The sequence below is a fragment of the Entelurus aequoreus genome, linkage group LG02 (genome assembly GCF_033978785.1).
Source record: "Entelurus aequoreus isolate RoL-2023_Sb linkage group LG02, RoL_Eaeq_v1.1, whole genome shotgun sequence".
In the NCBI taxonomy this organism is placed as follows: Eukaryota; Metazoa; Chordata; class Actinopteri; order Syngnathiformes; family Syngnathidae; genus Entelurus; species Entelurus aequoreus.
This window is the reverse complement of record NC_084732.1, coordinates 77,466,721-77,610,899: the sequence shown is the minus strand read 5'-3', so window position 1 is coordinate 77,610,899 and position 144,179 is coordinate 77,466,721. Positions and strand designations below refer to the sequence as shown.

The 144,179-nt window shown below is 38.4% G+C and overlaps 5 protein-coding genes across 26 annotated transcripts in view; 2 read left to right on the top strand and 3 right to left on the bottom strand.

Moving 5' to 3' along the window:
- Nucleotides 1-34,131, bottom strand: part of madd (MAP-kinase activating death domain) — a 95,657-nt gene extending 61,526 nt beyond the window's left edge. For 10 of the 19 annotated variants that reach the window (XM_062032862.1, XM_062032941.1, XM_062032910.1 and 7 more), the window contains exons 1-11: nt 33,925-34,131; nt 21,430-21,616; nt 16,751-17,392; nt 13,010-13,313; nt 11,095-11,226; nt 10,816-10,929; nt 10,640-10,720; nt 4,583-4,639; nt 3,667-3,839; nt 3,306-3,541; nt 3,057-3,213 (exon numbers count right to left, since the gene is read on the bottom strand). In XM_062032862.1, the coding sequence (XP_061888846.1) occupies nt 3,057-3,213; nt 3,306-3,541; nt 3,667-3,839; nt 4,583-4,639; nt 10,640-10,720; nt 10,816-10,929; nt 11,095-11,226; nt 13,010-13,313; nt 16,751-17,392; nt 21,430-21,488 (1,955 nt within the window). In that variant the 5' untranslated portion in view covers nt 21,489-21,616; nt 33,925-34,131. Of the gene's footprint in view, nt 1-3,056; nt 3,214-3,305; nt 3,542-3,666; nt 3,840-4,582; nt 4,640-10,639; nt 10,721-10,815; nt 10,930-11,094; nt 11,227-13,009; nt 13,314-16,750; nt 17,393-21,429; nt 21,617-30,183; nt 30,286-33,924 lie in introns of all 19 variants that reach the window. The other 9 variants (XM_062032901.1, XM_062032918.1, XM_062032969.1 and 6 more) reach the window with 2 other exon arrangements.
- A 6,066-nt stretch (nt 34,132-40,197) lies between these two features.
- nr1h3 (nuclear receptor subfamily 1, group H, member 3) lies at nt 40,198-95,621 on the bottom strand. 3 transcript variants are annotated; one of them, XM_062032818.1, is made up of 11 exons: nt 95,468-95,621; nt 73,109-73,299; nt 62,761-62,840; nt 62,364-62,606; nt 59,660-59,926; nt 59,333-59,538; nt 55,583-55,762; nt 55,268-55,367; nt 52,862-52,975; nt 50,038-50,132; nt 40,198-43,729 (listed from the first exon to the last, which is right to left on the bottom strand). In XM_062032818.1, exons 3-11 carry the CDS (start codon nt 62,801-62,803, stop codon nt 43,583-43,585), a joined length of 1,395 nt encoding a protein of 464 aa, XP_061888802.1. In that variant the 5' UTR covers nt 62,804-62,840; nt 73,109-73,299; nt 95,468-95,621; the 3' UTR covers nt 40,198-43,582. The 3 variants fall into 3 exon arrangements, with proteins under 3 accessions (XP_061888802.1, XP_061888821.1, XP_061888812.1); XM_062032837.1 differs by having other exon boundaries at nt 62,364-62,576; XM_062032828.1 differs by lacking the exon at nt 95,468-95,621 and adding an exon at nt 83,898-84,027.
- On the top strand, nt 89,385-110,339 carry arl14ep (ADP-ribosylation factor-like 14 effector protein). The gene is made up of 5 exons (XM_062032851.1): nt 89,385-89,585; nt 96,756-96,957; nt 97,054-97,185; nt 106,773-106,813; nt 108,522-110,339. Exons 1-5 carry the CDS (start codon nt 89,515-89,517, stop codon nt 108,748-108,750), a joined length of 675 nt encoding a protein of 224 aa, XP_061888835.1. The 5' UTR covers nt 89,385-89,514; the 3' UTR covers nt 108,751-110,339.
- Nucleotides 110,340-116,696: 6,357 nt separating this feature from the next.
- Nucleotides 116,697-124,450, bottom strand: fshb (follicle stimulating hormone subunit beta). Of its 2 annotated transcripts, none has more exons than XM_062032805.1 (3): nt 124,279-124,450; nt 122,849-123,036; nt 116,697-117,056 (listed from the first exon to the last, which is right to left on the bottom strand). In XM_062032805.1, the coding sequence occupies exons 2-3, from the start codon at nt 123,005-123,007 to the stop codon at nt 116,868-116,870; spliced, it is 348 nt and encodes a 115-aa protein (XP_061888789.1). In that variant the 5' UTR covers nt 123,008-123,036; nt 124,279-124,450; the 3' UTR covers nt 116,697-116,867. The 2 variants fall into 2 exon arrangements, with proteins under 2 accessions (XP_061888789.1, XP_061888780.1); XM_062032796.1 differs by having other exon boundaries at nt 116,702-117,056; nt 122,849-123,010; nt 124,279-124,449.
- Nucleotides 124,451-139,534: 15,084 nt separating this feature from the next.
- kcna4 (potassium voltage-gated channel, shaker-related subfamily, member 4) lies at nt 139,535-142,058 on the top strand. Its single transcript, XM_062033072.1, has one exon. It carries the CDS (start codon nt 139,535-139,537, stop codon nt 141,470-141,472), a length of 1,938 nt encoding a protein of 645 aa, XP_061889056.1. The 3' UTR covers nt 141,473-142,058.
- The last annotated feature ends 2,121 nt before the right edge of the window (nt 142,059-144,179 follow it).

Here is a 144,179-nt window from a genome sequence, read left to right as displayed (position 1 = left end):
AAAATTGAAGTCATTAGAAAAGAGATTAAAGACAATGCATCTCAGCTACAACTGGGTTCTATTAACACAAATACGACTGTATATACGATGGACACTGTCCTCCAAAATAGTTTCTCTCTCTTTGATGAAATAACATTGGAGGAATTGTCAAAATGTGTAAATGGGACAAAACAAACATGTTTACTTGACCCAATTACTGGGAAACTTATCAAGGAGCTTTTTGTATTACTAGGTCCATCAGTATTAAATATTATAAACTTATCACTTTCCTCTGGCACTGTTCCCCTAGCATTCAAAAAAGCGGTTATTCATCCTCTACTCAAAAGACCTAACCTCGATCCTGATCTCCTGGTAAACTACCGGCCGGTGTCCCACCTTCCGTTTATCTCGAAAATCCTCGAAAAAATTGTAGCACAACAGCTAAATGAACACTTAGCATCTAACAATCTCTGTGAACCTTTTCAATCCGGTTTCAGGGCAAATCACTCTACGGAGACAGCCCTCGCAAAAATGACTAATGATCTATTGCTAACGATGGATTCTGATGCTTCATCTATGTTGCTGCTTCTTGATCTTAGCGCCGCTTTCGATACTGTTGATCATAATATTTTATTACAGCGTATCAAAACGCGTATTGGGATGACAGACTTAGCCTTGTCTTGGTTTAACTCTTATCTTACTGACAGGATGCAGTGTGTCTCCCATAACAATGTGACCTCGGACTATGTTAAGGTAACGTGCGGAGTTCCCCAGGGTTCGGTTCTTGGCCCTGCACTCTTTAGTATTTACATGCTGCCGCTAGGTGACATCATACGCAAATACGGTGTTAGCTTTCACTGTTATGCTGATGACACCCAACTCTACATGCCCCTAAAGCTGACCAACACGCCGGATTGTAGTCAGCTCGAGGCGTGTCTTAAGGAAATTAAACAATGGATGTCCGCTAACTTTTTGCAACTCAACGCTAAGAAAACGGAAATGCTGATTATCGGTCCTGCTCAACACCGACATCTATTCAAAAATACCACCTTAACATTTGACAACCAAACAATTAAACAAGGTGACTCTGTAAAGAATCTGGGTATTATCTTCGACCCAACTCTCTCGTTTGAGTCGCACATTAAGAGTGTTACTAAAACGGCCTTCTTTCATCTCCGTAATATCGCTAAAATTCGTCCCATTTTGTCCACAAGCGATGCTGAGATCATTATCCATGCGTTCGTTACATCTCGTCTCGATTACTGTAACGTTTTATTTTCGGGCCTCCCTATGTCTAGCATTAAAAGATTACAGATGGTACAAAATGCGGCTGCTAGACTTTTGACAAAAACAAGAAAGTTTGATCATATTACGCCTATACTGGCTCACTTGCACTGGCTTCCTGTGCACCTAAGATGCGACTTTAAGGTTTTACTACTTACGTATAAAATACTACACGGTCAAGCTCCTGCCTATCTTGCCGATTGTATTGTACCATATGTCCCGGCAAGAAATCTGCGTTCAAAGAACTCCGGCTTATTAGTGATTCCCAGAGCCCAAAAAAAGTCTGCGGGCTATAGAGCGTTTTCTATTCGGGCTCCAATACTATGGAATGCCCTCCCGGTAAAAGTTAGAGATGCTACCTCAGTAGAAGCATTTAAGTCTCATCTTAAAACTCATTTGTATACTCTAGCCTTTAAATAGACTCCCTGTTTAGACCAGTTGATCTGCCGTTTCTTTTCTTTTCTACTCTGCTCCAAACCCGGGGTGGACCGCTAGCCTGTTCATCAGATGGGGACATCTCATCGCTGCTGACCCGTCTCCACTCGGGATGGTTCCTGCTGGCCCCACTATGGACTGGACTCTCGCTGATGTGTTGGACTTTCACAATATTATGTAAGACCCACTCGACATCCATTGCTTTCGGTCTCCCCTAGAGGGGGGGGGTTACCCACATATGCGGTCCTCTCCAAGGTTTCTCATAGTCATTCACATTGACGTCCCACTGGGGTGAGTTTTCCTTGCCCGTATGTGGGCTCTGTACCGAGGATGTCGTTGTGGCTTGTACAGCCCTTTGAGACACTTGTGATTTAGGGCTATATAAATAAACATTGATTGATTGATTGATAACAAAAACGACAAAAAATGTTTTGATAATAAACTAATAGCGATCTAACCACTGTGGTATCAACCAGATAATAACATAGTACGTGGTATTGTTACGGTCAATATTTGTATCGCGCCGCTCACCTTACTTTCAAGAGCTCTAGCTTGCGGTTAGCTTATCTTCCTACATTGTGTAGTGTAGCAGGTTTACCTATTACTTGTCCTCCAGGAATATTTGTAAGAAAAGTACAGGAGATGAGGTTGTATTTTGCCTCATTCCTGGGAGAATCCTGCATTTGACTAAAGCCTTAAGGAGTGGGACTATCCAGGACTAGCTGCAGTGTGCTCAAACACCCACCATGTAGCATCTATGAGCAGATAATACTGTATCATCTCTTTCTCTTTCGGACTTACCAGGTCTTATCGGGTTGGTAGTGCATTCTTTAGGCATTCTTCACCCACCCTTAAAGTGAAGGATGAGGCAAAAATACAACCTTACCTACTGTAGTTTATTTGCCGCCATTGAAGCGAGGATTACTGACTTAGAAGTGGCTTTGCACTGCAGGGGGACATTAGCGAAGACGCGACATTGCGTTGGGGATGTTTGTCGCTTTTGCAGACACAGTTAGAATGTGTCATCAACATGCATTATCACGATTGTAATAAAAGCTCTATTGTTGGCCGAATTGACCTAGTTTATATTGTATATTGTCTATATCTTACAACCTTATACTTCAATAACATAAATAAAATGTTAAAGTAATAAATTTGACAGTATAAACTACAACCAACATGTTGTAAAAAACGGACTTGGACAAAATGTTATTGATCCCAAGGGAAACTGTAATGAACACAATTTTTAACGATGAATCATGCAGCCCTACTTTGAAATGTATTTGTTATACTACAATAACCAGTTGAAAAGCTTAATTATCTCACTATGAAACAAAAATGTGGTTGATTATCCTTACCTGTCCGTAGGATCAGAGTCATTGCTCTCATCCTCAAATGGACTTGCCATAGCCTCAACCAGCTGCGAGCTTCCATCAAACACTCTATAAACCACTGGCTGAAGCTGGTGAGCATACCACTTGGGTTTGTCGCCGATTAAGGACGGGTCAAACACATCTGTAACCACAGTGTGCAGATTGTACAATTAGCACTCAATTTTTAATGCCACGCAATCGCAGCAAAGAAACCTTTTGGAACGATCATCTTACTGTTATGTATCCTGTGAAACGCGAGGTTAGTCGGATTGAGAGCCCACTCTCCATAGTACTCCACGGCTTGTGTGTGGGAAAGCTTATCGGCAAAACTTGAGCGCCTCGGTCGAGACGCAAGAAAATACGATGACTGGAAAGCCACCACGGGGCGTGGGAAGAGGCGCAAAGTCCTTGTGTGCATTTGAAAACCGTGGAGAACATTTTGGGAGTTGAAGAACCGTACCATCGCCACCCTGACAAACGAAATAAGTTATGTGAACTTTATTTTACAACGTATGACATGTGCTTAACTCTCTCCAGAAACAGCAATAAATTGAACAACTGTACAATGGCAAACAAAACTGGAGAAAAGGCTTGCCTGGTGGCTACATCCACAGAATCAACATCATTGCCGTAAATGAGGGGGTTGAACTCCGTGGATGATGGAGAGGCTTTATCACGTCCAGGAGGAAGCAGAGGCATTTCATGACCTTCCTGAAACTTCTCCAAGTTCAAAATGGGCTGGGTGTTTAAACTCATACTCGCCAAGGCCTAGAATAGGTAACATAGTAGTACAGACAATGAGAGGGAAAGAATAAAAATACACTTTTCTAAAACACTACCAAGACAGGCATCAACATCAAGCTATTTTGTCCGTGTCAAAAAATGAGAAGTAAATCAATTAATTTGAGTTTTGAACCTATTTTAACACCGCTTAAAAGGGTGACTAAGTATGTCTGCTTCCAAAAAGATGTAACATCCTTACAACAAGAATACTGTGCTGGATTTAGTAAGGTAAAAGACAAATTATTTAAAAAAAAAATTGTTTATACTCTTATGATTTACAGTATCTAAACTATGAGCATATTGATGCCTGTTAAGGATGTGCCATTATTGAGGAGGAGGGGAAATAAAAGGAGGAGGGTGGTAAAGTCACTATATTGCTTTAAGGGAACTGCCGCAGACTTGTCAGTATTAGCTACTGTAAGCTTAATGGAACATTTAGTTGCTGGAACTGGTGGAATGTCTTTGTTAAAAGGGATTAGCGTCACCTTGTTTGCTGTTGGTTACCATGGCTCACTGATGCAAATGTCAATGCACACATATTCAGTCAGTCATGCTCAAGCCAAAGGTATCAAGTGCATCATTAAGTGGTAAGAAAGATATTCTGAGGCACTGATATGCATTCTATTCAATTATTGAGCTTGAAAAAGTGGTAGTCGCAAGCAAAGTAATGTGAAAAGTGATGTCCGTGCAGGGGCATTCCACATTTCATGGGAGGATAAATGAATAACCTTATTTTCACAGGAGAAGATCTGCTTTTGGGTGATCACAGTCAACCTAAGCAGACACTAGGAAAGGAATACAATGCAGGGAGATTCACATGAAGGCCTGAGGTGGTAAGTGTCACTGAACAGCACATGATAAAATCATGGCCCTTTCGAATTCTTTTCCATGTCTCCATTCTGCAGTAAACAATATGCTTTGTGAGGTTTTTTATATATCGAGATAGAGACTATATGAACATCAAAGTTATATTTTTGGAATGATTAGTAACTACTGCTTCACTGAAGAATGGAGGCAAAAGTGATCATTGTATATGTTTGGCTGGAGAGACAAGTGTTTGACACAGAAAGGGTTGGGAGAGGAAGAGGTCCAAAAGACTAAATGTTTATGATGTAAAAGCAGTAAAAGAAAATGAGGAACACAGACAAAGCACTACTATTAAACACTGTAAAAACCAAGCCGCTGAAATAAATACAGTTGTGGTCAGATATTACGTAGTGGTTCTTCATTATACATTAATTGCCTCATTAAAACTTAAATATTGCCATAATGTTTATGCCCACAGTGAGGTTATGCAAGCTTCTGACCACAGCTGTGTACAGTGGCTAGGCATTATGACTAACTGAAATGAACCAGTGGTTATGATAAAGCAATGATGATACACCCGCAGATCTTTTCAGAAATATAGATGAATACTTGCAGGCTTTAAATCGCAGCTACCATAAAATCTAATAAATATGTAAAAGCTGGTATAATGGCAACACAAAGAAAAAAATGCAGGCTACAATGCAAGTATGTAAGTGTCTTTCACATCAATAGCTACTTCTGCTTTGATGTAGATGTCACAAGCTTCTAAAGAACAACCAACCAGTGCTAATTCCGCTCTTCACAAATCATCATTAATTTTTAAACAAAGGCTTCACACACCTACAGTGGTGGTTCTAGCTATGGGCCATATGAGCAATTTCTATTGAGGGCGCCACAAGAATATGGGGAAAAAGTCTAGCACAGGGCGCCATTAAAGCTAGAACCGCCACTTGTCTTAATCACACATCCATACAAAAGGAAACATTTAAAGCCATCAAACTGGCTCTGATTCAAGGTATATAATCAATAAAGTGTTAGTTTACACCTGGCTGGGCTTACTATGTAATTATTTTAAATTTCATAAAACAGCTTGCCCTAATTTACTGTCAATTGATGCTTAGCTTATATAGACAAATACTATATAATACATTAACAAAATATTTGACTTTAAAATTACTTAAAAATAGGGTTGCCTTAAAATATGATTCTGCTCGATTCAGAGGTTGAACAGTCGAATCGTCAGACATTAACGTGCCAGAGTCGTGTAGAAAGAATATGGCCAACTCGGTTTCGGGCGATCTCCTCAATGATTGGTCAAAAGACACTCACGTGAATAAAGGGTGCCATGACGACTACCAACTTTGAGCTGATCCTATGTGTTTGCAGTGGTTCCTCGTAATTTTTTTATGTGTATAAATGCCCAGTTGTTCAGCAGGGGTCTGCTCCACCCGGGAAAATTATGGAAAGCTTTTACATCGCTATCCCTGCCACCCAAGTAAGGGAAGTGAAGGTTTGCCATCAACACTGGACAGAAGCTAATACAAATAATAACATTTAAGAGATAGTTTCACAAAAACAGACTCCTTGAATCTCAGTATAACTAAAACAATGCAATTCGGAAGCAGCAGAATACAAAGTCAAACACAAATACAAATAGACTGAGAAAAAATTAAAGAAACCACATTTAAGGTGCAATAATAGATGAGAAAGTAAACTGAAAATCTCAAACATATACAAATCAAAGCGGCAAGAAATATGTCAACAATGAATACAGCAAAATATGTTCTAGACCAAAAACCACTCCGTATTCTTTACTGCTCGCCAGTGTTACCATATTTGAGTTATTGTGCAGAAATATGGGGAAATAACTACCAAATTACACTTACTCACTTAGCATGTTACATCAAAAAGATTAGTTAGAATAATATATAATGAGTGATACAAACAGTGATTACAGATACATTGGAGGCAGTCAGACTCACCACAGTTGACTTACTTCACACACAAGTCACAATTTATCCGTGATTGTTGGTCCAAAGCTGATGAAGATTTTGGCAATATGAGGGTAGTAAGTTATTTTTTGGTCGTTCTGTGTTAGAGATGTCCGATAATGGCTTTTTTGCCGATATCCGATATTCCGATATTGTCCAATTCTTAATTACTGAGTTCGATATCAACCGATACCGATATATACAGTCGTGGAATTAACACATTATTATGCCTAATTTTGTTATGATGTCCCGCTGAATGCATTAAACAATTTAACAAGGTTTTCCAAAATAAATCAACTCAAGTTATGGAAAAAAATGCCAACATGGCACTGCCATATTTATTATTGAAGTCACAAAGTGCATTATTTTTTTTAATATGCCTCAAAACAGCAGCTTGGAATTTGGGACATGCTCTCTCTGAGAGAGCATGAGGAGGTTGAGGTGAGCTGGGTTTGGAGGGGCGGGGTTGAGGTGGAGGGGTAGCGGGGGGTGTATATTGCAGCGTCCCGGAAGAGTTAGTGCTGCAAGGGGTTCTGGGTATTTGTTCTGTTGTGTTTATGTTGTGTTACGGTGCGGATTTTCTCCCAAAATGTGTTTGTCATTCTTGTTTGGTGTGGGTTCACAGTGTGGCGCATATTTGTAACAGTGTTAAAGTTGTTTATACGGTCACCCTCAGTGTGACCTGTATGGCTGTTGACCAAGTATGCCTGCATTTCCTTACGTGTGTGAAAAGCGGCACGCAAAGGCAGTGCCTTTAAGGTTTATTGGCGCTCTGTACTTCTCTCTACGTCCGTGTACACAGCGGCGTCTTAAAAAGTCATAAATTTTACTTTTTGAAACTGATACCGATAATTTTGAAACCGATACAGATAATTTCCGATATTACATTTTAAAGCATTTATCGGCCCACAATATTGGACTGCCGATATTATCAGACATCCCTATTCTGTGTATTTTTTTACGTTTATTGCGCCGTTGGGTGCCTGTCAGAGTGCCTGCTGTCACAAAACACCGCAGGAATGTAGCAGCAGAGTGCGTCAAATACGGCCGCACAATTCTACTTTGACTGAATAAAAGCACGTTTTGGTTGGAGTATGTTTAGAACTATATATATAGACAAATTATTTTGGTTTATTTCGTCAGAGAATCTAACGTCAAAACAACAGCAATTGCATGCATCCGGACACAGCTGCACACGTCTTTGGTAGCAGTCATGGCACCTGTTGTTTAGTCGGCCATACTCTCTTTCTACATGACTCTGCATCATGTGACGTTATACTGTTACCTAGTGAGCAGTCAGTACACATGACATCACAATCTGTTTATTTTTCTAAGTTAAAAACAATGCAATAGATTCGACTGATAGTCGACTATGGGCAAAATCTTAAGGATCAGATTCGACAACGAAAATCCTTTGTTGAAGAAAGCTTTACTTAAAATATCGATTGTCATTAATACCGGCATGAAAAATACTTGAAACAATTTGCTATGTTTTTTTAATTCTCCTAACTTAAACTATTTAAGATTTTCATCCTAAATAGTTCAGAATGTTGGGTAATATGTTAAATCACATCCAAATTAGAGTGAAACAAAGAAAAGAGATGGTTGTCGGTCCTTTGGTTAAGTGTTTTCTTGCCACAGTAATTGTTCCCTCCATCCTCGACATCTAAAACAGCTACAGAAAATTAATTCACCGTAAACCACGAAAAAAACTATCTGGTCACACAAGCAAAATGCGATTTTCTAAGATGCCATGCTACACACAATTCTTGTATACAGCAGTGAAGACTTCTGATATTAATGAAAGTCAGATTAGTTTATGATTGTGTTATTTTCAAGACAAATGTCAATGTCACATTGAATAAATGTAATTTAATACTGCTTCAAGTTTAGACATTTATTTAACTCGCTCCAAATGGAAATGTGCAGACCAAAGTTATAACATCTTTTTGAAACAAGTTTCCAATAGTTGTTAACTGAAGGATTTACATGAATGTTTGTGTGAGTCCCTAATGCTGCTTAATATTGGGAAGTTCTAATACAAAATGTGTGTTTCCATGAATCAGAACCACATTCTGATGATACATGTTGGATTAGAGGGATAAGAGGGATCAGAAACTGCTACTAGACTTAACAGCTTTACTAAATATTTTTGCTCAAATAGTACGATCCTAAGATCTGGTTTTACCTTCAAGAGCTACAGCATGCAAACACAACAGAAAGAAAAGAGCAGAAAATATTGTTGCTTTTTTGTTAGTGCACAACAAAATTCATGTCCAAATGCTTTCACACGAGGTATAATACATACAACTCTGCAGGGGTAGGGGGACCCTACTCTTCACACAGCTGAAAGAGAGTTTTGTATGTAGAATGTTCTACAAGAAAACGGTCAACAGAAAAACAATGGCTGGCTGCTAAGGAATACCCAAGTTCCTGGAAAGTTAAGAAACGTTAAAGGGGAGGTGCAATGTGGCCTATCATTCTCAATCCCTATGTGAGACAAGAGCACGTCTTTCTCGTTTTTATGTTCAAAATCGTAAATCAACGCAAGCAAGATTAATCTAACAATGCCCTCTGAAAAAACAACAACGGTGTAAGTATATATCTAAGGCACATTCATGAAATCATGTAATATTTACAGTATTTTGGAAATTTTAAGCATTGCTGGAAAATGTATTTTGGGCGCATTGATTTCACAGAGCCCAACGCAACATTTGCTATTTCTTTCAACAAAAACGACGACTATTATGACATGGCATAATTTCTGAGCTAATGACGACTACTTTGGGTTAAATGATGATCCAACCTTTTATTTTTTAGCCTGAATATACAGAGGATGTAGTAGTAGGGCTAAGTGCAAAACAAGAAATACAAACAACAAATTACTTACTGTACAATGTCTGCTCTCACTGTGAAGCTGACTGATGGGATGTTATTATATTTCAACTAGTCTTTACCGTTCATATGATAAATTCATCATAATCCTCACTCCTCATGTAAAAAACGCTAGGAGCAAAAGAGTGTCTTGTCATGTCTTTGGGTCTAAATTAAATTTCAAAGTTGATTAACTTCTTGGCTTATGGCCACAACCTTCTACTATGATAGTGAGAGGCACGATTATTAATCGAGCACAAACTTCTACCAACACAAAGGCGATGCAGCAGCTCACCGGCTCAGTATGTCAATACTACATAAACTAGCTACCGCTCTGTGATCAAAACGCTGTGTTATTAAAAGTAGTTATTCAGCATTGGGTATTATAGTAACAATGTCCCTAATACTTTAATATGCAGGTTATGACATGTAATGGTGGCGGTTTTTACATGTTTATTAGAAGGCTTAATAGGCGGAATAAATGTTTCCCATTAGATACATAGTTGACAGACTAGTACGAGCTGTATTTTACAATTTAGAAAACATGTTCTTGTCTCACATAGGGATTGTAAATAACAGGCAAATGTCCCCTTTAAGTACAAGTGGTACTGCTAAATTTAGTGCGAAACACTATTACACAAGACAATATAAAAGCATTTTGGCACGCTTGGGGTTTGAGTAAAAATGCAAGTGTCTTAAAGTGATGTTTTTTTAAAACACTATTGTTAAATTGAAAACATTGAAATATGTAACTTTGTTAAAAAGCATAAATGGCAGTGAGAAGATGGCTGCTGTTACGTGTATACTGCTCAAAACAATGTACTTGATAACACTTGTCCAATGAAGTGTGCAGTAGAGAACACATTACTCCCAGAAATCCAAATTTCAGGGCCCAATGTATGCCAAAAAAACATCCCAGCTAGGCTTGTAGATAAACCTGGGTGGTGCAGGAACAGTATGCAAATAATTTTGGCATTTTTTTGCAGCTCATGGTAAATGGGTATATTTTATCTGTACCTACAACTTCTCAAAACCCATCAACAGGCCCTGACATGGTAGTGGAATCACATTACAAAACAAGTTACAACAAAATGACACCAATTACAAAAGCACCTGCTTCAGATGTTTCTTAAGCTCGCCAGCTTCTGGCTCTGGAAGATATGGCAGACTCTCCGCGTTTGTAGGTGCTATAACCTGGAAAAACATACACAATAGTCTTTACTTGTCTTGATGTATTGAGAACAAAATAATAAAAAGGAATGGAAATATAATGTCAAAAATGTAGTTACCTTGCTGCTGTCCAGATCTACAAGCCATACATCATCTGGAATTTTGAAGTCGGCTTTGTAAAGGAAGAAACTAGCTGGTACACCAATAATATAGGGAGTAGGGGCAAGAAGGAGCTGTGCAGAGGGAAAACCTCATAATTATGTTTTTCTATATCTCCAACTGTTCAGAAAATTGCTGACAGAATGGAGCATAAAGATGATCTGATACATTTCTAAAATCAGAATCATGTCACTCATTGCACTTTTATTTTAATCTAATATAGCCATTGTGTGTTCTACCTGTTCAGCAGAGGTCATGCATGTTGGCAATAGGGGGATGACAGGGAACATGTACTCCAAAGGGTAGATCATGGCCACAAATGCCATTACACTCATTGATAGAGCATTGTAATCTCGAGACTGGAGAATAACCTGAAGAAAGAAATTGATAAAGGGGATGGTTGAAATTATTCTACACACACATTTTCACTGATTGGGAAAAGTTCCTCTTTTTTTTTTTTTTTACCACAGCGCTTACACAACCACGCTTTCCGCTGCACCCCCTACTCTCCCTCCTGCAGTGCTGGTCGCTTGTGCAGTCAATCAATCAATCAAAGTTGATTTATATAGCCCTAAATCACAAGTGTCTCAAAGGGCTGCACAAGCCACAACGACATCCTCTGCTCAGATACGCCTCTTCTGCTTGTCACAACCTCTTATAATTTTTGCCGGGAAATACAGTTTTTGTCCTTCTTTCCCGGTGTTTCCCGGTTCGGTTGTTTGATTTCACGACTGCAGCAATGGCATCCGCTCGACAACCATCCGTCCGTAACACTCGTGGGCTCATTAATGGAGCACAGCGAGTTTAATGTTCCGTGATTCAATCAAAAAACACGAGACATAGATGAACATGAAAACGACAGAAAAGATAACTCAGCCAAAATCCCCAAACTTTTGTGTAAATATCTTGACAGATAGGAAACTTATATTAGAAAAGAAGAGCAGGCAGCACCTCACACAATTCTCATACATTCTGTAACATCCAGGTGGAACTGATGTCAGCCATCTTGAAAATGTCTTAGCGCATAGTTCAGTGGTTCTTAACCTTGTTGGAGGTACCGAACCCCACCAGTTTCATATGCGCATTCACCGAACCCTTCTTTAGTGAAAAAATTTTTTTTTAAAAATTTCAAATTCAAGACAAAGTTATATGTTTTTGGTAACACTTTAGTATGGTGAACATATTCTAAGTAACAAAGACTTAATTCAGAGTTTTTTGGACACTAGGGGAACATATTCTAAGTAACAAAGACTTAATTTAGAGTTATCTGGTTAGGGTTAGGGTTAGGGTTAGAGGGTTAGGGCCAGGGTTAGAGGGTTACGGTTATAATAAGGCCATGCCAAATAAGGCATTAATAAATACTTAATAATGACTAGTTAAGAGCCAATATGTTACTAATTTGCATGTTAATAAGCCACTAATTAATGCTGAATATGTTCCCCATACTAAAGTGTTACCATGTTTTTTTACTGGTGCACAATATGAACCGTGCATGAACATCACCTTATTCAAAGAACAAAACCAACACGGTGCATAAACTCACAACAAATTACACACCTGCAAATCAGTCTAACTTCTGCTGTTGCCGTATCTGTAATACGCCGATAGGGAGAAGTTTTTATTTACACGATGAGTCGGGTGTGTCTTGACCTCTGCCGAACCGCTGAGCCCAACTCACCGAACCCCTAGGGTTCGATCGAACCCAGGTTAAGAACCACTGTCTTAGTTACATTAAGGAACCCAGAATTGTTTTTATTTACATTTTTGCTGGTAAATTAACAACAACATTAGTGTTGCATTAAACATTATGTTGCTACTGGGCCGACGTTTCCTAAAAAACTATGGTAAAAAAACATCTTATAGACTTGTCCAGCGGTTTACTGAAGTATACTATTCATGTTTAAATAAGTTTTGCTGCAAATGAATACCAACTCTAAATATCGGTTATTGGCCTTCTTTACTACTGCTGATTCGTATTGGCCCTAAAAAAAAACATATCGGTTGATCTCTGAACGGAAGTAAACATATTTTACCAGATGTCAACAATAAAATAGTTTATGGTTTAGAGTACAATTAAAGAGTTACGGACATGGGATGTTGTGCATCTTTATCAGTTACAATAAAACCCTGGGATTAATGACCATCTCTGTTTACCTTGTGCTCGAGCAGGACACAGGCGAGCACCTGTAGACAGGCATCCACACCTAGCAACTCCAAAGGCAAATGCAATGGGAAATCAACCATCGAGAAGCGGGAGTTGTCAGGTAGGGCAAAGGTGAGAGGCCGTTTCATTTCATGAGGCAGAACTTCCACATCCACACGCCTTTGACCTGCCACAGGCACTGGGGACCGTAGCAACCTGTATATCCAGGATTCAATGTCCCGCAGGTCAGCCAACAGCTGGCTACCCTTCTCTTCCACTGAAAGCACCCCAGTGAATACGCGCCACATGGTGTCCCTGTGGAAGACATGATAGGACAGAAGTGAGTAGTAGCTTTTATGGGACATTTTTGAGGAATAGCAACCTCGCAAGAGCCAGTCAAGCCACCACAAGATAATAAAGTTGCATTGACGCATGTTTTGTCCCACAACATTGTCACGCTGGGCCCTGGGAACCTTGTTTTATTCACGTTATATTGTTATATTTACAACAAATGATCCTGCACAATGTTGTCTTCAAGTTATTTTCCACAGCTCCGTGTCCGTGTAGCAAACTAATTGACGGTTTACATACAAGGGCTTTAGCTTAGCAGTTAGCTATTATTTTTTTGCATCCTCCTAAAATGTGTAGCAATGTGTACCATGTTTAGATATTTATTGTCCACTGGTCCTCCAGTAATAATACAACTTATAAGAAACGCAGCTTATCTGCCGCCGTGGATTAGTGTTCTAGAAGCTGCACTGTGGAGGGACATTAGCTGCTAGCTCGCTGACGAGGACACTACATTGCATTGAGGACAACCTTAGTTCCCTTGTCACTGTCAAATTTGCAGGACACAAAATGTGTTAACATGCATTATCACGATATGCCGATAGAGCTTTTAATACAGTGCTATCTTTGGCTAAATTTTAATCATTTCTATCACCGGTGTCAAACTAGTTTTCATTGAGGGCCACAATGCAGTTATGGCTGACCTGAGAGAGCCGCTTGTAACAGTAAATAATATATGAATATAAATTTATAAGGATTTGCATCGTTATATTATTACGGATTTGTTTACGTATGTGATTCTAAAAATAATTTAGGTACACTGTAAAATAAAAAAATAATCAATGGAATTACAGTAAAATTTCAGGCGTTTTTTTTTACAGCATATTATTGTAAAAGGAAAAACAGTACCACAGTTTTAACAGTAAAAATCTGGCTAAAGAGCAGCCAGTTGTTGTTGTTTTTTTACCATACAATCTATTTACATTTTTACAGTGTACAATTTGCTTTAAAATAATATGTGAAGCAGATATATTTTTTAATTTAAAAAAATGTTGGGAATGTATATATTTGTTGCAATATTAGATTACATTTAACTTTAAAAGATATGCCATTGCATGGAGTACATGTATATTTTCAATCAAAATGGAAAGAATAGTAAGAATAGAAAAAGTGTTATAATACTAAGTATTATAATGATTATTTTCAGGCTTTTGCAGGCCATATAAATTGATGTGGCAGGCCACACAAGTGATTTATATTGTATATACTGCGCAATCTAACCTGTCAACTTGTGAAATTTGTACAAGATTGGTATTATTGTAAAAATGTCCTGTCTTGTTTTAAAATAAAAGGGTCAGTGAGACATGGCCAAGCAGCAGTCACGATTTAATTAGTGGGTTGACAAGAAATAACATACTCTTGAGCTTTTGATGAAATATTGACTGGCAAACCCTGAGCTTTGCGGTCACAATGCCATTAAGACCTATTGAGCGTGTCGGTAAGTGTGCCAGTGGCAAAGAGGGAGAACAATTATTATCTGCAGCTGCTTCCCAAAGGAAACCAAAGACCCCAATCTGTTATTGGCATCACTGAAAAAAAACAACCTTGCAGCCATCAGACAATGGCTCTTCTCCCATTTCTCTGTTATTGCCTGCAACATTTCAACCAACCATGTCAGCCAGAACAATTATCCACTTTCATTTGCCTTTGGGCTGTAGCTGCTGTCTCACACAAACACAAAACAGTTCTGCAGAGGATACGCCTACATGTAAGGCTGAAAATGTAACAGGTGTGCACTCAACATGTTTTATAATCCTGAAGGAACACTGCTAATTTGCAAAATATAAATATTGTCGAGTAAAGAAGATTAGTAAGAAACACTTGTTTTTTTAGACTCAGCCACGGTAAAGATCCAACTCCACTGATCGTCTCACCGACTTCCATTTTCAAAACGTCCATCATTTGTAAGAGTTGGTTTCATATCATGCATACAAGAACTGATCACATAATAAGAACATTAGCAAAACGCTTGATATTTAATATAATAATCATAAAATAATTGACTAATTAGGAATGTAACAATAAACGGTATTAATGATAACCCCTGTAAAACTACCGATGTACTGTTTTAAATTGAAATACTAAAAAATGTGATTGATAGCCGAATTCTGATAAACTCACGGACTGAGTGGCGCTAGCTCACTAGCTTAAATGGTAATATGAGACATTAACGGCTCTCCCCATTAAGAAACAACATACCCCAATCTAACCTTGGTATATAAACACATTGCTGTCTGAGCAACTACGCTATTCCATTGTGCACATTGAACCTAAAAGATGTGCTCTCTTAGCCCAGAGTGATCGATAATGCAAGTATGCTCGAAGGAATTTGACACGGAGGTGTTTTTATTCAAGGACTGCTGAACACACCACACCGCCCACCAGAACACTCTTATCAGTGAAGCATAAGAAACACAAAACATACAAAAAAGTGGGTTTGTTTTAGTTATTTAAAAAAAATAAAACGATTTCAGTGTGTGTATATAAGTACTTTTTGAACACATTCAAAAATACACCGATAATAATGATAACCGTAATTATTTTGGTCACAATAACAGTGAATTACAATTTTTATATCATTACATCTCTATGACAAATACATTTCTCTAAAAGTAAATGTGTTTTTCAATAGTGAAACTATGGGTACTAAAAAAAAAACATTTCACATCTAAAGTACGAATCTTATTAAACCGCTTCTAAATTGATTAATCATAAAAAATCATTTAAAAAGTTTTTATTTTATAAAAATAAATTTTTTTAAATAAGTTTTTAGACCATGTCCGTGATTACTACTGAATGTATGTGTTATTTATCAGCAGCGAATAGGAGCTTTTGTAGCCTACAACCTGTTTTGAAAAGGTTGTATTATAATTGTTACCAAATAATATATTCCAAGAATCGGTTTGAATCGAGAATCACGATGAATCGAAAATCGATGCTGAATTTAATCGTCACCCAAAGAATCAGAAAAGAATCGTGAGTTGCAAGATTCCAATCACTAAGTGAAACTGTGGATATTTGTGTAGATGTTGTGTGTTTCTGTACACGTGCATCCTTTAAAAAGGGAGCATGTGGCATCTGCAATAAAAATCAGAACTGAGGCTCGCTTTGTACTAAATTGCAGTGTTGCCTGCAGCATTAAACACTTTCTGAAAATGTTGCTGGATGGAAAAGGCAACATACTTTTTTTTTTTTTAAATAATAATAATAATAATAATAATATTAAATAAATACATAAATAGATAAATAAAAATAAATAAATAAATAAAATAATTTAAAAATATATATATATATTAATATATATACAATATAAATATATCATCACATATGAGTAAACCCATTTTTAAATTCTTGCAAAAAGACACCAGGAACACAGAAGATTGACAAAACAAGACAAAGATTACCTTTGGAAAGTGTGGGGCAGTCCAGCACGCTGTGTTAACCTCTGACTACAGCAGTCCACCATTCTCTTGAGAATACTTAGACATTCCCTGAAGGTGGAGAAGAATGGGTAGTGGCTGAGTATGCATAGTGACGTCAGTGTACTGTTGCGATTCCTGGCAGCCATTTTATCTGCATTTCGTTTGAGCTGGCCAGCTTTTTCAGTGTTTAGTTCAGTACTTTGCTGTTCAACGTCATCTCCAGAAGCAGGCTGAGGAGCTGACTCATCTTTCTTGGGCGCTGACAACGCAGACGACTGGCCCCCACTGCTACCATCGGACCCCTCGCTCGCAGAGTCCCCCCCTCGCGTTGCTGTCTCTGTGTGACCGCTCTTGTCCGCACGAGCACGGTGATGCCCGCGCTGAAATGATCGGTAGAAGTTGACGCAGATTCCGTAGCGAGTAATTCCTGAGTCTTTGTCAGTCAGCGTGAAAACAAATGAGGAGTCGTCACGAAGGCTAACCCTTCGCTGGCGTATACTCAGACATCCTTCTGGTTGGCAAAAGAACACCACATCTGGTGGGAGTGGAAAGTCCCGGTGGTCCTCCAGTGGGTATCGGCGGAGGAGCTGAGGCGTCTGGGCCACACTATCACTACTCGGCTGCCTACAGAGAAGATAGACAAACATTTGATTTGCAACGTGTAGTCATTTGTTAAGAATTGTTAATGACAACTAATGTCCTATCTTAATATTAAACAGCGCCTCCAGGATTTTGCTGGCTTTTTTGTGATGTGATTGCCTAAGTAGTTTGAATTTGCGGCAAAAGTTGCAAAGTTTTAATGCTTGTATTCTTTCAGTAACATCGATTCCACTTGTTTTAGGTCTTCCTTGTAACTTTAACCTCTAAAACACTTAAAAAGAAAATATGTATTGATGTTTTAACTATTTTATTGTAGACTTTTAAGGGGTCTTATTATGATTTTTTTTTCTACATTCAAAACACTTCCCTGTGGTCTACATGAGTGGCCCCCAATCTTTTTTGCACCACGGTTTAGTGTAGGCATTTTTTTCCAGAGACCGGCTTTCCACTTGTGCCAGATAAATACAGCAAAAATAAGTGCATGAATAAATACAACTCACTATAACGTTGAATTAGTGGGAGCCCTGGGCTTGTTTCTTTTCAATGAAATGCAGATGGAAATCAGCCTTTGGCTAAAATCCGTCACATTTATATTTTATATATTCATTAACATGCATTGTATCATGTCACAAAGTTATAACAAATATAACAAATGGCAACTTACTGTGAGGAGTTTTATTGTACATCAATAAACAAGCTTATTGGGTGTGTCTAGTGGGACAGGAGAAAGTTAATTCGGACAAAATGCAGTCGTTTATAAATTATTGAATGTTTCCCTGCGGCCCGGTAGCAAATGCGTCACGGACCGGTGGTTGGGGACCACTGGTCTACATACAATGTAATGGTGGTTATTTGGTCAACATTTTGCATATATTATGTTTTACGGACTTATTTTACAGCGGCTTTCTGTTCCGTCAGCCACGTTGTAGTTTTTAGCACTTCCATATGCAGTCTACTGACAGAATTATACGCTTCTTTGTATTAGAAATGGCAACAGCGGAGGATGCATGTACAAGCAAGTCTGCCCCACAACAAGAGGATAGAGGAAAAGAAGGACCTTATTGACTACAAAGTCGGACTACAATAGTGGACTCGCGCAAAGCTCTGCATGTAAACCTTGACCATATACGCAGATATCCGCAGTTGTCACAACTGGGAAAAACGTCACCAATTAGGCAAATTCCAACACTCCCGCCAGCGCTAATGACAGTCAGCTGTTTTGGATATGATCGCTGTGGAACCTCCAGCTGATGGGACGACTTTGACAAGCAAGACTTTATGCTATGTGTCATAAGAAAGGTGCAACATTATATTATGTTTTTAGTCCTTATTTAACAACCAATCATGAAGTTAACTTACATGTCTTGCTTTCATTTTTGTAGATGAAGCCGGGCACGACCGTGCACGCGCGTAAAAAGCGACCAAGCAACTACCGTATTTTCCGCACTATAAGGCGCACCTAAAAACCTCCAATTTTGTCAAAAGCTGACAGTGCGCCTTATAAATGGACCAATATTGAGCCACAACAAACCTAAACTTAATTTTCATAAAGTTTAGGTTTCGCAACTACAGTAAGCAGCCGCCAACTTCTTTTTCCCCCGTAGAAGAAGAAGCGCTTCTTCTTCTACGGTAAGCAGCCGCCCTCGTAGAAGAAGGGTTTCAGTAGTATTTGCTCTTTAATAATGTGTACGTGCAGGCTGGTTTTAAAAATAATGTACATGTCATTGTACCTCTAGTATATCAAAATAAACAAAGGAAATGTAATGCCATCAAGTCAGCTGTTGCTGCTTTTTTCAGGCTTCTGATTGGACAAAATGTGCATGACAGTAGGTGTATGCGTTTGTGTGTAGACAGAGACAGTTTTGAAACTACACTTGTGTGGATGGAGATCGTTTTAACCCCAAATATGTGTTTTTGAAACTTTACATGTTTGTGAGGACATGGCCTTAGTCAGATCCCAAATACACAAAAACAGGTACTAATGGATAAGAAAAGTTGGTTTTGTATTATAGGTTACCTATAAAGTAGATACTGAATTGCATAAAAGCATATACTTAGAGCTCATTGTCAAATTACTGTACTGTTTCAATTCATTATAAATCATAATAGTAATAATTCTGATTACAGAAAGAAACACCATCAAAAGCTCCAAGAAAAGTGTTATGTTCCAACACATTTAAGACCACCGCATATCTAGAGCATTTGTGAACTGTTGAGACCGATCTAGAGCGCTAATTTTTTTGGTAAATTAGAGACAATGAGAGATTATCACACATCATCATCTCTGTCATGTAAATCTTGCCTCCTTACAAGGTCAGCATTGCGAATTAAAATATGTTCTTATATGTCTTACCCTGCATAAATAAATGTTAAACTGATATATAAATACATGTGAACTAGAAACTAAATGTTTATATACTACACCAGGGGTCGGCAACCCAAAATGTTGAAAGAGCCATATTGGAGCAAAAACACAAAAACAAATCTGTCTGGAGCCACAACAAATTAAAAGCCATTTTACATACAGATAGTGTGTCATGAGATGTACATTGAATTGAGATGACTTAAAGGAAACTAAATGAGCTCAAATATAGCTACAAACGAGGCATAATGATGCAATATGTACATACAGCTAGCCTAAATAGCATGTTAGCATCGATTAGCTTGCAGTCATGCAGTGACCAAATATGTCTGATTAGCACTCCACACAAGTCAATAACATCAACAAAACTCACCTTTGTGCATTTACGCACGTTAAAAGTGTGGTGGACAAAATGAGACGGAAAAAGAAGTGGCATAAAACTCGTCCTAGAAAGTCGGAGAAAGTTATACATGGGCACAAACTAAGGTGAGTTCAAGGACCGCCAAAATTAGTAGGACAAAACGGCGCTCGCCAAATACTCGAATCAGTGAAGCATGTTTAATATAAACAGTGTGCTTTATAACAATTAGGGAGGTTTATGTCATGTTTGTCCTCCTACAGAAACCATATTACAACAAAAAATGTATTTTTTTTCCCCTCATCTTTTTCCATTTTTCATACATTTTTGAAAAAGCTTCAGAGAGCCACTAGGGCGGCGCTAAAGAGCCGCATGCGGCTCTAGAGCCGCGGGTTGCCGACCCCTGTACTACACTAACCAGAAGGCTTAGTGCAGTAGACAGGAACAGGAAGTAGGTCTGAGCTATGCAGGAGGACGACAATTGCGTAATTTGATCTATAAATAGATGACATATTGTTACACGCTGTTGTTTCTGCTTCCTCTACACAAGAAACAAACATATGTTTCGATAGAACAGTTAACGTGCAAGTTTGAGCGCTGCCCAGAAACAAATTCCTTAGGGAAATTGAATGAATTGGCACAAATTGGCAAATTCTGGAGATACTAATTAGACCTGATAACTGCATATGGTTAGAGTCCAATGATTCCCTAACCTAAAGGAACATAGTGGTAGAGAATTAAAGAAGTAACAAACATCTAAACCCATAACCCTAGAGAAGTAACATAACTAAACCCTAAGAATAGTGAAGCACAATATCAAATGTTACAGTATTCATTCCCCTATAGCTGCACTGAGAACAGCTCTTTGCTGAACTATCACTGCCTTAGAGCGAGGCATTTTTTTCTGCAGCGACAGCGGTTCAAACAAAGAGATACTGTCTGTCTTTTTGCATGATTCTTCACAGGGATGTGCTATACAAACTAGAGTAAAAATAGAACTGAAGATAGACAAGATTGCATTAATCTAATCTAATTGAAAAAACCTCTCTCTCTCATAGGAAAGAGTTGTTGTATCAGCAGAAAAGACAAGTACATTGGAATATTTTCATGAAAAAGTTAATTGGAATATTTTCAATGAACTTGGTTCACTGTGTGGAATGAAGCCTTTCCTTTATTGAATCTAAACATGTCCAATATATTAGTCACCCCTCTATGATGAATAGAGGAAAACTCTATTCAAGCATCATATTTGTCCTTTCCTCTGAGGGTAAAATGTTTACTTGCAATTTAGAGATATTTTCTTAAGGGCTAATCAACAACAACAGGCTAGGAATTGATTACCTTGCACCGACCACCACCAAGTAGTCCAGGAGTCGTGGGCACATTTTCTTTTTCTCCATGTTGAATCGAACACGTCGTGTATTTCACGACATCCGTGATGAATGGCCACGAGTGATTCAACGGTGGATTTCAGTCAGGTTGTGAAAGTGCTGTGTTTCTATCATCGTTTTTTAGGATTCCAGAAGACCTGCAACGTAAAAGAGATGCATTGGGTATTTTTTCATTGTTATTCCCAGTCATACAAAACATGACCTGCTGAAAATGTAATGAAATTGAGCTTTCTTTCTACTGCTGTACACTGATTTATTGATGATCACAATTAATTGTTTTTTCAAACACCATGTTTTTCATGTATTCAATACTTTTGCCAGGGGGGCATGTGTTTGCCTGGGTTTTTCTGACTCTTAGCAACGTAATTAAAACATTAATGGGTGTTTTTTGAATAAACTTTTATGAACTGTCCAAAATTAGATAAGTAACTATTTTGGAAGTAAACAGGATACATTTTCCGATTATTTTACGTTTAAGTGACAATCCTCAACTTCTTTGAGTCTGTATGTTAAGCTACCCGCCTCCAGCTACAGAGACAAAGAGAGTGGATGACTGACAAAAACTCACAAGAGGGTTCACTCCATGTATTTAATTCCGCTATAGCTAGTTCAAACTGTTATTGGTGGATTCTGATCTGCTTAGATTTTGGAGGTGATCAGGATCATTGTTTAGATTAAGGATTTCTTTGAAAGATTATTTACTAATGGGAGGTCTGCGCTCCCCAAATGTGCTTTTCTAGTTTATTATGTGAAACATTTGGACACGTTTATTTTGTGTTGCCCTCGTTCATACACACATTATACCGGGACTGTTAATGTAGCTTGTTGTTTCAACTCCGTACAGTGGATCAGAGTAACTACTGCCACTGTTGCTATATTTAGCGAGTATTCAGAACACTCAACATTAAGCTTTCCAAAAAATCAAAGGATTTTTCTGGTCTTAGAGACTCTTATATTGGGGTTTAACAATTAACTGTAATGATGATAAACTGCGGTAATACTAACTGTCAAGCATTGTATCGCAGTTTTAAATCAAAATGATCATAAAACCGTGATTGATAATCGCACTTTAAAAAATTTACAGACTGGTGATACTGCTCATTTCCTGGAGAAGCAAGCTAGTGCACTGATTGCTAGCTAACTAAAGTTGTATGAACACATTGCTGTCTAAGAAACTAAGCTATTTAATTGTGCACGTTACACACTAGAGACTGTTATTTTGTTTACGTAATAAAAATATGAGTGTGTATAAGTACTTTTTAGGCACAGTCAAATATAAGTTAACTTTCTTGGGGTGAGTAGAGCATATCTGCTTTCGTATTAAGAGTAAGGGTGTAACGATACGATATATTATTGTGACCAAAATGATCATGGTATTTTGGTCACAATAATATATTATATATCATATCGTTACACCCTTACACTTTTTACATATCTGCTTTTGTGTTTAGAGTAAGGGTGTAACGATATGATATATTATTGTGACCAAAATGATCATGGTATTTTGGTCACAATAATATATCATATCGTTACACCCTTACTCTTAACACGAAAGCAGATATGCTCTACTCACCCCAAAAAGTTAACTTATATTTCTCAACATATTTTTTGGTGCTTTTTCTGTACAAATGACCTGCACATGCGGCATGAGCAATTATGCAAATTAGACATTGACATTTTCAGGGTGAGGATAATTTCACCACACCTACTACTGTGTGTGACTATCTTTGGGACTTTAACTTTAACTTAACTTTATATATCTTAGGGTATCAGTTAGACACAGCTTTGAGATGTGTCCTGGCATCACTTCAATGCAAAAAAACCCTCAACAAAATATATACCTGTGTTCAAATCTACCCTCAAGCTACAGTACATTTCACACATTACAGGAATACTGCAGCACATTCAGAGTACAAAGCCAACCAGCCAGTCTTTCTGCTTCCTCATCTTGCAGCGGCACAGCGCCCACATTTCCTGCACCTTTTAAGCCAATATCAATCCGGATTTGAAAAATAAACCTGACACATGCAACTACGTTCTGAGCCCCACCACGTAAAGCAAAGAACAAGAACGACAATACAGTATATGCTCGACACGCACCATATATTAATGTGATTTGTAGTACAAACCTCCTGACTCACCGCGCCTGACTGTTGTAAATTATAAGTAAATGATTAAAAACATGGTTATGTACAGAAAATATCTCTGTAGGACAGTATACTCACACCCACGCTATAATTGCTACACAAAGCACATCATTTTGACAGCTTTTTGTATTGTTCGAATCTATGCTTAATGTTTAGAAAATGCGTGCATGTGAGTTTTTCTATCGTTGCATTGCGTTGGAAAGTTTCTTTCACAGGGCAGGCAGGACGTGCAGGACATTATTAATACTTACTATTACTTAACTTTTTATGTATGATAATTGTATTTATTGTTAATTATGTATTTAATCATTATTTACTTATTCGTATATTTATTCACTGATGTATTTATTTATTCATTGTTGTGTTACAGAGTGAGTAGTAACAAATGTGTTAGTAACTGCTATGATACAGAAAGGGGTAGGATCAAATTAGCTCTGCTTCTTACTCCTTTTCAGAATAATGTAATGAAAACCTGTAATTATGTGATGAATCATATTGTAATTGCATGCATGTTCAGTATAAACTAACAACATAATCATTATAAGATTTGGTTAATGCTGTTCGTTTTTGGACACACAAAATGTTTTTGTTTTTTTCATATATTATTTTCCATCCATCCATACATTTTCTACCGCTTATTCCCTTTGGGGTAGCGGGGGGCGCTGGAGCCTATCTCAGCTACAATCGGGCGGAGGGCGGGGTACACCCTGGACAAGTCGCCACCTCATCGCAGGGCCAACACAGATAGACAGACAACATTCACACTCACATTCACACACTAGGGCCAATTTAGTGTTGCCAATCAACCTATCCCCAGGTGCATGTCTTTGGAGGTGGGAGGAAGCCGGAGTACCCGGAGGGAACCCACACAGTCACGGGGAGAACAAGCAAACTCCACACAGAAAGATCCCGAGCCCGGGATTGAACCCAAGACTACTCAGGACCTTCGTATTGTGAGGCAGACGAACTAACCCTTCTTCCACCGGGCTGCCCATATATTATTTTGTTTTTCATAAATGACAATATCGTATTGGAGAAGCTATGTTTCTTCTTTGAATTTTGTAGATGAAGAGTATTTTGGTTTTTGTTGTAACCGAAAAAAAAAAAAAAGGGGGGGGACCATTTAAAGGGGAACTGCACTTTTTGGGGGAAATTTGCGTGTCGTTCACAATCATTATGAGAGACAAGAACACACTTCTTTTTTGTTTGTTTTATTTTAAAGAGGATTAAAAAAACACAAGATGTAGCTTATGAGAGTCACCGTTGTAGCCTTTAAAGCCCTCTAAAACAACTTCAAAACCCTCCATCAACGTTTTGTATAAACACTGCAAGTTTATATATAATGTAGTAACAGACACATTAATAACAATATTTAATATGCACAATATTTACCGTATTTTGATCATTTTAACCATTGCTGGAACTAATTCTTCTGCGCATTTATTTCCGTTTCCATAGCAGCGCACGTCAGACTTCTGGCAACAACCCCTTACAGATACCAACACGAGTGTCTTCTAATCATGGCAGATTTGGTAACAACAAAGACGGCTATTTTTGGACAAATGAGGATTTGCAACCTTATCTTTTTAAATCTGAATTTATGGAGGATGAACTACTGCTTCTAGACGAGAGCACAAAGGAAAATTGAGACAATGGAGCAGACGAAAGCTGAGAGAGTGAGGTGAAAGTGAATCAAAGCTGCAAAATGTGGAACTTGGAGCCAAGCAATTTCAACATGGATGGAGTGCTTAGGCAAGGCAAGGCAAGGCAAGGCAACTTTATTTGTATTGCACTTTTCATACACGAGGCAGACACAAAGTGCTTCACAGCACAACATGTCGGACAACAAAGTGGAATTAAAGAAAATAAAAGCAAAATTAAAATTAAAATTAAAATGCAGACAATAAAAAATAATAGAAACAGTGCGGACGTTAAAAGTTAAAAGATTAAAATATTTAGCTGAAAGCTAAGGTGAACATAAAAGTTTTCAGTCTAGTTTTAAAAGTAGTCAGAGTTGGGGAAAGTCTGACATCTTCAGGAAGTTTATTCCAGCTATTTGTTGCATAGTGACTGAATGATGCTCTCCCTTGATTTAAGTTTACTCTGGGAACCGCTAACAGATTGGTCTCAGAAGATCTTAGTGATCTAGATTCTAGAGGGCTTATATAGTGGGAGCATATCGGGGTATACTTCGGCCATAGACCATGTAGTGATTTATATGTGAGCAGGAGGATTTTGAAATAAATTCTCTGATGTACAGGGAGCCAATGTAAGGATTTAAGAATTGGTGTAATATGCTCACATTTGTTGGTCTTTGTTAGAACTCTAGCAGCAGCGTTCTGAACAAGCTGTAGCTTACCCATAATTAACCGGAAAAAAACATCCCTGGCCAGCTGGACCAAACAAATTGTCTATCGAGTGAGTCACACTTTATATTGATCATGATACACGCAGCACGCCATGTGTGTTAGTAAAACTACAGTACATATGCTGTCTGGTTAGCTGTGTACAAACAAAACATGAAATGTGGGCTAATACTTTACAGATACTGTAAAGTATGATTGTTCATGTTTTTCAGTCAGTACAGATTGTTGTCTTGGTTGTTGTACGGTATACCGGTACTCGTATAGTATCGCTGTATTAATGAATCAAAAACGGTACTATACTCTGTTTGAAAAGTACTGATTCACCTTTTTTTTTTACAGGCATTACGGCGCGTTGTCGGCGCATCGTGATGATTTTACGACCAGAGGAGCATGTTCGGCAGCGCACAAAGTAGTTACAAGCAGACAGTGTGTAGACAGAAAAGGGAGAATGGATGCATTTTGGCTTAAAAACTAAAGATAAAAGTGAAGCTATTACACTGAAATGCCCACAGGAAGAGGTGCTTTAAAACATGGCTAGCAAGTTAGCGGCTAACGTCCATCCGCAATCGGCAGTGTTTTAGCTTCTTCTAAATCAATAATCCTCGCCTCCATGGCCACAAATAAAGTACGTTTTTATTACAAGTATCATCCCTTCAGGATGAGAAATAGCTAAACATGCTTCACTACACACTGTAAGAGGATACGATAGCTGACCGGCATCACAATGTAAACAAATGCCATGGGTGGATCTACACCTGACATCCACTGTAATGATACCAAGTACAAGAGCGTATCTAGTCGATACTATGATTATATCAATATTTTTTATCGTCACAAAATTATACTTTTTTTTAATTCATATCATAATCCTAAACTCAGGAAATACGTCCCTGGACACACGAGAATTTAAATTATGACCAATGTATGACCCTGTAACGACTTGATACCGGATCAATACCTAAATTTGTGGTACTATCCAAAACTAATGTTAAGTATGCAAACAACAGAAGAATAAGTGATTATTACATTTTAACAGAAGTGTAGATAGAACATGTTAAAAAGGAAAATAACCAGATATTAACAGTAATTAAGTAGCCTTTGCTTGCTTACTTCTAAATCAGTGGTCCCCAACCTTTTTGTAGCTGGGGACCGGTCAACCGGGGGGGGGGGTTTATTTTATTTATTTATTTATTTATTTTTTTTCATAAAGAAATACAATCATGTGTGCTTACGGACTGTATCCCTGCAGACTGTATTGATCTATATTGATATATAATGTATATATTGTGTTTTTTATGTTGATTTAATTTAAAAAAAAAAAAAAAAATTTTTTTTTTTTTTTAAATTAAATTTCTTGCGCGGCCCGGTACCAATCGGCCCGGTGGTTGGGGACCACTGTTCTAAATGACAAATTGTCTAGTATGTATACTATTTTATTTAAGGACAAAATTATTCTTTGATTGCAATAAGTAACATGTGTTTAATGTACTCTAAGATTTGTTGTTAAAATAAAGCCCATAATGCCATTTTTTGTGGTGCCCTTTATTTAGAAAAGTATCAAAAAGTATCAAAATACATTTTGGTACCAGTACCAGTATCAAAATATTGGTATCAAGACAACCCTAATATATCGAAATAAAATAATGTTTGCCTTGGTGCCCTTCTAACTTGCCTTGGTGATACTAGTTAAAGTTAATCAAATTTGCCTGAAATTATTTTTTAAAAAAACTTATTTAAACTAAGCCTTTTTTGACCAATTTGAACCATTTGATACTAAAAAACAAAATTAAATAGAATTGTTTTTTTCTTTTTTTTATACTTTATTGCAATTTCACTAAATTACACAAAATCTTGTCCTTTAACGTTGTACCCCCCCCCCCCTTTTGTTTTTCAGAAATAAACAACAATAATTATAGTGAATGTCATACATATTTATATACATAAAAAAATAATAATAATAATGGTAGTGATAAAAAAAAAACGGGGAAAAAAAAACGGAAAAATAACCACTCCCATCTCGCACAGATATACAGAGAATCATACTACAGAGATAGTATGTTTAACTATTCTTAACATACATATAAATATGTACACATACATACATACACTACATTCTATTTATATACCATCATATTTATCAATTATTATATTAAAGACATATGTCATTTTTTTCTCTAATACTAAATGTACATTTTCCATTTCTATGATCTGTGTCAGGACTGTTGTCCAGGATTTTATTTTAGGTGCTGTAGTTTCTATACAAATATTTGTTATCTGTTTAATTGCAAAGATTCTAAATATGTTAAATAGATGTAAATGTGTGGATTTCAGTTTGTGCTTTATATTTATGACCAGCATATTTTCTGTTTGCACATTCCCTTTAAAGCATAATAATGATTTAATTCTAATTTTTTACCTCTTTCTAAAAGGGTAACACCGGGCAGGGAAACAACACATGTGTATGGTTTGCTTTCAGTTCACTGAATTATATAAACTCAATAAATAATAATGAATTAAAATTGATCAGCAAAATTAATTCAGGAGCACAATATATAAAGCACTTTATATCAAAAACAAAAAAAACATTTTGTGCAGATATTTTTTGGATAAATAAAAATTAAAAATCGAAAATAAAGAAAAGACATGTAACAAAAAGTCTTCTTTATGAGAAACTTTTACAAGATCAGTTCTAGTGCTAAATATAAGATTACAAAAAACTTGTCTAGGTTATATCACAGTATTTATTTATTTATTCTTTCCTTTTTTTGTCCTTACCAGCTTCTCAGGCAAATCATATTGTTGATGTAGATGCCCATATCGGCTGTACAAATTTACTTTACAAAAGAGATGTGTGGGATACTTCTCTTGTTGCCTTATTTGTATTTGACTTCATTAAATGGATTAATATTATTATTTGGTGCATCCGGGCCAGAGCAGGAGGGGATAGAAAGAGAAAAAAAGGAAGCCAGAGGGGGAAATTCTGGGAACAAGAGGGGGATAAGACAGAGATGACAACAACAACAACAGTAAACACAACAATAACAACATCAGCAAATATGATATATACAAATATGATGTTAAAAGTGTTAGCAAATAATCAGTTAGTGAAATAAATAATACAGAAATGTCATCATAATTGTTATCTCTTCCTAAAAGGGTAACAACACCGGGCAGGGAAACAACATGTGTATGGTTTGCTTTCAGTTCACCAAATTATATAAACTCAATAAATAATAATGAATTAAAATTGATAATCAACATTATTTCAGGAGCACAATATATAAAGCACTTTAACCTATCAAAAACAAATAAAACAATGTGCAGATTTTTTTTAATTAATAAAAATTAAAAAATCAAAAATAAAGAAAATACATATTACAAAAAGTCTTCTTCATGAGAAACTTTTTACAAGATCAGTTCTAGTGCTAAATATAAGATTACAATAAACATGCCCAGGTTATATCACAGTATTTTTGAAAGACATTCACTACTACCATACTGACCAGGCGAGGAAGCTAATGTGCTTTTTTTTTTTTTTTTTTTTAAACGATTACTTAGTACAGTGTTTTTCAACCTTTTTTGAGCCATGCACTTTTTTTCATTAAAAAAGTCCAGAGGCACACCACCAGCAGAATACATAAACAATGAAACTCAGCAGCCGATATTGACAGTGAAAAGTCGTTCTCACAGTTGTTGGATATGAATTCAAATCATAACCAACCAGGCTTCACTATGGCTCTTGTCTCAAAGTAGGTGTACCGTCACGACCTGTCACATCACACCCTGACTTATTTTGAGATTTTTGGTGTTTCCCTGTGTGTAGTGTTTTAGTTCTTGTCTTGCACTCCTATTTTGGTGGCTTTTCCTGTTTTGTTGGTATTTTCCTTTAGCAGTTTCATGTCTTCCTTGAGTGCTATTACCCGCACCCACTTTGTTTTAGCAATAAAGACTAGTTAAGTTGTGCGGATGCTATCTTTTGTGTGGACATTGTTGATTGTCATGTCATGTACGGATGTGGACGGCGTCTCTGCTCCACACGCTGTAAGTCTTTGCTGTCCTCCAGGATTCTGTCTTTGTTTACTTTGTAGCCAGTTCAGTTTTTGTTTAATTCTGCATATCCTTCCCTAAGCTTCAATGCCTTTTCTTAGGTGCACTCACCTTTTGTTTATTTTTGGTTTAAAAATTAAATACCTTTTTACATGCACGCTGCCTCCCGCTGTCGATTGCATATTGTGATCATGACAAACCATGTTCCCGACGTCTACAGAGCAATTAGCTACCTGCTGCCACCTACTGATATGGAAGAGTATAACATGGTTAGTCTGCCGAGCTCTAGACCAGTGTTTTTCAACCACTGTGCCGTGAAAAACAGTCTGGTGTGCTGTGCGATATTATGCAATTTCACCTAATTGGGTTAAAAATATATATATGGTTTATATTCATATCCAACAATTGCGAGAACGACTTTTTATCTTCAATATCGGCTACTGAGTTTCGTTTGTGCCTTGGCTCAAAAAATGTTGAAAAACACTGATCTAGACAGCACATACACTCAACAACATCACATTATTTGTGGATAATAATTACTGGTTGGCATAAAAAGATTTTTGGATTTAGACTTACACAAAGTTTAATAATCCACAAGGGAACATTTTCCACACAGTAGCTCAGTTAGAAAGGATGGAAAGGATTGTGCACAGAAGGGCGAAAACATCCATCCATCCATTTCTACCGCTTGTCCCTTTTTGGGTCGCGAGGGGTGCTGGAGCCCATCTCAGCTGCATTCGGGCGAAAACACTCAAATCCAACATTATAGAGCATCTGGTTCTGCATTCACACTGATAGAATGAATAATGGCGTCTCATTCACGCACTGATGGAGGCTCGGGAGCTACCAGGAGTTTAATCTTGCAATTTTTCAAATAAAACGGATCAAAAATGGTGTGGTTTTGACAACTCGTTCTTTCAACAAAGTGGACGTTTTAAAACATTGACATTATTGCTGTGTCACTCAAGACAATGAGATTTATGACACGGGTCTACATCAAATAACTCAAATGTTAAACCCAAATAAATAGTAGATAGGGTCGCGCAATATACAAAACTCAAAACCAGTGAAGTTGGCACATTGTGTAATTCGTGAATAAAAACACAATACCGTATTTAATAGACATTTGAAAGGCAATTTAAAATAAATAAAGAATAGTGAACAACAGGCTGAATAAGTAATTCGTTATATGACGCATAAATAACCAAATGAGAACGTGCCTGGTATGTTAACTAACATATTATGGTAAGAGTCATTCAAATAACTATAACATATAGAACATGCTATACGTTTACCAAACAATCTGTCACTCCTAATCGCTAAATCCGATGAAATCTTATACATCTAGTCTCTTACGTGAATGAGCTAAATAATATTATTTGATATTTTACGGTAATGTGTAATAATTTCACATATAAGTCGCACCCCCGGCCAAACTATGAAAAAAACTGTGACTTATAGTCCGAAAATTACGGTACAATGATTTGCAAATCCTTTTCAACTTATATTCAATTGAATAGACTGCAAAGACAAGATATTTAATGTTCAAACTGAGAAACTAAATTTTTTTTTGCAATAAATCATCCATCCATCCATTTTCTACCGCTTGTCCCGTTCGGGGTCGCGGGAGTGCTGGAGCCTATCTCAGCTGCATTCGGGCGGAAGGCGGGGTACACCCTGGACAAGTCGCCACCTCATCACAGGGCCCACACAAAGAGACAGACAACATTCACACTCACATTCACACACTAGGGCCCATTTAGTGTTGCCAATCAACCTATCCCCGGGTGCGTGTCTTTGGAAGGGGGAGGAAGCCGGAGTACCCGGAGGGAACCCACGCAGTCACGGGGAGAACATGCAAACTCCACACAGAAAGATCCCGAGCCCGGGATTGAACTCAGGACTACTCAGGACCTTCGTATTGTGAGGCACATGCACTAACCCCTGTCTCACCGTGCTGCCCTAGGGCGAAAACAAAAAGTGTACAGCTCCACTAATGGACATTGGAGTGTTACTTTCAAAGGCAAAATTAAAGTATTGCTAGAAACATAATTTTATATGGGACTTTATTGTATTATATGTATAGTACATGTTCCAAAAAGAAAAAAAGCATAAAACACCACCAGAATTAGAGATATTACAAGTCAAAGTGAGGAAGCTTAGTGTTACGCTCATGACTTGGTGTAACTAAACATTACCCTATAACAGTGGTTCTCAAATGGGGGTAAGCGTACCCCTGGGGGTACTTGAAGGTATGCCAAGGGGTACGTGAGATTTTTTTTAAATGTTTGTCAAAAAGAACTGTGAAAAGAAATGCAACAATGCAATATTCAGTGTTGACAGCTAGATTTTTTGTGGACATGTCCCATAAATATTGATGTTAAAAATGTCTTTTTTTGTGAAGAAATGTTTAGAATTAAGTTCATGAATCCAGATGGCTCTCTGTTACAATACCCAAAGAGGGCACTTTAAGTTGATGATTACTTCTATGTGTATAAATCTTTATTTATAACTGAATCACTTGTTTATTTTTCAACAAGTTTTTAGTTATTTTTATATCTTTTTTCCAAATAGTTCAAGAAAGACCACAACAAATGAGCAATATTTTGCACTGTTATACAATTTAATAAATCAGAAACTGATGACATAGTGCTGTATTTTACTTTTTTATCTCTTTTTTTCAACCAAAAATGCTTTGCTCTGATTAGGGGGTACTTGAATTAAAAAAAATTTCACAGGGGGTACATCACTGAAAAAAGGTTGAGAACCACTGCCCTATAAGATGAAGGCAATTGCATTTTATTGATATTTGAAATGTATTCAATGTTTATAAATGAATATTTAAATATACTAAATGTAAAAAATGGAATAAATATTCAAAATAGGATAATTAAATGAAATCTAGTTTGGTTACGCCATCATGAGCGCAACACAAGGTTGTAAAAGTTTCAACTCCAATTCTAAATAAGATGTCAAAAGCAAACTGAAATCAAATACACACCGCTTAAAGATTGATCAATACCTATTTAAATTTAGTGATACATAAATATGATGATTTATCAAAATATAAAAGAAATATACCTGAACAGAACGCTCATGATGGTTACACCAAAAAGTAACGCTATGAATCGCGTTTTTCCAAGTTTTTGGGGCATTTGTGTGCTATTTCCAAGCATCTCCTTTTTATTATTGTTGATTTTAAATGGTCAAACTAATGCATATTATGCATGCATGCCCTAGTAAACAAAAAAACAAGTCATATTTATTTTGATTGTTACATTTTGAAGTACATTTGTGCAGGTGGGTGCAAATGTACCCCATTACCAGAGTTGTACACAAAAGGTATAAAGTAGACTTAAAATGTACCAACTTTTAAACCAATTAGGTGAAATTACATAATCTCCCACGGCACACCAGACTGTATTTCACGGTGTGGTTGAAAAACACTGACTTGGTACATGTTTACTCTACCCTGTAAATGTGTACTGCAAATACCATTAATGTGAACGCAACACAAGAAAAATGTCGACACATTTTAACACTATTTGACTGCGGCGACAACTAGCCGGGGGCGGCTGTGGCATTACAATAGGATAAAGCTGTCGTTATAATATATTAGCTAACTCTAGCGTATGAAAAAATATATTAATAAAACATCGCCATATTTGTCATCTTATATGTCCACCTATTAGCTTTTCCTACGTCACCATTGGATTAGCTAGCTCGTTGCTAACTGGAGCGTTGTCGGCTTTGAATCGCCTGTCGAGTATTAAAAAACACAAATGTGACGTCGGCACAATATTCCTTTTTTTTTTTTTTTAATTGTGCTGACGTTGATAATATGACACCGAAAGGTGAACTTTGTGACGAAAACGCCATCCTCACCTGCTGACATTAGCCTGCTAGCTTCACTGCGCCGTTGAGACGCCAGCTGCTGGTAATGACGGCCCGCCTATGAGATGCCCTTCTCGGTCAGAGAGAGAGGGGAGTAGTCGGTCTCTTCCTCTCGCAGCGCCGTGAAACGTTAAAATACATAAAGAACGTAAGAGCCAGCCTTCGCGCCATGGATAAAAAAAAAAAATAATGGATGCAAATACCTTGTCCACCTCCCTGCTCAACCCGCTCCTACCTTCCCTCACAACATCCTCCTCTTCGCCCTCATCCGTGTGGGCAGTTCCGCATACTGGGGGTGGACACTTCGACACGAATGTCGATAGCACGATATTTTTATTTTCTATCTTTATACAACTATATGTGTTTGATGTCATTATAGGTTTTGACCATTTGTTTGAAAAAGTCTGAAAAACACGTTTGCAAAAAAAAATAATTCTATAAATATATTTTATAATGCGTTCTTTGGGTGTCCCACGATTCGATTCAATGTCGATTTTTGGGGTCACGATTCGATTCTAAATCGATTTTTTTCGATTCAACGCAATTCTCGATTCAAAAACGATATTTTCCCGATTCAAAACGATTCTCTATTCATTCAATACATAGGATTTCAGCAGGATCTACCCCAGTCTGCTGACATGCAAGCAGAGTAGTAGATTTTTGTAAAAAGCTTTTACAGTTGTAAAGGACAATGTTTTATCAACAGATTGCAATAATGTAAATTTGTTTTAACTATTAAATGAACCAAAAATATGACTTATTTTATCTTTGTGAAAATATTGGACACAGTGTGTTGTCAAGCTTATGAGATGCGATGCAAGTGTAAGCCACTGTGACACTATTGTTCTTTTTTTTTATTTTTATAAATGTCTAATGATAATGTCAATGAGGGATTTTTAATCACTGCTATGTTGAAATTGTAACTAATATTGATACTGTTGTTGATAATATTCATTTTTGTTTCACTACTTTTGGTTTGTTCTGTGTCGTGTTTGTGTCTCCTCTCAATTGCTCTGTTTATTGCAGTTCTGAGTGTTGCTGGGTGTAGTTTGGTTTTGGAATTGAATTGCATTGTTATGGCATTGCTGTGTATTGTTTTGTTGGATTGATTAATTAAAAAAAAATATATATTTTTTAAAAATGAGAATCGATTCTGAATCGCACAACGTGAGAATCGCGATTCGAATTCGAATTCGAATCGATTTTTTCCCACACCCCTAATATGTATGTTGGCCTAAAACCAGGGGTGTCCAAAGTGTGGCCCGGGGGCCAGTTTCGGCCCGTCGCTTGTTTTCTATTGGCCCTCGGCAGATCATAAAAATGTAATGTGTTCATTATTATCCAGACGTTATTAGTATTGCTGTCAAACGATACACTTTTAAAATCAGATTAATCACACTTTTGAAATTGGATTAATCACAACTACTACTCGCTTGCATGATTTCATCCATCCATCTTCTTATCCGAGGTCGGGTCACGGGGGCAGCAGCCTAAGCAGGGAAGCCCAGACTTCCCTCTCCCCAGCCCCTTCGTCCAGCTCTTCCCGGGGGATACCGAGGCGTTCCCAGGCCAGCCGGCAGACAGTCTTCCCAACGTGTCCTGGGTCTTCCCCGTGGCCTCCTACCGGTCGGACGTGCCCTAAACACCTCCCTAGGGAGGCGTTCGAGTGGCATCCTGACCAGATGCCCGAACCACCTCATCTGGCTCCTCTCGATGTGGAGGAGCAGCGGCTTTACTTTGAGCTCCCCCTGGATGGCGGAGCTTCTCACCCTATCTCTAAGGGAGAGCCCCGCTACCCGGCGGAGGAAGCTCATTTCGGCCGCTTGTACCCGTGATCTTGTCCTTTTGGTCATAACCCAAAGCTCATGACCTTAGGTGAGGATGGGAACGTAGATCAACCGGTAAATTGAGAGCTTTGCCTTCCGGCTCAGCTCCTTCTTCACCACCACGTCTCGATACATATATATATATACATATACAGTATATATACATATATATATACATATATACATGTATGTATATATATATATATATATATATATATATATATATATATATATATATATATATATATATATATATATACAGTATATATACATATACAGTATATATACATATATACATGTATGTACTGTGTATATATATATATATATATATATATATATATATATATATATATATATATATATATATATATATATATATATATGTGTGTGTGTGTGTGTATATATATACATAAATATATATACAGACACATATATATATATATATATACACACAAACATATACATATATATATACACACACACACATATATATATACATATATATATGTGTGTATATATATATATATATATATATATATATATATATATATATATATATATATATATATATACACTATCGTTCAAAAGTTTGGGGTCACATTGAAATGTCCTTATTTTTGAAGGAAAAGCACTGTACTTTTCAATGAAGATAACTTTAAACTAGTCTTAACTTTAAAGAAATACACTCTATACATTGCTAATGTGGTAAATGACTATTCTAGCTGCAAATGTCACCCACATCTGCGGTCATTCACATCGACGTCCCACTGGGTTGTGAGTTTTTCCTTGCCCTTATGTGGGCTCTGTACAGCAGATGTCGTTGTGGCTTGTGCAGCCCTTTGAGACATTTGTGATTTAGGGCTACATAAATAAACATTGATTGATTGATTACTTATGCACTATTTACTTTATTTTGCTCAAAAATGATATGTAATAACAGGGTATAATGCAGGGATGTCTAAACTTTTACAAATCTAAGGAAGTGGGGGCAGCTTTGGATATCAATATATATTTTAACATTTTTATCGCTTTGAAATGGTTCTTGACCTGACTGTGGTAAACACAGGTATGCAAAGTATGAATTATTAATCATAAATGTTATAATTGCATAGCTGGAGCATGAAAAAAATCAGTTTACAATCTTCTAAATAAGGGTTTTAACATAATGAAATATTCCCCTTTAGACTTATTTAATCCCATATATTGCTAACAGATATTCACTTTTACAATGCTTTCTGAGGCTGAGCCAATCTGTGGTTACAATATTGAACAGTGGTTTGGTCTCCTCAATTTTACTCTCGTTTTAATATTTTTACTTTATTTAGCTATTTTAAGACTGAGAAATATGTTATGAATAATAATAATAATATATTTTATTTGTAAAAAGCACTTTACATTGAGTAAACAACCTCAAAGTGCTACAGTGTATTAAAAAATAAAATAAAATATGGTGTCTAAAGTGTTGCTTGGGGGCTATTTACAAAAATAAAATATATACAGTAAACTGTATTTTTGTGCCTTTTAATGTTTAAAAAAACAAATATCAACACAGCAACCCAAATATTTTCATTATTTAGTATGAGGCCATCTATTTTTTATAGGCCATTATTTTGTCATCGCAATACAATTTATGGTGGCTTAGGACTTGTGTCTCATTTATTTTTTAAATATGCATTATGGATTTTTTCATACGAATATTAAATGAGAAAAAGTACATTTACCTTTACCTAACAATCAGTAATAATGATTTCAGTATTGATAACAATAATCTTATTACTTTGGCGCATAATTGGCAGCCCTAGATCTCATACATGAACACTATTTTTATCTATACGGACAAAAAGTGCAGTTAAGTCTTATGGCCATCAGGTGCCATCTTTCAAAAAATAAATAAATAAATAAATAATATACATATATATATATATATATATATATATATATATATATATATATATACACATTACATATATATATATATAATATATATATATATATATATATATATATATATATATATATATATATATATATATATATATATATATATATATATATATTATACTCTACGGGAACAGCAACAAACTGCAGTTGCCTTTCAAATCCTTGGAGGAGGAATTTAAGGTAACTAGAGCCAGAGAAGTAGTACAGTACAGGGACTCAAGTGATCCGAAGGTGGCCAAAGCAGGGATCCAAGTGAGGACTGGCAGGAAATGGAGGGCAGAGGAAGCAGTTCAAGAGGCAGATGCAAGGCTACGACACAGGAGTCTGGTTGGAGCAGTCACACGGGGACGAGCTGGGCTAGGATCCTTTCCAACTCCCCAACTGAACACTAGGGGGAAGGAAGGCCGACGTCTTGTTCAGGATGAGGTGAGAGCGGCAGTGGAGGAGACAAGAACCTGCAAGGCTGTTGGAATGAAGCAACAGGGAGCTTGGACAAGATGGGTGAATGCTGTTGAGAGGAGAGTGACCTGGGCTGAGCTTTGGAAAGCCGAGCCGCAACGCATCAAATTTCTCATCCAGGCAGTTTATGATGTGCTCCCAAGCCCTTCAAACCTGCACACATGGGGCATAGCAGAGACACCAGCATGCCCACTGTGCTCCAAGCGAGTAACCCTGGAACACATCCTCAGTTGCTGTACAAGGGCACTTGGAGATGGAAGGTACAGGTGGAGGCATGACCAAGTCCTGAAGACCATCGCTGAAGCCATTAGCACAGGACTGGCATGGGCAAAACAGTTCCACCCCTCCAAGAAAACCATCGCCTTTGTCAGAGCTGGGGACACGCCAACTCCTGCTAGTGGAACATCAGGAGGCATCCTGACGTCTGCAAAAGACTGGCAGTTGTTGGTGGACCTTGAAAACCAGCTGAAGTTCCCCAGCCACATCGCAGTCACCACCCTGCGACCAGACATTGTCCTTGTGTCTGAGTCAACCAAACAAGCTGTGCTGCTGGAGCTGACAGTCCCGTGGGAAGATCGCCTGGAAGAAGCCTTCGAGAGGAAGCTCTCCAAGTATGCAGGACTGGTCAGCGACTGTCAACAGGCTGGTTGGAGAGCAAGGTGTTTCCCTGTGGAGGTTGGATGCAGAGGATTTGCAGCCCGTTCCTTGGTCAGAGCCTTCAGCAGTTTGGGCATCGATGGAGAGAGAAAGAGGAGAGCCATCCGCAGTACCACCGAAGCGGCGGAAAGGGCCTCGAGATGGTTGTGGCTCAAAAGAGGAGATCCTTGGAGTCATGGTAGCTAGCGAGCCGTCTGGACACAAGCCGGGGGATTTGATGACCCCCGGTTGGGTCGCTTGGAGGAGGGCGTATGACCAGTTGAGAGACCCGAAACACCCGGTGAATCCAAGAGGTCACTGAGGATGTGTCCAGACTAAGCATCAGTAGATGTATGTACACAACATATATATATATATATATATATATATATATATATATATATATATATATATATATATATATATATATATATATATATATATATATATATATATATATATATATATATATATATAATAATACCTGGGATTTATATAGCGCTTTTCTAAGTACCCAAAGTCGCTTTACATGTTAAAAACCCATCATTCATTCACACCTGGTGGTGGTAAACTACTTTCGTAGCCACAGCTGCCCTGGGGTAGACTGACGGAAGCGTGGCTGCCAATTTGCGCCTACGGCCCCTCCGACCACCACCTGTCATTCATTCAACATTCATTCACCGGTGTGAGTGGCACCGGGGGCAAGGGTGAAGTGTCCTGCCCAAGGACACAACGGCATGGTAAGAGGCATATATATATATATATGTGTGTGTGTATATATATATATATACATATACATATCTAAATATATATGTACACATATACATATACACATATACATATAATATAAATATATATACGTATACATATATATACGTATACATATATAAAAAAAAATATATATATATATGTATACATATACATACATATACACATATATAAATATATATATGTATACATATATATGTATACATATACATATATATATATACACATATATAAATATATATATGTATACATATATACACACACACACACACACACACACACACACACACACACACACACACACACACACACACACACACACACACACACACACACACACACACACACACACACACACACACACACACACACACACACACACACACACACACACACGCTTTGGAGCCCCTGCCTCAAAAGAAAATATTTGCCTGGGTGCCCTTCTAACTTGCCTTGGTGCCCTAAAATATGAGCCCTCCTTTAAGGCAACACTTACCTTGACCTTAAAAAGTTAAAATTTGAGGCCTGAGATACTCTTATTTACTTAGTAAATGAGACAAAGTATTTTTTTTCCATGATAAAAAACAATATGTGATGCAATTTCTTTCAATGTTCACATTCTAACTAAAAATGTAATACGATTCATATTTCAGCTTTAATTTACCGTACATACAAAACAAGACGATTCTTGGCAGTTACATGTATTAAAATATAATTCTATTTTCCAACCGTCTTTTTACAGCATCGCCCCTTGCAAACAGAAGAACTGGAACAAGATTCAGAGATCAAAAGGTCAACATTAGGTCACATTAGCCAAACACGGATGTGTTTTAGTGCGTACAATCTCGTTTGATTAGAGGACTACACACAGACTACCCTGCAGGCTACTTTAAACCACACTGCTTCATTAATTCAATTTGATTATTTAATACATTATTTTTTTTAACATAAATTAAATGTCATCGACAACCAAGAGTATTTTTTTTTACTTGTGTTAGTCAAGTACGGGTACTGTTGTTTGCTTTTGATTTGTTAGGGTCTGTAACACACATTCAACGCCATTCCAGGTACAAATCAAGACCCTTTTTCATAATTACCACGTGCAATGGTACACACTTCAATTGCATCTAATTTCCACACCTGCTTGCCAGTAAATCTCAATAAAACATAGCATATTGGAAACATCTGTGCTTTTCCTCGCTAGGATTAGCACACGTCTGCTATGTAAAAAAAAAAAAAATAAAACACATCTGGAAGATTCTTTAAAAAAGACATTCAAATAGCATCAGTTTATGCCTGTTACAGTTGAGGAACACCACACCAAGTGCTGAAAACTGTATTGTGCTAGTATACTTAATTTTACGGTAACATTTCCAACTATTCAAATGCTCCAAGGAAGTGTAAATTAAAATTCAAGAGGTGATATCACTGTAATTTAAATAAAAACAATGGTTATGCTGTGAAATAGTTCTGAAATGGTTATTGGCGCTTCCTATTAATCAGCAGTAGTGAGACAAATTAGAACAATCCAAGAAGTGTAATCTTGCTCATGTTCCTCATACTGTACATCCGAAACTATAAATACATCAATAATGGTAATTTCTTCCACCTTTGTCCACATCAGGCTTTGTTGCATTTCAACTTGTTACTACGAGAGGAAGCACAAATATGTCCGTCTTTCTGAAGTCATACAATGTTCTATTTTTAACAAGACTAACCATCCCAGTTCTATAAGTTCTCAGATATTACCAGTTGAATAGTAGCTGTGGTCCTTTGTATCTCTCATACATGAACAGTGGAACCTCCATTTACGAACCCCCTTATTTTAGATCTTCTCGATTTACGAACTTTTAGATCAAGCCAAATAAACCTCCAATGCGCAAACCATGTCTCTCTATTCATTCATTTATGTTGTGTCCAGCCTGCAGGCCAAAAGCAGGGCCCTCCACGTCACTTGCTCCGCACTACACTACTAGTCACTACTCAGCGGTGTGTGCCTTTTCTGTGTTTTGTCACCTTTTACATGTCCATTTTGCCAACTCAATATGAGTCCCAAAAAGACAACAGACCAGCGTAGAAAGGAGAAGGGAATCGCTGAAGACTATTTACGAGGAGTACATAAATGGCGCTCACAAGTATGATAAGACCATACTTCGTTTGTGATGAGACCAGACGTTTCTGGAAAAAGACACCAAAGCAGACTTACTTCACAGCAGCAGAGAAGGCACTCGTTTCTTTCAGCACACACACGGTTCCTAACTCGCCCCCGATCCCTTCACTCTCTCTCTGTCTGCTTTCTCGCCAGTTCCTCCTTACCGATGTTAATGCCAGTGGATTAAATGTTCTCGATTGTAGCAATATTGTGTAAAGTTCAGGATTTTTGTGATTTCTGATTGTTTTGTGAGGGCACCCGAGTGACTTCTGAGTGTGCGCGTGTTGGCAGAGCAGCGCCTTTAGAGGACAGCAGTGTGTACAAGAACGTTATGTTTGTTTGATATACAACACTGTAAGACTGGGCGATATATTGAGTTTGTAAGATATATCGATATATTTTTAAACAAGATATGAATTAAGAAAATATCGTAATATCAATATAATTTATTTCACGTTAAAATGACCGAAGTTGTGTTCCTTGTTCTCCCCCTCCATGGGTGACTAAACCCCTCCCCTTCCTCCTTCCAAGACGTGCTTGCACGTATAAGAACATCCATGATTGGTTGGTTGTTTACTATGATGAGTCACGATTGGTTAGGGACAGGCCAATCAGAGGCAAGATAGGGCGGGTCATCGAACCAGGAAGGGAAATCACAAAGTGCCTGCCAGCAAATTTGTTTTTTTATCTGACTTTGATATATTTTGTATTATTTGCACAGCTATGTTATTTATTTTACGTAGAAATAACATTTTTCTATTTTATTTATGTTATTTAATTCTGTACTACTTAAACAGTTTATTTTCTCTGCTGTTAATACCCATCTTGACTAACTGGGTTAATAAAAGTGCCACTGACTGTTTACAGAACAGTTGTCATTCACTTAAATTTTACTGAATATCGCTCAAAAATGAATCTTTATATGTATACTTTCACCGAAAAATATACAGAATATCGAGTTTAAGTAAAAATATGTCGAGATATACTTTTTCATCCATATCACCCAGCCCTGCAGCACTGTATAGTTCAAAGTGTACAAACCTTCACTAAAATTGGGTCTTTTGTCAAGGCTGGAACCCATTATTTATAATTACATTGTTTCTTATGGAGAAATTTGCTTCACTATAAGGACATTTCGAATTACAAACCTCGTTCAAGAACAAATTAAGTTTGTAAATCAAGGTTCCACTGTATGTTTTCCCCCCCCCGTTTGTTTTATGTGATCCATGACATCACTTTTGTCGTTTGCTATTACTAAGGATTAGTATGTATTCATACAATCGTGTGGAGACTTCACACATAACAATAAATAATTTGTGTGCATTGTTGTTGATAAACAGGATCCCACCCAAGTGATCTATTAAAGGATGCATCTACTTCACATTAGTGTACCTGAGCAACTACACAGACTCTCTGTACTGCACTGCTTCCAAAATGTACACAAGCATGTCTCCTACCAGGATGCAGGTACAAACCTGAACTGCAGCTGTACCCGAGTTACTACTGAATAAATTAACGGTAAGCCCAGCTGGAATCATGACATGAAGCAACTATTATTCCGAGAGCAATTCTGAATGTAGCTGTTAGATAAAAAAATTAGTACTGCACTCCATGTCCAGAAATCATCCAAAAGCATCCTGCTGGCATTACATGTCGGGAAAAATCATGCCTGCATCCACAAAGAGGAAAAACTACGACTTCCATCTCAGAGCAAAAGGGCATTGACACTCCTCACAAAAAAACCCCAACAGCAGCGCGATGCTGGAAGGAGTCCATGACCACATGAGACGGGTTCAGGCTCCTGCGCGATGCCGTGCCAAGTCATGAAATTCAGGAAAAGCCAGGGAGTGTGATATCGGGACTGCAGTCACTCGTTGACGTCCCAAATTTCCGACAGCAGCGGGGGAAGTTTTTTGTCCTGAAGGCGGAGGGCAAAAACCTGCTCGGAATGCACGCTGCTTAGCGTACGGAGGCTCACCAGCTTCATCAGCATGCGTGGGAACATCAAGTGATCCTGAGGAAGAAAGAAACATTATCATTTTTATTTTTTTCCAGCACTGTCAAACTTGACAAGTTAGGTCGTTTCCACTCTTTGCAGCAGATTAGTCCTCCAATGCTATTTGGCAACCAAGATAGAAGATTATGAACCAGTGTTTTTTAACCATAGGGCCATGGCCCATTGTTGGACCGCGAGCCTAACCCAAAATATGTCTGTATGTCAGCTGTGGTACGTATTGGCCCAGTGGTACCGTTTTTTTTGGACTATAAATCGCTCTGGAGTATAAGTCGCACCGGCTGAAAATGCATAATAAAGAAGTGAAAAAAAAACATATAAGTCGCACTGATTTTTTGGGGAAATTTATTTGATAAAACCCAACACCGAGAATAGACATTTGAAAGGCAATTTAAAATAAATAAAGAATAGTGAACAACAGGCTGAATAAGTGTACGTTATATGACGCATAAATAACGTGCCTGGTATGTAGGGATGATACTCGAAACCGATTTTCCCGGTTGTTCGATAAGAAAAGAATCAAGTCCTCAGACTCTAATCCCTTTTTGAGAACAGGTACCCGTTATCGAGACCCCTATAGTAAAGAAAAAGAGTTGGTTCTTTATTCGAATCCCTGGGAACAAATCCCGTCCCGACCAGTAATGCTGCGTGGGACATCACAAGAAATGACGTCACGTAGCTCAGTCATTAGGCGCAGATAGGGAAAGCAGGAAAAACAATGGACTGGAAAAAGTGCTCCAAGGTGTAATAAAGTTCAAAACAAAATGTATAATCCAATTAATAACTTTACTGAGAGATTTGAGCAGGGTACAAACACATGACGAACACTTTTACGACCAACCGGAAACATAGCAACCAGGCTAGCAACGCACCTACTTTACGGCAGCTGTCGCAACATTCTTAAAGCAACCGCAGCACATATATATACACTACCGTTCAAAAGTTTGGGGTCAAATTGAAATGTCCTTATTTTTGAAGGAAAAGCACTGTACTTTTCAATGAAGATAACTTTAAACTAGTCTTAACTTTAAAGAAATACACTCTATACATTGCTAATGTGGTAAATGACTATTCTAGCTGCAAATGTCTGGTTTTTGGTGCAATATCTACATAGGTGTATAGAGGCCCATTTCCAGCAACTATCACTCCAGTGTTCTAATGGTACAATGTGTTTGCTCATTGGCTCAGAAGGCTAATTGATGATTAGAAAACCCTTGTGCAATCATGTTCACACATCTGAAAACAGTTTAGCTCGTTACAGAAGCTACAAAACTAACCTTCCTTTGAGCAGATTGAGTTTCTGGAGCATCACATTTGTGGGGTCAATTAAACGCTCAAAATGGCCAGAAAAAGAGAACGTTCATCTGAAACTCGACAGTCTATTCTTGTTCTTAGAAATGAAGGCTATTCCACAAAATTGATTGCGTGACCCCAAACTTTTCAACGGTAGTGTATATACAACATATATGACATGATCTCCCTTTTTTAACTTTTGTTTTTCTTTCCTTGTAAACAAAACAAAATCACACTGTATATGTGTTGTCTGTCTAATTATAAATAACGCAGACGAGGCGTGTTGGCTGAGTTCTTGACGTTTACTTTCACAGCGTGCTCATAACCTCATTCTTAGCTGCCGGGTGGCGACATGCAACAACACTTTTCGGGGCTACCGCGCATGCTCGTCACTCCCGTTGCATGCTGGATAGTGTAGTTGTTATATTCCCTAGCTCATAACATCACATCTTTCCCCCTATAAAGAAATAATGTTAACTCAATAAAGTGTATTTCTTTTTTTAGCTTTAACTTTTCATTTTTTAGCATTGTAACCACATTTGCAAAGAACTTTTCTCTTTATAGAATTTTCTTTCAATAACGAAATAAAGTGCAAAAATGTCAAAGCATCATAACAAACAGTTATGTAAAATAGCAGCAGAAGTGCACTTTTTGGAGAGCTGTATTATTTTCAGTTTTGTGCCCAAGGGACTGATTTTATTTAACACTATATTATTATTATACACCTATAGTGATCACAGAGACAGGTTGTTTTTGTGTTACTGTATATTAAAGTTAAAGTTAAAGTACCAATGATTGTCACACACACACTAGGTGTGGTGAAATTTGTCCTCTGCATTTGACCCATCCCCTTGATGACCCCCTGGGAGGTGAGGGGAGCAGTGGGCAGCAGCGGTGCCGTGCCCGGGAATCATTTTTGGTGATTTAACCCCCAATTCCAGCCCTTGATGCTGAGTGCCAAGCAGGGAGGTAATGGGTCCCATTTTTATAGTCTTTGGTATGACTCGGCCGGGGTTTGAACTCACAACCTACCGATCTCAGGGCGGACACTCTAACCACTAGGCCACTGAGTAGGCTTATATTTGGCATTATATTTGTTTTTCTGAAAAATCCCACTTAATATATACTTTGGGTAACAACAGTCAATATGTATTTATTTTATTTTATTTTTTTAGGGGGGTAACAGTCAATATTTATTTATTAGATTTTTATTTTATTTCATTTTTTTTTTTTTTTCCATATACAACAACCTATCTGGACTCGATAAGAGAATCGATAAGGAATCGGTTCGATAAGAGGATTCGATAATAGGCTCAAACTCGATAATTTCTTATCAAACATCATCCCTACTGGTATGTTAATGTAACATATTATGGTAAGAGTCATTCAAATAACTATAACATATAGAACATGCTATATGTTTACCAAACAATCTGTCACTCCTAATCGCTAATCATTTCACACATAAGTCGCTCCTGAGTATAAGTCGCACCCCCGGCCAAACTATTAAAAAAAACTGCGACTTATAGTCGGAAAAATACGGTAATACACTTTTCCACCACTTCTGGCAGTAAAGACAATATCAAATAAAGTCATAATGAAGTTTCTTAGTGCAAAAATTATGACTAAAGTGGTGGAGCTGTATTTTCATTTGCACTTTACTTTTAATGACATATATGATTATTATTAATTTTTTATTATTTCTTATGAATCCCTCATTCTGCAGTATATTTGATAAGTATGTATTTTTGTAATCAGCCTGAATTAACCCTTGGTAATAATCTTGGTGATTAACACGTGGCTTCATAATATTTGACACGGTTTATCCTGTTAAACTGTAAGTAGGTTAGATTTAATTATTGAATATGATTAAAATCAGGGTGTAAGATTACTAATTCAGTGTTAATATTTGAGTGGGTCCTTGGCTCCTCTGTAGTGTAACAACATACTGGCCGTTGTTGAAGTTATTTACTTATTTTGTAGTATTTAGTGTTGTTCGGTATTTAGATCTAATTATTCTGAATTAATTTAATTTAATTATATTTGTTCATTTAAAAAACGTTCTCATTATTTCTGTTTTTTGTATCATTTAGGCACTTTGGGGCAGAGCTTTTCAACTGACAAGTTGAGTTCAAAACTTGGGAAATAACTATTTTAGGAAAAAATTCCTGTTGTAAAGAGGAACTTGGACCACACACATTGGCAGATCCTTGCATTGACATTTAAACCTTGCAAGCAAACAGAACACTGGGGTCCAAACTTGTGATTCACAGTACATAACTGAGGCCCCCCTTTAAAGCCAGGGTACTTAAGTTGAATTCTTTAACAAAAAAAAATTATAGTAGCATCTTCCAGTATACCGTAACAGTAATCATTTCTGAAAAAAATTGTACGTCTGCGTGCTGTCTGTGCCTTATAAGTATTTTAGTATATAAAACCCTGTGAGACAAACTCATCTGTCTTCGTTGCGGTGAACCCCCTCAGATCCAATCACAGGATTTATAGAAAGGAGGGGTTAGAAGCGGCAAAGAAAAAGATATATAGAGAAGAGCGTGCACGGTGCAAACTTGTTTTCCGTAAAGCACAGCTGCCAAACATCCACTTAGAAAGATCACAATACCTGCACTTGCTGTTTAAGCTTATGCTGCTAAAATACCCAAACAGAGGAAATCAGAGGAAGAAAAGACAGTCGTGTACGTCTAAAATAACCAAAGAGCCAAAACTAATAAATATTAGTCCGGCGTATTCAAGATGCATTGCGGGCCAGTCTTGGACAAACTTTGGACGCGCAAGTGGCTGTTTTCCTTCTAGACAGGCAATCTAATGTTACATTTACCTATATTTTGTGTGTATCTTTTTGCGTAGAGACATGTGTTACCGATACTCACACGATTGTTGTTCCATCTATCATAAGCAGAGACATAGTTTGTGGTTTTTGCATTAAGATTTTGCTAAATCTTTGTATAATATATTGCGATATTATAGCTCATAATTAGAGTAAAAAAACACGTACCTTTGACGACAACATTTATTTTCCGCAACTAAATACGAACTAAGGGATCCTTCGATGCAATTTCAGACTGTCAACCACCTATGCGTGTGCACCTACAGCTCTAGTGTGTGATTTTGTGCACTTCCAGAGAAGAGGAGACTGGTAGGGACTATCAGTGAGGTGCGCAGAGTGGGGTGTGGGATTTACAGTTAGAATTCTGCCTGGTGACACAAGATTCAAGTACCGGTACCCCAGTCCTCTCCTTTTTGGCATTATTTTCGCAATGTTATTCGGGTAACTTTTAGCTTGTTAACTTCAGATGCAGTCTGTAGTCATTTCTTCAACTTCTTTTGTTATACTAGTGGTCCATTTTAGACCCTCTCCTTTTCATCTTTTGGGCTATTCAACTGGTGGTTCACGAGTTTAGTTAAAAAAACTTGTGAGAGACTAACATTTTTGCAGCAGATTCTTACAATCACTAGAGAGCTGTCATAGATGCAGAAAGTCCTTAAAAACAGCAGAGCGCTCCTGTAACTCTGAGAAAATAAAATAAATAGACCAAAATAACGGTAGCTGGTTCCTTGAATATACAAAACTAGAATACACCTGGGTGGGCAAATGTTTTTTTTCCAGAATGGGACAGGCACATAAATTGTTTGTTGCCAGCTTGTTTTGGATAAATAAACCATGTTTTCATTTGAATTTGACTTTTTTTTGGCATTATGTTTTAAAACATAACCACTGGTTAGGGGTTAGGGGGTACTCGGCTAAAAAAAAGTTGCAAGTTGTACAAAGCACCATCAACCAGATTAATGAAAAATATGAAAACACAATACCGACTGAAAATTAAACATGATTAATCTGCTTTAATGCACAGTGGCCCTGTTAGTAAACACTTTATAAAAAATAAGGACTGTCAATCAAATTACTAAACAACAGAATAAGCCTTTGTCAAATCTTTAATTTAGTAAGACCTTGAACACTTCTGACAACGCAAGAGTTTCACCTGCGTTTGCATCAACCTTTCTAATGTGCATTATTGCCATCTACTGGATTGCAGTAGATGGCAGACCCACATTTGCTAATCTTTTTCCTCACCAGGATTGTTTGATTTATTTTAGGGCAGTCAATTTCAACAACGCATGTGATTAATCACAAATAATTATTGTATTAATCATGTATCAACGCAGATTAATTACCCTAATTGGGTTTGACTGTAAATGCTCCTTTACCTTCAGATCGGATGGTTATCGCTTAAAAAATAATGGGACTTTAGGTAATTTTTACCAAGTATTAATTAATTAATAGCAAATAAATTACATATATTTAATAAAAAAATATCTTTGTATGGTATTCTAATAATACAATTGCATTTGTGTCAAAATATTGTTTTTAAAGTTAATTTAGATTATGCAACAAAGTCATTTAATCCAAAAATAGGATTAATCTGATTAAAAAAAGGTAATCATTCAACAATACAAATTTCCATCCATCCACTTTCTACCGCTTATTCCCTTCGGGGTCGCGGGGGGCGCTGGAGCCTATCTCAGCTACAATCGGGCGGAAGGCGGGGTACACCCTAGACAAGTCGCCACCTCATCGTATTTATATATTTTCCTTTTCTGTACTGCAAGAGAATAGGTTTGCAGTATTTTGCAGTGTAAACTAAAATACCTTTACCAGTATTCTTACAAATGTACTAACATTTTTGCTGAACTTAGACTGCTGTGACAATATTGCTTCGCCTTAGCTGGGGTCTGTGTTCTAAAGCATGCTCTTTTGTCCACATAGCAACAGGATTTAGAGTCGTTGAAAAATTTGCTACTTTCGGTTTTAAACTCTTCGAGAAAATTTTGTATTTTTTAGCTTTAACTACGGTATATGTCGCTTACACACCACAAAACCAACCTACCCAACAGTTACTGTCATGACCTAATGTGCTGGCTCTGATTACGCCAACAAGGACATGTCGACACACAATATGTAACAAGAGAAGTTGTAATGTAAACCAGTGGACGCTTACATTTGGTCTCTTTATCATGATGTAAGAGCGCAGAGCGTCAACGTATGGTTGCTGTAACCTCTCCACAAGATCATGATCCTGCACATTTGGCCGATCTGGGGGAAAAAAAAAAAGATGTTAAAGCACAATAAATATCTTTTAAACATGCACAAACATTTTCCTACAGGCACATTTGGGTTGTCACAAAACCAGCATGTCAGTAGTCAATACAGATTCTCAATACTTTTTTGATACCACAATTAAAAAAAAACCCTGAACACATCTACTTTTAAATTAACTACTTAATTAAAAACAGCTTCAAACTGTCAAGTATTTAAGATCCCTGTGCTTCAACATCTTTTTGCACATTATTCAAATTGCAGTATCAGCTGCCAAGAGGTAACATACGTTAAAAAAAAGAATAGCAGTGTTCTATAGCCTCCCAGTATATCAATACAAACAATAATGTTTTCATAAATAACAATATTCAACTATTTTAAATTTTAAGTATATAAAACAAACGATATTGTTCTTAATATTCATAGCGTGACATCATCACGTAATTTGTAATGAAATAGACTAATAAAAAGTCTAAAACTTACACTTATTCCATCCATCCATTTTCTACCGCTTGTCCTTTTGGGGTCACAAGATTCAAATACCACAGTTTTAAGTCCTCTCCTTTTTGGCATTATTTTCGCAATGTTATTCGGGTAACTTTTAGTTTGTTAACTTCAGATGCAGTCTGTAGTCATTTCTTCAACTTCTTTTGTTATACTAGTGGTGTTCCTCAAGGGTCCATTTTAGGCCCTCTCTTTTTCATCATTTGGGCTCACGAGTTCAGTTCAAAAGACTAACATTTTTGCAGCAGATTCTTACAATCACGAGAGTGCTGTCATAGATGCAGAAGGTCCTTAAAAACAGCAGAGCGCTCTTGTAACTCTGAGAAAATAAGATAAATAGACCAAAATAAGAGTGTACTATAGAGGAAGCTGGTTCCTTGAATATACAAAATTAGAATACACCTGGGTGGGCAAATGTTTTTTTCCCAGAATGGGAGAGGCACATAAGTTGTTTGTTGCTAGCTTGTTTTGGATAAATAAACCATGTTTTCGTTTGAATTTGACTTTTTTTTGGCATTATGTGTTTACCACGCAGGAGTTAAGTGGTACTTGGCTAAAAAAAAAGTTGCAAGTTGTACAAAGCACCATCAACCAGAATAATGAAAAATACAAAAACACAATACCGACTGAAAATTAAACATGATTAATCGGCTTTAATGCACAGTGGCCCTGTTAGTAAACACTTTATAAAAAATAAGGACTGTCAATCAAATTACTAAACAACAGAATAAGCCTTTGTCAAATCTTTAATTTAGTAAGACCTTGAACACCTCTGACAACACAAGAGTTTCACCTGCGTTTCTATCAACGTTTCTAATGTGCATTATTGCCATTAGTGGATTGCAGCGAAACATTACAGACCCACATTTGCTAATCGTCGTAACATTCGTATATATATATATATACATATACATATATATATATATATGTATGTATATATATATATATATACATATATATATATATATATATATATATATATATATACATATATATATATATATATATATATATATACATATATATATACACATACATACACATATATATTTACATATGTATGTATGTATATGTTATGCCTTTTTGCTCTATTTTACAATTTTTTGTGTGTATGTAATTTCTAGTATGTGCCACCAGTCTATAAAAAAAAGAGCTGTGTCATGCAAATGGCCCCCAGGCCACACTTTGCGTTCCTGGTAAAATAAGTGTTCAAAGTGGGTGTTCAAAATGTTGCCAAACAAAGGAAGACAGTCTCTGTGGCCCCGTTTACACTGCACACCAAACCAGATTTTTTTTGCCCTCAAGTGAAAACATTTGGATTTTTTTGCCAGTTTAAACGCTCCAAAGTGCTTCAAATCTGATCTTCGCACGAGAAAAGCTGCAGACCGCCAGCGGAAGTGGATACTTCATCACAACATCTGGTTTGAGAGCAAAGTATTTCTGCGACAGCCAAATTTTCGGCGCATCACTAGTCAATGATGCGCAAATAATAGGCTTTATGTAATATATGAATATATATTTTTATTCCAAAGAAATATCGATTGTTAAAGGATGGGAATTACAGAATTCGGTCAACTTCCTTTGTTTTGACTTTATAGAACTGCGCATGCAAGTGACGTCGAGGCCACATTGGGATAACATTGGGGCCTGTCCGCATTAATACTGGCATCTGATAAAGATTACATTTTACCTGCAGTGGCAGCAGCCAGCGAGTAAAAATCAGATTTGGGCCACTTTGGCCTGCAGCGTAAACATGGTCTTTGATTTGTTTTCACTTATAGAAGTAATAAAGGTTGGGTTGCACACTTTTGGAGGTGTTCTGCACGCTAAGGTAATGCACACTCCCTGGGCTTGTGGTGGCGGATCTCCGCTTTCACTCAGGCGACAAATTATTATCTGGCAAAGCCACACCTACAGTGCCACAGTTGTATCATAATGTGTGTATGAGAGGGCGAACCGGAAGCACCAAATTTGCATTTGTGACTCAAATAGCTAAACTATGGGAAACACTAGCTCATTTTTTTCATCGGTGCAGAATTGACACATCTCGCAAAAGAAAAAAATTGTACAGTACTCAGTACTGTTGATATTGAAAAAAGCAGGACCTTAAGTATTTAAATGCGCGTTATCGATACTTTTGACAACACTACAGACAAATATGGTTCATGTTGTCTGATAAATATGAATTCTGTTTCTATTTTTTGGTGAGGATGAAAACCAACCTGCTGAAAATATGTTGATGGCAATAAGAAGAGCATATTCAGCTTCGTCCAACTGCAGATCATTCATTCCTTTAGAAAACTCAAAGATGGGATTGATGAACTCAAACTGAAGGCCTGTTGAGAAGAGGAATAAGACACATATGAGATGTCGACAGTAGTAGCATTTACTACTCCTGATGTTTTGAGTTACACTTCGTGTTTACAAACACACTCCCATAAATTAATTACAAGCGCAACTTTGGTGCGTTGACAAAAAATTGACTCGAGAACGAGTTACAGCCGAAGCAGAGGAAAAATACAGTAGTGTGTGTGCGCCACGCGGCTGTGTATGTGAGGCTTTGTTTCTATGTAGGGGACATGCATCGGGACGCGACGGACACAGAGTTTGCCGATTCAACACACGCATCTAGCCGTCCGATTCAGATTTTTTCTCTATGCTTCGTGCCTCTTAAGACCTCACTGTAGTTACCTCTAAACTAAACAAAATTGATGCTAGTTCACCATTTTGTTCTCTCTTTTTTTCCAAATAAGAATCGATAAGAAAACCAAAAAAGAACCAATCGTTAAGCAAAATCAAAAGAAACCGGAACAATCTTTTTAATTCCACACCCTATATGACACGATATCAACATTTCATAATACGGTTATCATGACCAAAATTTTCCTGGTGATCATTAGCATTGCAATGATATTGAATGTACTCAAAAAGTACTTATAGACACGCTGAAATCTTTTGACCACGTAATTTTTTTCAAAATAACAAAAAAAATAGACAGTTAGAAAAGCCACTATTTTGCATGTTTTGTGTTTCTTATGCTTAAGCTCCACATTAGGTCAGCCCAGAGCCTGGGGGTCTTCAAAACCCTCCTTAAGACCTACCTCTTCTCGCTGGCCTTTGACCTGAGCTGAGTCCGCCCACTAGGCCACCATTTCTAGTCCCCCCACTCCCACCCCTTCGCTTTAGTTTTATTTTTCAATTTGTCGCACTTTTATTATTATTATTTTTATTCTGCAAATTTGTACTTTTTATTCGACCCCTTTTACCGTATTGCATTTGCACTATCTTGTTCAGCACATTCATTGTTTATGTTCTTTGTCTTGTTTAGTTTTTTGCTCTATACTTTTTTAACCTGTAAAGCACTTTGGTTCAATTTAAAAGTTGTTGAAAACGTGCTATATAAATAAAGTTTAGTTGACTTGACTTGCCTATGCTTCACTGATAGTGTCTTAGTCTTGGTATTTTATCTGCTTTAATGGCTAAGCTTTTATTATTTGAAGTATTGATGTGTACTGTAGCACTTTAAATTGTATTTAAATAAAGAGTGCCCAACAAATACAATCTCATCAATGTCTCTTGTATTCATGTTAGCATTTAAGCTAGTGAGGTGGCGACAGTCAGTCCGTGAGTTTATCAAAGTGCAATTATCAATCAGAAATTTTTCAGTAATTTTAGTTTAAAACGGTAATACTACAAATCATCACAATCTGGGTTTTTTTTCTCTTAAAAAAAGTGATTGTTTACAATGAGCAAAATCTCACAAATCAAATTGGACAATGAAAATCCTTAGTCCAAGACAGCCCTACATTTTACACTTCATTATGTCCTCCAAGTGGCAATGCGTCAAGGAAAAACAAAGTCCTCACCATGGAGGTGAAATCCAACATCATACAAAACTCAGAGAGACAATAAATGCCCACAGATATTAGCCAAGCATTTATTCCCAACTGCTTGACTGCCTCAGCCCTCATTAAGATAAAGATTAGCAATGTTTATGAATGCTCGAGGAGTCATGGACTCTGTGTTGCTACAAGAAGATCTGGGTGTAGAGGAGGAGGTTATCTTTCCAGACTAGCCTGGGGAAAAAATATTTCAGACCGCAGAAGAGCCAGCAAGACAACCCCAGTCAGATCAAAAAGGATGTGTAGCGCAGAGCTTTTATTGTAAAGCCTGGAAATGAAATGTGTGACAGTTAGACGATGATGGATGTAAATAATGGTTTTAGAAAAGGAGCTTGCACAAGAAGTCCTTTCATTGCTGCTTCATTTAAATATTGCGTTAACTCTTTGTATTACTGTATTTTGTTAGTCCTTTATGTGTACAGTGTGAATGATTTAGGAATTAATTTAGGTATAATTTAGGTGTAAGAACATAAATGTAACCCAAAACCATTTGTATGTAAAAGCTTATTAACTAGTTAGCATCTGTTTTTCGGAAATAAACTATTTGGGGAAGCTGTCTCATAACAAAACAATTTCTTACATTGTATCTTTTGCAATAAATATTTGAAGAAAGGTTTTGCTTCTACATTAAACTTTAATCACTTGCATTAAATGACGAAAGAGTAATGGAATAAATGGCATTCTTATGCTGTTTCACAATGTCCATAAGCATCCATTAAAATGTACCTGCTTTTGCGAAATCCTCCTTATTATAGCTAAAATCCTTTAGAAACGTAATGCTCTCAATGGCAGGGTTGTATCGACGAGACGTCTCCAGCAGCATAATCTGATGAGGACAAGGAATATTATTGACTGTAAATATAGTCAAAATACTATACTGATTAAACAGTATTATTGAACAAAAGAGTAGAAAAGAATAGAAATATTGTGTAAGAAGTTGCAGGTGCTATGAATTGCGAGAAAAGTGGTTAAGATGTTTGTTAAAGAACGTGTTAGTCTGAAGCAACAACATTATTGTGTTAAAATAGAAACATGACAAACTTCTATGGTTGACGTCTTCAACAGCGCAATCTGGTCCTCCCTTGTGAGCTCGAGAAATCCAGGAAGCTGCTTGGCAAAATCCACAATCTCCTGGACCGACATGATTGCAAGCTCAGTGAAGTGGGCGAAACGCTGCTGACGCACTTCTCGGTTTTGCAGATCCTGATTCTGTGGCCATGGCTGTTTTTTTTTTGTTTTTTTTCACACACACAAAAGCATTCACTATGATTAATCACATGCACACCCACCATTCCCAAATACAAAATGACATTTGTTCTCATCATATTTCTTCTACCTATCTAGCTTCCAAAAAATAGATAACTCACATTTTTTTTTAATCAATACATTTTTAATTACCGTATTTTCCGGACCATAGGGCGCACCGGATTATAAGGCGCACTGCCGATGAGCGGGTCTAGTCAGGTATATTTTCACATCAAAGGGGTCATATTATTATTTATTTTTTTCTAAATGGAAAACACTTCCTTGTGGTCTACATAACATGTAATGGTGGTTCTTTGGTCAAAATGTTGTATAGATTATGTTTCACAGATCATCTTCAAGCCGCTTTCTGACAGTCGCTTTAGGATGCATCGTTTTGTGGGCGGTCTTATTTACGTGGCTCACCTTCTCCCCGTCATCTTTGTTGTAGCGGTGTAGCGTGCAAAGACGGGAGTGGAAGAAGTGTCAAAAGATGGAGCTAACTGTTTTAATGACATTCAGACTTTACTTAAGTCAATAACGGAGCAGCATGTCCTCATTCGTGGCTCACTAGTGCAATAACAACGCCGGAAATGTGTCCTGTGAAAAAACGTCCGACCGGAACGCTCTAATAACTAAAGTTCCTTGGGTGAATAATTTAAACTAACTATACCGGTATGTTTTAGCTCTTTCATGGCGAGTTTAGTGACAGAAAATAAGAACTTTACACTACTTTATATTACAAATGGCAACAGTGGAGGATGAATGTCCCATAACAAGAAGATAAAGAAAAAAAAGCTTATCGACTATGGTGTCGGCACGGACTACAATTGCAGACGCGCACACATTTTCAGGACTTATGCAGATCCCAAATACACATCAGCAGGTACCAGAAGGTAAGAAAAGTTGCTTTTGCATAATATTGCGAAACAAAACGTCAGATAATGTCTTACCTTATACACACACCATAATAATATTCGTATGTTGAAGCACAGTACAATCCATCAAGCGGTGCGGCTTCATAGCTTACCAAAGTCGTACTAAAACATTTTGATAGATTTTTGAGCGCTGTGTGTAATGTTCTATATTTTCAATGGAACGTATAAAATGTTGGTGTTGTTTACTTGTGTCATATTGCAGTCTACACGTATTTCTTAAGTGTGACTGCCATCATATTGCAGTCTGCACATATCTCTTATGTGTGACTGCCATCTACTGGTCACACTTATCATTTCCCCATGTACCAAATAAAATAGCTTCGAGGTCAGTAAGCACAACCAAAATTATTCCGTACATTAGGCGCATTGGGTTATAAGGCGCACTGTCGAGTTTTGAGAAACTGAAAAGGATTTTAAGCGTGCCTTATAGTCCGAAAAATACGGTAAATGGGATCTTGACAAATTCCCTCTTTTCTGACTTATAAACATTGTTGTATTCAATGTTAGATACTCGTGTAAAACAAAGTCAAAGCAAGGTTCATGCATTTTGGCGTGAGCTTGCACGCAGTTTCGGATGCCTCCGTTCAAGGGGTTTTGCAGACTGGCTACGTTGTGACATCATGGCGAGGTGGATGTACTTATTTGGACATTAAGTCAAATTCTCTGCTTTCACTGGAACTGAGGGGCCAGGCCCAACTCCTGAAAAACCAACCCCACACCATAATTCCTCCTCCACCAAATTTCACACTCAGCACAATGCAGTCCGAAATGTACCGTTCTCCTGGGAACCTCCAAACCCAGACTGGTCCATCAGATTGCCAGATGGAAAAGTGTGATTCATCACTCCAGAGAAGGCGTCTCCACTGCTCTAGAGTCCAGTGGCGACGTGCTTTACAACACTGCATCTGACGTTTTGCATTGGACTTGGTGATGTATGGCTTAGATGCAGCTGCTCGGCCATGGAAACCCATTCCATGAAGCTCTCTGCTGACTGTACGTGAGCTAATTGGAAGGTCACATGAAGTTTGGAGCTCTGTAGCAACTGACTGTGCAGAAAGTCTTTGCACTATGCGCTTCAGCATGAGCTGACCCCTCTCTGTCAGTTTACGTGGCCTACCACTTGGTGGCTGAGTTTCTGTTGTTCCCAAACTCTTCACTTTTCTTATAATAAAGTTGTGTAAATGTTCTGTTTTTGTATTGTGCATTATTATGGTACACTCTTTTATTGCTTCTGTCTCACTTTGGAATATTTAGGAGCGAGGAAATTTCCCCACTGGATTAGTTGCACAGGTGGCATCCTATGACAGTTCAATGCTGGAAATCACTGAGAGCGGCCCATTCTTTCACAAATGTTTGTAGAAACAGTCTCCATGCCTAAGTGCTTGATTTTATACACCGGGCCAAGTGATTAGGACACCTGATTCTCATCATTTGGATGGGTGGCCAAATACTTTTGGCAATATAGTGTATATCGGTTGGTAGCATCGCTATGGAAACGCTAAAAACTACCGGTACAACAAAGATGATGGGGAGGAGACGTTTCGAAGTGGAGCCAAGTAAATAAGACCACCTACAAACGACACCCTGAATAGACGGTCAGAAAGCGGCTTGAAGATGATCTGTAAAACATTATTCATACATTTTGACCAAAGAACTATCATTACATTTACGGCTGTGAATCTTTGAGCACCACATGATTTGATTAGATTATTAGGGGTAACAATTTGATTCTCGATTCAAAACGATTCTTGATTCAAAATCAATATTTCACCCTGTTAGTGATAGTGGATTTCCCTTTCGTGCAGCGTGTTTTTCCTTTTTCCATGGCCTGGTCAAACGACTTTGGGATCCGTCGGCTGCAATTTTGTCGGCGTGCGGGCGAAAAACTCTTATTTAACCAACCCAGAAGCGATGCCGCGGTTTGGCCACCGGAAAGAACACAGCATGACAGGTAAGGTGTCCACATTTAAGTTGTATTTAACAATAAGAAAAGAGGGGAAATGGTGTTACTGGTGTTCCTAATATAATGGCCTTGATAAGCGCCTGTGTAAATGTTTCGTGTTTCAATGTGTACACCTGTGGCTAATCGACATGTGCGCCCAATATATCTACAAAATACAATTTGTCTAAAAATATGGTGGGTGCGACTTAAAAAGAGGTGCGCTATATAGCCTGAAAATTACGGTGTACAGATTTACCCGGTCACAACATTAGGAACACCGACACACACTCTGATCGATTAAGACCTAAATGAAAAAAAAAAAGTTTATTTTAAAAGGTGCCGATTGTCTTTTTCGCCATCTCTGGGTGAAAGTTGGATGCCAGTTTACAAACGTATAGGTTTCTGGCCGTTACCCTCAACTATCCAGGTGAGAGGCATGATTTATAATATGGAATTAACTTTTACCAACTCAGAGGTGGTCAAGCAGTAGCAACAGCTCAACATGTCGATATAGCGTTAATATTCAGGGCACGAGATGTAAATGGAGTATTGTTTGTGTCTTTGGATGTTTTTCAGAGGGCTTTATGGGCTGCATTGTGAACTCTTGGGAACTATAACTTGTTAAAACAAATTGAATTTCAGCATGAAAATGCAGACATATTTATATACCGTCACTTTTGGTCGATCGAGGAAGGATCTTTTGTTACATTGCTTCTGCATAGCCACCAGCTTCTCGATCATTTCCTGCTGCTGTGGATCCAGTGTAGTTGTTTCTTGCGGAGGAGTGGGAGTGACCACTGTCGACGAACGGGCTGTTTCATCATCGTGCTGCTTCTTCATTTTCTTGCGCCGGATTTGCTCTTCAGAAAGAACACCTGTGTGCCAAAGGGGACGCGGGTTTCAGCAAAAAGCTCAGTCAAGTAACTCAGAATGAGTGTATTATTAGAAGTTGGTGCAGTAAAGGGCTTTAGAAGAATGTGGCACACAAACACTCACACTGCGCGAGCATGCCTGCCTCGCGGCACTTGCGCAGGCGACATTGCTGGCACTTGCGTCGCATGTACATGTCCATTTCGCAATGTCCGTTGTTCTTGCAGGAGTACTGGGCACTTTTGATGACACTGCGTCGAAAAAAGCCCTTGCAGCCCTCACAGCTCAGGACGTTGTAGTGGAAACCAGAGGCCTTGTCCCCACATACGCTGCACACCTCATTTCCCAGCATCTTCGGGGCAGGACCCTTCTTTCTCTTCACAGGCTGACCGTCTACACAATATCAGGTGAAGATGAACAAATCAGAAAATGATCTATTAAACAGTAATTATGTGTGACACCGTGTGGAAGTTTTTATTAAAGACTTAAGAGGTGTCGATATTTTTGCATTAATAATTATTAGTCATATTTAGCTTATGTTTTATAAATTCCATTAATCTAATTTCAAATCTCTAACGGTACATTCTCTGTATACATGGAGGCATCAGAACAGTGCCCCAATCTTTGTACTTAAAAAATACACTCTTCGATTCATTTTGGGTTTTTATATAGTGCTTTACAGTACCCAGCACAAAACCCAAAGCGCTTTACATTGTACGTCACATTCACACACACACTCATACACTGATGGTGGAAGCTGCAATGACTTACCACGACCCATTAGGAGTAAAGTGGTTGAAGTGTCTTGCCCAAGGACACTACAGCCGTGACTCGAATGGCACAAGTACATTTAGCTGCGGCCGCAGACACTCTTAAGTCGCGCCCACTTTAAATTTAAGTCGCACCTACTTTATTCAAATCGTATCAAACTTTATTTAGGAAGCATTATAAAGTAATGCAACACAAAGTGCTTTACAGACTTAAAAACAATACCCGATGACCCAGATCCCCCATTATCGCACACACAAACAAAAAAACAAACACACACACACACACACACACACACACACACACACACACACACACACACACACACACACACACACACACACACACACACACACACACACACACACACACACACACACACACACACACACACACACACACACACACAGGCACATATATGAACAAATTAATGCATGGCTGAGTACAGAGGAGACACGTGAGTAAACACAATCACAGAAGCCATATGCACCAGGTCGTCATCAAACCACCAAAACGCTGACACAAAGCGCCCCCACAGCACGGCTGATAACCCCTGATGGATATGGCTCCCTCTGAGACTTTAGGTCTAAGTCGTGTCCACTTTAGGTCTAAGTCATGACCAGGGTTAGGTTTGGGTTTTGGTTAGGGTGAAAGTGAGATTTGGGTTTTGGTTAGGGATAGGTTTTGGTTAGGGTTAGGGTTGCATAGAATCAGCCAAAAAATAGCAATACATTCAACAATCAAAATAATAACAACCATGTTGCGTTGCATTAGCCATCTTGGATTAAGTTACAAATAAAGTGTCCACTCTCGACTTGTCAGGGCCACTAAGGGCAAGTCTCTAAGAGAGAAGGGAATGGCTGCGGCTGCTGACACTGTAAGTCACGTCCACAACGTTATCCAAGATGGCTAATGCAACGCGCCATGGTTGTTTTTTCGGTTGTTGAATGTATTGCTTTTTTGGCTGATAATATGCAACCCTAGCTCCAACGCTAACCAAAACTATTTTTAGCAGTATTTTTCTTTATTTATATCTAATTTCCATGTTATGTATTGTCTGTCTAGCTTCACTTCCGTTTAAGAAACACTCCACGTCCGTTGTCATCACCCATGAGGATAAGCTATACCCTTCTCAGGTATAGCTTCGAACCAGGAACCCTGAAATTGCAGGCACAGCCGCCTTACCAGCTGAGCCACACGCCCCCATTTTGCGCATGCATGGACTAATTTTGCTTGTGCGTGACATCTTTTTGTCCGCAAGTTGAAACCAATCTGAGGCAGTGTAAAGCGTTTAAAAGTGACCAATCAGAAAGGAGTGAAGTTGTTGGGCCGTGTATTCAAAGCCTGCCCCTATATACCAAAAGGGTAAAACGTGCGTAAAGAAAGACACTGCAAGTGCAAAAAGACGCCGTATAAGGGCAAAAAAACGCTGCGGTAGCAAAAAAGATGTCGCAGAGTGTGATTAATACGCACAAGATTTTCAGCACTGTTCTGACGCCATATTTGCCCTCTTCTTGGGCTTGACTGACAGCAACAGTACTCCCATTCGGCAAAAAAAAATAGTATGAGGCCGCAGCGAAAAAGAGATCCCCCTCTGTCACAAAATTTGGCCAGTGAGGAATAGGGATTGGAAGAATTATGTCTTACAAATATTTATTATAAACTAAATACGTATCAATGTGTGTTTATGGTTTGTACAAGTTTGAATGTTGTTAATATACTGTATCTGCCGCTAATATATGGAAAAATATACTTTTTTCTTTAAGAAATTAGTGGGCGCGGCTCAAGTATCGCTCTATAGCTGGAAAATACGGTATATAAGAATTCATCCAAAATTAGGTTAAGTGCGGCTTATATTTAAGTGCGCTCTATAGCCCGGAAAGTATGATAATAGTTGTTTTGTACAGACTTTGTATTTATAAAAAGTGTCAAAGTGTCTAAAGGCTTTGTGTAACCTACCAACTAACGCACATATAGTTTGAAAACCAATACTTTAAGAAACTCTGTAATAATAATTAACACAATCTTTAGAACTGAACTAGTTTTAAGAGTTTTCTTTTACCTATGCTGGTGGATGTGTCACCCGCTGCAGGGTCGGGTTTGGTGTCACTTGACTCTACTGGCATATGGCTGTTCATCCCAGTCATAGCGGGGCCATTATGAGGCGGGGCATGGAAATCATCTGGCTGGGACAAGTCACTAAGAGATACCAGTCTTCCATGCTTCATTCTGGTGCCGCCATTGCTCTCCTCAACCATGCAGTCCAGCTGCAGCTCTGCAGCATTGTCAAACACTTTACTCTCATCTGGACACAAAGCAACTCACTTATTTTCACAAAACATATATTTTAGAAGACTCTTCATTACTATGCACAATATACAGTATAATGTTTCACAACAGGTGCATAGTGTTATTTATATCTTGATCAAATAATAGCTCATAAAAACAAGCAACCTTACCATGACCAACATCTGGGATATCAGTCACAGACAGCGTTGACATCTTCTATACAGCAGGTTGTCATAACGAAACCGTGTACCTGTGGGGGGAAACAAAAACAATCAAAATCAATAAATAATGAGGGCTGTATTGAGGAATGTGGGTCTTGCTCAAAGGGAAATATTAACGGGACCCTTTGCTGAAAGAAAAAAACGGAGTCTATTTAGAGGAGACCAAAGTCAAACTGTCTGGCTGGTAAAAAAAATATGCCTCAGGCTCATACAAAGGAAAGCATTGTGGAAACCAGGGGTGAGCATAGATTTCTGATCATTAAAAAAGTTTTCAATGATTGGGAATGTTTGTATCAAGAACAGTCGTGTGTGGACAGTTACTGTATTTCCAAAAACTAACACATTAAATACTAGTAGGTCCTGTTCTTGAAAGTTCTGGTAATTAGTTTGTAATGCAATACCTTTAAATTGCCTTAATGTGTTACTTTTACACTTCTCTTAAACAGTGGACATTTCCGGAGAAAATACACGTCTTAAAGTAACTATCAGAGGGCGCATAAAATTCCAACACAACTGGTTGGATGCAAAGGCATATAAAACGTGAGGTAAATGTACAGTACTTGTAGAAGGCTGCAATAACTAATTTTGACTAATTTGATTAGAAATAAAGCTTCAATGTATGTTTTGTTGCTGTAATTAACTGTTTAATGAGTGTAACTAATAAAAATTTATAAAATTGGGACACAGAGTGCTTGCTTGGTATGTTAAGTAAGCGGACATAGTTTCAACAAAGTCGCTGCAATAGAGCTGTAGTGTGGTGGCTAAAATTTCATTATTGCACATATGTAAAAGTGAAATTTTATTCATGATGATGTGAACTTACTAAGGAAAAAACAACAACGAATGTTATGGCAAGTAGAAAAATCGTTAATTTCAAATATTTTCCTTTAAGAGGAACCACACTTTTTGGGGGGGAATTTTGCCTATCGTTCACAATAGGCACAATATTTTACGAGAGGGGGATGTTTAAAAATAATTTTAAAAATGCTTGGACGATGCGGCTAATGGGAGTCGTTGTAGCCTTTAAAGCCCTCGAAAACAACTTCAAAACCCTACATCAATGTTTTATATACACACTGCAAGTCTATATATAATGTAGTAACAGACACGTTCATAACAATATGTATGTTCAATGGTCATTTTTATCATTGCCGGAACCAATTCCTCTGCGCATTTATTTCCATTTCCATAACAGCGCACTTCCGACTTCTGGCAACAACTATCTGTGCTATTTCTGGAAACAAAGACGTGTGGGTATTCTAATGACTATTTTTGGAAAAATGAGGATTCACAACCTTATATTTTTTTAATCTGAATATATAGAGCAGTGGTTCTCAAATGGGGGTACACGTACCCCTGGGGGTACTTGAAAGTATGCCAAGGGGTACGTGAGATTTTTTTTAAATATTCTAAAAATAGCAACAATTCAAAAATCCTTTATAAATATATGTATTGAATAATACTTCAACAAAATATGAATGTAAGTTCATAAACTGAACATCAAATCAAGTAGGCTATTCCATTCATTACCATAAAGCCAGAGTTTCCCCCATGCCATGATGGTTTGACCCTCTCTAAAATGTCTGTCAAGAAGAACTGTGAAAAGAAATGCAACAATGCAATATTCAATGTTGACAGCTAGATTTTTTTTGGACATGTTCCATAAATATTGATATTAAAGATTTATTTTTTTGTGAAGAAATGTTTAGAATTAAGTTCATGACTCCAGATGGATCTCTATTACAATCCCCAAAGAGGGCACTTTAAGTTGATGATCACTTCTATTTGTAGAAATCTTTATTTATAATTGAATCACTTGTTTATTTTTCAACAAGTTTTTAGTTATTTGTATATCTTTTTTTCCAAATAGTTCAAGAAAGACCACTACAAATGAGCAACATTTTGCACTGTTATACAATTTAATAAATCAGAAACTGATGACATGATGCTGTATTTTACTTCTTTATCTCTTTTTTTCAACCAAAAATGATTTGCTCTGATTAGGGGGTACTTGAATTAAAAAAATGTTCACAGGGGGTACATCACTGAAAAATGGTTGAGAACCACTGATATAGAGGATGAACTACTGCTTATAGAAGCCAGAACGAAGGAAAGAGTGAGACGTTAGAGCAGACGGAAGCCGAGAGAGTGAGGTGAAAGTGACTTGAAGCTGCAAAATGTGGAATTTGAAGCCAATCTATTTTTACATAAATGGAGTGCTTACCCAAATAAACTAGAAAAAATGTCCCTGGCCAGCTGGCCCAAACAGACAACTGTCCATCGAGTGAGTCAAACTTTATAATGATCATGATACAAGCAGCATGTCGTGTGTATCAAGACAGACAGCATATGCTGTCTGGCTAGCTGTGTACAAACAAAAATGAAATGTGGGCTAATACTTTACAGATACTGTAACATGATTGTTCACGTTTTTCAAGTCAGTGCAGAATGTTGTCATATAGCAATGTGTTGTGCATTACAAACTCAAACGTGTTTTGTGTTGATGCAGTTCCTATCTTATCTCTTTCCGTAGATAGCTTTTACGGTTAATACCGTAGCACACCGATGTGTTACTACGGTAGAGAGAGTTCCTCAGTGTTCGCAATTACAATAACAATGTCGCTACAGTTTGGGTTATTGTACAGGCTACAGAACATAAATGAAGTACAGTGGCCTAGTGGTTAAAGTGTCCGCCCTGAGGTCGGTAGGTTGTGAGTTCTAACCCCGGCCGAGTCATACCAAAGACTATAAAAATGGGACCCGTTACCTCCCTGCTTGGCACTCAGCATCAAGGGTCGGAATTGAGGGTTAAATCACCAAAAATGATTCCCGGGCACGGCACCGCGGCTGCACACTGCTCCCCTCACCTCCCAGGGGGTGAACAAGGGGATGGGTCAAATGCAGAGGACAAATTTCACCACATCTAGTGTGTGTGTGACAAGGATTGGTACTTTAACTTTAACTTAACTTATTGTTGACGGTTTTTGAATGCATTTATAAAGTGATTTAGAGGTAACATTGATTGCTCCCATTAGCTGCATTGCTAGACACCAAGAACAAGTCGATTTTTGGATGTTAGAATGCAAAAAAATAAATAATAACTTTTGTCTTCTATTCTCTCATAATGATTGTGAACGATAGGCAAAATTCATTAAAAAAAAGTGTAGTTCCCCTTTTTGGGGGACGGCGTGGCGAAGTTGGGAGAGTGGCCGTGCCAGCAATCTGAGGGTTACTGGTTCAATCCCCACCTTCTACCATCCTAGTCACGTCCGTTGTGTCCTTGAGCAAGACCCTTCACCCTTGCTCCTGATGGGTCTGGTTAGCGCCGTGCATGGCAGCTTCCGCCATCAGTGTGTGAATGTGTGTGTGTGAATGGGTGAATGTGGAAAATAGTGTCAAAGCGCTTTGAGTTCCTTAAAAAGGTAGAAAAGCGCTACACAAGTACGACCTATTTACCATTTTAAAAGGGCACCTACGATGATTTGAATTTACATTTATAACACTTCGTTGTGGTCTAAATTAGTGTTTAACTGTAGGGCCAGGGCCAATTTTTGGGCCGCCAAAAATATTTATTTCTCAGCTGTGGTCCATATGGGCCGCAGCGGTACTCAGTTGTAATACACCGTTCCATCACCTGTGGCAGTAATGACAATATCAAACAAACAAATGAAGTCCGGCGCTAAAAAAGTTTCTTAAGCGCAGAAATTATGACTAAAGTGGTGAAGCTGTATTTACATTTGGACTAAAATTGTATTGACAGTTTATTTAAGGAACATATTTTGTATTATTTATTCAGAATTTATTCATTTTAGCACTGCAGCATTGTACGTAAATGTATTTTTCATCAGTTTTTATGAGTCCCTTCTTATGCAGTATATTTGATTAGTATTCATTTTTGTAATCAACCTGACCTTAAGCCTTGGTGTTGGTAATAATATTTGTGATCAACACATGGTTTCAATTCATTTGTCAAGGTTTATTTTGTTAAACTATAAGTAGGTTAGATATAATTATTGAATACGATTAAAATCAAGAGTAAGATTACTAATTCAGTGTCAATATTTGAGTGGGTCTTGAGCTGGACTGTACTGTGAAAAAGCTGCTTACTGTGGTAGAATCATCTAGTTAAGGCAGGAGTCTTCAACGTTCAAATGTCTGTGATTTGTATTTATTGGCTTCTTTCAAAAGTAGGGGAAAACACATCGGAAATCACATTTTTGGTTATAAAATAAGATCTTTTATTTTTGGACCGTATTGCCCAGCCTTAAGTGATTATTAATAGAATTTTCTAAACCGTAACATGAATCGAGGGCATCTTTAACCCTGATTATAAGAAAAGGCACACAGAAAAGCAGAAATGAAACTTTGTCATGTGCATTCAGGAAATTCTAATCAGCAGACCCAGACATGATCTTTGCTGCTCCTATTTTGCTGTCTCCATCTATTTGTAAAATCTAAAGAATTGGTGAAACCTCAAAGGGCCTGATTTTTTACTACGATCTAAATACCTTGCGCTAAACAGTGTGTAAAATCTATCAAATAGTGTGTACTATGAGTGGCCGTGTCGCTTGCAATTTACTAACACTGCGTATGCAATTGAAAAGTGGTGCAGACCGCTTTATTTAAATGAAGAATTTGCGTGTACTATAAGGGGGGCATCACCACGGAGACACTCATTTACTCCACATTAATTTTATGATGCTCCTTCCTCCCTGTCATGTTGTGCTATGTATTTCAAATAAGCAGGCAACATCAACCACTTTTTTGGGGCATTTTAGAAGCAGTTGTGCAGTGCATTCAAAATGACACTGTTTTATTTATCTTTTTTTTAATTTGTTATTGCTGAAGGTTTCTCATTGGCGTGAGGCTGTACTTACTCCGCACAAGACACAAAAAAATGCATACTACAATTTTTGTCATAAAATAAACATTTTATTAATTCATATGCGAAAAAAAAAAGATTGTTATTTAAAAAAATGTAAGGGACACCAAAACGCATCAATTGAATTTGTTTTAATGAGCCCTTTGGGTGGTCTAACAACTATAAAATAATAACATGATATTGCTGAATTGACGATATGTCTTAATATTTTTTTATTTCTGACTGTCCAAAATGTTGACACACACACATTGAACGGAGGATTGTCGTTAGTTCATCGTCTTGCTTTGCAGCGTGAGCATGGATCCTGCAGCCGACTCTGGAACTGTCAGTTTGCAAGTCCTTCTGACAGGTGCTAAATAAAACGCAAAATAGTGATCGAGAACGATGATGAGTGTTAATAAATCACATTGCGTGTGCTAAATAACTATATTTGCATCTTCTCCTCTCAGTATTGTGGGCGTTTTGATGATCAGTATATATTTTTTATATTGTTGAAGACAGAGACACAAAATGGATTGCAGGCCTTATTCTGCTCTGCCATTCTGACCCTTTGCACACTTTTAGTAGATCAGTTTGCATGTGCTATCAAGTTTGCACGTTTTAGTACACGCAAACCTTTATTAAATCCGTCCCAAGGAGTATTGAGACACAAAAATCTACCAAATGTGCACGGTTTAAGTTTACTATAAAATTACTACCGTATTTCCTTGAATTGGCGCAGGGAATATAGTATTCGCACGTCTAGAATTACTGCCGGGTCAAACTCGTTTCTCAAAATAATTAACGCATGCTTGGCCTTATCGCCGGTTTATTATTGAAGCTGGATCAAATTCGTTTCGCAAAATATTAATTTTATTATCGCACGTCTGTAATTTTCGCCGGGTCAAACTCGTTTCGCAAAATATTTAGCATATGGCTAGAACTTCCACCGGGTCAAATTCGTTACGTCACGAGTGACGCATCTGTCCTCATTTTCAAAATGGAGGAAACTGCTTTCAGTAGTTTACAATCGCACAAAGGAAAAAAGATAAAGAGCTTTTCAGTAGGATTTAAGGTCCAAGCTATTGAATACCTGTACAGTATGCTAAAGAGAACAGTAAGCAGCTATGTTTTATTAATATACCGTAGCTGCGTGTGTGAAATACTGTATAAGTCATTAAATGACTCCCGCCTCCTGGTGGTAGAGGGCGCTGCCGCGCTAGTGATCCTTCTTGCGACTTCCGGTACTGCAGAAGAAGTGAACACACGCAGCAAGAGATTTTTTTTTCTGTCCTCTGCCTGAACTTTTAAAATGGAGGATTACATACATAAAATAAAACAGTTTTCTAAACTGGACTTTCAATCGAAGCAGGAGGTAATAATTAAAGGAATATCTCCATCGAAACAGAGACTTTTAAAACTGAAGAAAGAAAATAAGGAAGACTTCTATAAACAAGTTATCGATGCTTTTGGTCAGAAGGAGCTGCAAATGGACTCCATTTATAAGTACAGGTAAGACCATAATAACGTTTTTTTTAATTAAATGTGCTTTTCATGATGGTATGCTTACATCACACTCAAAGCGCACGCCTACATTTTATGGATTCCTTTTGGTAAACGCCGGAGTGAGAAGAGGTTTTAAAATAATTACCGCATGCACGGCCATCCCGCCGGTTTCCGGTAAACGCAGGTGTGACAGGAGGTTTTAAATTAATTAACGCCCCTGCGGCTATTCAAGGAAATACGGTATGTAAATACATGTTAGTAATGTTTCCGGGTGCTGAATGTAAACCTACTAAATGAATGAATACAATTAAATCTTGCTTATAAAAAAATAAGTAGCAACAAATTATGACATTTGAACCTGATTACTATAATGTACATGCTATAAAAAAGCACTTAAGCCGCTCAGCACTAGGGCTGCAGCTATCGGTTATTTTAGTAATTGAGTAATCAATCAGTTTTAGAATAATGAAGTAGTCAGATGAAACACACCTTAGAGCCTCAAAGTGTATTTTACAGAGAATAGTTTAAATAAAAATGTTTCTGCTTGCCATTACGTTATTTTTTTTCTCTCTACCAAATGCACAATATTAACATTGACATTTTCACATGTGTGCGGATGTTCACCACCACACAGACCACGCCGCCCACTAGCGCTGTGGCTATCGATTATTTTAGTAATTGATTAATCTATCAATTTGTTTATGACTATATCTGCGGCTTATAGTCCGGTGCGGCTAATACAGTACAGGCCAAAATTTTGGACACACCTTCTCATTTCAATGCGCTTTATAGATTGTCACTGAAGGCATCAAAACTATGACACCTGTGAAGTGAAAACCCTTTCACGTGACTACCTCTTGAAGCTCATCGCGAGAAGGCCAAGAGTGTGCAAAGCAGTAATCAGCGCAAAGGGTGGCTATATTGAAGAAACTAGAATATAAAACATGTTTTCAGTTATTTCACCTTTTTTTGTTAAGTACATAACTCCACATAGTTTTGATGCCTTCAGTGACAATCTACAATGTAAGTAGTCATGAAAATAAAGAAAACCCATTGAATGAAAAGGTGTGCCCAAACTTTTGGCCTGTACTGTATATGAAAAAAAAAAATTGTTTCGTCTAAAATGTAGGGGGTGCGGCTTATATAACGGTGGGGCTTATAGTACGGAAAATACAGTAGTCCTCATACGATTAGTCGACTAATGGTTAAGATGGTCGATGACATGTCAACTATCAAAATAGTCACTAGGAAGAACGACAAAGAAAGAAAGGCAAGAGAGTATATTCATGTTTTTTACTCTATTTATACAAATGGGTCATGGCCAATTATTCAAATTTGCCTATAACGACATTACATCAACCACCCCACAACCTACCAACACTGGAAATTGGATTGAATACTGCTAACCATTCCTTTTCTAGTCCGCTTGTATTTATTAGGGTCTTCGCTGAGCTGGAGGTTCTCTCAGCTGATTTTGGATGAGAGGTGGGATACACCCTGCTGGACTGGTAACCAGTCAATCCCAGGGCACATGTAGACAACTATCCGCAATCACACCTATAATTCAGAGCTTACGTGCATGTTTTTGGACGGTGGGAGAAAAAGGAAGTTCACGAAGTAGAATTAATCAAATCCGGATCACATGGAGTGTCTGGAACTTTAAATACATGAGCATTATTTGACTAGAAAAAAGCATACATTTGTATTTTGTTGCCAATCATTTGTTAAATAAGTAAAACAAGCGCAAGACTGCACATGAGAGCGATGCACCTGTTGGTGATGTCGCTCACGCTGCCGGTGATGTGGCCTGTGTGACCAGCAGAGTGTCAAAAGAGAGAAAGAGAGAGACAGAGAGACGGTGAAGAATAAGATAACGAGAGAAGCTCTAAAAGGTTTTGCAGTCATTTTAGGTGAAAAAGACAAAAATGTTTGCACCGTCAAAAAGCTGGCATTTCACTATAGGTTGTATTCACCTGCCGTCACGTGCAACTCATTAACTATGCGAGGCTCGAAATGGTGGGTCAGCAAGCGCCTGTTGTCATAGCGTTCTGGGCGGCATTTTGCCTTTCTTGAAGAAAAATGGTTGTTTTAGGCTGTTGAACCTGTTCAAAACGCGAAAAGGATAAAAGTTTATTCGGATGTCCTCAAGAGGTAGTAAAGAAGGGCAAAAGATGTCAGGATCTTATGAGAGACGACAGAAAAGGGGCACACACTCCAGTCGAAGAAGGCCGAATAGAAGAACGTACAAGTTTGCAGTGATGACTTTGTTAAAGGTTTGTTTGATATACATTTAACGTTTAGTATTTCCCATATACGTATTATCTTGATATTATTTGCAATTTATCTTTCTGAGTTCTTAAAACACATTTTTGCTACGAGTGTTTTGTAAAGCACCAACTTGGCGAGTCTAAATAAAAGAAAGCAAATGTGAGCAAAACCTAACAGAGTTAAGCTTTTACCAAAGGGAGCAATCATAAACTAAGCCTTCAGCACATACACAACGTTTAGATCTATAGTTATATTTTAATAAAGACAGGGAAAAACATGCATACGCATAACAGCATAGCAACAATAAGGCAATAAACATGGTTGTAGGCGAAGTTAAATCATGAAATGCAACATTAATTGAGCAAAAACGATGCATGATCTATCCGAGAGAGTCTTGATACCAATTTCCTTGTCCTAGCCACACACAAAGAAGTTGTAGACATTCATGCTTTTCCAAGTTTACCTCTGCTTTGTCGTGTAGAATGACATCTGGAGCACCAGATAGTTCCGCATGTCTGGGATGGGAACGCGACTGATGGATAATCCTTGAGATCACTCGAAAAATCTTTTTTTGATAAAGTTAAGGAATAGATTTCCATTACATAGTTTGTATTTGTTGCTCATATCTGCTCTTAGTGGTAAGATCCAAGCCCTTTGCGTACTCAGATAGTTTGCACTTTGTTTGTGGCACAGTAGCCATTGTGGTTTGGTTGCCCACCACATCAATGATGCAATACATTACCATAAAACATCCTTTGTATGTAAAAGCAGCAAGCAAGCAGAAACATGGTAACAGTTTATTTTGGTAGCTAACGCCATCTTATACGTTTGACTTACATAACAAATGTTTTATTCAAACACATGTGAGGACATGTTAGCATCTAGCTTGTATTTTAAAACTAACAAGTTGTTCGTTCCAAAAATGAAACAACTGTCTTCTGTACCTTCTTAAATGTGTATTGTGTCAAATTGTTAAAGACATTGTTACTTATCATATTTTTATCAGAGAGTAGTTTTGTTTATTTTGATTCTTTAAGACTTAAAAGATTATTTATTGTATTAGTTATAGATTACCTGGTTTATGTGTGTCTGGCTACACTGTTTTGTTTTTATGTAAGTAATATAAATAGTAATGCTCGGGTGGTAAAAGTGCAAATTAAATGTGATGTTTTGTGCAAATAAATTTCTGTTTACAGCATATATTTTCCCAAAAAAAGGCATTAAGACTACAAAGTGTGTTTTATTTAATAACTTGATTAACTGAACAAATTAATCAATTACTAAAATAATCCATAGCTGCAGCCCTATTGTAGATGCTATGATCTGTATGGCGAAGAGTGGACTGTTGTCTTTAATCTAATAATTAAAAAATGTTCTAATGCACACTTGGTTAAAGTACAATTTCAGTGTTGATGATGTGCATTTATAAGAAAAAATAATGAAGGTTATGTTATGACAAGCAGAACATTTTTTTATTTCACCTATTTTTCCTTAAATACGCGTTGAGGCTATGAAGTGTGTTTTGGCCGATTACTCGATTAACCGAACAAACTAATTGCTAGAGTCCTAAAATATTTGATGGCTGCTACCCTAATCAACAGCATGACATTTTCTTAGATCAGGACCTGCGTTGTTCAAAAGTTACAATAGACTGACCCTTACCTCTAATGTTGATGCCTCACACACGCAAGTCCATTTCCTCAATCAATATCACTGCGCAAATGGGGGACTTGCTTAGCTGATGACTCTTGAGGATGCCAAAGGTTCTGTGACTTATTGGTCTCAAGTCAATTGCCTTGATGTCTTGGGGAGAGTGAAAGTCAGTGAGAAGATGAGTCCCTTCTTAAAATGCTCTATGGGAGACAAGACGGAAAACAGAGGGCGAGAGAAAGGGGAGGGAACACGAGGTTACTATTGGTCACCTGCATGGCTCTCTCGATCTCTCAGTCCCCAGCAGTGCTCCAGGCTTTTCCTGTTTAAGCAACCTACTTTACATAGCAAGCAACAAGCGACAAGCACAAATGTCCTACTGATTTGTTCTAACTTCAAGTCAAAATGCTCACGTGCCTGGAGTTGCACAAAGCCGACAAAGTCAGACACAGATCATTTGGATACGTATTAAAGGCTGGATATGCAATAGCTCTGTTTAACAATATGCTAGGTTTATTGGTCAAACTCGCTGTTTTTGGTTTTAAAACCTTTCTACTGCCTGTGACCTCATGTCATCCCCACCTGTTTCAGTTCAAGTCCAATGTCCGCCACATCTTATCGGTCAGTCACCTTTTGTTTTCATGGACTAATGTGAATGCCTCAAAAATTAGATGCTACATCTATCTTCATTAAATGAATTAATACAAATCCTTAAAAAAATATCTAACCAGCAGCAAACTGGCCGAGATGCTCTTCTGGGTTTTGTTTTAGGGTCAAGCAAAAACATGGCTACCGTTCAGATAGCACAGTCAGCGCAGATTATAAAAGTTTAGACATGAATATGCTACAGATCGACCAATATGTTATTTTCAGGGCTGATACCGATTATTAGTAGTCAAGGAGGCCGATAACTGATATTTGGAGCCGATATTAATTTGCAGTAAAAATCATTTAAAAAAAAATAATAGTACACAGTACAGGCCTAAAGTTTGGACACACCTTCTCAATCAATGCATTTTTTTAATATTCATGACTATTTACATTGTAGATTGTCACTGAAGGCATCAAAACTATGAGTGAACACGTGGAGTTATGTGACATGACATGAAAACTGATGTTTAAGTTTATATGTAGACTGCAGGGGTCCAATAATGATCTTATTATACAGATAACCAATCCTAGGTGTAGTTCTGTTAGGTACCAATCGTATATATGGAAACTGTGCCTTTTATAGAATGTGTTAACGCATTTTTAAAGTATATATATATATTTTTTTTTTTGCTGCTTTTTTTTATTTATTAAATGCCTTTTACTAAACATGCACAAGCATTCTTTTTAATATTATGTGATAATGCCTTTTATACTGTATTTTGTTTGTTTTATGTACTGTATGCGATTGTATGTCTACTTGGACGTTGGAGTCTGCAATAAAGATTGATGATGAATAAAGTTTGATGATGTACTAAACAAAAAAGGTGAAATAACTGAAAACATGTTTTAAATTCTAGTTTCTTCAAAATAGCCACCCTTTGCTCTGATTACTTTTTCGCACACTCTTGGCATTCTCTCGATGAGCTTGAAGAGGTAGTCACCTGGAAGGGTTTTCACTTCACAGGTGTGCTTGAAGCTCATCGAGAGAATGCTAAGAGTGTTTCAAATCATGAAACATTGCTAATATTTAAATGTTTAAAATGTGGGCTCCTTCATGTCGCTTATAGGTGAAACATTTTTCAAGCATGCTGATATTTCTGCCTCAATATTACAGAAAAAAAATTTGAATGTGGCAGTAGCTGCCTATAATAAGTCTCCTATTTGTCAAAATATTTACAAAAAGTTTAGATTTTTGGAAGAGATATCTTTTCTGTCGTCTTCATGTCCATCTATCGCGTGGCGCGTTGTAATTTGAATGAATCATGGAACATGAAACTCGCCGCGCTTCTTTAAGGAGCCCAAGCTCTGAGCTTGTTGAGGGGACGCCGTCGCTGCAGTTGCGAAAACGAACAAAACGGAGAGGCGTACGGTAGACGACGAGCACTGCAGGAGGGGGAAAAAAGAGGGACTTTGCTCAAGCAGGGCAAAACGCTAGTGCTAAATCACCGCTCATTATTTTCTACTTTGCTAATTATTTGTTCTATAGTAAATACTGGTATCATAAGCGTATATATTAATTCTGGTGATGTAGTATTGTTGTAGTTGTAAAAAATATTGTTCTGTTGTAGTTGTAAAAAAATAAAAAATAAAAAAGGTCGATAACGATTTAAAAAAAGGCAGATACCGATATACGTCAAAATGTCAAATATTGTCCAGGCCGATAATCGGTCGATATATAGAATATACAAACCAGATATCATCATAATAACAATAATATAATAATAATAGCTGAATGCGATGAGATCCATCCATCCATTTTCTACCCCTCGTCAGAGGGGTAGACTGCAGCAAATGATCTCCGTTTCAAGTAATCTCCTCAATGACTGGTCAAAAGGCACAGAAGGCACTCACGTGACTACAGGGCGCCATGTTACGTACTAATTTGAACCCGAAGCTAAACGGCACTGCACTTCCTCATTATACATTTCTTTTGATTGAAGCGTGTTTGCGGTGTAAACGCGGCTTGTTGTGCCCAAAAAATGCGGGAAGCAACTGCACATGTTTGCCGTAACCCAGAAAGGAGAAAAATATGGGAAGTGAAGGTTCGTCGGGAAGGCTGGAGAGCCAATACCAGCATACGTGGCTGCAGGCGCATCAGTCTCCCCACGCTAAAAGACGTCACGCGCAGGCGTCCTCCCGAATGAGAATCCATCCATTCTGAGGACAGTCATACTCGACTACGAGTGACTGCCGATGATGATGATGATGACACATGGGAACGTGCTATATCTCACTGTCAGTTACAATTAATACACTTTGCCTGTCAAAACAGCACCTTTTTTGCATGTCACCAATAATCCAAATTAGACTAATATTTCAGTAAAAATCAGCATTAGTTCAGTATTCAAGTTAATATGGTGATAATGAAATCAGGCAGCCATGACTCGCCACAGCAAAACCTATGAAAAATATTCAAAAAAGCAAAAGTAAAAGCACAGGCATATATAGCGCAACGATAACAAACAATACATTGGAGGCAGACACTACAATTGACAAACTTCACACACAAGTCATAATTTATCCATAATTGTTAGTCCAAAGCTAATGAGGATTTGGGCTAACAGAGGGCAATACATTTATTTTTGGTCATTGTTTATTTTCTGATGTACATTTTGTCAGTGGGTGTGTGTTAGACAGCCGCTGGTCACTAAACACTACATGAATATAGCGATGGAGTGCATCAAAAAATGGTCGCAAAATTTCCCTAAAAATTATTATTTTTATACTACTCTGACGAAATAAAAGTATGTTTTATTGTACGTTTATGAGCTGGAGTAAATTTACAAATATATTTAGACCCATTTTTTTGGTTTATTTCGTCAAGAAAAAAACGAACGCCAGAACGACTCAATTGCATGCTTCGGGGCACAGCCACTCACGTCCTAGGTACCAAACATGGCGCCTCACGTTTAGTTGTTCATTCTCTTTCTATACACGACTATAGCTAAATCGCACCAAAGGTAGATAGGCTTATCACCCAGCTTCAAAAACTTGGAGCTCATCCTCTGTATTTTCAGGTTAAAAAATATAAGGCGTTTATTTACGAGTAAGAATACATAAAAAATGATGGATGTCTCACATTGGGATTGTGAATGGTAGGCACAATTCCACAAAAAGTGCAGTTCCCCTATAAATAGCCTCTAACATGCACGCCACGTATGTTACTTAAAAAAAGTAAAGGTAATTATATATTTTTTTATTTAAACTATTTTCACTAAAGGAAGCATTGATGCGAGAAAGGGTGATATATTTAATTACTCAATTATTCAAACAAATTAATAAATAAATTACTTCCATCCAGCCATCTTCTTCCGCTTATTCCGAGGTTGGGTCGCGGGGGCAGCAGCCTAAGCAGAGAAGCCCAAATTTCCCTCTCCCCAGCTACTTTGTCCAGCTCCTCCCGGGGGGATCCCGAGGCGTTCCCAGGCCAGCTGGGAGACATAGTCCACTCAACGTGTTCTGGGTCTTCCCCGTGGTCGGACGTGCCCTGAACACCTCCCCAGGGAGGCATTCAGGGGGCATCCTGACTAGATGACCGAACCACCTCATCTGGCTCCTCTCGATGTGGAGGAGCAGTGGCTTTACTCTGAGGTCCTCCCAAATTACAATAGCTTCTTACCCTATCTGTAAGGGAGAGCCCTGCCACCAGACAGAGGAAACTCATTTCGGTCGCTTGTACCCATGAACTTGTCCTTTCGGTCATAACCCAAAGCTCATGACCACAGGTGAGGGCAGGCATGTAGATCTACCAGTAAATCGAGAGCTTTGCCTTCGGGCTCAGCTCTTTTTTCACCACGACGGACCGATACAGTGTCTGCATCACTGCAGACGCCGCACCGATCCGCCTGTCGATCTCACGATCCACTCTTCCCTCACACGTGAACGTGGAGGAGTTCAAGAACCTCTGAGGTTCTTGAACTCCTCCACTTGGGGCAAGATCTCCTCCCCAACCCGATGGATTACTAAAATAAATTAGTAAACGTCAATACTCAATATGTAAATAAATTAAAGACGCATCCATAAACAATTTTTAATCGAATTTTAGCTCCTGAATCCTAATCCTGATCAAATTGTGAGGTGGCCAAATATTCTCACTATTAGTAAAGACTTTATATTGTTTGAGTCCTTCAACTTTCCATTATTTTAGTTCTCAAATGGGAACTGCACTTTTTTGGAATGTTGTCTATCGTTAGAACACACCTCTTTTTTTATTGTATTCTAAAGGATTTTAAAGATGATAAAAAGATGCGGCTAATGGGAGTCACTGCTGTAGCCTTCAAAGCCCTCTAAAACAACCCTCCATCAACGTTTTATATACACACTGCAAGTATATATATAATGTAGTAACAGACACGTTCATAACAACATGTAATATGTTCAATATTTACAGTATTTTGATCATTTTAATCAATGCCGGGAGACTGATTTCTTCAGCGCATTGATTTTGGTTTCCATAGCAGCGCACATGCGACTTCTGGCAACAAATGTGTGTTCCTATTTCCGGAAACAAACGAGTGTGTGTGCTAATCATGTCAGAATCGATAACAAACAACGAAGATTACTATTTTTGGACAGATGAGGATTTACAACCCTATATTTTTTAAGCTGAATATACTGAGGATAAACTGCTGGTTATAGAAGCCAGCACGAAAAAAGGGTGAGAAGTTGGAGCAGACGGAAGCCAAGAGAGCGAGGCGAAAGTGAAGACAGTATAAATGTTGAACATGGAGCAGAGCAATTTCACATACGGTAAATGGAGTGCTTACTCAAACCCGAAAATACGTCCATGGTCAGCTGGACCAAACGCACACTATCCATCGAGTGAGTAACAATTTAATATTTATGATACACGCAGCACGTCATGTATGTTATTTAAAAAAAACAGTACTAGCTGTCTGGCTAGCTTTGTACAAGCAAAACACGAAACGTAGACTAATACTTTACAGATACTGTAATATGATTGTTAATGTATTTCAGTCAGTACAGATTGGTGTCCTATCGCAGTGTTGTACATTACAAACTCAAACGTGTTGTCGTAGAAGCTAGCTACGTAAAATAAGTATTGTTGACAGTTTTTGGATGCATTTTACAGTGATTTAGAGGTAGAATAATTGCTCCCATTAGCTGCATTGCTAGTAACCAGGCAAAGAGCTGATTTTTACAAACAAGAAATACAAAAAGAGTGATGTTCCCTAGGCCAAATTCTGAAAAGAGTGCAGTTCCCCTTTAAATTAAATATTATAATTGACATACCGAGGAGCTATGTGCACCAAATGACTCATTGCCACACTCATTTGAAAGCAAACTTAAATTACTCGAATGACGGTTGTTTTGGGAAGTGAGTAAAAGAATAGTTAGGATGACTGGGTGGATTTTTTTGTTTCTTTCTTAAAGTGCACATGGGTGTCACACCCTTCCTCCACTGAAGCAAAAGTGGATGCCTGTACTCAGCAACATCTTGGTGGGAAAGCTAAGAGTCAAGCCTTTCTGCAAAAAGAATCAAAAGTTCTCACAAATGAACCCATGGAAGAAGAAGTACATGAGTGCTCCACACCCTTTCACACACTCTCAGATGTTTTCACTTCTTCTGACCAGGGACATCTGCCCAAGTTGGGAGGCAGCAGGGCAGTGAACATGTGAAGCAATTTTTTTTTCTGGCATTTCACACAAACGTAATTGAAATGACTTTAAACTGTTTTGATGTCTCATCGATTTCTTTGTAATGCATGAAAACACCAAAGCCAAATACTTCAGCTTTTATATTACGACATGAAAGCTAAGCCTGTGGACATTTGATGCCCTGTTTTGTGTCGGTATTAAGTCACCATTTTAAAAACAGACCCGTTATGGAAAACAAGACAGCAGAAGAAGATACACGGAAATCAAGTAGATAGCGAGGTGATTTTGCGATAGGGGTGCAACGATTTGTGGACATTATCAACAAATATCAACAATACATTTTACTCTCTGTAAACCACCAGGCAGCAAAACAAGTCCAGAGCATAATACTACTACCACCACCATGCTTGACGATAGGCTTGGTGTTCCTGGGATTAAAGGCCTCACCTTTTCTCCTCCAAACATATTGCTGGGTATGTCCAAAGTGGCAAAAGTAATCCCAATTTTTAAATCAGGTGATAAAAACGATATGAACAATTATAGGCCAATTTCAATTTTACCAACATTTTCAAAAATATTTGAGAAAGTGGTCTATAACCGACTGAATGGCTTTCTGGAAAAAATAGATATCCTTGTCCCCTCCCAATATGGTTTTCGTAAAAAAAGTACCACCTGTATGGCTATACTCGACCTCTTGGAAAAGGTCAATGACTGTATAGAAGAAGTGGTATTGGTATTTTTTTGGATCTGTCCAAGGCCTTTGACACAATAGACTTTGAGATTTTATTATATAAGCTATACCACTATGGTGTCAGAGGGGTACCTCTCGATTGGTTTCATTCCTACCTATACGGAAGGCAACAGTGTGTATTCGTCAATGATCACAATTCACCCTGTATGACCATAAATTATGGGGTTCCCCAGGGATCCATCTTGGGGCCTCTCCTTTTTATCCTATATATAAATGATTTTGTAAACTCCTCCGAAACTTTTAATAAAATAATTTTTGCTGATGATACAAATTTGTTTACCTCACACAGGAGCCTCCACGATCTACAAGAAACTGTCAATTCAGAGCTTGTGAAAGTGGATTCCTGGTTCAAATGCAGTAAGCTCTCACTTAATGTTAATAAAACAAATGTTATTCTATTTCATTCTAATAAAAACCGGACAAATACTGAGCACTGCCATGTCAATATCAATGGGCAGGAAATACAGAGAGTGTACTCCACAAAATCATCATTGACGAATACCTCAATTTCAAATGTCACATTAGCCATCTGTTAAACAAATTATCTAAATATGTTGGCCCGTTTTTTCACCTTCGTCATTATCTTCCTCTGTATGCTCTACTTACCCTATATAAAACTCTCTTTGAACCACATCTAAACTACTGTAATGTCATCTGGTGTAACACCTTCCCTACCTACCTTCACAAATTAGAATCTATGCAAAAGAAAATCATACCGGCCCTATCATGGTCCAAGTTTAATGCCCCCACTCGACATCTATTTCATAAATATAATCTCTTAAGACTGACAGAATTCAATATTTATCAAAATGCTTGTTTAACCTATCAAGTCATTCACAGGCTGAATCCTAGGCTCTGTAGCTTGGTTCCTATCTACCATCCCCAGCATGCCCACAACACTCGTAACTTAGATCTGATATCAGGTAAACATCGTCTACTGGCTTGTACCGATCGAAGTGTTGTATGCAGGGGACCTAAGATTTGGAACCGGCTTAATGAGAGCCTTAAGATACGGTATCCATTCTCCAACTTAAAAAAAAAACTGAAAACTTACCTATTAACCACCTATCTCTAATGCCTCATGTGGGGTTGACTACTGTTGGGTTTTGCATGGTCGAATGAATGTATGTGTGTATGTGTATGCGTGCTTTAGTACTATTATCTTGTGTTTATCCATAGCGTTGTTGTTGGGTTTTTTTTGTTGTTGTTGTAGTGCTTGCTACCATTTTTCATCATTCCATATATAAACTGTCCTCTGGACCCCCTGTCAAAAGCTTCTTCTAGCTTATTTGGGGGACCCTTTCACTTACCAATATCTTTAAATGATATTCACTACTATTGCAATTGTTGTATGGTATTGTGAATAAACTTGAAACTTGAACTTGAAATTGAAACTATTGTGGCCAAAAAGCTAAATTTTTGTTTCATCTGACATCCCATGGACAAATATAAGACCTTCTGGAGGAAAGTTCTGTGGTCAGATGAAACAAAAATTGAGCTGTTTGGTCACAATACTAAGCATTATATTTGGAGGAGAAAAAGTGAGGGCTTTAATCCCAGGACCACCACTCCTACCGTCAAGCATGGTGGTGGTAGTATTAGGCTCTGGACCTGTTTTGCTGCCAATGGAACTGGTGCTTTACAGAGAATAAATGGGGCAATGAAAAAGGAGAATTACCTCCAAATTCTTCAGGACAAACTAAAATAATCAGCCCGGAGGTTGGGTCTTGGACGCAGTTGGGTATTCCAACAGGACAATGACCCCAAACACACGTCAAAAGTGGTCAAGGAATGGCTAAATCAGGCTAGAATTAAGATTTTAGAATGGCCTTCCCAAAGTCCTGACATAAATGTGTGGACAATGCTGAAGAAACAAGTCCATGTAGATGGCTACCAAAAGCGCCTTATTGCAGTGAAACTTGCCAAGGGACATGTAACCAAATATTAACATTGCTGTATGTATACTTTTGAACCAGCAGATTTGGTCACATTTTCAGTAGACCCATAATAAATTCATAAAAGAACCAAACTTCATGAATGTTTTTTGTGACCAACAATTATGTGCTCCAATCACTCTATCACAAAAAATAAAAGTTGTAGAAATGATTGGAAACTCAAGACAGCCATGACATTATGTTCTTTACAAGTGTATGTAAACTTTTCATCATGACTGTACATAGTTACAGTACCAATATAAATGTATGAATTAATTAATAACAGATGTATGCGGATGACACAGTGGTATATACATCAGGTAAGACCTGTACTCTAGTTGCTGAGAAGTTAAATGCTAAATTAGACAAAATAGCATCTTGGTTGGCATCATCCTGTTTAACCCTAAACACTAAAAAGACTAACTCTGTCTGCTTCTCCATAAAAAAGCTACCTCAAACAAACCTGAATATAACAATTATGAGGAGCTCATTGAACAAGTACCTGAAGTCAAATATTTGGGCATAATCATAGACTAGCAGCTGAATTTTAAAAGTCACATTAAGAAAATGTGTAAAACCCTGAAGGCAAACCTGGGCTGTTTTAAGATTATAAGACACTGCTTAACTCTTAGCTGTGCTTTTACTTTTATGAACGCAATGATTCTTTCACACATATCTTATGGCTTAACTACATGGTTCCAGGCACACCAGTCATCAATCAAGACCATTGAGTGTCTTTATAACCGCACCTTGAAAGTTCTAGACAAGAATAGTATACGATATCATCATTGCCAAATTTTAACCAAATACAATATTTTAAATTTTACCAAATTTTATTTTGTTACACACAGTCAAACTGGTTTTTAAATGCTTGGATAACTCTGCTCCCCAATTGCTCTGCAAGGCAATTAAAAGACTGCAAAGTGGTACCAGATCTACCACCCGAGCAATGTCAAAAGGCAACTGTTGTGTTCCATTCCGTAGAACATCTTTTGCCCAGACTGCCTTTTCAATAAAAGGACCAAAACCATGGAACTCTTTACCGGACACTTTGAAAAGTATACCTGCACTTGTCACTTTCAAAAAACAAACACAATTATGGCTAGCTGAGCAACAATCATGTTCCCATGTTTAGTTTTTACTCATTTTTACTAATTGTTTTTTATCTAGTCTGCACTTTGTCTGTGTTATTATTATTATTGGCTTTTATCTAGTTTGTACTTTATCTGTATTATTACTATTATCATTATTATCGACTCATTCTATTTTTTAGTTTCCTATTTTAATGATGTTGGATCTGTGTTGTTGTTGTTGGGGACAAGTGTTGTAAATTAGCTTTGGCTACAAACACTATGATGCATACATTGGATAACTGTTTCTTCAGATGTCTATGTTTTTGTATCTGTCCCTATTTCAAATAAACCTCTATGATAATAATATAATAATAATTAGTCATCTTTGTTGTTCCATAAGCACATGCCGAAGAATATCTCAAGATGAATTTTAAAGTCAATGGCTAAGATAGAGCCACTGAATATGTATATGCTTAATAATCCGATTAGTCGACTAATCATTAGGATAGTGGTTAGTTTTAGCCCTACTTTGTGATTAACTGAATTATGTGCATGCATGGAGACCATCAGTCCTTGGTGTGGGGACTACATAAGTGTAAACATCAACAATATGGCCTTGCGACTGCCCTTTATATATAAGCCGCAACCACTAAATTTTAGAAGAAAAATATATTTTCATATATTAGCCACGCCAGACTATAAGCTGCAGATATATACATTGTGAAATTACTTCTTTGGACAGAATTTTAAAAAAAAGAAGTTTATTGACATACCTTGATTGTTTCCAAACGGTGCCTGTAAGACGGCAGTAAAACCGCTGATCAAATAAAACAGAAATCATCGTCATGGACCCACTAGCTGCAGAAGCTAGCTCTCCAATTAGCTAATCAGACTCAATAACTCCATTTGGTGAATTTACAAAACTGGAACAATACAAACAGAATGCCATCGTAAGTTAAAATACTAAAACATACACTCATAAACATGTTAGCATATTAGCTAATGATAACGACACTAGCTTAATTACATTATGATAGCGCATACAAATATGCATGAAAACACCCCTAAAGACATCACACATGGGACGGTTTAGTAAGTATGAATAGTTTTAGATATATTGTAAAACTTAAAAACGTTGTTTGGAGTGATGAATAAGAATCCATACAAGTTGAAACGCTATAGATGCCTAGAAGACAAAACGGAACTTGTACTTTCAGTTGAAAGCACTAAACAGAAGTAATTACTGCAGAGCAGGGGTGTCAAACTCATTTTAGATTGGAGGCCACATGGAGAAAAATCTACTCCCAAGTGGGCCAGACTCGTAAAATCACGGCACGATAACTTAAAAATAAAGACAACTTCAGATTGTTTTCTTTGTTTAAAAATAGAACAAGCAGATTCTGAAAATGTACAGATCATAATGTTGTTGAGATTTGTTTACACTTAAATGTTGCTGTTAATAGTTTTCTATCTTTATTTGTCCTTATATATACTTTCTGAAAAAATTATGTGATAATGTTCATCAGTCAACTCATTGGTGTTAATTTTCAATCTATCAAGGTAAAAAAATTTAATCAAAATCAAATTACAGGATTTTATTCGTGTAGTTTGCTCATTTTCCTCAACTGCGGCACTGATTTATTTTGTTTTACATATGTAGCATAATCTACAAAGATACAAATAATTGCTACTGAGACATAGTGGACACATTTAGAACAGCAGTTTCTTTCATTCAAAAATTTCGGTTCATTGTTATACTTTGCAAACACATCCCGTGGGCCGGAAAAAAACTGTTTGCGGATATGTTTGACAACCCCCGCTATAGACGTTCAACCCGCAGCAACAGCAGTGAGCAAAATCGTCCATAAGATGGCGCCATAGCACAAACAATAACACCTTTTCTGTATCTGTTGGAAACTGTTTGTTGAAATTAAAAACATTATTAGCAAAGAAAAATCCATAAATTAGCTGCACCGTTTTATAAGTCGCTGGGTACTAAGCATAGGAAAAAAGTAGTGGCTTATAGTCCGAAATTTACAGTAGTTCTTTGGCATTAGCGTTTTACTAAATATATCGCTATATTTTAGTTAGTATTAGAGATGTCCGATAATATCGGCCGATAAATGCTTTAAAATGTAATATCGGAAATTATCGGTATCGTTTTTTTATTATTATCGGTATCGGTTTTTTTTGTTTTTTAATTAAATCAACATAAAAAACACAAGATACACTTACAATTGGTACACCAACCCAAAAAACCTCCCTCCCCCATTTACACTCATTCACACAAAAGGGTTGTTTCTTTCTGTTATTAATATTCTGGTTCCTACATTATATATCAATACAGTCTGCAAGGGATACAGTCCGTAAGCACACATGATTGTGTGTGCTGCTGGTCCACTAATAGTACTAACCTTTAACAGTTAATTTTAATCATTTTCATTAATTACTAGTTTCTATGTAACTGTTTTTATATTGTTTTACTTTCTTTTTTTATTCAAGAAAATGTTTTTAATTTAATTATCTTATTTTATTTTATTAATTTTTTAAAAAAGGACCTTATCTTCACCATACCTGGTTGTCCAAATTAGGCATAATAATGTATGTATAGCGGTATCGGTTGATATCGGTATCGGTAATTAAGAGTTGGACAATATCGGAATATTGGATATCGGCAAAAAGCCATTATTGGACATCCCTAGTTAGTATGCATCTAAATGGAGTGTTGTCTGCATTTTTTGGATGTTTCTTTATCGATGACTCACCATTATTGTTAGCTGCCTCTTGCCAGCAGTCTTTTCACGATTTAGAATGCATGAAAGAGATAAATAGTGTGTTCTTGTCTCACATATGGATTTTGAATGATGCATTTTTTTAAGAAGTGTAGTTTTCCTTTAGGCTTCAATTTGATGTAGGAACGAAAAAGGAAAGCCACTGCTTACAAGTCAATTCACTTGGATTAAAGCTAATATGTCATATATATATATATATACTGTAGTAGCTTCGTTAATGACGTTGTTTCGCAACCGCCTACAGCTAGGGCCCCATTAGAGAGTTAAAGCGAACATCCCCCAAACAGGTTATTCGTGTTAAGAGAGTTTGTAACAGTAGCAAAACAACTAGCATTTTGGCCACATGTTGACCAAATAAATAGCCAAGTTAGTGAAGTTAAACAGCCTTGGAAATGATCAAAACACAGCTGGAACGTTGGCTTCATTAAAAAGCATAAACACAATAGTATACACAACTATTGTCAGCGTTTATTTCTCTAATGTTGTGTTTTTTTTTCGTCCAAAAAGGACACAATCGGAGCGAGATTAGCTGGACGTGTCATCTAAACAAGGCCAATATCAGTGCGTAAACGAGCCGCATTCGAACGAAACTGCCTTTTTAAAAACAAGTTTAACTTGGCTCCCTTCGTGCTCCGAACGCCACGACGAAGGACGCGTGTGGCAAAAGGTGAGGTGTGTGAACTTGCCTGGGAGTTTTGTGGGGTTTTGTCGGCCCTTTTATTTAGGTTATTCCGTGCGTTTGGTGTCTACTGACAGCGGCTTTGACAAGCGGAGCTAACTGGCTAGCATGCTAGCTAACCAACGGAGTTACGTCATATGATGCGGCGGCCCGTCGTCGACACCGGAAGCGAGAAAAATACAGGAAGTGAAGAAAATACATGAATATTCATGAGGAAACAAGCGTCAAATGATCATATGGCTGTAATTAGGGGAGTCGAAAAAATCGATTCGAATTCAAATCGCCATTCTCACGTTGTACAATTCAGTATCGATTCTCATTTTTCAAAATTCGATTTTATTTTTTATTTTTTTTATTTTTTTTTATTAATCAATCCAACAAAACAATACACAGCAATATCATAACAATGCAATCCAGTTCCTAAACCAAACCCGACCAAGCAACACTCAGAACAGCAATAAACAGAGCAATTGAGAGGACACACAAACATGACACAGAACAATCCAAAAGTAGTGAAACAAAAATGAATATTATCAACAGTATCAATATTAGTAACAACATCAACATAGCAGTGATTAAAAATCCCTCATTGACATTATCATTAGACATTTATAAAAAATTTAAAAAATAAAATAAAAAATTAACAATAGTGGCTTACACTTGCATCGCATCTCATAAGCTTGACAACACACTGTGTCCAATATTTTCCACAAAGATAAAATAAGTCATATTTTTGGTTCATTTAATAGTCAAAACAAATTTACATTATTGCAATCAGTTGATAAAACATTGTCCTTTACAATTATAAAAACTTTTTACAAAAATCTGCTACTCTGCTTGCATGTCAGCAGACTGGGGTAGATCCTGCTGAAATCCTATGTATTGAATGAATAGAGAATTGTTTTGAATCGGAAAAATATCGTTTTTGAATCGAGAATTGCGTTGAATCGAAAAAATCGATTTATAATCAAATCGTGACCCCAAGAATCGATATTGAATCGAATCAAGGGACACCCAAAGATTCGCAGCCCTACTGTACATGTGTCCTCTCATTATATTACAATTACGTCCCGAGTCCAAGATCGGGCCCGGGGCCTACGTGTTGTGGGGCACACGTACTGGCCCCTGTCCAGCCGTGCTGCCAACAAAGAAAATAAATACCAAAATACACTTTAAATTATCATAGCACACTCAAATATTTATACATTCAGGAAAATAATCAATTATTCAATATAATAACATAACAATACAAATCAATTAAAAAAATAATTGTAAAAACTTAAATACAATTCCCAAAAAGGGGCGGCGTGGCGAAGTTGGTAGAGTGGCTGTGCCAGCAATCGGAGGGTTGCTGGTTACTGGGGTTCAATCCCCACCTTCTACCATCCTAGTCACGTCCGTTGTGTCCTTGGGCAAGACACTTCACCCTTGCTCCTGATGGCTGCTGGTTAGCGCCTTGCATGGCAGCTCCCGCCATCAGTGTGTGAATGTGTGTGTGAATGGGTGAATGTGGAAATACTGTCAAAGCGCTTTGAGTACCTTGAAGGTAGAAAAGCGCTATAAAAGTATAAGCCATTTATCATTTAAAAAATGATAATTTAACATCCATCCATCCATCCATTTCCTACCGCTTATTCCCTTCGGGGTCGCATAATAAAAAAAACAAACTAAGACAAAAAACAATAGTAATATAAAACTACACTAAAATAAACAACAAATTAAATATGAAATATAGTGACACAGACACACATAATAAAAACAATAAAACAATTTAAAATATTTAATAAATCATATACTAAAATAATAAAAAATTAAATCATGTATAAAACAATTAATGATATAAAACTATACTTAAAATAACTTAAAAATATAAAATAGTCACATATGCGTACCTAATATAATACAAAATGATATAAACTAGGGCAATTAGGGAAAAAAAATCAAATAAAATAAAATATATTACAATTACAATCCGTTTTGGGATAGTATCACCTTTGCGTCATTAATAGCTCGTAGAGGGATTTTATTGGAGTGGAAATCACAGTTTGCCCCCAAGGCCTCCCTATGGCTTAAAGGACCTCATGTTTTTCTTAGATTTAGAGAAAATTGAATATAATCTGAGGGGTACACCAAAACAATTTGACTTGACCTGGGGCTGCATAATTAGTTACATAGCTGAATTAAAGACACTATAGGATGAATGTGACACTCACTGTTGACAATGAACCTTTTCACTTACCTCGACTCTTTTTTCTTTGTTGTTGTTGTTGTTTTTATTCAGTGACACTTCTCTGTTTGTTTGTGAGTTTTATTTTTGTCGTTACCTTTTTTTCCCCCTTTTAATCAGTTATTGTGATTCTCTATCTGCTTGTGGTGAAGGGGAAGGAAGTACATTGCTACCCACTGTGACTGAAATGTAGGCTTTTATTATTTTTCTGTAATTTTTTAAAATTGTATTTTATTTATTTATTATTATTATTATTATTCTTATTATTATTCTTATTATTATTATTATTATTATTTGCTTTGAGGGTGGGGGACAAAAAAATGTCTGTTTTCTCAGTACCTGTATTATGATTTCCCTATCAAATGAATTAATAAATATTATTAGAAAAATTAAAAAAATTAAAAATAAAATAATTACAGTCCGTAAATTAAAAATAAAGGAATTACAGTCCGTAAATATAACAAAAATAAAAACAACCTCTCAATTAATTTTCCATCAACCAGATAGGTTCCTTTATTCCGAATGAGTCCAACACGCCACTAGAGGACACTGTTCTGTGGAGCACACCTTCATTTTTCGGTCGAAAACCGGAAATAGACAACCTATACCCGCGTCGCTCGTAAGACGGACAACACAAGACTCTGCACACAAACATATTTTTTTCGTGCTTATTTTCCGAGTAAAACAACACCATGCCGGTCACCTGTGCGTCGACGGGGTGCAATAATAAGTTTGTGAAGGGGTCGGAAATCAGATTTTATAGGTAAGTTAATGAAAGCGGAGTTATTCTACTGGTATGCAGACTAATATGTTTTATAACACAACAAAACTTTGTCCCCAGCCAACCCACATTTGAAACTATATACTTTTTATTTGTATTTGGTTTGTTTTAACTTGAATAATGCCGTAGCCACTTGTTATCTTATTCCAACTAAAATTATTCATAATGCTTTTGTATAACAATGTTATAATACAAAACTTTACTTTCTCCAAGTGCCACATTAAAAAACATGACCAACATTAAAATACAGTAGCTTAGTAGGCCTAAATATTCATTAAAAACAAAAAAGGTTTTATTTAAAAAAAAAAAAAAACCAATGATGGTCACACACACACACTTTGTGTGGTGAAATTAACCTCTGCATTTGACCCATCCCCTTGTTCACCCCCTGGGAGGTGAGGGGAGCAGTGAGTAGCAGCGGTGGCCGCGCTCTGAAATCATTTTGGTGATTCAACCCCCAATTCCAACCCTTGATGCTGAGTGCCGAGCAGGGAGGTAATGGGTCCCATTTTTATAGTCTTTGATATGACTCGGCCGGGGTTTGAACTCACAACCTACCGATCTCAGGGCGGACACTCTAACCACAAGGCCTTAAAGACTATAAAAAATGGGACCCATTGCCTCCCTGCTTGGCACTCAGCATCAATGGTTGGAATTGGGGGTTAAATCCCCAAAATGATTCCAGAGCGCGGCCACTGCTGCTGCTCACTGCTGCCCTCACCTCCCTGGGGGTGGAAGAAGGGGATGGATCAAATGCAGAGAGTAATTTCACCACACTTAGTGTGTGTGTGACTATCAGTGGTACTTTAACTTAAAGGCCTACTGAAATGATTTTTTAAAATTTAAACGGGGATAGCAGATCCATTCTATGTGTCATACTTGATCATTTCGCGATATTGCCATATTTTTGCTGAAAGGATTTAGTAGAGAACATCGACGATAAAGTTCGCAACTTTTGGTCGCTGATTACAAAAGCCTTGCCTGTACCGGAAGTAGCGTGACGTCGCAGGTTGAAGGGCTCCTCACATTTCCCCATTGTTTACACCAGCAGCGAGAGCGATTCGGACCGAGAAAGCGACGATTACCCCATTAATTTGAGCGAGGATGAAAGATTCGTGGATGAGGAACGTGAGAGTGAAAGACTAGAGTGCAGTGCAGGATGTATCTTTTTTCGCTCTGACCGTAACTTAGATAAAAGGGCTCATTGGATTCCACACTTTCTGCTTTTTCTATTGTGGATCATTGATTTGTATTTTAAACCACCTCGGATACTATATCCTCTTGAAAATGAGAGTCGAGAACGCGAAATGGACATTCACAGTGACTTTTATCTCCACGACAATACATCGGTGAAGCACTTTAGCTACGGAGCTAACGTGATAGCATTGTGCTTAAATGCAGATAGAAACAAAAGAAATAAGCCCCTGACTGGAAGGATAGACAGAAGATCAACAATACTACTATCAGGAGACACCGAACCAAACACTGCACCTGTAACTACACGGTTAATGCTGTGCCGCCTGTCGAAGCCTAGCAATGCTGTTGCTAACGACACCATTGAAGCTAACTTAGCTATGGGACCTCGTCAGAGCTATGATAAAAACATTAGCGCTCCACCTACGCCAGCCCTCATCTGCTCATCAACACCCGTGCTCACCTGCGTTCCAGCGATCGATGGCGCGACGAAGGACTTCACCCGATCATCGTTGCGGTCGGCGGCTAGCGTCGGATAGTGCGTCTGCTATCCAAGTCAAAGTCCTCCTGGTTGTGTTGCTGCAGCCAGCCGCTAATACACCGATCCCACCTACAGCTTTCTTCTTTGCAGTCTCCATTGTTCAATAAACAAATTGCAAAATATTCACCAACACAGATGTCCAGAATACTGTGGAATTTTGCGATGAAAACAGAGCTGTTTGTATTGGGATACAATGTGTCCGAATACTTCCGTTTCAACCATCGACGTCACGCGCAAACGTCATCATACATAGACGTTTTCAACCGGAAGTTTCGCGGGAAATTTAAAATTGCACTTTATAAGTCAACCCGGCCGTATTGGCATGTGTTGCAATGTTAAGATTTCATCATTGATATATAAACTATCAGACTGCGTGGTCGGTAGTAGTGGGTTTCAGTAGGCCTTTAATATTTTTGGCCACAGTAACATTACACACATTTTAAACAGTACCACTGTGGTTAGAATATGTAATTGATTCTTTGGCATAGTACTAGATGGAGTCCACGTACCACCACCGTTTGAGAATCACTGGCTTCGTATATACACGTGGACAAAAGTGTTAAAGAAGGAAAAAGACAGGGACTTTGACCAAATGAGTTACTTGACTTCACTTTAGATGATCGGATCTCCTTCCAAACTGATATTAGGCTTTTAAGTTGGGGTCTGATCATGACGAGTTAGTTAGTTTTTTGTTTTTGTTATCCAGGCAATAATCACTGGTAGCAGTTATAAGACAATATGTGGATCAGAATAATTTTAATTTAAACCAATATTATTCTATGGGTGAAAATTATTCTGAAATAATGACTACAATTGTATTTTACTTGTGTTTTCATTGTAAACATTACATAAGGTCATGGTTTGACAGTGACATCGCTAGTTAAAATTTTCCCTCACCTAAAAAACGTAGTCGCACAAAAGTATTTAACCTTAGAGGGGGGAAAAGCTGAAAAAATAAGTACAAAATAAAATGTGTATTAAAAGTATAAATAAAATAAAAATATGGACATAATAATTAGGGGTGAGAATCTTTGGGCACCTAATGATTTAATCGGTTTCTTTGGGTGATGAGTCGATTCATTACGATTCTTGATTCAAACCGATTCTAACAATGTATTAGTTAATATAATAATTATATTGTATTTTTTCAAAACAGCTTACGGATTAGAAAAGCTCCTTCTGGTTGCATGGTCCATCCATCCATCCATTTTCTACTGCGTGTCCCTTTTTTAGGGTCGCCAGGGGGGCTCGAGCCTATCTCAGCTGCATTCGGTGACAACCTAAAAATGTCTTTTAAAAATAGATTGTTTTTTTATATTGATTTTTGAAAATTATGAATTGATTTAGACTCAGGATAAATAGGAATCGCGATTCAGGTGTAAATGGATTTTTTTGTGCACTCCTGATAATACAAATATAAATACAAAATTGTACCTCCCTGCTGTGTGTACACTTGTACAACTTTACGATGAACCAGAAAATTGAATCCAAATACTATTAGGATTCATTTGATTCTGACTTGTTTGTAGTTTAATTTTAAATTAAAAGTAGATTTTATTAAATTAAATTATATTTTAATTTCCAGTCACCAACCGGGTGGTGCAGACATGGCGCGTGGTCAATTAAAGACACTGCATGTGCTTGAAAAACAAACGGCTCGTGGCTACGAATCGAATTGTTCACTTAAAAGAGCCGTTCAAAAGACTTGATTTGTTTGCGAATGTCACATCTCTACATCAGACCAATGATGAAGCATACTGTACTTAGAAAATACTTATATTGTAAAACATCGCAGCGACTCAGCAATGTTCTTGGTCTGCTTTGCCTCATCTCGCTTGAATCTGTGGGTGTTGCAAAACCCAAAACCAGTGAAGTTAGCACGTTGTGTAAATGGCAAATAAAAACAGAATACAACGATTTGCAAATCCTTTTCAACTTATATTCAATTGAATGGACTGCAAAGACAAGATATTTAATGTTCGAACTGAGAAACATTGTTTTTTTTTGCAAATAATCATTAACTTAGATTTTAATGGCAGCAACACACTGCAAAGAAGTTGGCTCAGGGCATTTTTACCACTGTGTTACATGGCCTTTCCTTTTAACAACACTCAGTAAATGTTTGGGAACTGAGGAGACCAATTTTTGAAGCTTTTCAGGTGGAATTCTTTCCCATTCTTGCTTGATGTACAGCTTAAGTTGTTCAACAGTCCGGGGTCTCCGTTGTGGTATTTTAGGCTTTTAATGCGCCACACATTTTCAATGGGAGACAGGTCTGGACTACAGGCAGGCCAGTATCCGCACTCTTTTACTAAGAAGCCACGCTGTTGTAACACGTGCAGAATGTGGCTTGGCATTGTCTTGCTGAAATAAGCAGGGGCGTTCATGGTAACGTTGCTTGGATGGCAACATATGTTGCTCCAAAACCTGTATGTACCTTTCAGCATTAATGGTGCCTTCACAGATGTGTAAGTTACCCATGTCTTGGGCACTAATACACCCCCATACCATCACAGATGTTGGCTTTTGAACTTTGCGCCTAGAACGGATGGTTCTTTTCCTCTTTGATCCACAGTTTTCAAAAACAATTTGAAATGTGGACTCATCAGACCACAGAACACTTTTTCACTTTGCATCAGTCCATCTTAGATGAGCTCGGGCCCAGCAAAGCCGGCGGCGTTTCTGGGTGTTGTTGATAAAAGGCTTTGGCTTTGCATAGTAGAGTTTTAACTTGCACTTACAGATGTAGCGACCAACTGTAGTTACTGACAGTGGTTTTCTGAAGTGTTCCTGAGCCCAGGAGGTGATATCGTTTACACACTGATGTTGGTTTTTGATGCAGTACCACCTAAGAGATCGAAGGTCACGAGCATTGCCGCTTATGTGCAGTGATTTCTCCAGATTCTCTGAACATTTTGATGATATTACGGACCGTAGATGGTGAAATCCCTAAATTCCTTGCAATAGCTCGTTGAGAAATGTTGTTCTTAAACTGTTCGACAATTTGCTGACGCATTTGTTCACAAAGTGGTGACCCTCGCCCCATCCTTGTTTGTGTTAATGGAAGCTGCTTTTATACCCAATCATGGCACCCACCTGTTCCCAATTAGCCTGTAGGATGTTCCAAATACATGTTTGATGAGTATTCCTCAACTTTATTAGTTTTTATGCCACGTGTGCCAGCTTTTTTTAAACATGTTGCAGGCATCAAATTCCAAATGAGCTAATATTTGCATATTTACGATTTACACAACGTGCCAACTTCACTGGTTTTGGGTTTTGTAAATTGAAATTGAAAGAATATCCAGGAGTTCCTCAGCAAAATACCAGCTGCAGTGTTGCAGGTCATTGATCTTCCACAGGATTATTCTTAAGTGTAACCTAACCTAAAGGTACCTAAGTCACTCGTGGAGAGAGCCACAACCTTTCAAAAAAGGACCCCTATAGGAGAGGATAGACCTCATTTATTCTGCAATGGGGAAATTATGTGGTTGCAGTGCAGATTCAAGAAGTCCACAAAATACAAGGTTAAAACACATTAAAGCAAGAAAGAAACATTAAAGAACTTAAAGGACATACAATACATTAAAGAGAACAGAGCTGATGCATTTCTACATACAGCTACAAAACTTAAACACAACAAAAAACAAAATGAGCAATAGATGATACATATAGACAAACAACGAGACAAAAACACAATTTCAACACCTGCATACAGCACACCAGTGTCAATCTGTCAACAGCAGTTTTTAATTTATTTTTAGTCATAGTCTTTTGACGAAAATGTATTTTAGCTTCAGTCAAATTTTAGTCATTTAAATTGATTTAGATTTACTCTAGTTTTAGCCAACGGAATTACACATTATAGTCAGCTAAAATTATAGTAAATTTAGTAAAATATAAAGTAAAAAGGCCTTTTTAAATTTATTTGAAAGCACCTTTAGTTACACTACCTGCAAAGCATTTGTTTAACACAAAAGTAGCATGATCTTATGGTCAGGAATGATGTATGATGCATACAATGGTTAATGCCAATAAATGTCTTTCAAGCACAAAACATGCCTTCATTATAATTTGTTTATGAACACGGGAGAACCGGAAGTAGCAAATACACATAGCTTTAACTTACAGTTGTGTAGATGTCACAATGACTCTCCCGCTGATGGCATCACATAGCGTCAAAAGTAAAACTTGTCCTCTTCACTTTCTCCCGTGTGTGCACATACTACAATGTGGAACATGTTAAATCCACACATTACTGTTTTTGCGGTGAGAAATTCAACTTCCTCATCTCACAAGGAAAAGCATCTGATTGGCTCTCCTTCGTAACTAACTGCCGGCCCCTCTTTCATATATGCGCAGTTAAAGAGCTGGGATTGGACATATTACGAACTTGTCTCACCCGTCTACAAGACAAAATAAAATATAATCTGATTTTGTTTCTGACATTTTCGTCTCATTTTATTAGTCGGAGAAAATGTCAGTTATTTTGTTATTGTTTTAGTCAACGTGCATTTTGTTTTGTTTCATTGTCGTAAGGGGAAAATATGTTGTTGACGACAACTAAGATGTAAATTATTAGTCAACAAAATTAACACTGCTGCACGCCGCAGTGGCCTATGCAATGCTCCACGCCATCGTCCACTGGGGTGCGAGACAGGAACAGACCCAACAAAGCAACCATGAGAGCCCACTCCGTCTTAGGCTGCCCAGTAGCTCTCGGCCAATGCCCAGTTAGCGCAGTTGAGCGAGAATTGTCCGATACATGCTTATTCAGCCAGGGCTTTGTGGAATTCGTCCATCCTAGGATAGGATAGGACTTTATTGTCATTGCACAAGTACAACAAAACTTTGTTTTCAGCACAAACCCGTTGAAGATTAGACAAACAAACAGTGTACAGGGTTACAGAACAGGAACGCTGCTGGGTCGCCACAAGGCGCCCCGTAAAAGATGGGAAAAAGGTAAAACACTGGGGAGGAAGATGAGTAAGGCTGAGGCTCAACGCTAGCTTCGCAGCCCCGTCTCTCCCTCCGCATCTCCTCCGGTCTCTCCACGCGGACTCTGCTGTGACAGAGAGCCAGCATCTGGTGTCAGGTGCAAACATGGCCATGGCCAAAAGGCTGCTCCGAGGTAGGTCCAAGAGTTAACAAAAAAGCATAGCAGAAGTCACAAAAGTGCCACTCCTTGTTGCGCAGTCCCTAAAGGGCATGAAAACTCAAAAAGCATGAAACACATTAACACAAGAGGGAAACATCCAGAACACAAAAGGAGGATACACAAGAGCACAGAGCTCCTGCAACCAGCAGGCACTACAGTAGCGCCATATTGGGGGAAAAAAACTGAAAAGTGATCACTGAAATAATGGTTCAACTGTCTAAAAAACAAACTACCCATTCCATGCATTATTTCTTGTCAGGTTTCCACTAAGCAAACCTTCCCTTTCCGCCAAATGGGTCCAGAGCCTGGGGTTGAAAAACTTCATCCCAACAGCCAACACCTGCCTGTGCTCAGACCATTTCGCACCCGACTGCTTCAGGGACTACAATGGCAAACAGTTCCTTAGGGAGGACGCAGTGCCGACCTTGTTCCCGCTTGGGCAGCCCCAAGACTCTTCAAAGGTTTGGCAAATGTTTCTCTTCTTCTTCACTAACCATGGTCAAGCATGTAATCCTTTACTATAAATGTAAGCATAAGCTCTGTCCAACAATTGACAGATAGAACTACGGAAACGGGCCTCAGTGACATTACCCAGGGAAGCAGGTGCCGCAAATCAACTGGCATCACAAGCAGAGCGAGACAAAGGGCGGGAGCCTGCCATTCAACGCAGGGACAAAAGAAGCTCAAGAGTGAGTGTTCTATTGTTTTTCTATTACATTTTAATAAAGGGGAACTATAATGAATTTTATTTTTTGGACCTATAAATGTTATACAATGAATGCAGTTGGGATAGGCATCAGCCACCCCCGCGACCCCGAGAGGGACAAGTGGTAGAAAAGGGATGGATGGAAATGTTAGACAATGTTGGATAATCGTTTTAAACAGTGCCAAAGCATCAAGTCAAAAGGGTCATACATTTTGGTGTGAGATGTTCGCGGGGTTTTGCAGTCTTGTTACGTTGTGACGTCAACGAGGTGGACGTACTGATTTGGACATTAAGTCAAGCTTTCAGCCAGAGAAGTAGGAGCTCCTCATCCTCTGCTTCAGGCTATGAAAAAAGGACAAAGTAAAAATTAATAAAATGTTGAAAAAAAATAGGATAAAGTACTGTATTTTCCAGACCATAGGGCGCACCGGATTTTAAGGCGCACTGCCGATGAATGGTGTATTTTTTTAATCTTTTATCATATATTAGGCGCACCGGATTATCATCATCATCATCATCGGCAGCTCAGTCTCGAGAGACCATACTGATGCGCGTCTGGAGTCTTGTCATGTTGTTTGGCATCGTCTGCTATGGCTGCGCAGTCCGATCTGTGAGTGACAGTCTTTATTGCAGTTTGTGCAAATGAATAAGGTGGCCTGGGTTTGAGGGGTTGCTGCAGTGCATTTCCTGCGTCTCCTCTTCTCTGCTGCAAGCCGATCTCTTGCCACCTCAGCTTCTGCACTGCCCTTGTGGACAGTCTGACGCCAAGCATTTCTGTCCATGGCCTGTACCTCCCAGCTGTCAGGAGAGATGTTGCATGCTTTCATGTCTCTTTTGCAGACGTCCTTGAAGCGTAGTAGGGGGCGACCAGCTCGTCTGGTGCCAATGGTCAGTTGTCCATACATGATGTCCTTAGGTAGTCTTCCATCCTCCATCCGTCGGACATGGCCGAGCCAGCGGAGACGGCGTTGACTCAGCAGGGAGTACATGCTGGGGATCTTGGCGCGCTGCAGGATGTTGGTGTATGGGATGTGGTCCTGCCAGCTGATGTTGAGGATGCGCCTGAGGCACCGCATGTGGAAGGTGTTGAGCCGACGTTCTTGCTTCATATAGGTGGTCCAGGATTCACTTCCATAGAGAAGGGTGCTGAGAACGCAGGCCTGATATACACGGATCTTGGTGTGTTCTGACAGCGCTCCGTTCTCCCACACTCTCTTGGTCAGTCTAGCCATGATGGTATTTGCCTTTCCGAGACGCCTGTCCAGTTCGATGTCCAGTGAGAGGTTGTTGCTGATTGTTGATCCCAAGTAGGTGAACTCGTCCACAGTGTCCAGTCTGATGTTATCAACTGTGATGGAGGGGGCAGTACTGATGTCTTGTGCACTGATGTTGGTCTTCTTCAGGCTTATTGTGAGCCCAAACTGCTTACAAGCATCGGCAAAGCGGTCAGCCAAACTCTGAAGGGCATCCTCTGTGTGAGTCATGAGGGCTGCATCATCAGCAAACAACATCTCCCTGATGAGAACTGTCCTGACCTTGGTCTTAGAACGCAGTCGCGCCAGGTTAAACAATCTCCCATCAGACCGGGTGTGCAGGTATACACCATCAGTGGAGGAGTCGAAGGCGTAAGACAGGAGCAGGGAAAAGAAAATCCCGAAAAGGGTTGGTGCAAGTACACAGCCCTGCTTGACACCACTGTTGATACAGAATGGTTCTGAGGATGATCCGTCATACAGGACTGTGCCCTTCATGTTGACATGGAAGGAGGTCACCATGCTGCCGAGCTTTGGGGGGCAGCCAATCTTCTCAAGGAGCTGGAATAGGCCTTCCCTGCTGACCAGATCGAAGGCCTTGGTGAGGTCTATGAACATCATGTAGAGTGGCTGGCCTTGCTCTCTACTCTTTTCCTGGAGCTGTCGAAGGGAAAAGATCATGTCAGTTGTCGACCTGCCTGCTCTGAAGCCACATTGGGATTCTGGATAGACACGATCCGCGAGTCTCTGCAGCCTGTTGAGGAGGATGCGTGCATACACTTTGCCGACAATGCTGAGAAGGGAGATCCCTCTGTAGTTGTTGCAGTCACTGCGGTCACCTTTGTTTTTATACAGTGTCACAATGGTGGCGTCACGCATGTCTTGTGGGACTGCACCTTCCTCCCAGCACATGCAGAGCAACTCATACAGAGGCTGAAGCAGGGCAGGTTTCCCGTGCTTGATGGCTTCAGGTGGGATGTTATCGCTACCTGGTGCTTTGTCGTTTGGGAGGGCATCAATGGCTTTGCTGAGCTCTTCCATAGTGGGCACTTCATCTAGCTCCTCCATGATGGGCAGATCCTTCGTACCACTAAGGGCAGCATTGGAAACTGATGTTTCACGGGAGTACAGTTCTGAGTAGTGTTCCACCCATCTGGTCATCTGTTCCTCCCGGTTAGTGATCTTCTCCCCTGACAGAGATTTCAGGGGGGCAATTCCTTTTACTGCAGGGCCAAGGGCCTTTTTGATGCCGTTGTACATGCCGCGTGTGTTTCCGGACTCGGCACAGCTCTGTATTTCCTTACACAGTTGTTGCCAATATTCATTGGCACACTGTCTAGCAACACGCTGGGTGGTGTTCCGAGCCCTTCTGAGTGCTGTGAGTGTCTGTTCATTTGGGCATTCCTTGTGTGCTAAGAAGGCTGCACGTTTAGCCTCTATTTCTGGTTTCATCCTTGGAAGGTGGGCTTTGAACCAATCCTGGCAGGGATGTTCTTTCTTGCCAAACGAGGACATGGCCGTGTTGTAAATTTTGTCCCTCATGGCATTCCACTTTCCTGTGGCGTCATGATCTGGCAAGTCCTGTAGGGCTTCATCCAGGTTGGTTACATATGCGTCCACCTTAAGGGGATCTGACATGTGTACTGTGTTGATCCGGGGGCGGCCTTTTGGTTTGGAGTGATGTAGCTTGCGTGGCTGGAGACGCACTTTGCTGCACACAAGGGCATGGTCAGTGTCACAGTCTGCACTATGGTAGCTTCTGGTGATGAGGACATTGTTTAAGGCAGAGCGCCTGGTGATGGCAAGGTCGAGTTGGTGCCAGCGTTGGGACCGCGGATGCCTCCACGACACTCTGTGTGATGGTTTACACTCGAAGAAGGTGTTTGTAATGCAGAGGTCATGGTAGGAGCACAGTTCCAGCAGCCTTTGACCATTCTCATTTACCTTCCCTGTGCCATGACGTCCAAGGCAGGAGGGCCATGACTTGTGATCTGCACCTACTCTGGCATTGAAGTCGCCAAGGAGGAATAAGGGCTCATCTTTTGGGAGGCCCTTTATCAGTTCATCAAGCTGCCCATAGAACTGGTCTTTTGTGTCTTCCGATGAGGTGAGAGTGGGAGCGTACACACTGAGGATGTTGACATGACCAGCAGCAGTGGCGAGGCGGATGGACAAAAGGCGCTCGGTGCCACCTGAGGGAGGCTCCACTGCAGCCAGGAGGGTGTTTTTGATGGCAAAGCCAACACCATGCTGGCGGGGCTCTTCGGGTTCTCTGCCCTTCCAGAAGAAGGTGTAGTTCTCCTCTCTGAGGGAGCCGCTGGAAGGGAGCCGGGTTTCTTGGAGGGCAGCTATGCTGACGTTGAGTCTGGTGAGCTCTCTGTCAATGATGGCTGTCTTTCTGGTGTCTTCCACCACTCTGAGGTCATCTGAGATGCCTGTGCGCATAGTGCGCACGTTCCAGCTACCAAATAGAAGAGCTGGAGTCTTCTTTTTAATTTTCTTATTGTTTGGTGCAAAGATTTACCGTCTGCTCATCGTGCCTTTACAGTACACTAAGCTCCAGGCACCCACTGAAGCAGGCAAACGTTGGCGGGCCGACACCCTACTGACCGGGGGCTGCCCGGTTTAAGGCGGGCAGTAGTCGTCCACTGGGACACTATGATCCCTCCCACCGTCGAAGCTGACCCGCGGCGCCCCATACTTACGCCAATCAGATGGGACTTATAACCCGTAAACTGCCAGCTTCCGTGTTGTGTCCTCACTCTTGCGAGCGAGGCTGGAGTGACCTCTCCAGTTTTTGTGACCTCCATGGCGCAAGCCTGGGCATAAGGTATGGGGACTTTGGGTTGCCCAGTCGTCAGAATCCCCCTCTTGGCTTGGCTGACGGGATCCAAAGGAATGCGGAGCATGACGTTTGGCACCAGCTTTGCTGCAGGAGTTGCCGGAAGGGTGTTGTCTTGCGAGCACCTATCCGCCTTCGGGGCTCCACTCCGGATTTGTAAGGTTTACTCCTTTACACTTGGCCGTTGAGTCCTATGTGGTCTTCCTCCGCCCTAGCCGTTGGCTGACTGGTGCAGCTCCTCCGCCTAGTGGTGCAGTGTACACACCACCCCCTCACGTGGTTTGGTCTGCCAGCTGAGGCAGTGTACCGGGGTGTGGCGCTTGGAGCCAGCACGTGAGAGATTTAGGGGATGGATGAGAACCGGTGAAGCGTGGCCTCCCTACGAGTAGGGAGCAGCTGCCAATCAACAAGGGTGCTATCTCTACCCACCCCCCTACGCACCGGATTATAGGGCGCAATAAAGAAGTCATATTATTATTATTTTTTTCTGAATTGAAAACACTTCCTTGTGGTCTACATAACATGTAATGGTGGTTCTTTGGTCAAAATGTTGCATCGATTATGTTTAATGCAGAGGACAAATTTCACCACATCTAGTGTGTGTGTGACAATCATTGGTACTTTAATCTTTAATCTTTAATCTTTTAGAGATCATCTTCAAGCCGCTTTCTGACAGTCGCTTCCGGGTGCGCCGTTTTGTGGGCGGTCTTATTTACGTGGCTCACCTTTGACAGCGTCTTCTCCCCGTCATCTTTGTTGTAGCGGTGTAGCGTGCAAGGACGGGAGTGGAAGAAGTGTCAAAAGATGGAGCTAACTGTTTTAATGACATTCATACTTTACTTAAATCAATAACGGAGCAGCATCTCCTCATCCGGAAACAACCACACCGGAAATGTGTCCCATGAAAAACCGTCCGACCGGAACTCTAATAACTAAAGTTCCTTGGGTGAATAATGTAAACTTACTACGCAGGTATGTTTTAGCGTTTCCATGGCGAGTTTACTGACAGATATAAGTAAGAACTTTACACGGTGGATAATGTCCCATAACAAGAAGATAGAGAAAAACTCAGCATCAAGGGCTGGAATTGGGGGTTAAATCACCAAAAATGATTCCCGGGCACGGCACTGCTGCTGCCCACTGCTCCCCTCACCTCCCATGTGGTGAACAAGGGGATGCGTCAAATGCAGAGGACAAATTTCACCACACCTAGTGTGTGTGTGACAATCATTGGTACTTTAACTTTAACTTAACTTAAAAAGAAGAAGCTTATCAACTATGGCGTCGGTGCGAATGGGCGCAATTTTTCAGGATTTACGCAGATCCCAAATACAGATCAGCAGGTACCAGAAGGTAAGAAAAGTTGCTTTTGCATAATATTGCAAAACAAAACGCCAGAAAATATGTCTTACCGTATACACACGCCATAATAATACTTGTATGTTTAATGCGCCGACAATCCTTCAAGAGGTGCGGCTTCCTAGCTTACCAAAGTCGTACTAAAACATTTTGATAGATTTTTGAGCGACGTGTGTAATGTTCTATATTTTCAATGGAACATTTAAAATGTTGGTGTTGTTTACTTGAGACCCATCATAGGGCAGTCTACACTTATCTCTTATGTTTGTCTGCCATCTACTGGTCACACTTATCATTACACCATGTACCAAATAAAATAGCTTTGAGGTGGGTAAGCTCAACCCAACTTATTACTTACATTAGGCGCACCAGGTTTTAAGGCGCACCGTCGAGTTTTGAGAAAAAAAAAGGATTTTAAGTTCGCCTTATAGTCCAGACAATATGGTATTATTTTCGCTTGATCTTGGCATGTGCATAATAACACTGGCAGGCGACATGCAGTAATAGAAACACTACTAAAAGCAGCTTTTTTTATGCAAAGTCTGAATCGATTGGTAAGTGTGCAGGTGTACGTAATGGTGTGACCGGGTGAATCTATATAATTTTTGTGAAGTTTATTTTTGACAATGTCTAAAACTAAAATAGACAACCTCAAGAATACATAATTAAAATTTATATTTTCAAAAGGTAAATTATGATACTTTTATAGAGGGTGGGGCGTGGATTCATTTGCAATCTAGAAATGCCTCCAGAATCGAACATCTTGCAGACAGACTTAAAAAACAGGTTATAAAAGCGACTCTGGGGTAAAATTTCCACCAAAGCATATCCAAGACTCATCTGGACCACAAGGAAGTATTTTAAATGTAGATTAAAATGATTACAGGGCCCTTTTCAATTAGGCAAGATGACGCGTCATCTAATTTGCATAATTGGCCATGACGCAAGTACATGTAATTTTTTCAACTTGGCTAAAAAACGTTGTACATGCATAATAATGGAACACATACGGTACAAAAATTCCGGTACCTGAGAATCAATCAACGGTACCAATTTTCGGTACTTTTTTGTGCGTTAATAAATATTGTTTTTGATAATAAAATCACTTTATATACCGTATTTTTCGGACTATAAGTCGCTCCGGAGTATACGTCGCACCGGCCGAAAATGCACAATAAAGAAGGAAAAAAACATATATACGTCGCACTGCAGTATAAGTCGCATTTTTTGGGGACATTTATTTGATAAAATCCAACACCAAGAATAGACATTTGAAAGGCAATTTAAAATAAATAAAGAATAATGAACAACAGGCTGAATAAGTGTACGTTATATGACGCATAAATAACCAACTGAAAACGTGCCTGGTATATTAACGCAACACATCATGGCAAGAGTCATTCATATAACTATAACATATAGAACATGCTATACGTTTACCAAACAATCTGTCACTCCTAATCGCTAAATCCGATGAAATCTTCCTCCCCGGTGTTGCCTCTGGTATGTCCTTTCTTTCTGCTGCTCGATCGCCGTTCTCTGCTGCATATTTCACTACGTCCAGCTTGTAATCTGCAGTATATGATTTTCTTTTCGGTGCCATTTTAGTTCAGCCCTTCTCAGTTTTTATAAGTTACCGCCAATGTTGATGTGATCCATTTTAATAGCTACGGCAGTAGCGTATAGCATATAGCAGTTAGCCTACCATGACCCACAATGCACTTCTGCCATGACCCTCCCCCGCCGAATTCTTATTGGTTGACGTGTGAGTGACGATTGCTGACGTGTGTGTGACGATTGCTGCCATTTGCTTCGTCTCTTACGCGAATGAGATAAATAATATTATTTGATATTTTACGGTAATGTGTTAATAATTTCACACATAAATCGCTCCGGAGTATATGTCGCACCCACAGCCAAAAGTATGAAAAAAAACTGTGATTTAAAATCCGAAAAATACGGTACTGCAACATTTAATAATGAGCTGATTATTATTACTGCTGTCCAGTTGTTATATCTTGTTATATTAAAACTTTTCTGAGTCTCAATTACAGTTGCAAGTCCAAGATGTTAGACGGTAGTAGTGTGTAGTTTATGGTGTGTTGGCTAGTTAGTCTTTGCTGTCTAGTCTTTTGTTAACCCCTAAAAAGTGTTAATACTGTAAGTATTGAACTTACTACGCACCAGCTGTTTGATTGTCATGTGAATCTTAGTTTTAGTTTTTCATTAGCAAATTTGGAGGTGTTGAAATCGGCATGTAAAATCCCTAATGCTAATCAGTACCATGTCAATAGCAAAGCCAATGTATATTAGCGTCAAGTTAGCGCGTTTTTTTAAAAGTGGAGCTTTATTGAACTTATGTTGGAGCATTTTTTGAGTCACTATTTTGTTGCAATTGAAAATTGCAACATTACCTAGTGGTAGTTTGGCTGAGTCCGCTCTCAGTACTGCTGGAGTGATCGCTTGGTGCCAAAGTGTGAAAAGCCGGCTGACGTCACGCGCAACTCCTGTACCGTAACAAGGCACCGTTTTTTATTTGAATCGGTGCCCGATAGGTGCGGCAGGATTCGGCTGGTGCCAAAAAAGTACCAGAATCGGTACTCATCCCTAGACATTCGAGCTGGGAATCTCTGGGCACCTCACAATTCAATTACGATCACGATTCATGAGCTACGATTCGATTAAAAATCAATTATTGATGCATTTTTAATTTATGTATGTTAATGCAGTTTTACATTTATTTTCGTTTGACTAAATACTGTAAGCATTTATCAATTGCAACTTTTAAAAGCAGTGTATTTGTAAAAATAAACAGTTATACATTATTTCCCATCACATGTATTAAATTAACTGGATTATAAGTGCCCTAAAATAGAGGAGCTGCTCGGATCTCTCCTCCGCAGCTACATTTTAGAACTGTCTGCATTACTTTATTTACAATGAATATATCGATTATCGATCATTGACGTTTACTAATCGATCGATTTATATACCGCTGGATCGGGCGGTATAGCTCGGTTGGTAGAGCGGCCGTGCCAGCAACTTCAGGGTTGCGGGTTCGATCCCCGCTTCCGCCGTCCGAGTCACTGCCGTTGTGTCCTTGGGCAAGACACTTTACCCACCTGCTCCCAGTGCCACCCACACTGGTTTAAAAATGTAACTTAGATATTGGGTTTCACAATGTAAAGCGCTTTGAGTAACTTGACAAACGCGCTATATAAATATAATTCACACTTCACTTTTATAATCGTTCTTGTCCGAATTGCGATGCATCTAAAAATCTATTATTTCCCCCACTTCTACTATACATACATATATTTAAAGACAAACCTGTTATATATATATATATATATATATATATATATATATATATATATATATATATATATATATATATATATATATATATATATATATATATATATATATATATATATATATATATATATACACATATATACATATATATATATATATATATATATATATATATAGTATACATTTAATGACATACACAAATATGCCTTTTTTCTAAATTTTTCCACTTTTGCTGGGTTTTTCTTTGTTTATTTTAATTCTACAATGTGCAACAGGCCCATAAAAAAAGAAAAGCTCTGTCAGCTGATGCAGTTTGGATACCCATGGCTTACAAATTTTAATTGCATCGTAAGGCTGGGTTGCAATCAATGCTCAACCCTAATAATACTAAATGAGATTACATTGTGGTTGTGTACAGTATATACTGCGTGGCTGTGTGAGATTCAAACATTTGTAACAACTCCAAACCTGTTACACTCCCAAAGTCTAAATTTAGTGAGAAAAGATATACAGTTTATCATAAAGCCCTAGGGGGGCTTCTGTTTTTTTTCTACAAAGTGTAATCAAGTCCAAAAGTCCACATTATCAATTCTATCGCTAACTAATATCGCTGTAAGTGAGCCCGACCGACCACAATGTGTATTTAAGACGGGTTGTCATGGAAGTGGGCTACAAGGTTCTATCTAACTTTAGAGGTCCTCACAGTACTCAGCTTAATCTGTATCTGCTCTGAGGCAGGTGGCTTATTTCACGATTAACTGTAGGGAAAATGCCTAATGCTGCTTATGTTTCTTCCAGGGTGGACGCGGAGGCCGTGGGGGAAAACAGCTGTCTGATAGGTGAGACCTTGTGGGTGTTGGTAAATAGAAGTATTGGCATACGCGTTTCTCTTCATTGTTGCTGAATTGTTAATGAGTTAACCATCCCATACGAGCCTGCTCGTGTGTTTTAGCTTAAGTACTCAGCTTTTTTCCAGACTACTAGAATAATATTCTACACAATTATGTTGCTTCATCTTTTATTATTATGAATTAATCAATTTAAATGTTGCAGCCCTATTATTTATAAAGGCTTTAGAGTGATTTTTTAAATTTTTTTTCCACAATAAGTGCAAAGCAGGAGTTGTGCGCTAAACTTCAGGTTTATGTAACACACAAGTTCACTTCCTGTGTGCCATATTCCTCCAAGTATATATGGATCACTCCTAAGAGAGCACATACTGTACAGTAGGTTCAATGTGAACAATAGAATAGCTTAGTTTCTCAGACAGTAATGTATTTATACACGTTTAGCTTGAAGTATGTCGTTTCTTAATGGGGAAAGACGTTAATGACTCTCGTTTTCATGTTGGCATGTAAAATAGCTAGCAGTTCTGTACATGGGTCGATCAACGTGCAGTTATTAATCAAGTTTTTTGGGGGAATTTCAGTTTAAAGTGGTGATACTAACCATTACTACTTATCATTACTTATACTTATGACTTATATTAACAGTTTATCGTTACATTTGTAGTAGGTAGTGTGAAACAGGCCTGGAAATATTTTTATTCGTTCAGTTTGTTGTATTCTAAGGCTATTGAATCGATAAAACTGGACTGTTCAGATTCTCTTAGAAGACGTTTAGCCTTTCATCTGAGCAGTTTTTTTTAAAATTTAGTTTGTCTTATCTTTTAACAAAAAATCTTTTACAGTTTTAGTAAAATTTTAGGCATCTCAATTTAATCAAAGAAATTACACATTTTCAGTTTTAGTCATCTAAAATTACAGTAAATTTACTAGACTAAAATTATTAAATCCCGGCCCCTCTCCCATACGCTGTTTAAGAGCTGTGATTGGATAGTTTCTGAGGTTGTGCCCCCACCATCTACAAGGCAAAATTAAATATGATTTGGATTTTGTTTGTCAATATTTTGAGCTCCGATTTATTCGTTGACTAAAATGTCAGTTCATTTCATTATCGTTTTGATTACTTTAGTCAGAGGAAAAGGTTGGTGACTAAGAAGAAAATTATTAGTCAACGAAATTAACACAGCATCTGAGCAGGCTTCATCAGTTCATGCTCACAGACTTACACTATATAGGACTGCTCTAGTCTGAGGTCTTGAAGCAGGATCCAAAGTATTCTCTTTACAAGAGGGGGCATGCCCAGACAAAGATGGAAAAGACAAGGAAACCATTAGTGTCTGGTCGAGGATTATTACTTGGGATCCTGCACCCTGAACTGATGAAGCCTGCCCGCATAAGCTGTGGAATGTCTCAAAGACAATCGGAACAGGCTAGTTGTGATCGATTCAATGCCTTGAAAGTAGTCTGTAACAAAAACAGGAAAACGTGAGGATGATTCAAAGTTGGTGCACCTAACTGGGAATTACTGAGTAATAGAGTATTGTAAAAAATCTCAAGCCAAATGTGGTTGTGACCTTCAGTGCAAATTTTAATTAATAATGACATTCCATTTACACAAACCTTGAAAATAAAGAGTGATTATTGATTGGAAAAGAACATTAAAGCAGTCCAGTGTGTGACGTCTCTCCTCTGTATCGTGCAGGCAGAACATCGCAGGCAAGAGCAGAGTTTATGACAGCAAAGGTCGACTGTTGTCCAACGGCAAGGACCTGTGTGACTGTTTGGATGTGGACTGCACGGGCTGCTTCTATCCCTGCACCGAGTGTAGCTCACGCAAGTGTGGGTTTGAGTGCCGATGTAACAGGAAGTGGCTTTACGAGCAGGTAGAAGTGGAGGGAGGTGAGATCATTCGCAACAAGTATGCTTTTTAATTTCAGCCAAATAAACACAGACTGTATATACCGGACACAATCAAATACAACCTAATAGAAAGCTAGCAAACATTTCACACGTTGTTGGAATTCTCAGTTCTTATCAGGGGCGGGTACCGTTCACAAGCGTTTTCTACCAAGCATACTTGCTTTGTTAGTATTGAAAACTGCAACATTACTTAGAGGAAGTTTGGCTGAGTCCGCTGTGAGTGCTGCATGAGTGAGTGATTGTTTACTTGAACCGGATGTGATGTCACCTGCAACAAAGGTATCGAAATATGACACCGTTTGATTTGACGTAAATGGATACCCAGTAATACAGATGGAATTCGGTCGGTGCTTATGAAAGTACTGAATCCGGTACCCATCCCTAGTTCTTTTTGATTGACACTGTAGGGGAGGTATTACGGTTGTCATACTTATAGGTTGGAAGAATCATGATATTACAGTTTTTTGGATCTTTTTTGATTACCAGTACAAGTGTGTCTAACGTTGTGGCCAACAAGTGTATAACAGAAGGATGGACTACTTTGATGAGGCTACATCAGGACGATGGCAGCCTAACCTTCAGATATTTCAGCTGCGTCTTGTTGGACTATAAAGGACTGTTTTAATACAATAGTAATGCTCAAAACTCTCGTTCGTGATAGAAGATAGGCAGAAATATTGGAGTATTTTTTTATTTATATAGGTTTGCATTCAACAGCTCTTGCTTTACTAAAAACTTTGTGTCAAAAACCATGTTAATAAACTTCATTTCCAATATAATGTTTCTACTGGTGATATACAGAACATTATTTTAGGATATAATTTAAAACAAGACAGATTTTGTGTTTGATTATGTGTATACTCACTTTTTAATAATGCAATTCAGATGAAAGTTTCATTAAATTTTCAGGAGAGAAGCAATTAAAAATTCAACTCATCAAAATGCATTTAATTGTACAGTGCAACAAAATCACACCGGCTGCTCCGGTTAGAAGCATGGAATACAAATGTTTAAAGGGGACCTATTCTACATGTTTAACTTCTTAAAACGTATGTGTATGTTAAAATAGTTTATTCTTAGTCTGTATGATTTGGAAATGCTACATCAATGAGGATGGTGTGTAAAAAAAAAAAGGCCTATCATCCACAATCTGTGAGACAAGATTACGTGTCTTTCCATTTTCTGTGCGTGCTAAATTTTGGAAAAACGGCCTGTAAGAGGCAGCTTTCAATGCAGGTATTGGGTATATGATCTATTCCGCCTATGAAAGCCTTTAAAAACCTCCGACACCGTTTCATACAATGGTGTGCAAAAATATTACAACACTTGCCATGACCTGAAAAACTAAGTTTTATTTCAATAAAAACACCCAAATAAAGCCATTGTTTCTTTCATAATGGAACCTGCAACCATACTTTTATTGCATAATTAAAATTTCAGAGACACTTGCATGATACCTTTGTCAATTTCTAGGGAACTTACTGCATTCTGGAATCAAATCTCCCTTTATATATTGATTACGACTGGCTTCTGAGAGTGTGGAATGACATTGAGGTTGAAACTGTGAGAAAATACTTAGGCACAATGCCAGAAAGAAGCACTGTTGTAATTATTGCCAAATGAATGAATGAATATTAAAATAAAATGTAAAAAAAAAGGACTGGACTGATAAATGTGTAGGTGAAATATTCTCAGTACTTTTGCCTTTACCTTTCACAATTGCAAAAAAGTGAAATTAAGGCTTTGTAATAATAAAACACTAGTTTCTTAAGATTTGACAAGTGTTTTAATGTTTTTGCACACCACTGTAAACATACTTTAAAATATGTACAGTATTTAACTGTAGAGGTTGCCCTCTAGTGCAGTGGTCCCTAACCACCGGGCCCCGCAAGAAATGTAATTTAAAAAAAATAAATTATTATTTTGTTTTTAAAATTAAATCAACATAAAAAACACAATATATACATTATATATCGATATAGATCAATACAGTCTGCAGGGATACAGTCCGTAAGCACACATGATTGCATTTCTTTATGAAAAAAAAAATCAACCCCCCCCCCCCCGGTCCGTGGGACAAATTTTCAAGCGTTGACCGGTCCCCAGCTACAAAAAGGTTGGGGACCACTGCTCTAGTGGGTTCTTCTGATCACCACACACTTGCACGAGAGCCTGGTATTCAGGATTTAACAATGTTTTATTGCGTCCACGCTTCAGCAATCTCACTCGACTTTTCAGTCCCAGTCTCTCCTGCTGCTCTGCTCTGCTCTCCAGCGTGTGTCTCGCTCTGCTCTCCAGCGTGTGTGTCTCTCTCTCGCTCCAACTACAACAACGTGTCTCGGTCCGGCTGCTGCTAATAAAGGCGACAGGTGATTAGATAACCATCCCCAGCTGGGCAATCTACTCCATACTTGCCAACCCTCCCGTTTTTAGCGGGAGAATCCCGGTATTCAGCGCCTCTCCCGACAACCTCCCGGCAGAGATTTTCTCCCGACAAACTCCCGGTATTCAGCCGGAGCTGGAGGCCACGCCCCCTCCAGCTCAATACGGACCTGAAACTGAGTGGGGACAGCCTGTTCTCACGTCCGCTTTCCCACAATATAAACAGCTTGCCTGCCCAATGACGTCATAACATCGAGGGCTTTTAGAGAGTAGAGTGCACAACTGCGCACACAACAAGGAGACGAAGCAGAAGAACGAGGAAATTACAGACATGGCGACGCCGTCGACGAGCAAGATGAAGAAATACGCTTGCAAGTTCCAAAACGAATGGAAACAAGAACTTCAGTTCATCCAGGACAGTTTGAAGGGGAAGGTGTATGTTGCATGTAAATTTTGTAGAACAGACTTCTCCATTGAACACGGTGGCCGAAATGATATACTCATCATGAACGGAGAAGTTAAACAGGACAATACTGCCATCTAATGGATAGCCACCGGAACACTGAAATAAATGATAAATTCAAGTCTTTTATTTTTTTTTCTATGTAAATAAAATAAATATATATATATATAGCTAGAATTCACTGAAAGTCAAGTATTTCATACATATATATATATATATATATGAAATATATATGAAATACTCGAGTTGGTGAATTCTAGCTGTAAATAACCACACCCCCCGCCCCCAACCACCCCCCCACCACCGATCAAGCCCCCCCCCCAACCCTCCACCTCCCGATATTGGAGGTCTCAAGGTTGGCAAGTATGATCTAGTCACCTGCCGCTGGCTTCGAGGCCGGTCCTTACACACCCCGCTCCGCGGCAGGCCCGCAGACCACGCCCCCCTCCACAGTAACGCACTGTACCAACAGGCACATTCATGATAACATGTATTATTTATCATATTCTGGTCATTTTAATAATGACCCAAACGTATTTCCAGTATAAAACGAGTGCTACCGTTGCCACACGCTAAATGTTTGAAAAAAAAAACTAAAACCGTGACTTACAAATGTCCGCTCTCACTGTGACGCCGACTGATGGTATCGTTGTATCTTTAAGCCCCTGTGTTTTCCTTGTGAGCAAGGCGGTGTGTCATTATGCCGGGAAAAGTAGTTCCTCTGTGTTACCTTTTTAACAATCCCAATATAAATACTGATCGGTAGACAATCAATCGGCACATCCTCACAGATAATACATTTTATATTTAGATTAATGTACAAAACTATGGAATTTTCTTAAATTCTTCCTTGCCAGATTATATAACATCTCATGTAGACGAGTGCTGATTTTCAACATAATATACACGTAAATCAAATATGTGGCTATATTGCCAAAAGGAGGCGTCAGAAAGTGCAATCAAGGAGCCAACGTTGTTACTCCATGGCTCTGATTGACTAAAATGCACTTAAGTATTTTATTATTTATTATTCAATCTTTTTGGTATATAAATACTAGTATTTTATTAAGTCAGTGCAGGTATGGAAATAGACTTCTTATCTCTCACTCTCCAGTGGAAAGGCCATGATCATGGATTCATTTATCGACGTGATAAAGTGTCTTATCGACATATTGGCTGTTGCAGTCATTTGTAAGGAAAGAGCACAGGCCTCAGGGGAGCCACTGGATAAAAAACATGCCGCTATTAAAAGACACCAATGACCCAAACACATCCAATCTGTTACCATCCATCCAGCCTGAAGGGTTCACAATGATCGCATTTCAAACTGGAATGAAACTTGCGGATTTAATTGGCTCCTGCATGGTGCTGGTGTTTTGCAAAATATAGCCGCTCTTATTTTCATTATGTGTAAAGTTCACAGACCCTGGCCTTCACTTTTAACTGAACAAATATTTTTATTTTAAAAATATATATGTAATATGTGTAAATAAGCCAGTTTGACCCAGATAGTCCAAGCTCCCCTCTAATACTGACAACATTAGCACTTATTTCAAGTTAGGGACCTAAAAATGATGTCTACTTGTAAAATTCCCCACAAAATAGACGAGAGTAGTGATTTTAGGCTTGTTTTTTTTACCAAGCTTCAGCACATTTTGGAATGCCAACTTTTAGCTCCAAAATGTGGGCGAGCCTGCTGATGTCACCCACAGAAGACTGGAGGCAATTTTATATTGTGTTGTATGTGTTTTGGTAGCTATCTTCATCTTGAATCATGCTGTTTTCATGCAGAACTTGAAGAAATGATTAAAAATGTCTGCCAGATGCATTGTTGCAGGTTGTAGCAACACAACTAAAGAAGGAGTCAGACTGCATACATTTCCAAATGATGGCAATATGAGCAAAGTATGGACCTCTCCACTCAAATTGACTCACTCAAAATGGGTCGGACCGAGCAAGAAGAATGGAATTTGGAGGTATCATACACTATATGGCCAAAAGTATTTGGCCACCTGCCTTGACTCACATACGAACTTGAAGTGCCATCCCATTCCTAACCCATAGGGTTCAATATAAGTATGTTTCAGCAATTGTGTAATAGTATAACGAGGTGAATGCCGCTACATTGATATTGATAAATGATTCATAGTTACAAGCGGCCCTCTGAGGGCAGCCATAACTGTGATGTGGCCCTTCGTTAAAATTAGTTTGACACCCCTTGGTTATGGTATCTGTGGAAGAGCAGGGAAATCCTTTCCTTTTTAAGTTTGGGATAAACACAACTCTTCCTATACCTGGCCGAGCAATCGTGGGAGAAGAGCCTTGGGCAGAGAGGTAAAGAAGAACCCAAAGATCACTGTGGCTGAGCTCCAGAGATGCAGTAGGGAGATGGGAGAAAGTTGCACAAAGTCAACTATCACTGCAAAGTCCACCAGTCGGAACTTTATGGCACAGTGGCCCCGACGGAAGCCTCTCCTCAGTGCAAGATATATGAAAGTGCGCATAGTTTGCCAAAAAACACATGAAGGACTCCTAGACTTTGAGAATAAGTTTCTCAGTCTGATGAAAGCAAAGTTTACTTTTTGGTGTTAATTCCAAGTGGTATGTGTGGAGAAAACCAAGCACTGCTCATCACCTGCCCAATACAATCCCAACAGTGAACCCTGGTGGTGGCAGCATCATGATATGGGGGTGTTTTTCAGCTGCAGGGACAGGACCAAGTTCAGATATATCCTGGAAGAAAACCTCTTCCAGAGTGCTCAGGACCTCAGACTGGGCCGAAGGTTCACCTCAAAACAAAACAATGACCCTAAGTACACAGCTAAAATAATAAAGGATTGGCTTCGGAACAACTCTGTGACCATTCCCAATTGAGCATCTCTGGAGAGACCTGAAAATGGCTGTCCACCAATGTTCACCATGCAACCTGTCAGAACTGGAGAGGATCCCTAAATCCAGGTGTGAAAAACTTGTTGCATCATTCCCAAGAAGACTCATGGCTGTACTAACTCAAAAGGGTGCTTTTTCTCAATACTGACCAAAGGGTCTGAATACTTATTACCATGTGATATTTCAGTTTTTCTTTTTTTAATGAATTTGCCAAAAATTCTACATTTCTATTTTTATTCTGTCAAAATGGGCTGCTGAGTGTACATTAATGAGAATAACATTTGATAATTATATCTTATATATATATATATATATATATATATATATATATATATATATATATATATATATATATATATATATATATATATATATATATATACTACCGTTCAAAAGTTTGGGGTCACATTGAAATTTCCTTATTTTTGAAGGAAAAGCACTGTACTTTTCAATGAAGATAACTTTAAACTAGTCTTAACTTTAAAGAAATACACTCTATACGTTGCTAATGTGGTAAATGACTATTCTAGCTGCAAATGTCTGGTTTTTGGTGCAATATCTACATAAGTGTATAGAGGCCCATTTCCAGAAACTATCACTCCAGTGTTCTAATGGTACAATGTGTTTGCTCATTGGCTCAGAAGGCTAATTGATGATTAGAAAACCCTTGTGCAATCATGTTCACACATCTGAAAACAGTTTAGCTCGTTACAGAAGCTACAAAACTGACCTTCCTTTGAGCAGATTGAGTTTCTGGAGCATCACATTTGTGGGGTCAATTAAACGCTCAAATTGGCCAGAAAAAGAGAACTTTCATCTGAAACTCGACAGTCTATTCTTGTTCTTAGAAATGAAGGCTATTCCACAAAATTGATTGCGTGACCCCAAACTTTTGAACGGTAGTGTATATGTATGTATAATATATAATCATCTTATATACATATGATATAATTATCAAATGCATAGGCAATACATATCATATATAATTATCAATATATAATTCTCAAATGCATAGGCAATTTATATATATATATATATATATATATATATATATATATATATATATATATATATATATATATATATATATATATATATATATATATAGTTTCATTGCAGCCATTTGCTAAAATCAAAAACTTTCATTTTATTCTCATTAATGTTAATTAATCATCAAATGCATAACCAATACATATAATATATAATTATCAAATGCATAGGCAATTTATATATATATGATTGCCTATGCATTTGATAATTATATCTTTTTTTACACACGCTATAAAAAATCTTTACATTTTACTGGAAAAAAAACTCGTACCTCAGTCACAACAATTTTATCGGTGTTTTATATTACTGTAAATGTAATGAAAAAAACAGTACCACTATTTTTTGTACGGTAAAATTCATGCAACGGAGCTGACAATTTTTTTACCGTAAAATATACAGTTTATAGTGTATTAATGTGCAGAATATGGAAAAAGGGTATCAAAGTTGTTTTATGGTAAAACTGGCAGCTCAGTCGGCAGAATTTTATTGTAAAGTCTATTGTAATTTTTACAGTGTACCACTTTATGGATAACTTGCTTTGAAATCTTAAGTGAAGCAGGTATTTAAGTATTTATTTTCATTTGAACAAAGAACAAGTTTTGTAATGTATGATAATGTAGTATTTTGTTGCATTACTAGATAATATTTACGTAAAAAAATTATGCGACTGCATGGAGTACATGTATTTTTTTTTAATGTCAAAATGGAAAGAACATATACATTTGGAATTGGGGGTTAAATCACCAAAAATGATTGCCGGGCACGGCCACCGCTGCTGCTCAGTGCTCCCCTCACCTCCCAGTGGGGTGATCAAGGGTGATGGGTCAAATGCAGAGAATAATTTCGCCATACCTAGTGTGTGTGTGACAATCATTGGTACTTTAACTTTAGTGAGAAAAGTACTTTGACACATAATATTTACAGGCTTTGGTGGGCCACAAAATAATCTAAATGCACGGTATTCAAATGTTTTGAGTTCCACCTGTAGGGCCTATTATCAATGGCAACAGTAACAAGCAAGAGCGACTAACCTTGTACATGATGACACTAAAATATTTGAGTAGATGGCAATTTAATCAGCTATTTTTACATGGAATGCCTCTTTTGCAAGATTATTTGCTTTCATCGGATGCGTTATTGCCGAGAACTGACAGTGAAATGACAAAAGAACATGTGGTTAACAGTGTATTAAAGGGCTCATTGCATGATTCTTACCTTCCTTTTAATCAAAGACATAATACTCAACATTTTTTCTTTTTTTTTTTACATTTTATTGCAGTTCAGGAGTAATAATGCAGTTCCCTTATTGGACCATCAATGCTCAAATCAAGAAGACATAAGAAGCTAGGTGTGGCCCAACAAAACATGTCCGCAGACCGTGTCGTCATGGTTACAAGTGGTGCACGCGCAGTTTTTGGCCACAGGGTAAGTGACAGCCACTGGGCAACCTTCGAAGTGTTTCACTTCGTAGGACCAATCTCCGTTGCAGACGTTCTGTTGGGACACGTCCACAGGGACCACGTAGACTGAATCCTGCAGACAAATGACAACAGCACATTTTCCCTGTTAAACATACAAAAACCTGGAGATGCCCCGATTCCGATCGTGGGGTTTGGATCAGAGGACGATATTTACAGGTCCGCTGATGAGCTGCCGAGCCCAGCAGATCTTTACCACAGCTGTGTCCCAGTGTTTACATTAGACTTAGACTTAGACAAACTTTAATGATCCACAAGGGAAATTGTTCCACACAGTAGCTCAGTTACAATGATGGAAAGTGTAAGGATGGAAAGGAAAATGCAGGTATAAATAGACTACATGCTAAAGATTGTACTCGCGGGTAAGATTCCTTCAAAATGGATGCAATTATATTTCCATATTCCTAGCTACACTGCAAAAACTGAAATCTAAGTAGGATTAAATATCTCAAATAAGGGTGATATTTGTTTATTTTCTGTCTGATAAGATAATTCTTCTCACTAAGCAGATTTTATGTTAGAGTGTTTTACTTGTTTTAAGGGTTTTGGTCCTAAAATATCTCAGTAAGATATTACAGCTTGTTGCTGAAATTTTATGAACTATATTGAGTAAAACATGCTTGAAACTAGAATATCAACTGATGCAAAGCTGTGTCATCAACACTCACAAGTATAAAACTACTTTTTTAAAGTAATAATTCAAGCATGAAAAAAAAATCCTGATGCCGAGCGCATATCATTATGTCAAGATGATGGAACTAGCATTTACTTAATTTAAGAATATTTTTCAACATATAGAGCAAAAAGGTCTAATTTTTTTTTCTACCACCAAGAAAAGTGCACTTGTTATTAGTGAGAATGTACTTATTTTAAGGTATTATTGGGTTCATTGACGTTAGCTGACTTGACTTGTTTTGGAAAGTCTTGACAAGCCGAATTTTCTTGTTCTATTGGCAGATAATTTTGCTTAGCTCAAATAAAATACCCCTAATTTTTGTATTTTTGTTTCTTGTTTTTGAACACTGACTTTTTGCAGTGTAAACACCTGTAGGAGGTGCATGAATTCCAGAATGCTGCATGTCTTGCCAGAACACCGGCTCCAATTTGAGGAGCAAGCTGCAACAAGCATCCCTAGTCAATGAAGCGCAAATAATAAACTATATATCCATTCATAAGAGAGTTTATGTTCGTGTATGATTGATGTTCATTGATACCATGACCGCGAAGGCACCACTGTGTTGTCGGAGAATGAGGAAGAGTTGTTGTTGGAGGGAAAACTTTAATGGAATTGGGCCAGTTGTTGGCATAAGATGAAGTTGGAAAGAGCGTCATATTTTGTCTGACTTTTTCCGGAGGTTACAATATTACTTTAATTTGTTTTCCTGTAAAAAAACAAAAAAATGAATTTTTAAGAAGTGGCGGCATTTATTTTGCCACGGTGCACCCCCACGATCAAATACGTTAAGGGGAAACCCGCATCGGGCCGTAGCCCGTTGTTGGGTTGCGAGCGTCCCCTAGAGCAGTGTTTTTCAACCACTGTGCCGCGGCACACTAGTGTGCCGTGAGATACAGTCTGGTGTGCCGTGGGAGATTATCTAATTTCACCTATTTGGGTTAAAAATATTTTTTGCAAACCAGTAATTATAGTCGGCAAATGATGTGTTGTTGTTGAGCGTCGGTGCTGTCTAGAGATCGGCAGAGTAACCGTGTAATACTCTTCCATATCAGTAGGTGGCAGCCGGTAGCTAATTGCTTTGTAGATGTCTGAAGGTCAAAAGGTGTCTAATGCTTAAACCAAAAATAAACAAAAGGTGAGTGCCCCTAAGAAAAGGCATTGAAGCTTAGGGAAGGCTATGCAGAACGAAACTAAAACTGAACTGGCTGCAAAATAAACAAAAACAGAATGCTGGACGACAGCAAAGACTTACTGTGGAGCAAAGATGGCGTCCACAATGTATATTCCAAACATGACATGACAATCAACAATGTCCACACAAAGAAGGATAAAAACAACCGAAATATCCTTGATTGCTAAAACAAAGTAGAAGTGGGAAATATCGCTCAAAGGAAGACATGAAACTGATACAGGAAAATACCAAAAAAAGAGAAAAATCTACCAAAATAGGAGCGAGAGACAAGAACTAAAACACTACACACAGGAAAACAGCAAAAAACTAAAAATAAGTCAGGGCGTGATGTGACAGGTGGTGACAGTACACCTACTTTGAGACAAGAGCTATAGTGATGCATGCTTGGTTATTGTTTAAAGTCATATCCAACAATTGCGACAACGACTTTTTACTGTCAACTGAGTTTTGTTTTTTAATGATTTCTGCTGGTGGTGTGCCTTCAGATGTTTTCAATGCAAAAAATGTGCCTTGGCTCAAAAAAGGTTGAAAAACTCTGCCCTAGAGGGCCGCCTAGAAAAATATATTCCTCAGCTTGGACCGTATGAGCCGCAGTGGTACTCAGCTCAGTTGTAATACACTTTTCCGCCACTTATGGCAGTAATGACAATCTCAAACAAGCAGAAGAAGTCTGGAGCTAAAGTCATAGATACGTTTCTTAGGCGCAAAAATTATGACTAGAGTCATAATTTTAATTTGCACTTTAATTTTATCAACAGTTTATTTAAGAAACATTATCATGTATTACTTATTTAGTTTGGAATTTATTTTAGCACTGCATAGTTGTATATACTTTTATTTTTTATCAGTTTTTATGAGTTCCTTCTTTTGCAGTATGGTTTTGTAATCAGCCTGACCTAAGCCTTGATAATAATATCTGTGATTAACACATGCTTTCTGATCATTTGACAAAGTTTATGCTGTTTAATTGTAAGTAGGTTTGATATAATTTTAAATATGATTTAAAATCACGAGTAAGATGACTAATTTGATTGATTGATTGAGACTTTTATTAGTAGATTGCACAGTACAGTACATATTCAATCAATCAATCAATCAATGTTTATTTATATAGCCCTAAATCACAAGTGTCTCAAAGGGCTGTACAAGCCACAACGACATCCTCGGTACAGAGCCCACATATTCCATACAATTGACCACTAAATGGTAACACCCGAATAAGTTTTTCAACTTGTTTAAGTCGGGGTCCACGTTAATCAATTCATGGTACAAATATATACTATCAGCATAATACAGTCATCACACAAGTTAATCATCAGAGTATATACATTGAATTCTGTGTTAATATTTGAGTGGGCCCCTGACCCCAGTTGTTGTGGAAAAGTTGTGCTACGAGGTAAAAACTGTTAAGAACCCCTGGTCTGTATGTATCAAATATGCTTTGGTGTAAATTTTGCTCCACAGTCACTTTTATAACCCGTTTTTATTTTTTTTACATGTATGCAAGGCGTTTCCAGATGGCAAATGAAAACACGCTTCATCCTCTCCAAAAGTGTCACCATTTCTCTTTTGAAAATGTACAGTTTAAGTATCCCAGCAGACAAGACAAAATACATTGATACAACGTTGATTTTACACACACGTCCTTGAAAACTGACTTAGAAACAGCGTTGCAAAATAGTTGTATTTGTAAATTGAGACAACGTTGATGTCCAACGTTGGATCCACGTTGTTGGTTGGGAAATTAATGTCACAAGCTGACATTCACTCAATGTCAAAAAGCATGTTGTTTCAACGTTGTATTTTTTGTTGTAGAATATTGGTTGGGAAATGACCAAAATTCTATGGTCAAATCAACGCCAAAAAGCATGTTGTTTCAATGTTATGTTTGAGTTGCTCAACGTCAGCACCTAATTCAACAAGTTCTCAATGTTGTTTTAATGTCTTGCGCTTGCTGGGATATATCTTGAAGACGAACATTCCACATGAACAACATAAACGACTACATAGATTCACTTGGTCACAACATCAAGTAAACTTCCACGATTTCCGATCGATTCGTAGTCCGACTTCTTCAATAAGAGTACATTTTTGCTTTGTTGACGATACCTCTAAAATAAATTTGGTAATATCACAAACGATGGATGGCTTGTACATCTTCTCAGCTGTTTAAAATTGGTGTAGTAGATAGCAAGTTATGTATGAAGTGTCGGGCAGCTGAGGGAACTCTTGTTCATTTATTGTGGGAATGTCAGAGAATAAAAGAGTTATGGTTGAAAACAAAACAAAAAAGCAGTCACATTCCTTAATATAAACATCCCAATGACACTGCAAACTTGTATTCTTGGGGATCTCCATCAATTTAGTAACGTGTCATCAAAGAGTAAAAATGCATTTCTTTCAATATGCATAATAACAAAAAGGGTAATATTAAAAAGAATGGATAGATGTTGATAGTCCAACTCATACTGGTACACACAAGCTATGGAGATGATATCAGTAGAAAAAAATGCATTTAGTTTAGATGATAATAAGTCATATATTGGAATATGGGATCCATTATTTAAATTTGTTTTAACTATTAAATGAACCAAAATATGACTTATTATATCTTTGTGGAAAATATTGGACACAATGTGTTGTCAAGCTTATGAGATGTGATGCAAGTGTAAGCCACTGTGACACTATTGTTCATTTTTTTTTTTTTATTAACGTTTTTAGTGATAATATCAATGGGGGATTTTTAATCACTGCTATTTTGAAATTGTTACTAATATTAATACTGTTGTTGATAATATTCATTTTTGTTTCACTACTTTTAGATTGTTCCGTGTCATGTTTGTGTGTCCTCAATTGCTCTGTTTATTGCTATTCTGAATGTTGCTGGGTCGGGTTTGGTTTTGGTTTTGGAATTGGATTGCATTGTTATGGTATTGTTGTGTATTGTTTTGTTGAATTGATTAATAAATTCATTAAAAAAATACAAAAAAACAAAAACAAAACATGGATGGCTTTTATTTAAAACAATACTGACACTCGCTATAGGGCAGGGGTCGGCAACCCAAAACGTTGAAAGAGCTATATTGGACCAAGAATACAAAAAACAAATCTGTCTGGAGCCGTATGTAAGTCTTATAATGAAGGCAACACGTGACATAAGTGTCTATATTAGCTGTATTAACCTACTATCAAAATGACTGTGTTGCAGGCTGAAGCAAATCTTTGTTGACAGAAATGTTGAAATGTAATATATTAGAAACCATTAGTAAATCAGAGGTTACTCAGAAGGTGAGATAACGCCTGGAAATGACTGGCTTTTATAATGGCCAAAGGTATAGATGTGTGTGTCCAAGTTTAATAGTTTGTAATAGATTTATTACAATCTTTGGCAAGCTAGGTAATGTTTGCTGTGGTCTGGAACAACATGGCACAACAACTATCTGAAATGCAGCCAATATTACATACAGATCATGTGTCATGAGACATGCAAAACTAAATTATGTACAAAGAGGATAAAAGTAAAGTAAGTTAAATGAGCTCAAATATACCTACAAACGAGGCATAATGATGCAATATGTACATACAGCTAGCCTAAATAGCATGTTAGCATTTATTAGCTTGCAGTCATGCACTAACCAAATGTGCCTGATTAGCACTCCAACAAGTCAATAACATCAACAAAGCGCACCTTTGTGCATTCACGCACAGCATAAAACGTTTGGTGGACAAAACAAGACAAAGAAGGAGTGGAAGATTTTACATGTAAACAAACTGTTGCGTTTGTTTGTGTTTCCCCCCCATCTTTTCCCATTTTCAATAATTAAAAAAAATGCTCCAGGGAGCCAGTTGGGCGGCACTAAAGAGACCCCCGCTATAGGGGCCCCGTCCTGAATGGTAACAACTGATTGGAAAAAAAACCCCCATTAAGTACCTACTTGCATTTGAATAAGAATAAACACAGCAGGCTCGGGCTCTTTACCTTGTGGTAGCACTGTCCTTCACATATGGTGGTGAGGACAAACTTTGTTTCGCCGCAGCTCTCCACGGCGATGCTGACGTTCCGCGGGTTGCAGTCCAAACTGCAGGTCTTCATCGCGCCCGCCAGCGCCAGCACCATCGCCATGACGACCAACTGCATCCTCTGCCGAGTGCACCGCAGAGGAGGCTCTTAATGTACTGTACATTAAATGCAGAATATACACTGCAAAAAGTCCGTGTTCAAAAACAAGAAAAAAATTTACAGAAATGAGGGGTATTTTATTTGATCTAAGCAAAATTATCTGCCAATAGAACAAGAAAATTTGGCTTGTCAAGACTTTCCAAAACAAGTAAAATTAGCTAACCTCTATGAACCCAAAAATACCTTAAAATAAGAAAATTCTCAATAATAACAAGTGCCCTTTTCTTGGTAGAAAAAAAAAAAAGAAGACCTTTTTGCTCAATATGTTGAAAAATAGTCTTAAATTAAGTAAATGCTAGTGCCATTATCTTGACATAATGATATGCGCTCGGCATTACATTTCTTGAAACCAGCAAACTTATACTAAAAACTAATTTATTGTTCTTAATGGAAAGGCAACAAGGAAACCGCTTGTTATTCTCGGGGTCTCCTAGCCGCTCAGGCAAATCATATAATCTAAAAATACATTTTTCCATCGACAACATGACATCATCGCGCCAAGTGCGTGCTCTTTCAGTCAATTAGTGCGCATATATACAGCCCGGCCCCCTGGCCAAAAGGTTTTTAATTGTAATTTTGAAGAATTTATTTGAATGTGCATGAACCTTTTCTGTTCAAAATTGTTAGAAATGTCACATGTTAAATGTTTAAATATTAACTGTCAGTTTACTGTACTGTGCCAACTGTACTACTATATGAGTACGTGTTTTCCATTGTTTCATTGAAAATAAAACAGCAAAGTCCTTTTGGCTGTCGTCTGTTTTAATTATGAGACACAATTGTGTCAAAGTCATGTTTTTTTTTTTTTCATGCTTGAAATAAGAAATTATTACTTTAAAAAGGTAGTTTTATACTTGTGAGTGTTGATGACACAGCTTTGCAACAGTTAATATTCTAGTTTCAAGCATGTTTTACTCAATATAGGTCATAAAATCTCAGCAACAAGCTGTAATATCTTACTGAGATCATTTAGGACCAAAACCCTTAAAACAAGTAAAACACTGTATCATATAATCTGCTTAGTGAGAAGAATTATCTTATCAGACAGAAAATAAGCAAATATCACCCTTATTTGAGATATTTAATCTTACTTAGATTGCAGTTTTTGCAGTGTATTCCAAATATATCAAGACTGGCCTGCGTCTCCTATCAAAAGTCCCAGATCAACAAAATACTGTGTAATATTGTTTCACTCCTGATGAAAATCAATATGCCACAATCAATCATACCTTTTTTTAAAAGCTGCTCAGTTGTGCTTCCTGTTGGTGTCCAGATGTCTGACCCCTGCTCCTGTCCTTGGTTCTGTCCTCCCGGTCTTATATAGGACTGCTCTTAAACGCTGTTAATCTGCCGGGCTTTGTTTGTTTCTCACCTGTTTAGTGCGAGCATGGACACAGTAAATCCTCCTGTTTTTCCCTCATCTCGGGTATAAGGCCAAGGATATAAGGCCTGTCCTCCTACACGCGAGGAGGCGTCAACTCCTGTCTCTCCAAGGGATAAAGGTTTTTGGAGCAGCCACAGAAATATAAAACCGCGACCGCGCCCCCACGTCGGATGGAAAATTGATCAGTTTTATTTCTTCCATCACTAATTACTAGGGCTGTGAATCTTTGGGCGCCACGCGATTCGATTCTTGGTGGTAACGATTCGATTCAGAATCGATTCTCGATTCAAAATCAATACTTTTTTAATAACACTAAGTGCCCGTTCTATGATTAACTACATTCCTCCATAAAATAGATAAACAGTAGAGATGTCCGATAACGGCTTTTTTGCCGATATCTGATATTCCGATATTGTCCAACTCTTAATTACCGATATTAACCGATACCGATATATATAGTCGTGGAATTAACACATTATTTTGCCTAATTTTGTTGTGATGCCCCGCGGGATGCATTAAACAATGTAACAAGGTTTTCCAAAATAAATCAACTGAAGTTATGGAAAAAAATGCCAACATGGCACTGCCATATTTATTATTGAAGTCACAAAGTGCATTGTTTTTTTAACATGCTTCAAAACAGCAGCTTGGAATGTGGGACATGCTCTCCCTGAAATGATCAAGATACCCACTACAACTATGGGAAATACTATACTTCGACTTTCACAAAGTGCTTTTTAAAATTTTTTTTTTTTTAAACATGCCTCAAAACAACAGCTACAAGAACAATGAAGGCACACAGCTTCAGTCCAGACTGTACTATAAACTGGGCTCAATCTGCCCTGTTCTTAACGTATTCGTATGAGTAACAAAAATGTGCAAATAAAAACAAGAAAGGCACAAAAATAAAAAACTGCTTCAGTCTAGACTAGTAGATAACACAGCCATCCTTTAAAGTGCATGAACATTAATAAAACTGCTTCAGTCTAGACTAGTAGAAAACACAGCCATCCTTTAAAGTGCATGGGGGAAAAAGGCACAAAACATAAATAAAACAGCTTCACTCAGTCCAGACTATTAGTCTATTTGTGCAACAGATGAAGCTCAAAGAGTGGGCTAATTCTTTTTCTCCTTGTCATCACGTGTGAGAGGTAGAGTTTTCTGAATGAAAACAAGCATCTGCAAGGGGTTCTGGGTATTTGTTCTGTTGTGTTTATGTTGTGTTACGGTGCGGATGTTCTCCCGAAATGTGTTTGTCATTCTTGTTTGGTGTGGGTTCAAAGTGTGGCGCATATTTGTAGCAGTGTTAAAGTTGTTTATACGGTCACCCTCAGCGTGACCTGTATGGCTGTTGACCAAGTATGCTTGCATTCGCGAGTGCGTGTGTCAAGCCGTAGATATTATGTGACTGGGCCAGTACGCAAAGGCAGCACCTTCAAGGATTAATTGGCGCTCTGTACATCTTCCTGCGTCCGTGTACACAGCGGCGTTTTAGAAAGTCACACATTTTACTTTTGGAAACCGATACCGATAATTTCCGATATTGCTTTTTAAAGCATTTATCGGCGGTCCGATATTATCGGACATCCCTAATATATATATATATATATATATATATATATATATATATATATATATATATATATATATATATATATATATATATATATATATATATATATATATATATATATACATACATATATATATATGTTTGTTGGGTCAGGAAAAAACACGGAAGCTATTTCATCCCTACAAGCCTGTTACGCAGGTTTCCCTGCTCTTTGGGAGATTTTAAAATAAATACAATCCCTTGAAGAGCAGGGAAACATGAAAAACAGGCTTGTAGGGATGAAATAGCCTCCGTGTTTTATCCTGACCTAACGAATATTCCGCTCTACCCCGGTATTGAGCACTTTCTACGGGATAAATCATAGTAACCTCGGCTATATATATATATATACAGTATATATATATATATATATGTATACATTAAAACAGGAAAACATATGTCCTCTGCAGTGAACATACGTTTATTTGCTTAATATTCCCCTGAGAGCAAGCGTCCTCTGCAGTGGACATTTGATATTTTATTGTTTTGCATCATATATACTCCTGAGAGCAAATATCATAAAAAATGCAATAGACATTTTTGTTGTTGTTGCATAATACACACTCCTGAAAGCAAATGTCCTCTGCAGTGGACATATGTTTTCTTGCACAATATATCCTCCTGAGAGCAAGCGTCCTCCGCAGTGGACATCTGTTTTTTTGCACAATACATTTTCCTAAGAGCAAGCATCATTTTTTTTGTACAACATGCCAAAAAGCAAACATCCTCTTTAGTGGATATTTGCTGTTGTTGTTTTTTTTTTGTTTTTTTTGTTTTTAAACATCATCCTCTGCATTTGTTATTTGCAAGTAAGCGTCCGCTGCAGTGGAAATTTGTTTGTTTATTTGGGTTTTTTTTGCTAATTGAATTCTTTTTTTTTTTTTAAAGTGAGAAACCAGCATCCTTTGCAGTGAATATTTGTTTGTTGTTTTGCTCAACACAGTCTCCTGAGGGCTAGTGTCCTATGCAGTAGACATCTGCCTTTTGTTTACTTATTTTTTCAGAATGACAAATTATGAAATAAAATATCCCTATTATGCAAAGCCCACATGTCCACTGCAGAGGACGACATATAGTTCTTTATAGTGTGAAGTGTAAAAATAGTTCAGTGCACTTCCTGTGTCGCCCTTGTAGTATCTGTCTCCGACAAAGTCTGTATTTTGGTGCATTCAGAGAAACCTTAATGTTGCTCCACAGGCTTCTAAATCTGCAGGGACAGTCCAATTTAACTTTGTGCAGCAAGTTCGTGGCGGCTTTATCTGCACTCTCACAGTCTTCAGGGGACTTACTGCATTGTGCTGGAAGGCCAGCAAACAAAACTCCAACTTTTATGACGTGTCACCTTTGTCCTCCCAGGAAAGGTCACTTTCTGGAAGCCTCAAATGAAAGACAAACATGCTACTTATGATTTGTGACTACTTTTAGTTTCATTTGCTTTAGAATTCCAAGAGGAACATAATGATGTATCTTGTACATTTATCATTTATTGAAGGCTCTCCCATCTCAGCCTATTGTTGTTTTTCTTTAACAGTAAACAATCTTAATACCTGTTGTTAAAAAAAAAAGATTACACAGTATCATCCAGGCATCCATTTTCTACGGCTTGTCCCTTTTGGGGTCACAGGAAAATAAAACATATATAATTATGTAATTATTATTTTTTCCCATTCTGAACATTAACAACTTTGATCTGCAGTTTTGTACAATTTATGGCCACTGTATTAGATTATTTTTTTCCACCCAAGAACAAAGACAAAAACATCACATTTTTAACAATTTAGACCACCTTTGACCGCCCGGGGAGCTCCTTAGAAATGATAAAGAAACTAGAAAAAGCAATTTCAGTAGAAAATGTGTGTGAATGCTGAAAAGCCGAACGGAAAATGCTAACCGTCAGCCAGAGTACATTAACAAAACATATGTCTCTTAGGTGTACACCTGTGAAACTGGCTAAAAGAGCTAGCATGCTAACAATTAGCACGCATCAAGTAAAAAATTATTTAACTCTGAGGTGTATACCTATAAAATATGCTGAAATTCCAGCATGCTAACTTTAGCATGCAAACAGTTAGCATATATAAAACAACAAAAGATTTCGGCTTGTGGTGTAGACTGGTAAAATTTGCTAAAAAAGCTAGCATGCTAACTTTAGCATGCAAACAGTTAGCATATGTGAATGTGTGTGTGAATGGGTGAATGTGGAAATACTGTCAAAGCGCTTTGAGTACCTTGAAGGTAGAAAAGCGCTATACAAGTATAACCCATTTATCATTATTTATTTATCATATATAAAACAACAAAATATTTCGGCTTGTGGTGTAGACCGGTAAAATTAGCTAAAACCTAGCATGCTAACACCTAGCATGTGTGAAATAACCAAATATGTGGCTCTGATGTGTGCACCTGTAAAATTAGCTAAAAAGCTAGCATGTCTGCATGTGTGAAATAACAAAATATTTGACTCTGCGGTTCACACCTGCATAATTAGCTCAACAGCTAGCATGCAGTTAGCATGTGTGAAATAACAAAATATTTGACTCTGCGGTTCACACCTGCACAATTAGCTAAAAAGCTAGCATGCAAAAACAGTTAGCATGTGTGAAATAACAAAATGTTTGACTCTGAGGTGTATACCTGTAAAATCAGTTTAAAAGCTGCCATGCTGTCTTTAGCATGCCAAAAGTTAGTGTGTGTGTGGAAAAAACTAAATATTTGACTCTGCAGGGTACACCCGCGAAATCTGTTAAAAAAGCTAGCATGCTAACAATTAGCATGTATGAAATAACAAAATAAGCGACTCTGTGGTGTAGACCTGTAAAATTAGCTAAAGAGCAAGCATGCTAACTGTTAGCATGTGTGAAATAACCAAATAGTTGGCTCTGATGTGTACAACTGTATAATTAGCTAAAAAGCTATCATGCCAGCATGTGTGAAATAACAAAATATTCGACTCTGCGTTTCACACCTGCATAATTATCTAAAAAGCTGGCATGCAAACAGTATGTGTGAAATAACAACATATTTGACTCTGCAATTAACACCTGCCTCATTAGCTTAAAAGCTAGCATGCAAATAGTTAAAATGTATAAAATGACAAAATAAGTGACTCTGAGGTCTACACCTGTAAAATTAAACGCTATCATGCAGACAACATATTTGACTCTTAGCTGTGTATACCTGTAAAATTGGTTAAAAGGCTAACATGCTACTTTTAGCATGCAAACAGTTGTGAAGTGAAGTGAATTATATTTATATAGCGCTTTTTCTCTAGTTACTCAAAGCGCTTTACATAGTGAAACCCAATATCAGTTAGCATGTTGGGAGTTCCAAGTGAGTATCCAATCACAAGTTGCGAAAACAGGAAGTGGCACCGGAGCTATACGAGCCATAGAAAGCCACAGAAAACTCACCGGTACTCACAAAGAAGGAGAGCAAAATGTTGATTAGATGGCAGATATATATTTGCAAGGCCATTTTCAAGAAGGATATTTAAGAGAAACTGCATCTTGTGAGACGAGGTCGGCCCACACTGGAAGCGACTTTCACACGAATCAACAGACTACGACCAACTACGAGCGGTTTTGATTGATTGATTGAAACTTTTATTAGTAGATTGCACAGTACAGTACATATTCCGTACAATTGACCACTAAATGGTAACACCCCAATAAGTTTTTCAACTTGTTTAGGTCGGGGTCCACGTTAATCAATTCATGGTACAAATATATACTATCAGCATAATACAGCCATCACACAAGTTAATCATCAGAGTATATTGAATTATTTACATTATTTACAATCCGGGGGGGTGGGATGTGGAGGGGGTTGGGGATGGGGGCTAGGTTGGGTTGCTATCAGCACTTCAGGCATCAACAATTATATCATCTGAGAAATGGACATAGTAACCGTGTAGGTCTGACTTGGTAGGATATGCACAACAAGCAGTGAACATAGTGAGCTCAGAAAGCATAAGAACAAGTATATACATTTGATTATTTACTTTTGATTATTTACAATCCAGGGAGGTGGGATGTGGTGGGGGGAAGGGGTTAGGCTAAGGGTTGTAGTTGACTGGAGGTGTTCTTTTAGTGCGGTTTTGAAGGAGGATAGAGATGCACTTTCTTTTACACCTGTTGGGAGTGCATTCCACATTGATGTGGCACTGGCTTTTACGGCGTCGAATGGGTGTTACAAATTGTGAGTTCAAATATTTTATTGCTTTATTTTTTCATGTTTCATTTGTTTTATACAACTCTTTTAATTTTGATAGTACCACGTAAGATATGTTTTAATTGGTGAAGCGGGTTTTATTGAATATGTGAATATAAAAAGTGCAATATATTTATCTGTACAGTAACCTATTTATTTATTTATTTATTTATTTATACATGCACCTTATTGCTTTTTTATCCTACACTACCATGAGCTAATGCAACGAAATGTCGTTCTTATCTGTACTGTAAAGTTCAAATTTGAATGACAATAAAAAGGAAGTCTAGTCTAGTCTAGTCTAGTCTGAATGTTAAAGGCCTACTGAAATTACATTTTCTTATTTAAACGGGGATAGCAGATCCATTCTATGTGTCATACTTGATCATTTCGCGATATTGCCATATTTTTGCTGAAAGGATTCAGTAGAGAACATCGACGATAAAGTTCGCAACTTTTGGTCGCTGATAAAAAAAAGCCTTGCCTGTACCGGAAGTAGCGTGACGTCACAGGTTGAAAGGCTCCTCACATTTCCCCATTGTTTACACCAGCAGCGAGAGCGATTTGGACCGAGAAAGCGACGATTACCCCATTAATTTGAGCGAGGATGAAAGATTTGTGGATGAGGACCGTGAGAGTGAAGGACTAGAGTGACTTTCTTTTTTCGCTCTGACCGTAACTTAGGTACAAGGTCTCATTGGATTCCACACTTTCTCCTTTTTCTATTGTGGATCACGGATTTGTATTTTAAACCACCTCGGATACTATATCCTCTTGAAAATGAGTCGAGAACGCAAAATGGACATTCACAGTGACTTTTATCTCCACGACAATACATTGGTGAAGCACTTTAGCTACAGAGCTAACGTGATAGCATCGGGCTTAACTGCAGATAGAAACAAAAGAAATAAGCCCCTGACTGGAAGGATAGACAGAAGATCAACAATACTATTAAACCCTGGACATGTAACTACACGGTTAATTCTTTCCAGCCTGGCGAAGCTTAACAATGCTGTTGCTAACGACGCCATTGAAGCTAACTTAGCTACGGGACCTCACAGAGCTATGCTAAAAACATTACCTATCCACCTACGCCAGCCCTCATCTGCTCATCAACACCCGTGCTCACCTGCGTTCCAGCGATCGACGGCGCGATGAAGGACTTCACCCGATCATCGATGCGGTCGGCGGCTAGCGTCGGATAGCGCGTCTGCTATCCAACTCAAAGTCCTCCTGGTTGTGTTGCTGCAGCCAGCCGCTAATACACTGATCCCACCTACAGCTTTCTTCTTTGCAGTCTCCATTGTTCATTAAACAAATTGCAAAAGATTCACCAACACAGATGTCCAGAATACTGTGGAATTTTGCGATGAAAACAGAACTGTTTGTATTGGGATACAATGTGTCCCAATGCTTTCGCTTCAACCATTGACGTCACGCGCATACGTCATCATACATAAACGTTTTCAACCGGAAGTTTCCCGGGAAATTTAAAATTGCACTTTATAAGTTAACCCGGCCGTATTGGCATGTGTTGCAATGTTAAGATTTCATCATTGATATATAAACTATCAGACTGCGTGGTCGGTAGTAGTGGGTTTCAGTAGGCCTTTAAATGCGCCGAAAAATTGACCGTTTTGTACACTGTTGAGGGGCTTCAATCCCCAGTTGTGTGCAAGTGGGTTTCTGTATCGTATCTCCAGCCGTGTCCACGTGGTGACATAAATTACAGTATTTTGAGAGGTGAAGTCGGACTAAGTGAGGACATCACTGAAGGCCTAGGTGAGAAGCGCACGGCCCGCCACTGGATTTAATGTTTCATTGGCCCTAGTGTGTGAATGTGAGTGTGAATGTTGTCTGTCTATCTGTCTTGGCCCTGCGATGAGGTGGTGACTTGTCCAGGGTGTACACCGCCTTCCGCCCGAATGCAGCTGAGATAGGCTCCAGCACCCCCCCCGCGACCCCGAAAGGGACAAGCGGTAGAAAATGGATGGATGGATGTTTTTAAGTATTACTATCAGACATAGATAAAACTTGATTATTCAACCCTAAACCACCAAACCATAGAGGTCGGATCAGCACCCGTTTCTAATGCCTGTCCCTGGGATATGAATATCTCTCTTGTACAGTAGTTTGGCTTGAGGGGTCCCATCATTTGCAGGCAGGATTATGGAGCAGACACACTTGTTCTGCAGTTCATGTTCACCCCGACATCCGGGTCACAGGTGACATGTCCACTTTTCATCCTTAGCGGCCTCACACCTCCCCCTGGTGCTGACAGAGGTGCATGATGTACAAAAAAAGCAAAACTGCTGAAATGTGCAGAACAGAAATATGAGTTTACTTTTGCATTTGGAAGGCAAATAACACAACATGGTCGTCGCAGGCGAGTGCACAAGAAAGCAAACGATCGCTGCAGGGAGATTACGACAGGCTGGTCGCCGAGAGAGTTGTTCCCCTCGGGATATGTTTCTCAATTTTGGAGTGATTTTTACAGACCGCATTGACGAGCTGCTCTTGTTCTAATTAGTGTTTCTGTCAGATGAATTGTTTCAATCTGAGGGAATGGCCGTTGTGGGCTACGTACTCATTAAGTTGAAACGGGAACCCACGCATTACATGCACGACCACATGAAACCTCCATGTAGAACAGGTTGACAACATAAATGTGTGATGCCAATACTGCTTTGCATTACTTTTTATGTCAGAATCTATTGGATCTGTCTAATCTTTTATCTTCAAATGTATTGATCAGCCTGTAGAATCACTTTAAAATTAGATTAGTATTATGTAGATAATTGTGAACACGATATAATTCATGACAAATTACCAATATACAAAAATAATATGCTACTGGAATCAATTCTGGATCGAATTGCCACACCAGGTATCGGAATCGAATCGTAAGGTGCCCAAAGATTCCAAATACTTTCCCAGCAGGCAGAAGACGTTAAAACAACGTTGAGAACTTGTTGAATTAGGTCCTGACGTTGAGTAACTCAAACCTAACGTTGGAACAACGTGATTTTTAACGACATTTAATCAATGCTGGGTTCTGACGTTGATTTGACCATTGAATTTTGGTTATTTCCCAACTAATGTTCTACAAGAAAAAATACAACGTTGGAACAACATGCTTTTTGACAACGTTTAATCAATGTTGGGTTCTGATGTTGATTTGACCGTCGAATTTTGGTTATTTCCCAACTAATATTCTACAACACAAGTACAACGTTGGAACAACATGGTTTTTGAGAACATTTAATTAATGTTGGGTTCTGACGTTGATTTACACCATAGAATTTTGGTTATTTCCCAACTAATATTTGAAAACACAAATACAACGTTGGAACAACATGCTTTTTGAGAACGTTTAATCAATGTTGGGTTCTGACGTTGATTTGACCATTGAATTTAGGTTATTTCCCAACTAATGTTCTACAAAAAAATACAACGTTGGAACAACATGCTTTTTGACAACGCTTAATCAATGTTGGGTTCTGACGTTGATTTGACCATCGAATTTTGGTTATTTCCCAAGTAATATTCGACAACACAAATACAACGTTGGAACAACATGGTTTTTGAGAATGTTTAATCAATGTTGGGTTCTGACGTTGATTTGACCATTGGATTTTGGTTATTTCCCAACTAATATTCTACAACACAAATACAATGTTGGAACAACATGCTTTTTGACAAAGTTTAATCAATGTTAGGTTCTGACGTTGATTTGACCATTGAATTTTGGTCATTTCCCAGCCAATATTTTACAACACAAATACAATGTTGAAAAAACAGATTTTTGACAACGTTTAATCAATTTTGGGTTCTGACGTTGATTTGACCATTAAATGTTGGTAATTTCCCAACCAACAACGTGGGTCCAACGTTGTCTCAATTTGCAAATACAACTATTTTGCAACGTTGTTTCAACGTATTTTTTAAAGGACATGCATGTATAATCCACATTGTATCAATGTCTTGTGCCTGCTGGGGTAGTATTGGCCACAAGATGAGACCAAACCAATCTAAACACGCTATCCTGTATAGTGGCCACTGGTTGGCTCAGCCTCAGGCAGCATTACTGACGGATTAAAAGACTGTCGGGGTGACTACGGTGTGTTATTTCATGTCTACACGGCTCTCGTAATGTTGAAAAATTAATTTAGAAGGTAAACCATTTTTTAATGCTCCCATTATCCTTATCCTTTATTTCGATCACAACAACCAAATATAATCTCCATCTCTATATGATTTAATCAAAAATAAATAACACAAGAAAATAACATGGTGTGTGGAACAACATTCTTATAGTATAGATTTCTCAAACTTTTTTCACCAAGTACAACCTCAGAAAACACTTGGCTCTCCAAGTACCACTATAATGACCAACAATAATGTACAGTAGCGTAGTAGGCCTAAATATTCATGAAATACAAGGTAGCGGTTTTATTTTAAAAATATATTTAATATTTTGTCCACTGTAACTTTACGCACAGTTTGAACAGTAACACTGTGTTTGAATATTTAATTAAGTGGGTTTTTTGTTTGGCGTACCACTTGATGGGTCCCGCGTACGTGTGCCACAGTTTGACAATCACTGGTATTACATAGCGGGGTTTCTTAAACTTTATGACCACGGGGCCCAACTTTTCCAGTACAGAGGAGCCCGGGGCCCATTCAAATATTACCACTGAATTACTAATCTTACTCTTGATTTTAATACCATTCAAAAATTACAGCGCTGAAATAAATACGAATAAACATAAATATATTTGTAAAATAAGTATAAAAAACAGATAAAATAAAATAAATAAAGTGTAACTAAATTTTTTATTGAATAATTTATAATATGTTTCCTATATAAACTGCCAATAAAATTAAAGTGCAAATGAAAATACAGCTTCAACACTTTCGGTGCGACCCCGAAAGGGACAAGCAATAGAAAAATGGATGGATGGATGGTTATATGTATATATATATATATATATATATATATATATATATATATATATATATATATATATATATATATATATATATATATATATATATATATATATATATATATATATATATATATATATATATATATATATATATATATATATATATATATATATATAATATGTATATATACTGTATATATATATATATATATATATATATATATATATATATATATATATATATATATATATATATATATATATATATATATATATATATATATATATATATATATATATATACTGTATATATGTGTGTGTGTATGTATGTATATACATATATATACATACACACACTTATTGGAAACAATTATTGGAAACTCAAGACAGCCATGACATTATGTTAGGCTTAGACTTAGACTTCCTTTTTATTGTCATTCAAATTTGAACTATACAGTACAGATAAGAACAACATTTTGTTGCATTAGCTCATGGTAGTGCAGGATAAAAGAGCAAAGTTTACATACACTTGTAAAGAACATAATGTCATGGCTGTCTTGAGTTTCCAATCATTTCTACAACTCTTATTTTTTTGTGATAGAGTGATTGGAGCACATACTTGTTGGTCATAAAAAACATTCATGAAGTTTGGTTCTTTTATGAATTCATTATGGGTCTACTGAAAATGTGACCAAATCCATCCCATCCATCCATTTTCTACCGCTTGTCCCGTTCGGGTTCGCAGGGGGGGGCTGGAGCCTATCTCAGCTGCATTCGGGTTCATCGAAGAGATGAAATGTATTTTTGTTCACCTTTTTCCTAAAATTCATCCTTTTGAAACATGTATTTATACAAGCCTGATAGTAAAGTCGCCAGCTCATCGCAGGGCCGTGACCAAATCTGCTAGGTCAAAAGTATACATACAGCAATGTTAATATTTGGTTACATGTCCCTTGGCAAGTTTCACTGCAATAAGGTGCTTTTGGTAGCCATCCACAAGCTTCTGGTTGAATCTTTGACCACTCCTCTTGACAAAATTGGTGCAGTTCAGATAAATTTGTTGGTTTTCTGACATGGACTTGTTTCTTCAGCATTGTCCACACGTTTACGTCAGGACTTTGGGAAGGCCATTCTAAAACCTTATATCTAGCCTGATTTAGCCATTCCTTTACTACTTTTGATGTGTGTTTGGAACACCCAACTGCGCCCTGATGATTTTAGGTTGTCCTGAAGAATTTGGAGGTAATCCTCCTTTTTCATTGTCCCATTTACTCTCTGTAAAGCACCAGTTCCAATGGCAGCAAAACAGGCCCAGAGCATAATATTACCACCACCATGCTTGACGGTAGGGATGGTGTTCCTGGGATTAAAGGCCTCACCTTTTCTCCTCCAAACATATTGCTGGGTATTGTGGGCAAACAGCAAAATGTTTGTTTAATCTGACATCACATGGACAAAGATAATACCTTCTGGAGGAAAGTTCTGTGGTAAAGGAATGGCTAAATCAAGCTAGAATTAAGGTTTGGAATGGCCTTTCCAAAGTCCTGACTTAAACATGTGGACAATTGCTGAAGAAACAAGTCCATGTCAGAAAACCAACACATTTAGCTGAACTGCACCATTTTTGTCAAGGGGAGTGGTCAAAAATTAAACCATAATCTTGTGGATGGCTACCAAAAGTACCTTATTGCAGTGAAACTTGCCAAGGGACATGTAACCAAATATTAACATTGCTGTATGTATACTTTTGACCCAGCAGATTTGGTCACATTTTCAGTAGACCCATAATAAATTCATAAAGGAACCAAACTTCATGAATGTTTTTTGTGACCAACAAGTATGTGCTCCAATCACTCTATCACAATATAGATATATATACAGTATATATATATATATATATATATATATATATATATATATATATATATATATATATATATATATATATATATATATATATATATATATATATATATATATATATATATATATATATATATATATATATATATATACGTCCGACCGGCAGGAGGCCAAGGGGAAGACCCAGGACACGTTGGGAAGACTATTATATGGCCTGGGAACGCCTCGGGATCCCCCGGGAGGAGTTGGACGAAGTGGCTGGGGAGAGGGAAGTCTGGGCTTCTCTGCTTAGGCTGCTGCCCCCGCGACCCGACCTCGGATAAGCGGAAGAAAATGGATGGATGGATGGATGGATATATACTATATACATATATTACCACACACACACACACACACACACACACACACACACACACACACACACACACACACACATATATATATATATATATATATATATATATATATATATATATATATATATATATATATATATATATATATATATATATATATATATATATATATATATATATATATATATATATATATATACATTATGAATTACAGGATACACCCCGAAAGGGATAAGCGGTAAAAAATGGATGGATGGATGGATGGATATATATATATATATACATACATTACCACACACACACACACACACACACACACACACACACACACACACACACACACACACACACACACACACACACACACACACACACACACACACACACACACACACACACACACACACACACACATATACAGTATATACATTATGAATTACAGGATACACCCCGAAAGGGATAAGCGGTAGAAAATGGATGGATGGATGGATATATATATATATATACATACATTACCACACACACACACACACACACACACACACACACACACACACACACACACACACACACACACACACACACACACACACACACACACACACACACACACACACACATATACAGTATATACATTATGAATTACAGGATACACCCCAAAAGGTATACGCGGTAGAAAATGGATGGATGTATGGATTACATATATATATAATTTGAAGCTTGAATATGCAAAATAAAATAAAACTAAAATATAAACAGTCATCATTTCATCAAATGTAGTTTTTATGAATAAATTACACCTTTTAAGATGTTTGGTTTCCTTTCAAATGTTTGAGCATTGAAAATATTCCATTTTCAATTCATTATTCCTACATACTTGTGTGCCACTGTCAAGTCCGGAACCGATTAACAGCGATAAAGGAGGGATTTCTGTAATAGCTTTACATAAATAAATACAAATAATAGCGGTATAGCTCGGTCGGTAGAGTGGCCGTGCCAGCAACTTGAGGGTTCCGGGTTCGATCCCCGCTTCTGCCAACCTAGTCACTGCCGTTGTGTCCTTGGGCAAGACACTTTACCCACCTGCTCCCAGTGCCACCCACACTGGTTTGAATGTAACTTAGATATTGGGTTTCACTATGTAAAGCGCTTTGAGTCACTATAGAGAAAAGCGCTATATAAATATAATTCACTTCACAATTCTACTTGGGGCCAAATCTATAAATAGACCCCAAGGGAAATTCAATGGCTCATATATTTGTATTTGACATCCTGCACTGTATAGTGATAAAGATGACGTCATTGCATCCTTCTCCTCTCCTAATGAGGTGTGTGATTGATCATTAATTGATGGTTCTGGGAGGAGGACGCACTTTTTTTGAAGACTGCAGCACGGCGGCAGTGACCACCTGCGTCCACTGGGGGAGGACCGAGCACCGCCAGCCCTGACAGAACCACCGCTCAGAGCACTCCACGCACACGCGGGAAAGGATACAGGAGGATAGGTGTATATATGCCCACAGCTGCAGACAGATGCTCAGACTCCGCCATGAAGAGGTGGACATTCGCATCCGGCGGGTGTGGAAGGTAAACTTTTTTTCCCCCCGCTCCACCCTTGCGTGCGTCGTGCTCGTCTCGCAGCTCGCACGCACATTTTTTTGGGTGGGATAAAATCTCCAAGCTGCAAGGTGCGATGGAGCGGAAACGAGCTAAAGTCGCTGCAGATCCTGTTGAATCAAGACGTCGAGACGCAGCCCCGGAAAAAGTCTGCGAGTGCGTCACGCACGTATAGTGGATGAGCAGTTTTTTTTAAAATTTTTATTCCACGCATCTCTTGTAAGTCCGCCTTTTGTTGATGCTATTTAATAAGCATAAGTTGTGAAATAAATAATTTATGTTGTGTTCCTCGTATCGCAGGATTTTTTTATTTTATTTGATGCCGCCTATAAAATGGCAACCGGATCAAAGGACGCGCGCGGAGGACGGAAGCAGCTGATCCGGGCCGCCGCAGGTGTGTCGCGCGTAACGGCGCCGTGCGCCTTGGCCGGGGGAGTGACGTCATCGCCCATTCGGCTCCTGCGCCTCTGAAGCGACATCACGTGACTTATAATGGAATTCGCGATGGTGGGCGCGGACGGCGGGTGTAACAGCCACCCGCCCTACGGGTACGCGCGCGCCCGGGAGAGGGAGCGGGAGAGGGCGCGGGCGGCGGCGGCGGCGGCGGCGGCGGGGGACGGCGCGGACGCAGCCGGGGGGTCCACCTCCTCCTCTTCCTCCTCCTCCTCCTCCTCCTCCTCCTCGGGCGCGCATCTCCTTAACAACCGCGCCGCCTCCTCCATCAGCAGCACCGCCTCCTCCTCCTCCTCCTCCTCCTCCTCTTCCTCGCAGCACCACCAGGACTCCGAGCTCCTCAGAGGGCGCAAACGGCAACGCGGCGCCGGACGCTGGAGACTCGGCGGGGACCTGCGCCACTCCGAACTGGCGCTGCTCGGCTCCGAGGAGGACGTCATGATCGAGGAGGAGGAGGAGGAGGAAGAGGAGGAGGAGGAGGACGGAAGTAAGACTTTTCTGCCCAACATGGATGAGGATGACGACGATACGGTGTCCATCACCGATAAACGCCCCCAGTCCGGATACGAGAACCTTTTCAGCGAGTTGGGCTGCTGCGAGCGCGTCGTCATCAACGTGTCCGGGCTGAAGTTCGAAACCCAGCTGAAAACTCTCACCCAGTTCCCGGACACGCTGCTGGGGGACGCGGAGAAGCGCACCCGCTACTTCGACCCGCTGCGGAACGAGTACTTCTTCGACCGGAACCGGCCCAGCTTCGACGCCATTTTGTACTACTACCAGTCCGGGGGCCGCTTGAAAAGACCCGCCAACGTGCCCTTCGACATCTTCTCCGAGGAGGTGAAGTTCTACGAACTCGGCGAGGAGGCCATGCTGAAGTTCCGGGAGGACGAGGGCTTCGTGAAGGAGGAGGAGAAGCCGCTGCCGGAGGACGAGTTCAAGCGGCAGATTTGGCTGCTGTTCGAGTACCCGGAGAGCTCCAGCCCGGCGCGGGGCATCGCGGTGGTATCGGTGCTCGTCATCGTCATCTCTATCGTCATCTTCTGCCTGGAGACGCTGCCGGAGTTCCGGGACGACAAGGAGTACCTGCGCTCCAACGCCACCGCCGACCACGGGTTCACGCCCTTCAACGACCCCTTCTTCATCGTGGAGACGGTGTGCATCGTCTGGTTCTCCTTCGAGATCATCGTGCGCTTCTTCGCCTGCCCCAGCAAGGCGGACTTCTTCAAGAACATCATGAACACCATCGACATCGTCTCCATCCTGCCCTACTTCATCACGCTGGGCACGGACCTGGCGCAGCACCAGGGCAACGGGCAGCAGGCGATGAGCTTCGCCATCTTGAGGATCATCCGGCTGGTGAGGGTGTTCCGCATCTTCAAGCTGTCGCGCCACTCCAAGGGCCTCCAGATCCTGGGCCACACTTTGCGCGCCAGCATGCGGGAGCTGGCGCTGCTCATCTTCTTCCTGGTCATCGGCGTCATCCTCTTCTCCAGCGCCGTGTTCTTCGCCGAGGCGGACGAGCCCACGTCGCAGTTCACCAGCATCCCCGACGCCTTCTGGTGGGCGGTGGTCACCATGACGACGGTGGGCTACGGGGACATGAAGCCCATCACCGTGGGCGGGAAGATCGTGGGCTCGCTGTGCGCCATCGCGGGCGTGCTGACCATCGCGCTGCCGGTGCCGGTGATAGTGTCCAACTTCAACTACTTCTACCACCGGGAGACCGACAACGATCAGGACCAGGCGCCGGTGGTCGAGAGCATGCCGCCCGGCTGCCCTCACTTCCCGGACTTTTTACGCAAATTCAAAGGCTCGCCGTCCGGCTCCTCGCTGGGGGACAAAGCGGAGTACATGGAGATGGAAGAGGGCGTCACGGAGTCCCTGTGCGGCCTGGACAAGAGTCCCAGTAAAGGGAACGGAACGGACATTAGCAGACGGAACAGTACTAACTCCAAATCTATTCAGACTGACGTGTGATTATAATACTTTTTTTTATTATTATTATTCGTTTCCCTAAATAGAGACATTGTTAGACACCCAAAAAAACGAGCTTTACGCACGGGTCATGCAGAGTTCCGCCTCCTCCTCTCGCTCCCCCATGCAGTCAGGCAGGTCACCATGGTAACCAGGTCAAACAAACTCTAGAGCCACACTATTAGGACCAACACTTGCCAAACGGCGTATTCATTTGATTCATCTAACTCGGGCTGGCGTCTAAATTAGGCAAGAAAGTACGCACTGCACTGTGCACTTTATGAAATACATCTTGATGGGTAGTGCAATAAAGCCAAGTTAGAGCGAGATAATATTTAGAGCAGTGGTTCTCAAACTTATTTTGGGAAAAAAAAAGTACCAACATAATGTCCAACATTAAAATACAGTAGCGCAGTAGGCCCAAGTATTCATTAAAAACAAGGCAGAGGTTTTATTTAACACATGTGTTCAACAATTTTGGCCACACGGTTTGAACAGTAACACTGTGTTTGAATTTAGGAAAACAAATACAAAAAACTACCTAAATAACGAACCAACTCTTTGGCGTACCTCTAGATCACGGGTGTCAAACTCACACCATTGTATGTGGCCCACGGAACCCTGGGAAAAGGGTGTGTTAATAAAATATTTTTTTATTTTAATTTTTTTTACAAAATGCAAATAATTATTTCAATTTTGACAGGAAAAAAAAAAAGCTAATCTTTTCAACGTTATTATCTAATAATGTCAAATATTACATTATTATATAGTGTGTTACAAAAATATGTTAGTAAAGATAAAAATAAACCTGTACGTATGATGTATCCATTAATTTCTGCGTGAACAAATCTAATAATCAAGTGCATAGGCAATAATGTAATAATATGAGGGGATACATTTATATCAATGCTGTCAAATTATTTATTTTTGATGATTAATCACAGGTTATTGCCCACATGCATAATTATAATTATTTTTTAAAAAGTGGCCCTATGAAGGCAGCTATTACTGCGATGTGGCCCTCAATGAAAACAAGTTTGACACCCCTGCTCTAGATGGTGCCAGTTTGAGAATCACTGGCTTAGAGTACACACACGGAGGTAAATGTGTGTCTTTTTTGGACACTGAATTAATTTAAGGGCATTTTTTGTGTTTGAATTTTTTACATCAAAGTATGCTGACAAAATTTGTGTGTTCAAAATAATGAAAAAAAAAAAAAAGGTTAAAATGTAAAAATTCAGTGTGTAAAAAAACAGTATAAAAAATTCAGTGCCGAAATAGTGGTTGCTTTAAAACTCAATACTCACTTCTGGTAAATTAAGAATGAAGCAATCATCCTGTCTCAGAACCAGCCAATGAGGTGTCAAGTTTGCAGTCACGTGACCCGGGTCACAAACAAACTTCTTGAGTTCTGAAGCAACAAATCTTTCCACGCTGTTGTTTTTTTTACACTGAATTTTTATACACTGAATTATCAAACGCAGCAATTTTGCTCACACATTTTTATTCATTAAGATTGTCAGCATAATTTGCTGTAAAAAATGTTCAGTTCACAAATTTTAAATGCAAAAAATTCAGTGCCCAAACAAGCTTTCGCAATAAAAACACAAATTAACCTCCATATCATCAATAAATTCATCTCAATAGATTGCAATGTTGAGCATAAGTCAGGCCATAAGAGAGCAAATTAAAGCGGGGGTCTCCAACCATTAAACTGATTTTTGGTAGCGCACCAAAGGGTTAAAGAATATGTGCTTAAACCAGGGGTGTCCAAAGTGTGGCTCATGGGCCATTTGCGGCTCGCTGCTCGATTTTTGTTGGCCTGCAGCATATTGTCTAAATCAAATCAAACATAAAAACAATAGTACAAATATAAGAAAAAAGCAACCAAAAAAATTACTGTATTGAGGAAAAAGCTGAAATGTTGATACTTATATTTAAAGTACCAATGATTGTCACACACACACTAGGTGTGGTGAAATTTGTCCTCTGCATTTGACCCATCCCCTTGATCACCCCCTGGGAGGTGAGGGGAGCAGTGGGCAGCAGCGGTGCCGCGCCCGGGAATCATTTTTTTGGTGATTTAACCCCCAATTCCAACCCTTGATGCTGAGTGCCAAGCAGGGAGGTAATGGGTCCCATTTTTATAGTCTTTGGTATGACTCGGCCGGGGTTTGAACTCACAACCTACCGATCTCAGGGCGGACACTCTAACCACTAGGCCACTGAGTAGGTATTTAAAGCTAATAATAATAATACACTTTGTCACATATAACACAAATCTGACACAAAATTTTGTCTTTAAATATAGTGTTTTTTATTTATTTTTTTAATAACAAAAAAAATCTAAATGGTGTTTTGACTTTTCAATATGCGGCCATTTGTGGAAAACTTTTGTACACCCCTGGCTTAAACTTTGTATTTTTTTTAACTCTACATGATGCCTTTATTTAATGACAAATTAGCACAAAATAGCATACAACGATACTTTATGAGTGGAAACATGCTTTCTATTTAAAATACAATTTAATGGTTGCCACTCATAAAAATAGAACGCAAAATCTTTTCTTTTTGTAGATTATATAGGGATTCGAAAAACTGCACTAGAAAGAAATGCATAATTGAATATAATATAATACAATATAATATAATGACAATTTAGCACAAAATAGCATACAAAAACACTTTATGAGTGGAAACCTGCTTTCTA

Coding starts and splice junctions, on each gene's coding strand:
- arl14ep (XM_062032851.1), top strand. CDS start 89,515: ATGCCGGTCACCTGTGCGTCGACGGGGTGCAATAATAAGTTTGTGAAG. Junction 96,958..97,053: donor AGCCCCAAGACTCTTCAAAG/GTTTGGCAAATG, acceptor AACAATTGACAG/ATAGAACTACGGAAACGGGC. Junction 97,186..106,772: donor GGGACAAAAGAAGCTCAAGA/GTGAGTGTTCTA, acceptor TGTTTCTTCCAG/GGTGGACGCGGAGGCCGTGG.
- nr1h3 (XM_062032818.1), bottom strand. CDS start 62,803: ATGTCAACGCTGTCTGTGACTGATATCCCAGATGTTGGTCATG. Junction 59,539..59,659: donor GGCAGGCATGCTCGCGCAGT/GTGAGTGTTTGT, acceptor TTTGGCACACAG/GTGTTCTTTCTGAAGAGCAA. Junction 55,368..55,582: donor TGAAGACGTCAACCATAGAA/GTTTGTCATGTT, acceptor TGTCCTCATCAG/ATTATGCTGCTGGAGACGTC.
- fshb (XM_062032805.1), bottom strand. CDS start 123,007: ATGCAGTTGGTCGTCATGGCGATGGTGCTGGCGCTGGCGGGCGCGATG. Junction 117,057..122,848: donor AAGGACAGTGCTACCACAAG/GTAAAGAGCCCG, acceptor ATTTGTCTGCAG/GATTCAGTCTACGTGGTCCC.
- kcna4 (XM_062033072.1), top strand. CDS start 139,535: ATGGAATTCGCGATGGTGGGCGCGGACGGCGGGTGTAACAGCCACCCG.